Source organism: Barbus barbus, assembly GCF_936440315.1.
Source record: "Barbus barbus genome assembly, chromosome: 37".
Classification (NCBI taxonomy): domain Eukaryota; kingdom Metazoa; phylum Chordata; class Actinopteri; order Cypriniformes; family Cyprinidae; genus Barbus; species Barbus barbus.
Window position 1 is genome coordinate 11469873 of NC_136715.1, and position 144179 is coordinate 11614051.

The 144179-nt window shown below is 38.0% G+C and overlaps 1 protein-coding gene across 5 annotated transcripts; it reads right to left on the reverse strand.

Moving 5' to 3' along the window:
• Positions 1-60309: 60309 nt before the first annotated feature.
• Positions 60310-119412, reverse strand: LOC306857142 (fibulin-2-like). Of its 5 annotated transcripts, XM_079396876.1 has the most exons (19): positions 119344-119412; positions 115343-117272; positions 101072-101174; positions 99701-99827; positions 98423-98612; positions 90896-91102; positions 89099-89209; positions 82826-82927; positions 77857-77997; positions 74567-74701; positions 71605-71742; positions 71289-71432; positions 70194-70322; positions 69541-69666; positions 68604-68720; positions 68137-68265; positions 66852-67015; positions 65810-65933; positions 60410-61741 (listed from the first exon to the last, which is right to left on the reverse strand). In XM_079396876.1, the coding sequence occupies exons 2-19, from the start codon at positions 117168-117170 to the stop codon at positions 61725-61727; spliced, it is 4032 nt and encodes a 1343-aa protein (XP_079253002.1). In that variant the 5' UTR covers positions 117171-117272; positions 119344-119412; the 3' UTR covers positions 60410-61724. The 5 variants fall into 5 exon arrangements, with proteins under 5 accessions (XP_079253001.1, XP_079253002.1, XP_079253003.1 ...); XM_079396877.1 differs by lacking the exon at positions 77857-77997; XM_079396873.1 differs by lacking the exon at positions 66852-67015 and having other exon boundaries at positions 60411-61741.
• Positions 119413-144179: the final 24767 nt, after the last annotated feature.

Sequence of the window (144179 nt, forward strand, 5' to 3'; positions counted from 1 at the left end):
GTTTGGGCTTCTAAATAAGAGAGAGTTGTTTTCTTCCTCCTTGAGTATTAGCTCCATATTTTTTATGTTAAGCCATCAAAGCCTGATGTATCAAGTATCATTCATTCAGCTTTATTCATGTCCCCCAAGGGGCAATTAGTTTTGCGGCAAGACATACAAAAAACATAAAAGCACAATACCAATACAATAACACAACCCTACTAATACAAATTTACAACATCACCCACCCCCTCAAAAAAAAGAAAAGCCAATTAACCACTAACCATCTCAATTTCCTACATTTAGCATGAATATTGCAGTAGGAATAAATGAGCACCTATATCGATTACTCTTCATTAAAGGAAATCTAAGCCGCAAACCAGAAGGTAAAAACTCAAACTCAGAATACAGGGGATGATCACTGGCCGATAAAATAGAGTTGGCTTTCCACACCACCTGTCTGTTGTACAGGTCAGTAAGACTGCTCTGCTCAGTGATATGAAAGTCATATGATGCTTTTTTAAAGATCATTATTTTGTGTATTTGGTGTAACAGTTTTATTGTTCAAAAAACACATTATTTTTCAAATACGGTACATTATTGTAAGTCCTCTATGCCCCGCCTCTCTCAAACGCTTCGATCTCCATAAAGTCCCTCCTTCCGACAAGTGCAGTCTGCTCTGATTGGCCAGCTGGCACAGTGCATTGTGATTGGCCGAACACCGCAAGCCGCGTCGGAAATGTAATGTACCTTTCCATAATCGCCAGCTTCAGCTTTCAAAATTATATTAAAGAAAGACAGTAAATAATGTCCTTAGTTTTACCATCAGTTCAAGCCCGAGAGGGGAACAGAGGCCTGACAGACACAGTGATGAAGCTCATATGTGTTTGCACACAAGCCGCGATTGTGTGACCGTTTCTCCCACTCTCACACATGCGAGCATACACACACACACACACACACAAGACTCTGCGCTGTGACTCTCTCTCTCTCTCTCTCTCTCTCACACAACGCACCAAATTCCACATTTAAACAGTCAATGGCAAACACTTAAACGAATAACAAAACATACTGATTCAGTATTCAGCACTGATTCAGAAGCGCCAGATTGTCATAGCAAAGTCAGAATTACCTCCTCTTCTAGGTTCATGAAATGGTCGTCCATAAAAAGCGTTGCTGTTCTGTTGTAAGTAATCTTAATGATTCCTAAATGCCTCTACTTTCTAAAGGTCAAATAAAGTGCTTTTGCTTTCGCCTAGAAACAGCTTCTCCCTGACATGGCTTCATCAACACTACTGCGGTTACTGAAACCACGCCTTCTTTCTTTGCGTGAACATTTGGGCTGCATTAAGCAAATATTTCCACATCTTGACGTCAAGTAAGCCGCGTTTGTGTGACCGCCCTAAAACCGCTCGTTCAAACACGCCCCCACATCTTGACGTCAAGATGTGGGGGCGTGTTTGAACGAGCCATTTTAGGGGTGCTTGGCAGAGTTTTAACTAAATAAAGATAAAGAATATCTCTTTGGTTTTGAGACTTTAGTCTTTGCAACTTCAGGGATCTTATCTATGCACAATCAGCTTGTAACACTCCAAAGAAAAAGGAAAACTTGAAATCGCATCATATGACCCCTTTAACACTTAGATTGCCATACCAACATATTATAGAAAATGTTAAGATAGACTCTATGTAAGATTTATAAAAAAAAGGGACATAAGAGTTTTATGCACATTAAATTTTGACAATTTGCGAAGACAATATAGTCATTGTTGTGCTCTCTTACCAGTCATCTCAGCATTGGCTACAAATTTCAACTTATTATCAATCAAACTGACAAGATACTTATAAGATTCCACAACTTCAATTTCCTGTCCCTTAATAACAGTATTCTGAATAACAGAGGATTTATGTCTAAAATCAATGAGCATTTCTTTAGTCTTTACAGCATTTAGTTGCAAGAACGCTCTATCACACCAGTGAACAAAATCATTGACTACAGGACCATGAGCATTTTCATCAGAATGCAGAAGACTATAACTGAATCATCTGCGTATTTTAAAATAAACGTTATCATGTTGACAGAGACAATCATCAGTATAAAGAATGTAAAGATGGGGAGAAAGGACACATCCCTGAGGATACCCCACCGATGATGACATCTTCTCAGAAAAATGCCCATTCACCCTTACTCGCTGTGTCCTATCTATTAAAAAATCCAAAATCCACCTAACTCTATTAAAATCAAGACCAAAATTAAAAGCTTATCAACCAAGATATGGGGTTGAATGGTATTAAACGCAGATGAAAAGTCCACAAATAAAATTCTGGCATGTGTTTTACTTCCTTCTAAGTGTTTAAAAATCAAATTTAGCCAAGTTACAGTGGCATCCTCTACCCCTCTACCAGCCCTATATGCAAACTGTAAAAGGTCTAGAAGATCCCTGTTTTTGTGATGAGTTCTTTTTTCATTAATCTTTCAAAGCACTTCATAACTAAAGAAGTCAAAGCAACCGGCCTGAAATCATTAAACTCTTGTGGATGATTATGTTTAGGAACTAGAATAACTGTAGACTGTTTCCAAATTTTAGGCACTCTCTGAAGATTGAGTAACAACTGAAAAATATAATAAAAATAGAGCCCAGCTGCTCTGCACAAGAAATAAGTACATGACTACATATATTACCTGGACCTGGGCTTTTTCTGGCTTTAGAGTGTTTGAACATATAAACCACATCACATACATCAAAAGGAGCAGAACCATCATCACATAAATACATTTTTCTCTCTAAAATTTCATTCCTCCACTTGGGAGTTTCAAACCTCAAATAAAACTCATTAAACTCTTGTGCAAGCTGGCTGTCACAAGTATGTCCTTTTAAGTGTCACCTTCGGATTTCTATTCTTCTTTATACCTGCGATAGTTTTCATGCCATCCCAGGCAGAACCTAGATTGTTATCTGCTAGCTGCCTCTCAATCTTCCCAGTATAACACTGCTTAGCTTTCATTATTTCAATTTTAACTTCCTTAAGTATGATACTCAAAAACACATATGCAAACTTTTTTTTTGTCTAGAGGTTTAATAAACTGTTTCCATTATTTAAATATCAGGCTTTACATGGTTAAATCATTTTAGGACCAGTGAGAAACACTGGTGACTTCATTGAGGTGAGATTAGCGATAAGGTAAGCAATGACTTCATTTTGGTTAAAATGAGCTGGTAATTCAGTATAGGTTACTAAGTAGCTGTGTGTCATTCTTTTACTGGGCCTAAATAAATCCCTGCCCTCTTTTCACAAGATGGAACAAGTCTGAAAACTGTCATTACTCCCCTTACCCTATTAAAATACATGTCATGCATAGAGCAATAACTTTTCTTTAAAATTATGTTACAGCACAATCATACATGCAGCACAATAATATTCTCTATTATTGAGAATAAATTTTCAAAGAACTGATGAGTCCAATTCTACTCTTTAGATATCAAACATAAATCAGGGCACAGAGCAACACTCTAAATGTTCCGCTGGCACACTTATAATTTGCCAGTGGCATCCATTCATTTAAGTTTGTGTGAGTGCCAGTGCAGCACAAAAAATTGGATGAAATTACCGATGGAATAGTTCATCCAAAAAATAAACATTTTAAGACTGCTAGTCTTTCTAATCGAGGCAATTACAATGAATGAAGACTAAATCTCTGCAAAGCAAAATATGCAAAAGCGCCATCAAAGTATTATAAAGGCAGTCCATAAAACGTAAAAATGTGATAATAAAAATGCTTCAAGTTATTGTGTGATGCTTGTCAGAATTTGTTCATTTCTATTTACTACTTGATCAGCTATAATTAATGTCTTACAGATAGCCGCCTGCATGCTTGACCAAACAAATAATCCTTCAGTGACTCTAATCCTGTTGATGTGTTTATTACAGATATGACACTGTGCATTAGGATTCTTTGAATCTTTTCTTTGTGCACAGCACAAAATTGAGTATAGGAAAAAATCTATGGTTGCTCAACAGGTGCACAACCATACATTTCTATAGTAATTAGGGGAAAAAAACAGTATTAGGGTGTCATATAGCCTTTCATTTCAAGAAGAACTTGACAAAAGGACATACAGAAAAGTCTACTCAAATTATGTCTCGTATCGGAGCCTGAGGGACAAAGGCAATTCATGGTATTTTCACAAAGGATTAGTGGTCTTACTGTTGACTTCCTTTGTGAAGAGAACGGCAAACATATATGTGTAGAATCGAGATTGCTCCTCAAACATAATACAACTGTTATTTTACATATGTGTGCCGGAGTATCACAGTCCTTTGTATGACTTCTTTTTACATGTAACATGAGACAAAGATGGTTACAATCTATATATCTCACCTCTATGGAACCACAACATGGGATGTTTGGTATAATAACAGAAGATTAAAGTTGAGCCTGTGATCATGGATAAGAGAGAAAAAAGTGTTATGCAATAGGACTCGGATGTATATGCAAATTAGAGCAGGATCTGTCATTAAGAAATTGTTTTCATGAGTTCAAAGTGTTTAAGAACTGTTATTTAGTTTTCTTTTTCTTCCGTAAATCTACAGCTCACAAAAAAAAAAAAAAAAAAACGGTCGTGCAAGGACCCTATTGGAATTGCTCTGTTTCTTCTTCTTCTCCAAAATGAATCGGATTTTTGAGGGCCTAAACATGCTCGAAAAATCATGAAACTTTGCACATGCTCCAGAAGAAGCAAAGTTTGATATCTGATATGGGTTTCAGAAGAGGGTGTGGCAAAATGGCTCAATAGCGCCATCTATAACATTTCAACGAAGTGCCCCTAGAGCTATGTTTCACATACATGTTTGAAATTTAGTAGACACATGTAACACACCAATACCTACAAAAAAAGTGCCAACGTACGAAGTCCGAATCCCAACAGGAAGTCTGTTATTTTGAATTTTCTCTGCAAGTTTTGTGGCGTTTTTGCCATTTTCATGTGTTGTATTTAAACAAACTCCTCCTAGAGATTTAAACAGATCAACACCAAATTTGGTGAGTGTAATCTAAAGCCCTTTGTGACTTTAAATTGCGAAGATCTTGAGTTTTCGTTGAAGGGTGTGTCTGTGGCAGCCCGACAAACATTGATGTTTTGCCATGAAATAGGAAGTTGTTATAATTCAGGCAGACAATGTCCGATCTGCCCCAAACTTCACATGTTTGATAAGAGTCCTGTCCTGAATATATGCCGATGCCCATATTTAGTTATAGTCATAGCGCCACCTGCTGGCAACAGGAAGTTACATTTTTTACGCTGTAACAAACACCTCCTAGAGAGTTAATGACATCAACATTATAATTGGTCAGTTTAATCCAAAGGCCTTTGAGATGTTAAATTGTGAAGATCTTAAGTTTTCGTTAAAGGTCTGTAAAGGCATGACAAAGTTCGATGTTTCGCCATGGAAAAAGACGATGTTCTTACTCAGCCATACAATGCCCGATCTGCTCCAAACTTCACACGTTTGATAAGAGTCCTGGCCTAAACATAAACAATGTCCAATCTGACCGAACTTCATGTTTGGTAAGATTCTTGGCCTGAAGACATCTAAAGGTCAGTATTCAGTTATAATCATAGCACCACCTGTTGGCAACAGGATATGTCATGCTTTACACTAACTCAAACATAGCATGTTCAATCTGCACCAAACTTCACACGTTTGATGGAAGTGCTGGCCTGAAGACACCTACATGCCAATATTCAGTAATAGATACAGCGCCACCAGCTGGCAGCAGGAAGTTTGACACATATAAATGACTTTGACATATTCCTCCTACATTTACCACTTTAAATGTCTTCCTAAAGCCACCAGGTGGCGGTGAGTCCAGGTGTGAGGGCCATTTCAACGCTGCTTGCAGCTTTCATTTTTTTTGTAATTTGCTCACCTTCATGTTGTTCCAAACCTAAGGTGCATTTCCTGTACAACATAAGTTGCTGTTTATGTACAATAATACAATGGATCAACAGAGAAACTAGCAAGTCACAAACTTTTCACAAAAACGTAGGAACTTGCTTTTGCATCCATTGTTTAAATGTTGATTAGAACTGTTGATTTCACACAGGTGGTGGAGTGATAATAACTGCCAATTAACAGGTTTGAGATCAAATTAATGTCCGATTATTGATGTAAATAATGAACATGGTATCTGAGAACTACTTTTTGCTATTTTTATTCTCTGTTCTTTTGCTTCTTTTCCAGTTGTCTGATCTGTTTAAGTCCAAGTCATACTAACAAGAAACTACAGTATGCTTCTAACCACAGGTTGAGAGCTGTAGTTCCAACTTTCTGATGCTGTTTGCAAATGATTGTTGGAACTATGGTTCTGGAAAACATAGAATCTTTGAACTATGTTGGTAATGACTGAACTTGTGACAAACCGTGATTTTGGGAAACACACCTGTGTATGACTTTTTTTTATTTTTTTTTTATTCCTAACTATTCCGTTTAACATAGGAAACATTTAATTTAGCGAATCAGAAGTGTACTAAAATTAAAGAGAAATCGTGTCAATGAATTGCCTTACCCAAAACTGTAAATATGGTTAACAATATTCCAGCATTGAAATTACTAGTCCTCAATACAAAATAATCTCTTTATTTTGTGTGTGTGTTGGTGTATGTTTATTTGGAGGTTTGGGCGGTGGAGGGGATTTGGACTTTCACTTAAGACACATTCCAATGGTTGTGAGTTGTGTTGAGTTTTGAATGAGGCGTACGGCACAGGAGGTCCTGCGAGGCTTTACAAAGAAGCTGATCGCTCATGTTGCTATAGGAAATACCATCAAACTGCTCTTAATTACACATCTCCCTCCCTGCTGGCCTTTCCTCATCATGTGTGGCATGTGTCTAAAATTACACTCCATGTATAATGCCTTCCCAGACCTGTGCCAGCTTGTAACTCAACCCAATTTGTGGAATATAGAGCAACAATATTGGTGGGATATTTAAAGCGCACAGCCCAGGTGGAGGTAGGTGTTTGTACATTAAAAGGCTGAAGTGCACTTCTTCGCTTCATCCCTTTAGATGTGTAAAGAATGTTAATGACTCCAGTCAAAGCCGACCTGAGCACTAGAGGCCAAACGACTAAGGCTATGAATACATCAGCACGGGAGCAGTTCCAACTTAATGCGGTGAAAACTGTAATTTTCACAGAAAGAAAAGCAGGATTATGGTGGTAAAGCAGCCATGTCCGTGGCCTAAAGCACAGGGATAAGTGTACATTTGCTCTTTCCGTGCCTCAAGTTCTAAACAGAGGAGGATGTTGGTTGCTTTTATTGGGGTTTGTGTGAATCACTGTCATCTACATGTTTGTATGATCTAAAGATGTTTGATTGCTGCTTGTGGTATATGAAATGAATAGATAAATGGGCGGTTGCGATGTTTCTTTTCTTAATATTTGGAAATGAGATTTGATATCAGATTCAAGCAGATTATCATCAAAGTCATACTATAGTTGTGCCATAAACCTTAATAAGTCTAAATAAGCATTACAATAATATTGATAGTGTCAGAATAAGAATGTGGGAGGGGGGCGGGCAAGTGTAAAATATACAAACCATATTGCAAGGCGAAGCATGAAGGTGTCAGCTTTGTGTTGCTGGTCAAATTAGAATTATTAATTGACTTTTTTTCATCACCTCTACAAGAGCACAGTTAGTGAAACAAATGTAGTCGATCATCTCTGATGGTCTCCTTGAAAGAAGAAATAAAAACATTAGGACTGTAGTGACAGCGCAAACCATTACAAGCCTGTATTTTGAACCGTTTGATGACAGATGAACTCTGCATCACTTATAACAACTGAGTCAGCCATAAAAGGAATCCAATGACAAATGCAAGAGAAACCACTTCATTATTCACATCAATAGCTATACTACGGTACTTCAGGTGTTTTATGCTATAGGGTTACTGTGCATTGGTTTAAAAAAAATACTAATTTCTTGGCTTATTCCAAGATTTAGCTTTTTCCAATGAGTATTCAGATTTAGTGCTAGGGCTGTAGTCAAGTCAACCTTTGTCGAGTCCAAGACAAGTCCAAGACCAGGACTATCGAGTCCGAGTCAAGACCGAGTCCAAAGAGGTTTGAGTCCAAGTCCAAGAGGTTCGAGTCCAAGTCAAGTCCAAGTCCAAGTCCAAATGAGACAGTCAAAACAGAGAAAGAAAATAAAAGCATCTTCTTCAAAACCACATAGTGAAGTGATAGTGAAGTGACATTCAGCCAAGTATGGTGACCCATACTCGGAATTTGTGCTCTGCATTTAACCCATCCAACGTGCACACACACACACACAGCAGTGAACACACACACACCGTGAACACACACACACCGTGAACACACACCCGGAGCAGTGGGCAGCCATTTTATGCTGCAGCGCCCGGGGAGCAGTTGGGGGTTCGGTGCCTTGCTCAAGGGCACCTCAGTCGTGGTATTGAGGGTGGAGAGAGCGCTGGACATTCACTCCCCCCACCTACAATCCCTGCTGGCCCGAGACTCGAACCCGCAACCTTTGGATCACGAGTCCAACTCTCTAACCATTAGGCCACAACTTCCCCTACTTACTTAACTATTGATAATTTATGTGACATGAGAGACAACATATCTTCTATTCTAAGATAATAATTTTGCATTATTATTTGTAATGATCTAAAAGCATGTGCAGCAACACTGTAGGATCAAATTAGGCTATTTTATTTACTTTAGGTTTAGCAGTTTCACTAAAGTCACATAAGCTGAAGTGCAACTTCACATTTTCAGCATTTTTATTATAGTGTAACAATCACATTCTGGGCTGCCAATGGAAAATATTACAAAGAACAAGCAACATAAGTCTAAAAAAATAAATCAACATGTTCCCATTCTTGAACTTGTTACTTGTTCTAAAGCAGGGTGTCCAAACTCAGTCCTAGAAGGCCGGTATCCTGCAGAGTTTAGCTCCAACTTGCCTCAAAACACCTGCCTGAAAGTTTCTAGTACGCTTAGATTAGCTGTTTCAGGTGTGTTTGATAAGGGTTGGAGCTGAATTCTGCAGGACACCAGCCCTCCAGGACCAAGTTTTGAGACCCCTGTCCTAAAGAAACCACAGTACAATGTAACCCTCCCAAGCAAGGCTGTGTAGCATATAAACACCTTCAGCTCTGTGTGTCTGTGTGTGGCCGCACATGCATTTGTTTGCTGTTTACCTTAGGCCATATAATATAGGTGCAATATATGTCCCCTGGGGATAGGGGGATATAAACAGTATTACAGGTGTTAAGCTGAGGCCATTTTTAATAGTAGAAATAAAAATCATTTAGTTCAGTTAGAGAACAGACAATTAAAAATTGAAAGTTTTTTTTTGTTTGTTATTAATATTACTAAATTATTTTCATAGAATATTTGACCAATTCTCGACTTTGTACAATTTTAACTAGTCATATTTTCAAGTTAACTACAACATGATTCGAGCAACTCTTTCTTTATTAAACCTCTAGTTAAAGAAAATTCTATTCTAAGTGCACCGCACATGAAGTTGTCATCATGATGTAAATGACAAATCACTAAATATCTTTGCAGAAAACATGCATGAACTACAACTACATCTTGTACAAACTTTTCTTATGCATAGGCCTATATGTTCAGAAATAATACAAGAAAAATGCTTAAAAAATTCTCAAGTAATTCAAAAAATGACTGAAGGTATAACACCTAGAGTGCTATTATGAACTATAAATGCTCTGTAAAAACAATGAACAGTAGTTTTCAGCCTGTCACCCTGAGGCAAACATGAAATATCAGACATACAGTAGTAGTCCTTCACAGGTTTTTTATTTGATTACGCTGCTTTTCCATATTTTTTTGTATGTAAACATGGACGAGTTTGACTGTTGCGCTCGCGTCTCTTGCAGTATCTCGTGCATGAAACGGCTTTCTAAAAACGCGGCGCTCTAGTTATTAAAAGATGTTTAACTTCAATCTTCTTGCATTTTTTTCCTGTTCCACCGCATCTTTGTCAACACTGACACGCGGTGGGATCTTCTTCTCTCTTTACTGTTATTGTCAAAGGGACTAATTCTAGCGTTTGGTAATATTTATATTCAAAATCGCGATTCCTCTATTTATAAAAAATACATTTGTGGCAAAACATTAAATTCTATAAAATTAATCCATAAAATCTGAAAAATCGTAAAAGTAAAATGCGCACGGGCATTTATAAGCTATATAAAAGCGAAGGAAAGTCAGGTGGAAGAGAGGGGAAAACTCCAACAAACTTTGTAAAACCAAACTGTATTATGCAATTCGCCGACATTGTGTTTTGTGGCCAAAATAAAAATGAATTATGCCTCTGTGCAGCGCACACACTCAGAGCAGGCATATGACGCAGCAGTGCATTTACCAGGCGACCAATGGCAATGCCCGTTCTAGATGGATTGTAAATTAAACCAATTACATTACCCATTTTCCGAACAAGCAAGCCAGATTAATGGTTTTGTTTTGAAAGAGAAAAAAAAGCATATATAGCTGGACTCGTTCGAGACCAACTAGAACATTTGGCGAGTCCAATGACCAAGTCCGAGTCCAAATACCAACGAGCCCAAGACAAGTCCGAGACGACAGAAAAAGACCGGACTCGAGTACTACAGCCCTATTTAGTGCATCTCCAATAAAAGCATTATGACAATGTATACAGCTAAAGATGATCATTTTATAGCATACTTTGAGATGAGAAGCACCAAAGAAAAAAGCTTAATTATTCCTCTTAACAAATTCAAGCAATAATTGCTATTTAAGGATCACTTACAATTCACCCTAGTTCAAGGCCAAGTGTTTGATTTCAACGCCAAAGGCACCAGTCTAAACCGAGTCCTGCATGATAAGTATGGCAAGCCAAGACTTTCTAGGCCCAGAGGGCTTCAAGGGACTTTTGCTGCCCTCTTTTTGGTACTGTACCCCCCCCCCCCGCACCACCACACCCCAGAGATTTAAGAGCGTTCAGGAAACATGAGCAATGTTTTCCTCTTTGAGTTATGTGACCTGGCTCTGGGGCTTACCTGTTCGATATGTCTGAACTCAGACTAGTCATATTTCATAGTACAGTAATGACTCTGGTTATACTAGACTCTGGATACTAAAGGGTCTCAATATTGTGCGTTCCACAACTGTATAACCTAAGTTATACAATTTATGGAAGACAATTCAATTATGATGTTTTCCAAAAGAACGTCTCTACCTTTAATCCCTTAAGATGCTTATGATCGCAGTGTTTGTTCTCTAAGACAAAGAAAACCTCGGAGCGAGGCTTATTGAGAACTTAACGCATCATCAGCTCTGGCTCGAAATGTGTCTCATCATGCATGTCTACTGAGAAACAAGAACAAGTACACATGACAAATTCCAACATTGCATAATACTTCTGACTCTTCAAACTGTTTGGATGTTCTTTCCATTAGTGGAAGATTTATTTTCCCCATTTTTCCAAGTAAGCTGCTATTTTATGTAGGACACTTGGATCATTTATTGATTGTCAAATATGGATTCTGGATCAGTGATAAAAACCCACTGCCTTCCATCTACCAGTTCAATATGAGGTCACCTTTATGACACTGAGAAGCGAGGTGAATAGCATAATGACTCTGACTACGTGGCTTAGTAATTTCAACTGGCAACACCAGCTGAGTACTGTTTCAATGAACTCACAGATCTGTCAAGCTCTTTCCAGAAAACAAGTTTGAACAAGCAACAAGATGCAGATTCTTCAGGGAAAAGAGTTTGGCTCAACTGCATGATTTCAAGGAGTGGCAACCTTTTGCGTTCATACTATCACAGCCATAGACAAGAATACAGACAAGAGTATATGTATGTAATGTATATCACAAGGTCTTCAACACCGTTTGGTGGATATCAGGTAAATGAGCGGCTCTTTCAAGAAACAACAATACTGACAAACTGAGGTTTTGGCGTAGGTGACACACTTGCCAATGCCCTTTCAACTTGTCTGTTTGTTGTTCTGACAACTTTGGCACAGCAAGAAAGACAGTGTAAGGGATCGGACCCAGTTTTGAAGTGCTATAACAGAATTGCTAAGGTTGCACAAGCAAAGTAATTGTGTAGAATAGAGATACTCTGACACAACGGGCAGATTTTAGCCTAATATCAAGTAGCTGATCTTAAATTTTTTAGCTGTGCATTATATGTTTCTTATATTTGTGAGCATTAACTGAATGTAAATACAACTGTGTTACCAAATAAAACAAAAGTAACTAACCTCTTCATGGATTTCTTAGAAAGATATTTTGTGTACCACATGAAGTCATCATGATGGTCCTGGCCTGGTATATCTGTGCACCTGGCAATGGAGCAAGTTTAAGCAAACAGATGTGGGAAGTCCATATTTCTGAGGCAAAGGAAAATAAAACTGTTTCCCTCTACCCCTATTCCAAGTGGCGCATTACCCTTTCCCAGGGTTGCCTCATGTTGCTTGTTGCTTTCCCCCACTATCATTGTTTGGACAGCTTGGTCAGCTTCTTCAAGAATGGAAAGTTGATATTTAGATTGAAACCTTCGATTGACCGTTTGCTGGAACAGTTATATCTCTACTTGGAGGAGGCCTTCAAATATTAAACATCTATAGAATAAAGTGCTTAGAATATAACTTTAAAATATATATATATATAAACTGTTTTTGTAGATGCTGCATTTAACTGTTACCACTTACAGGATTGTTTGTGCATTGCACTGTCCTACTTTTAAAGGGGTCATATGATGCTTTTTTAAAGATCATTATTTTGTGTATTTGGTGTAACGGAATGTTGACATGTTTTATTGTTCAAAAAACACATTATTTTTCAAATACTGTACATTATTGTAAGTCCTCTATGCCCCGCCTCTCTCAAACGCTTCAATCTCTATAAAGTCCCTCCTTCCGACAAGTGCAGTCTGCTCTGATTGGCCAACTGGCACAGTGCATTGTGATTGGCCGAACACCGCAAGCCGCATCGGAAATGCAATGTCCCTTTCCATAATTGCCAAAAAAAAAAGGTGTATTTTAAAGGTGTTGTTTAAAGTGGTGAAATCAAGAAAGTTTAAACCCCCTTTCTCAATGGTGTTCATAAATATAGATTTGCAGATTCTTCCAAACAAAGTTGAGAAGCATTGTATCAATTTTTTTTAAGAATGGCAGTGTCAACATTCAAAGAGAGAGCAGCATATGTTAACCTTGACAAACCTTCAGCTTTGGCTAGTAAGATTCTTCCCTTCAGTGAGAGATCATCACGTTGGAGCCACATATTCAGTTTTTTCTGAGTACTCTCAATTAATGGATTAAAATGTAAGGAGCTTCTTTCTAATACATTTTTTGTTATAATAACACCTAAATAAGATACCTGATCTTTGATTTGAATATTACCAATTTCTGACAAATTACATTCTTTGATGGACATCAGTTCACACTTTGAGAGGTTCAAGAACAGGCCTGATGCTTTGGAGAATTGCTGGATATACTTTAATGCTAAAGGAACTTGGTTAGCGTCTTGCAAAAAAAGAGTGGTATCATCAGCCAGCTGACTGATGAGTATCTGTTTGTCAGCAATAGAGATACCATGAAGACCACTATTAGAAATATAAGAAGCAAATATCTGGGAAACTAGTAAAAATAAATAAGGGGATAATGGACACCCTTGCCTAATACCACGTGACAAGTAAAATCTAGGAGAAGTACCATATTTTTATTTAATTGTGCTACTACAGTTTTAATATAGAGTTCTTACCGCCTTACAAAAATATTCATCAAAACCAAATTTTTCCACTGATTTAAATATAAATTTATGTTCAACTGAATCAAAAGCTTTATAAAAATCCAGGAAAAGAAAAAAACTATTATGTTCCAGCAAATCACTATAATCCAATAAGTCTAAAACTAATCTAATATTATTCATTATATGTCGGTCCCTCATAAATCCAGACTGAGTCTCATCTATAACAGTATCCAAACAATCTTTAAGTCACCAGCTTCAGCTTTTTTGCACACAAGCCACGTTTGTGTGACCGTTTCTCCCTCTCCTACACATGCGAGCATATACACACACACACACACCAACGACCCTGCGCTGTGACTCTCTCTCTCTCACACACACACACAATGCGCAAAATTCCGCTTTTAAACAGTCAATAGCAAATACTTAAACGAATAACAAAACATACAGTTGCTGATTCAGAAGCGCCAGATTGTCATAGCAAAGTCAGAATTACCTCCTCTTCTAGGTTCATGAAACGATCGTCCGTAAAATGCGTTGCTGTTCTGTTGTATGTAATCTTAATGATTCCTAAATGCCTCTACTTCCTGAAGGTCAAATAAAGTGCTTTTGCTTTTGCCTAACAGCTTCTCCCTGACATGGCTTCATCAACACTGAATTAAATACAAGTGATGGATGCCTTTGGTTGCAGCGTCACCTCTTACTGTTTTTCAGCCTCATCAAATTTTAAACATTTAAAAATATATCCTGAGATTCCTGTATTCTGCTCCATTCCACTGTTTATGAACACAAGAATGTGTTCCATGTGACTGGCCCATAATGCTACGATTTTCCTTGTCAGTTCTGCATGCTCAGGTTTGTTGAGTAACAGAGCTTCATGAAGCTCCACTGGCTTCCTCCACAGTTCAGCGCTGGGTCAGAGGAGACTGTGTACATGTCCTTCTCTCTTCAGAAAAACACAGCTGGGCAGCCTGTACTGATGTCAGATGGAAACACAAGGAGAGATGTTAATTAAATAACTCTTCCTGCACTGGCTGACTAATGAGGAATTAAATGGTGGGAGATTACATTCTACTCACCATTTCTAGTGAAGAGCATCAAGTGGAACCTAATGCAGTTGTTTAAAAATTGTATCTTAAGTTTAAAATATGTTAGTTTGTCTTGTTACATTGACTGTTGTGCTATAAAGAACAGCAGAATCCGTTAAACAGTGCTGGATAGAAACTGTTTAAATGTAATCTGGATTACGTAATCAGATTCCAAAAATTAAGTTTTTATAATTAGATTATATTTTAAAAAGATCATAATCAGATTACAGTTACTTTTAATAGATTACATATTCACACAATGGCAGTGAATTATTCATAATTTTATTCACACTAATTATTTTTTTCCTCTCTTAAATTTAAATTTCTATATTTCTACTGCTTTTATAGACCAAATGTAGCACCACCCCCTTTTAGCACTGTGCTCGATGTCTTTTGTCTTTTGTTCTGTATTTCCACAGCGTGAAGGTAAGGTTGTATGAATTTATGAATTAACCACTTGTTTTAAAGTCTTCCCAGTCTACTGACATTTGTTATAACATCTGCGTTTAACATTAAAATTCACATGATAATTTCCATGAACTCTACAATAAGTAAATCCACTTCACCAGCAAATTAGGCTGTTTATTAACATCAATGCTACAGAGCTACCATAAAAACGGAAGCTCAAAGACAAAAGTTTTAAAGATGGCTGTGCACTTGTTTCTTTGACGCATAAGGCCTATACATTTGGAAAGCTTTGCATCATCCCAGTTTGGGAAACCCTGTTTATAGTCAGAATACATTACCTAATACGTGTAATCCAACAGATTACCTTACAAACTATAATTTCCATCATCAGTTTGTAATCAGTAATGGACTACAATTTGTAAGTAATCTGCCTAGCACTGCCAATAAACATATTGAGTGAAGAAAATGGTATTCACCAGTTTGCCCCTCAGTTAGCATCTCTGTTCAGATCTCATCCTGGCAAGAGAAATCAGGAGCAACCAGTACAGACCTGTTCCACAGAAATATACCTTCATCTTATGTCATGTAAGTGTCACACTGTGCTGGAATGTCTGCTGGGGTCCTGGAGGCCACTCTCCCATTCAGCAAACAATCACTGCCAGCTAATAAAGGAGCTATTTGTGTGATATGTCAGTGGTTTGTGTGAGGCTTAGATGGAATGAGATGGTGTGGGGAGATAGCATTCACGGCCTCTCCAGGAGGGGAAACATATACTATTATTACCAGAAGCCATTGTCACAGCGAGCTCTTTGAAATAAAATGTGGCATGGCACTGTCAGCTGATACTTGTGCGATAAAAACCTACAATAATTTGCAGCTCCTCAGGAACATTGATCTCCAGTTACTGGAGGAACGGCTACATAACTGTTAGCTATTCGCAGTCATCCTGTTTGTACTGTGTTGCCAACTAAGCAATTTTGCTGCTAGATTTAGCAATTTAAAAAAAAAAAGCACCTAGCAACAAATTTTGTTATTTTTAAAATGTATTTGGCAACTTTTGAAAAGTGACTCAAACAATAGAAATGCATACATTTTCCTTGTAATTTACACAAAAAGAGGAAACAATTGAACAGCTAGCCAGCCAAGCAGCACATCCGCTTGGAGAGAGCTGGAGATAAGTGCCAACAACTCATCATATGTGAATTAAGTTGCTATAGTTGCAATTGTTCATTAATACTTATTAATGCTACTCATTGTGTTAGTAGTGAAAGTATTCCCCAGCTATATCATAACTAGTTACCTAGCTGAGGACTACTTTCAGGCGCTGCGTAATATCATTGCGCCTGCTGCACTCATGGTACAGCAGCAAAGTTCCTTGATTATTTCGTCGGAACGAGAGTATAGTTCCTAGCCATATCGGCCTAGAACAGGGGTAGGCAACGTCGCTCCTGGAGTGCCACTGTCCTGCAGAGTTAAGCTCCAACCCTGAAAAAAACCTCACCTGCCTGTAGCCCTAGTAATTCTAAAGACCTTGATTAGCTTGTTCAGGTGTATTTGATTAGAGTTGGAGCTAAACTCTACAGGACAGCAGCAATCCAGGATCGACGCTTGCCTACCTAGAAAATCGCAACTTTTCATTTTACGTCAGTCTTTGTACACGATGTAACTACAGAAGAGTCAAGTTTTAAATAGGAAAAATATTGAAACTCTTTGATCATTTTTGAGCGAGATGCTAACGGTCTAATCATATTCAATGATCTATGATAAGGTACGCTAAAAGTGCTACTGCTAGACCAGGAGATCGGCTGAATGATTCGAAAACGGTAAAACTCAACTGTTCAACTCTTGGGGAGTTGGAAAATGAGCCTATTTTCAAAAAAGGAGTGTTCCTTTAATTTAAGGGTCAGAAAGAGGGTATAAAATGGTCATGTACTGTAAGTGGACTTAAGGAGAGAATAAAAAACCACAGAAAATATTACAAAAGTGCAGAATATGTCCTGAAGACATTCAGATTGAAGCAATTAAAAGAATAAATATCAGAGAGGACATGAATGGGATTTATAAATCCCATTGCACTGTCTGTTATTTTATGAACATGACTTCAGTGACACAAATATTTATGAGAAGAAATAATTTCCTCTATATGTCTGTCATTAAGATTTTGGGCTAGTGTACACATGATTAAAAAAACACTATTTGTAAATCTCCAAAACATGGACACACATAAGCTGTTTTACTTTCACTTCCCTGTAGTGTATCCTGAAGCTACAGACTTATTAAAGCCATTTATCATCCCAACCAACCGGAGATGGTAAGGGTGCTGATGGCTTTAGGATTGCCCGAAAATATGTGGTTTTGAACATCATTTTTATTCTGCAAGCCACCAGCACTGACTTTTGTTGTGATTATTGTCTGATGAATTATGTTTTGCTGTGTGGTTTTCTGTGACAACCGGTTATGGTATACGTTTGTTCTTATCACAAACATCTTGGCAAGTCAATATAAAAAGTAAAAACTGGTTTAGCAAATGCATTACCTATATTTCAATTAAAACCTTACAAACATGCTCTGTACAAAGACATTTTAAAAATTTCTAAATGTTCAAAGGGATTACATGACTAGAATGACATGGGCTAGCTGTTTCCGGTACAAAATTGACCCTTCACAGGGAGCTTGATTGACAGGCAATCTGACCAATCATAACGCCAAATCCGCCATTTGCAATCAGACAGGAGCGTAGATTAACTTTGGTGGACTTAAACTTGAAAAAATGGCATGTATTGACGTCTTTCCATAGTTGAAATAAAATACCTTCTGATGTTAATTTTGTGTTTTCAAGATGCAGTCTGTAAGGTTTGCCTCTTTGTTGCTATCTCTGTTTAAAACATGCAATTGCAGTTACTTGCGGATTTATCATCTTTACGTGGGTTATACTGTATATTGGCATGGTTCCTCAGTGCAGATGAATGGTTTGAGGGCTGTCAGTCACTGCAACAGTGTGGATATTCACTATACTTCAGAATCACAGATTCTATGTCTTGGAAGTGTGACCCAAATAAGTATTTTCACAAGAAAATGTCATCTGAACATGTAATTAACAGGTCTGCCACTTTTGTTCAGACCAACTGAGGAAAAAAAGCATTACAATAAATTGCGCTACCAATGGTGATTAAATCTAACGATCCCTTAGCTCATATCACATCATCGGGGTGGTGATGGCGCAGTGGATAAGACACATGCCTTTGGTGTGAGAGACCCGGGTTCGAATCCACTGTGAGACACCAATGTGTCCCTGAGCAAGACACTTAACCCCTAGTTGCTCCAGAGGCGTGCGACCTCTGACATATATAGCAATTGTAAGTCGCTTTGGATAAAAGCGTCAGCTAAATGAATAAATGTAAATATCAAAGCGTGCAAATTATTATTATTTCTATACTTTATTCTCAAATTGTTAATGCTGTCAACATCAGCATTGTGTGAGCATGTGTATTTATTGTTATTAACTTCAGTTGTCACTGATGACTGTTGTTTGAACCTTTTTGGATTACAATCTAGACATACGATGGGTCAATTGAATCCAGTAAACTTAATATTCACAATAGAGCTGTACAAACACAACAAAAAGTAAATGTTACTGCCAGCTTTAAAGGGTTAGTTCACCCAAAAATGAAAATTAGTCCATGTTTTGCCTCAAGGCATCCTAGGTGTATATGAATTTCTTCTTTCAGATGAATCCAATCTGAGTTATATTCAAAATTGTACTGGCTCTTTCAAGCTCTATAATGACATGGGCGGGTGGTAGTGATCACCAGTGTAAATGTAGTCAAATAAAGCACACGCATTCATATTAAAATGTGCGACACACGGCTCCAGGGGGTGAATAAAGGCTTCCTGTAGCGAATCAAAGCATTTAAAAAAATAAATAAAAATCCACGATAAACAGTTTTGTGTAACTTCCACAATCTGACATACACGCGTTCACGAGAGACTGCCTTGCTGGCGGATGACGTAGGACGAAGGCGCAGTGCATGCGTGTGTCTCGCAAAAACTAATGTTTGTATATAGGAGCAAAGGAAGCAAAGTTTCCTTACACGGTGTCTACACCGGACGCGATAGTTGAAAAACATTTGAAATTTGTGTCAATACGGCATAAATAGAACGCGGGAGCAGTTTACTGTCTGGGATTTGTCATGTTGTGTCGCATCCAGTGTAGACAGCATCACTATTTATAATGAGTTCTATAGTATTTTGTCGCATCTCGCTACTCACGTCCGGGGTAGACATGGTGTTACTTTACCAAAGGAAAACCAGTCTCTTCTTGGCTTATATTGGAATCCTCAGACATTTTTATTTACAAATCCTCGTTTTGTGCTTCTAATTCATCCCTCCGAGTTACATCGGTGACCGACGTATTTGGATCTCGCTTTGAGAGACCAATCTACTCTTGAGTGTAAACTAAACAAGCCAATGCACAATGGCATGCGATAATTGCATCAAGCGACTGCTCGTCACAGCACGAGCATAAGTAGGCACAGGTGCAATGCATATTCAGCTTTTCGCTTCGGAGCCAAGCGGTTCTATCGTTCTGCTCTGCCTTTCGTCTTACAGAGTATTCTGACGAGTCAACGAGCGCTCTGGGGAAGAGGCTTCTTCAGCACTCGTGTTGGTGTTACGGCGCTGCAGCGGTGGTTTCCCTGTGTGCTTCAGCACTTCTGAAAGAGATAATTTCCCTAAAAGATCAAGACACGGGTGTGACGTTGCGTCTTTTTAAAGATGTCATTCCACCCGTGTGTTTCTGGATGCGTTCACTACCTAGCGCCGGACAACAGTCACGATCACTGCATCACGTGTTTGGGCATTGAGCACGCTGAGGCAGCCTTTGTGGATGAGTCATGCCGTCACTGTAGGGGCATGGCCATTGTGGCGTTGCGTCTAAGACTCCGGTACATCAAAAAAGGTGCAGTTCCCTTACCTATGCCCCGAACTACTCTCTCTTCTCTTCCGCAGAAGAGGGCTACTTCGGTGAATAGACAGGGTAGCCTGAGGGTTACAGTGGGGGCAAACCCGCCAAGTGAATCTCTGTGGGCCCCCCACTCCTCTAGCACGCCGCAAGCTGTGGAGCTTCTGGGTGAACGTTACAGTTCCTCGTACAGGGATCCGCTATTTCATTCGGTGCTCCTCCGGATGACCAGATATGGATTGCGGCATCGTAGGGTGAGCTGGAGTCTGGGGATGAGGACTCGGCTGCGCTGCCCCCTTCGGGGAGAGTAGAGTTGTCCGAGTCTGAATCGGAATTAACGGCTATGCTTTCCCAGTCTGAGCCGTCGAGATTAGATTATTTGTATTTTGGGGCAGCCTGGGCTGGTTCTCAGCCCCCCGCCCCGGTACCTTTCTTCCCAGAAGTGCATGAAGTGGTGACCAGGTGGTGGAAGGGACCTTTTTCTGCCCGAAACCGGTCTGGTGCCTCCTCCTCTCTCTCTACCCTCGATGATGTGGCAGCCAGGGGTTATAAGGCAATCCCCCCAGTGGAGTGCACAGTTGCTATGCAATTGTGTCTGAAGAGCGCTTCCACCTGAAGGGGTAACCCTCATCTCCCATCAAGGGCCTGTAAGTTCTCGTCCATTCTTACGGCCAAGGCTTATGGTGCCGCTGGACAGGTTGCCTCCTGACGAAAGTCACTGCGCGATCCCTGGGTCAGACGATGGCCACATTGGTGGTCCAGGAACGCCATCTCCGGCTGAACCTGGCGGATCTGCGGGAGACAGAGAAATATCGTTTTCTCGACTCCCTTATCTCCCAGGCCGGCCTTTTCGGTGATCCAGTCATGCTGTTGTGTTCACGGATGCCTCCACCACAGGTTGGGGTACCACATACAACGGGGATGCATCTTCGGGGTTGTGGACAGGCCCCCATCTGCATTGGCACATCAATTGCCTCGAGTTGCTTACAGTACGTCTTGCGCTTTAAAATGCTGCTACGACTACGACTAGCTGTTACTACAACTCTGCGACCATTGCGTACATCAACCACCAGGGTGGTCTACGCTCCCATCGTGTGTCGCAACTCGCCTGCCATCTCCTCCTATGGAGTCAGAAGCATCTGAGGTCACTTCGTGCCATTTACATTCCAGGCCTGCTCAATCTTGCAGCCGATGAGCTTTCACGGCAGCATGCGCTTCCGGAAGAATGGAGACTCCATCCCCGGGCGATACAGCTGATATGGAGACACTTCAGAGCCGCACAGGTAGACCTGTTTGCCTCTCCAGACACGTCCCATTGCCAGCTGTTCTATTCCCTTCCGAGGGAAGCGCTTATTCTGCTCTTCAGTTCAGTTCCCCACAAGGCGAACCCTGTGGTGTTCCTCTGTCACCCTTGGCAGCCAGATGTGGCGGAGCGTCTGGCCTAACACTCGTAAAGTGGGCTTTTGGTTAGCCCCTGTGCTAGGCTAGGTGCCATATGTTGTGATCCCCATGGTGATCCCATGTGTGTATTCTTCCACAGTACGGTTCCCCTTTTGGTGAGCCAGTGTCTTTCCCTTGGCAGATTCCACTCTGCAGTCCCTGCTGGTGTTGACTCCCTCCTAGCCGGGCTGGAGCCACCTTAGAGACATTCCATATGTTGTACTAGGATAAAGAGGAACAACAGTTTCTCTTTGGATAAAGAGGAACAACAGTATAGACTCTCTCCATGTCCTATCTTCCGTCCCAGTAGTGTGGGGGGAATCAGGTGGCTTACTAGGGGCACTGGAAGGGGCAGCAGGCATGGAGCTTTGGTAGGGATCCCAATTTGACTCGCAGTGACCGACTAAAAGGGAACATCTTGGTTACATGCAATATGACGAGCAGCAGCTGGATGTCGCAGCTCCGTTGCGCTTCCGTGTTCGTCATGAATCTCCGGCGCTTACACGACACATACGTCCTACGTCATCCGCTGACTTCATCTGAAAGAAGAAAATCATATACACCTAACATCCCTCAAGTGCGAGTAAAACATGGACCAATTTTCATTTTTGGGTGAACTAACCCTTTAATACTAGCAAATGGAAAGTACCAGAATTCAGAAGGAAATAGAAAGTACATGTAATATAGTACACTGCACCCCTTTCATAACAGAGAAGATACTGTCTCCAAGACCAGAATGTGTGTTCCAAAAGGGACATGGTACTATTTGTCTGACCAATTCAACTACCAAACGTTCACATCTGCAACTCAACAAAGTGTAAATTAACTCATGATCTCATCACTCTACTGATAAAATTACGCCTTTTGGCAGTCGCATCGACATATTTCCAAATTAAGCAATGCTTTCCTTGGTAACTATTATACAGCTACCCTTTATTGTTTGTATGTATGTCTATGGAACAATTTGTGACTATGGATGAAATTTATGGATGAAATTTTAAATTTCACATTTATGAACAAATTTCCTGAATTATTTAATAATTGCAAAATAATTGGTCTATAGTCCTATGGGATGACTGATCCAATCCAAAACACTGACATAATCAATTTGAAGCCTTGCTTAAATTTGTCACTAGCCACATTGAGCTCATCATCTTCCCAAAAGCAACATTAGTAGTCCAACCAAGTCCCAACACGGTCAAGGTGCTGAACAACAAAGCAGTGTCTGTTGAATGTCTATCCGTGTGTTCCTGTTGGGTTAGGCCCCTTTAAATGCATGTAAAGGAGGCAATAATTTTCAGATGGTCAGTCTTGCTAAGCGCGATAAAGCTGCCTGTCACATTTTTGTCCCTAACTACAACAGCTCCCATTCAGGTCTGCGTCCAGCATCTCCAAGAGTGCCACACAGTCACCTCTTTCCGGCCTTCTCTGCATTCAAATGTGTTCAAATCAAAAGGTGACTTTCCCTCACAGCTGGTCGGAAAAGCAGATTAGGTCAAAGCGACCTAAACCCTGAATTCTGACACTGAAACGGGTGAGAGGAGGCGTGTGAGAGTGAGAGTGTGTGTCCGTCGGTCTATGTGGGTGTAGGAGAGAGAGAGTGAGTCAGAGAGAGAGAGAGAAAAGAAACATGTTTGCAGCCAAACAGCAAAGGCTTGCTGCATTTGTTAGACTCCCATCGTTCCCAAAGGCAGGAGGCCAATGATGGTGACCTGCTGTCTAAAGGCTCGTTGTCAGTCCAGAATCTATAATGAAGTTGATCCTATTTATCCGATCCTACTCACATACCCTCATTCCTTTTCACAGTTCACATGATGGCTTAAATGTTTTAAATATCATTTGCACTTTGTGAATAAACTAATTGTAAAGACTGGCTCTAAAACTATCTCCAGGCTTGTTTTTGGGAAAATAATCGGATCTTGGTTTAAACAAGGCACTTGAAGGTAATTGGCTGACGGCATGTTCCACCATTCATGGAGTTTTTATAATGCAAAAAAGGATGTGTTTTCATAAACTGCTATATGGTCTTGAAGTAAAGCTCTTGTGGTGTACTTGGCGAACCTCTTCCCAAATCTTCCATTGGTCTAATCTTACCTGGATAAAAGAAAGCAAGCCACAGCGAATCTCAAGGCCGATACATGTAGAAATGGGAGAAAATAATTATTGAATCAATATTAGTTTAAACTTAAACCACTGTACTTTGAAAATGATTTGCTAGTTCTGCCAATGATTTGATTGTGAGGAAGTCAGTCAGGCATTATCTGTGATGTGGAGAGCGGAGGAACATTTCAAGTGTAACAGATCAATATTAGTGCACCCAGCTTTCTGCGTCGGCTAGAAAATTAGGCTGTCACTTCTAAATGTCTTAATGTTCTAATAATCTGCTTTCCCATGTCCCCAACATCCAAGGTCCAGTGACAAGAGTGCCATCTGCAGGCTGTATCTCCCCAGACACCATAAGGCCTTTTCTGAAACTCAATGCGCATCTTTGAGAATCTGTTAAATTAATTAAATCTGAATAGTCATAAATAAACTATGAATTAACTTTTTGATGTGTGAATCTCAAATGATCTGAACGGTTATAAATAAATTATGAATTAACTTTTGATGTGTTAAAAACTGAATTTTAAATTGCTGCTGTTTTCAAAGGTGGAAGCATGCTGTCAGACAGGCAATCAAGACAGGAACTGAAAGACATGTTGGGACATCAAAAGATATCAGCTAAAGTTTAATACGCACCATATAGGAAGGTCTTTGGAGGCGTAAACATGATAATTAATGTACATGGCATGCCTCCATCAGTGGTGCTGACAGATATAGTGTCCTTCAGAGGGTATGCGCCCTTAATTATTATTTGGCACGCACCTGACAGAACAAAATAAAAGTTCATGTAAAGTTGGTGTTCGTACTATTCCTGAATTAAGGCACTCTTAAATGTCAGTTGTTGTTATTTTGTAAACTGATTGTTGTGGTCTTTTTGAAGCATTTAGCATACAACTAATGTCACTTTTTAAAACTGATATAAAAAGCACTAGCATATACAAATGCATAACTCACAGAATAATCTGCTAAAATTTAACATCTAAAAGCACATGTAAAATGTTACATTGCATCCCTTCCATAATGAAGAAGTCTGTAAATCTGCAATGTGTTTGCTTTCAACAAGGAGTACACGTGGAACATGACCGACCGATTCAACTACTGGACTTTCACATCTGTAACTCAGAAGTGTGCATTAACTAATGATCTCATGACTCTGCTGATACAATTACAGGTTTTGGCAGACACCCAGACATACTTCCAAATTTATTATGCTTTCTCTGGTTACTATTGTACCGCTTCCCAGTTTATTCCTGCAGACTGACAGAATAAATGTGATGGCTTGTTTGAATTTGCCATTGGTCACATCGAGTTAATCTGCTTAGAAAAAGCAAAAATAAAAAGACCATGAAACCATCTGTTACGCGATTCTGATCAAGGAAGGTAGGAAGACAAGGGATGCAGAATAATCAGGTTCTTTAATGGAGTAAACGTATTAACAACAGAATAAACAGCGTAAACATAACTTTAAGACACGACGAAGACGACTACTGAACTCAAGGCTTATAAAGAACACAAACTAATTGAGGAAACAAGATGATTAATACAAGTCAGGTGAATGGAATAAACAATGATTAACTAGTGACAACTAATGAAACCGACCAAATAAGGACAAACAGGAACTAAACTGAAACCAAACCGTGACACCATCCGACACATATTTTCAGTTTCATGTCCATTCTCAGTCAAAGATTTACAGTTTCCCCCATTTTTTTTTTTTTGTTTCATGATTTTTGCATTTAATAAAATATTTACAGTAATTTTTAATTTTATTTTAAATAATACACTACAGGTCAAAAAGTTTGGGATCTTTAAGGATTTTTTTTTAAAGCCTCTTATGCTGACCAAGGCTTTATTTGATCAAAATAGTATAAACAGTAGCACTGTGAAATATTATTACAATTAAAAACAATTGTTTTTTTCCCCCGATATGGCAAAGCTGAATTTTCAGCAGCCTTTACTCCAGTCTTCAGTGTCAAATGATCCTTCAGAAATTATTCTAATATGTTGATTTGGTGCTTATTTTTTTTAATTAATTTTGAAAACAGTTCATTAGTAAACTAAGTAAATTGGTTTATAAACGGTTAGCAAACAGGTAATACTTAATATTTTTGTGGAAGCCGTGATACATTATTCAGGATTTTTGATGAATAAAAAGTTTTTTACTGACCCTAAACTTTTGAATGATAATGTATATCTAGTAAAGCAGCCTGTCACATCGTTACAGTTCAAGTTTATTACTTTGAAGTCTTTGAAGTGTTAAACTTGGTGATCTGTGGTTGTTGTTTACTGAATCCAAATCAAAGCTTTCCGCCTGGTACAGTGTCCAATGCTCACCTGTCACAGCTGTGTATACACCTGTCATCACTCCACTGTCACCTGGCTGCTCTGTACACACACACACACACACCGCCGATTGCTTCAACATGACTATGCTCCTCAGAGGAGGAATTATATCCCTTTGGAGTGCATGAAAGGTTATTTAGCACTTACATAAACATTATATTATGAGCGTTAATGTTACAGTTCAACAGCAGCATAAATGACCATATCCAAAATTTTGAATGTTTTTAAATTTAAAATTTCATTTTTTTACGTTCCGTAATAAAAGACCTGGGACTTAGGAATCTATAATAACATTTTAAAATAAAAATTCTTTTTATTTTATCTATCAATGTAGTTAATTCCAATGAATAAAAAAGTACTTTAACATCTGAAAATCTCTAGGATAATGCTTCGGATTTTAAGACTTCAAAATGCTTCTGAAGTTTACAAGGAAAAGCGCTCTCACCTGAGGGCAATTTTTTATCAGGTATACAGCAGACATTTGTGAGCAGACTACAGTTATATTGGTCTGATGGCTGACATATGTTTGCGCTGACTGAAAATATTTCTGCCTTGTGGACATGTATGTGACTTGAGCTTGCTCTTCAGTTAGTTTTGACATTTTGTGTTCTAACTAGATGTGGAAAGCCTGAATCCCAAGAAATATGAATTACAGGTGTGAAGCTAGACATCAATAAAATCTATACTTTACATCCTGTGCAGTAATTAGTCACCCAGATCTATGGCCGAAGATAAAATCAAGGAGGTGCAAGGATGTTGATAGTGTTGTAAAGAGTGAGAGGACGATTCCTCAGACAATGGAATGTTTGCTAACAGACAAGGATATCTTAATTAAGCATGGCAGTCGACATGAAGCACTACAGGAGCAGCATTAAGCTATAGGCCGAAGCCATAGTCCTAAATGCTGAAAGACTAATGGCACTAGCTTGAACTTCCCAGCAGGTACGGTTTTTCCATCAACAGCAGAGGTAAAAGCCTGAAAACTGGATACCTGAGAGCTACTCTCAATCTACTACTGCAGGCAAGACATTAAAGTTCTGGGTGTCCGGGTTCGGTGGGGGTTATAGCGGTGACAAAGCCCAAGTGCATCAAGTGTGAATTATCCATGTGACTAGATGATTCACACTTTCAGTCTGGCTGTATTTTTTACGAGGTACCTAAGGCTGTTGCAAACCTGCTGGAACATGGAGTTTTAATATGTCATTATATCATCAAACGTTTTTTGTCATTATATTAAGGCTGATTAATCACCCAACTAAATTTCTCCGTAGACGTGTGATCTCTTTAAATATCAAAGGTCTCAATCAAAACATATTTACGTACTACCAAAAAAAAAAAGACGTGTGAAGTCATGGAATGAACAATTATCTCTAGATGCGCCCTTCGAAAAAAGGCATGGGGGAAAATGGGAGGTTAGGTGTTGTTGTGATGTTAGCTTAACACACCTTGAAGCAAAATATTTAGCCTCTCCATTTTCCACCAGGATTTTGTTGGCTGAGTATAAATAGTCGCGTAATTTTATTTTCCACCCTCATCACAGATAAGTCAAGCGTTTGCACTGACACAAGTCACACATTTCAGGCCATTTATCAGATTTAAGAGTGCTGTGAACAGTGAAGTACCACGCATGAATATTAGAAAATACATGCCCGTATTGCACGCGGTCCTCCAATATCAAAGGTTGTGATCAAAGTTCATTCTTGACAGTATATCTGGCTAACACCAGAAGTCTGTCTTTCCACTCATGAAGTATAGAATGGTTTCTGGTGAAGAAAAACCCCACCAGGGTTCCTTTGATTTCCATATCTGCCCAGGCCACATCATGCTTTGTTTTCTCATATGGAATTTCTCGTAGGAATTTGGGGGAATTCAAAGGGAATTTGAAGAGACAAGTGAGTCCGGCAAACAGGTACCTCGACCACAAATTTTGAGCCAAGGGGAGAAATTTCAAGCTTGTGGTTTTCTCAGTGGAAACTGCAGGTAATCTCAGTCTGAGGCTAATTATGCCTTCACAAGCGTGATGGGGCCAGACAACAGGAAAATTACTGAGCAGTCTAAACCCATCATGGGTGAGCGCTATGCTGGCTGAGGAGCTCATCACACAGCTGTTAGGTGCAGGACGGCACTCATTTCCTGCAGGTAGTGATGAAAGAACTATCACTCTCTGAAGCCTCTGATCATGGAGGATAAGAGCATCATAAAAGAAACAGGTGAAATTATGCAAAATAGATACAGGACCAAAAACATCGCCTAATGACAAGGTTTCAGTCAGAGGTCTATGGACATCTATAAAACATTACATTAATGAAAATGTACTAATGACCTAACAGGCATAATATATAATAATGTTAATGTTTCAGTTAAAGCGGTAACACTTTAGTATAGAGACCAATTCTCACTATTAACTTGTTTCTTATTGGCATATTGGCTGTTTATTAGTACTTATAAAGCACACATTCTGCATGACCATATTCTACATCCCTAATAATTGTCTTGTGTACCCAATACCTAAATTAACAACTACCTTAATAACTATTCATAAGCAGCAAATTAGGAGTTTATTGAGCTCATTTAATATTTAAAGCTATCAGGTTCCTTCCGACAGTGCTTGATTTTCCACTGAATATCAGAACTACATCACAAATGGACTTACGTGCATTGCAGTTGCAGTTTAATGTTGTCTAACAAGACTCGGATAGTAAATGTTTTTGAATGTGTGAGGGCGGCAGGTATTTGAGTGTAATGAGAGGGGGGAATGACAGTGTTTGACAGGCCTTCTTAATATCTATATTCAGGAAGTTCAACACCTGGTTTATGTCATTCATTTTCAGCACGCTGTCCACATTGGCTCTGTGTTTGTGTGCGTATGTGTGCATATTATTATGTGTGCAATTACCATGTCTTCATCTCACAGGTTCTTGTGACTAATCTCACATCGACATACCATTACACCATCAACTTTCCATCTTTTCAGAGAGATTCTAATTGATTTAATTTCCTTAATTATAGATCATAACCTCTTACCTAATGACAGACCAGTCTGCGTCTCTTTGAACTAAGATCACTATCACCTGACGGATGGATAATGTCTATATGCCCTGGCCTTAGGGATGCAGTGCTAGACCACGTTCATTCATTCACTCTTATCAGATGGTCATCTACCCATTTACATCCTGGATTTAGTAATTACTCTTATTGCAAAATCGGTATGCATCTACAGGTATGTAATTACATGCTGGTGAAAAGCAGCATAAACAATAATTTTAAGGCATTTTTAGACAGGCGTGTTGGCTTAGTCAGCATCACATCTTAAACAGAACTGATTAATTGAATGCTCGTCATTCTCAGCCTCTAGCGCCTTGTTCAGACAGGCAGTTTTTTTTTCAAATCCAACGTGAATCCTTTTCGTTAAAAACACCTGAAGGCAAAACCACATCCATATATGGCATAAAACATTATCAAACTTAGATTTTTTGTAAACATTTAAGTATAAATATCAGTAGCCTATAAATTGCATTTCAGAAGTGACGAATTTACTAAGTGCACAATATTGTCTAGATACGCTCTTTCACATACTTTACACATCATTTTTCAAATACTCTTTCAATATATTACAAACTACGTTACAGTAGTGTACAGTCAATGAGTGAACGAGTTAGCAGTTTTGAACACAGGCTAAATTTCTATATTTCTGTTTTCTCTTGGCATCATACTGTCACTTGCATCATTACCAGATCAAATAATGTGATTTATATAATTCAATGTCCATGTAATAACATTTATGTTGGTGAAACATCCCGCTCATTAAAGGAAAGGATCACAGAACATAGACGTGCAATAAATATAAAGGATCTAAAGAGTCCTGTTGCAAGACATTTTTGTGAATGTAACCATAAAATGTCATCTTTCTTTTTTCTTGGAATTGAAAAGATTAATCAGAATTCAAGAGGTGGTAATACTGTTTGCATAAGAAAGAAAGCTTTTTGGATTTTTTATTTGAAAAGTCTGTTTCCAAAAGGTATGAATGAGGATTTTTCCCTTAAAGAGTTTCTATGATGGTGGTTTTATGTGTATTTCTGCAGTGTATGTTTTCTGATACATGTTGATCTGATGTGAATCTGCTCTGATTGGGTGATTACTTTCTGTGGATAGTTAATTCCTATTAATTAGTGTGATGACTTGAGTTAAGCTTGTCAGCTGTTGCTAATTTGTAAATGTGCAATCCAATATGGAATGTGCCTTTTAAATATTTGTATAGAATGTGTATAATACCCTGAGGAAGGCTCTTAGGCTGAAACGCTTTGGTATTGTTATAATAAAATATCTCCTTATCACAAGTAGTGCTGGAATTTTTCCTCACATTCCTGTATTTAGTTGTTTTCATGCACCTTGCAAATTTCATCACTTGCAAATTGACAAAGATAAAGTTCAAATATGGAAACCAAACCGGATGTGTGAACAAAGATGTATAAAAGAGCAGTGTCCTCATCATTGCACATGATTACAAAAACGTTCCTGGGAGGAAAAAAACAGCCAAATGTTTCCATCTCTCACACACCAAAGGGATTTTCCTTTCTCCAGCACTGTACAGCCAACACCAAGTACTAATACTCCCACTAGCTATGATACTGATCTTCAGCTCACCCAGATTAAGACCAGCCCCTTCCGTACAACAATGTTGCCTTTATCTTTTCCATAGTGCCTGGGATATCTGAGTGTCTGTCAACAGATTCCCTTCCCCAGCCCCAACTGCAGGCAGACAGGCCTACAGGTCACTTGCTTTCTCAGGTGAGTCTCACCTGCTACTGAACTTTCCATTACCTCTCCCTCTCCTTCTCTTTTTCTCCCTGTCTTCACAAAGCAAACTGTGAATTCTACCTCTCCACCCTCAGGCGGTCATACTTCCACTGCCTAATATGTTTTTACATGAAGCTTTTAATCAAGGTGGGAGATTGTTCTGCCCACGTACTATATAAAGAGACTTATCTCTGGAGCGGCGGTGGTATTGAATGGGTAAATCACAATCCGGAATGGATTCATCAGTTTCATGCCAGTATGGAATTTAAGAAAAAAAAAGTCCTCTCAATCTTTAGACCAGAAATATGTACATGCAGTTTTGGTAGATTTGCCTTGGGGTGATGAACCGTGACTTCTGCCTCTCTCAATCAGCTTTAATGTGGCTTAATTAATGCAACGCATTATTATTAAAATATTCTGAACTCTTTTTCTCTTTATCGTGCTTTCTACCGCGATTTTATTATGTTTACAGAATAATCTCATGATAAACTAACATTCAGGTACTACGTATGGCCTACTAAATATGGATGTGCAAAACTGCACATTTTTAATAACATAACTGCATAGTTTGTGCACATATTATTGGATTTTAACCTGTAATTTTAAAATGATTGTTATGAATTTTTATTTCTATGTGGGTTTTACAGTACAAACTGTGCTAGATTAAAGTGTGTTAAACTGTGCTAGAACAAAGCACCACTTTTTAAAAAAAAAACAAAAATGCATAATTAAACAAACAGAAGCATTGTCTATTGTCTATGACACATTCGTATACATTTGTTTGGTAACACATTACTTAAAGCCTTTATGTACTGTATAATGCATTATAAAGCATCATTGTTCTTGCGTATAATGCATTATAATTATTTATAATGCAAGTTGTCATACATAGTGTGTAACAATGATTTGACAAGTGTTATAATGTGTTAACTGTGGGTTAAAAATTATTCATGAGATTGTACAATGCTTTATAAGGTGCATTACGAGGCATAATTAATGCATTAAAACTACTTTTATAATGCATTATACATAAAGGCTTTAAGTGAAGTGTTGCCTCTTCTTTCTGTGAAACGCACAGACACATACAAATATTTTGAATTATGGTGGCAACTAAACAGTTTCACTTCCTATTTACTTTCACTGTATTACTTGTCTATACAAGGTAAGTCAATGGGAACCAAAACTGTTCGGCTAGCAACATTCTTCAAAAATATTTATATATTTATATAATTTTACATTCCATGCAAGAAAGAAATTCATACAGGTTTTAAGTAACAGGAGTGTGCGTAAATGATAACAGAATTTTCATTGTTGGTGAACTGCCTCTTTAACAAAACAACAACAGCAGTCATTCTTATTTAAGCAGGCAGGTGAAATACCAGTTTGAGATCATGGCCTAAGCAACTGGGTAAACAACAGGTCAGTATGTACCACAAACTGGTTTCATACCTTACATCAGGTTAGAGAAGTCATATTTCTTTTATTCACTCTGCCAACGCAAGGCACATCAAAGGATATTTGCAATCATTGTGAACACACATCAGCCACATCAAATTAGTCTCCAGTCAGACATCTCCAAATGATGATCACACAAAGCGTCATTAGCTAGGAGCCAACCTGATGTGAAGCATGAAAAGGCTAATAGTTTTTGATATCTGAACACCTTTACATTATCTGCCTCTGCACAAGATGAAAGAATGCACCTGAGCACACTTTATTGGTCAGAGGATCGGAATGAAGCCTGGAGATGAGCTAATGTGAAAACAAATTATTTCACCTCAAAGCAATTCTCTAAATATGGGCATTCCTATTTAAAATCTCACTCCTGAAGACCATACTGATCCAAAGGAATACCAAGCCACTTCTATATGATCAAATAACAGACGTTGTGCTTATTAATGAGGTATGAATCGCAAACATGGGCGAAGAGAGCGCGCCACAGCTCATGCTAACGGATGAAGTAAGGCACGTAATTTAGAGTGAACATTTGGAGGCTGCTTTTTACCACTGGACACTAGTGGAATTCCTCAGGTGCATTGTGCAGAAGTCTCCAGTAAAAACACTGTGTGTGTGCGTGTGACCCACACATGCATACACACAGTGCATGGTGTAAAGTGGTCATGCATCCCGACAGATCTGTCACCAGCTGTTTAGAGTGTTGCTCAGTCGATGATGGCTACCACCACTGCGCTTTGTGTTCTGCCCTGCAGCCACACAGACAGGCCTGATTTCTTACAGTTACTCTCTGCATGGAAAACTCTTTGTTTACACCTTCAAACACATACTGCAGTCTCATCATTACCTTCAACAGATGTATCAATGGCATGCTGTAGGCATAAGTAGTGGTCTTAAAGCTCAATAAATTTCTTTAACATTCATCACCTGGGCCGCAATACTCTGCAGTGTTGATTTAACAGAGCAATATTCTACATTTTTGGGGCATATGGCGTAAATCACCCAGCAGAAGAAACAGCTTCCTCCTGTAATTGGCTGCAAGTTGTGCCTTTCCGAATGGACGTGTTGCAGCACAGGCTGTAACCCGAGGAAGATTCTATCTTAAAGGAGAAAACTGCCTTTTACAATAACAAATGCTTGGAATTAGCTCAGTATAAGTTACATTGTTTGGGAATTTAAACTTGTAATCACAAAATAAACTTTCTATTTTAAGTTCATGCTATCTTTTGTCACTTTTTTTATTCATACCATTGTCTCCTACTTCATTGTCCCAATCTTTAAATAAACTTTTTAGAATTTACATTATTTTATATACATTACAATTCAAGTGACAGTAAAGAAATGCATATATACAAATCATAATCTTTTAAAATATTACAGTATTTACTGTATTTTTCATCAAAGAAATGTAGCCTTGGTAAGCATAAGAAACTTTTCTAAAACATTAAAAAAAACTGTACAGACTTCAACTTTTTGAATTATCAAAGTGTGTATAAAATATAGTATCTAAAGTATAAATCTAATTAATCATTATTATTATTAATAGTAGTAGCAATAATAAAAACATAAAATATACAGTATACATACGTAAAATATATAATAGTATATATTTTATTATACTTTAGATTTGATAAATTAAATGAGATTTTCTATAAATATTTTTATTGCTACATTTTTTATATTTCTACTTGATTAAATATGCATTTAAATTAAATCATATCAAATCTTTTTATTTCAGTACATTCATATTTTGTAAACAATTACAAAGGATGCGAGGAACATTTTTAATCACATTCTTTACTATTGTAACATTGATAATATGTGCCCATCAATTGAGTTTAATGCATTCTTGCATTATGATAATTATCATTTTACTGTGTGATGAATTTGTGCGTGAAATTTCAATTCAAATATAATTTGCACTCTGAAGTGTCACAGAAAAACATCAGTCTGACACCTGTAATCATAACTCTATGTATCCACTGGAATGACCGACTAATTTTTCAGACCACTACCAACACATGAAATACTCCTGTGTTTGCCCGGGGTCTGACAGTGGGCTTTGATTGAGATTTGGGGGTAATGTAGCAGCCAGTCTGAGCCTCTTGAGAACCGTGACAGTAAAACAGGCGCAGACTGTGCGCCACACAGAGAGACAGCAGCAGCATCCGTCATCACCACCATTACCCTTTGTTGTAGCCAGTCAGGTGCTGAAAGTCTGGGTTAAAGAGCATTCACCAGAGGTAGTTCTCTTCCCTTCTCCGATTTCCTTAATCCCCAAATTAATTCCCTTTTATAGAGGCTCTGTAAAGTGAAGGATATTTTTGTATCAATTACAAAGCAGTCTGTTTTACTTAAACAATCTCAGAGCACTGACCTTGAGATGGGAGCAACTTCTAGACAAAGTCAGCCTGCAGGGAAATGGATTTCATGAAAGATTCAATGTGAGTTTCTTTATTCCAAAACATGCTAAATACTCTTAGCTTGTACAGGGGTCTAAAGAATCATGAACAGATTAACGCTGGGCAGTATGATGACTTATACTTTTTAATGGTAAAATGTGGCAACCATCAAGAGCTTGATATACAGTTTTGCTATCAAATGGGAAGCATTCTATATAGTCGCAGCTATCGGTGAACAGGATAACTTTACAATATTTACACTACTGTTCAATGCATACATCTTTACTGTCACTTTTTATCAATATTACTATAGTATTACCATAGTATTATTTTTTTTTTAAATATCAATGGCTATGTTTCCATCCAAAGATTTTAATTTAATTTATGTGCAAAACTGGAATCTTGCATAAAACATTTGCGAATAAAGCACCATCCATCCAACGAGTCAAAGAGAACAAAATCATCACTTCCTGATAAACTGACACTACATAGGCCTATCACTAAGAAAAGTAGGAGAAGCCACTAAATATAATAATCTTCATACATCATAAATTACTTGCACCTCATAGCGAGTAGACGAAACACAATAAACGCTGTCATCGCTTTCAGAGGTGGATGCTGCTGTTTGGGAACGCAGTCGTGTAAGACAATTATACAGAAATAGGCCGACTTTGATGACAGACTTTCAGAATGACCAAAACAACATTTCAGATGCTGTGCAACAAGATTGGTCCGTGGGTTAGTCAAGTTATCCCATCCCATCGTGTAAAGTCGCATGACTTTTTTGATGCGCAAAGTGGAATTTATTTGGTAAATGTGTTTCCATCGTAGTTTATGCACATTTTTTCTTATCGGATAAAAAAGTTTATCCTACTCATTTGTGAGTATAAGTTTTTATGCGCATTTTTAGAATTTATGCCAATAAATATATTCCAAAATACGCATAAAAATAGGTGGATGGAAACACAGCTAATGACCCAACATTTGAACACTACTGTAAAGAGCAGTGATGTTCCAATTTGCTAACAAACTGATTCTTTTAATCTGAATTACACATGCAGATCTTTCAACTAAAGGAACTAAAAGAAGATTTTGTTTACAAGTAAAATTGCGAGGAAAAAAGCTGAAGCCATTGAGAGAACCATCTGAATGAACGATTCACTTAAATGAATCAGACTTCCCAACACTGGTGCAGAATATTCACAATGACAAACACAAAATGTTATCGCACCTCATTGAAAAACATTTGAAATACATTTATTCTTTGTAAACGGACACAGTTTGCTGAACATAAAGGCTTAAGTTGTCTGCAAGCGCATAAACCACAAACATGCAAAAGGCCACCCACAAATATGTCTTTCATAACACAGTTCCCATCTTTGCTGATAAGCTCAGAGCCAAAGTAAATACGAACTCACTTTTCCACCTGCCCAAGAACTCGAGAGTAAATAGTGCAAGTGTGCGCAAAGCAGTTGGTCAACATTTTGTCTCTGATATTCTGCTTGTAACTTAAATCTGGTTGTAACTAATAATGGTAAAGTCAGGTATGTAGTCATTTGATGGTGAACAAAACTGACGCTGTGAATACACAGAACTATATTTTCCAACCACATTCCAGAAGGACAATGATAATATTTATAGGGGTACCGTTAAGATTGCATCCTAACTTTTTTGGTCTTTAAATCATGCTGAAGATAGATTTGTTATCTGTCCAGCAAGCTGAGGGAGGTCCGTGACCTTTCATTCACTGAGAGTTTTATGATCTGTTAGGTTCAGCTCCCAGGAATGTTTTGATTTAGCACTTGTAATTTCATTATCAAAGGTCACATCAAAAAACTGAAGCTTTATTAGTTCTACCTAAAAATCCCTTCATCATTCAAACCTCCCTAATTATACCTGCACTGACTAGCTCTTGGTTTCCCTCTGTGAAAGATGAGTCATCTCACACCAGACAAACAGTATCTTCCCCTGATGTGATGATGACTATTACATGAAATGGATTCTTGAGCTCCCGTGGCTTATTTAGTAAACAGAAGAGCACAGATGCCTGCCACTCAGGTTAAAAGGGGAAAAATCCTCAAGCTTCTTTTCAAGGGGAGCAGAGGCGGAGTGTCTTAGGGCCGTGTCGAAAGACATCTGATGGAACGGAAGCATTGGCAGGCTTTGTTGGCTGGTCAGGTGGCACCCCATCATTCCACTCTGCAATGACCCCGAACGAAATAACCTTGACTTAGACTTGGACCGCTAGGTTTTTTAGTCTGGTTTCGATGCACGAGAGTCACTATATGCAAAAAGTATTTTGGTGCTTAAACTGTATGAATGTTAGTGCATTAGATTTAAAATAAATAAATAAAGAGGCATCAGTCAATATATGAGCTTTTCTCAGAACTAAAGATTTATGTTTTATGAACAAACTGGGACATTTTAGTAGAAATATGAAGTCATATTCACAGAGATATCTAAGCAGAGTAATCACATGCAGTTCATCACATTAACTAAGTGTGAAATGCCTAATGTCTGAAAGTCAAAATGATTTGGTTGAACAGTATATCTACAATATGTCCATTTTTTAAAAGTATATCTGTTACTTTATCTTCTAAAACCTAATAAACTTTTTTTTTGCGCTTGTAAAGCATGCTTATGCTATCTATGTTGTTATCTAATGCAATGACATTCATAAATTTTAAATGTGGCTTAAGTGTCAAGATACACTATTGGGCCACTTATAATCTGACAAATTGCACAAAGCTGTAGACTCAAAATAATTTCTAGTAAATAAGACAGATTCCTAGAAGTCTTGGATAACTATGCAACTACAATGAAACACTGGTGGAATTCCTTGTCAAAGTGTGAAGCATGCACTGAGAGAAACCTCTTTCCTCTGCACAAAGCACTGTTTTTGGAGAGGAGAAATTGGAGGATTGATGACCCCAGCTGAAAATCATCTCCCACATTTGGCTGGGTTTCAAAAGCACAAATAACCATGATCTGCATGTTGGTTTCAAACACACCGACTGTGCAGTACGTGGATGGTACAGTGCTTCACGCATAGTAAACAGACTGAGGAGTTACATCCTGGGAGGCAAGATGGACCCCAATCAAAACATTCAGCATTTCTTAGAAGAATACTGAAAGAATACCTCAGACTATGTGTATAAACAACAGGCTATATAACATATACAACAGGCTAACAAACATATACTTAATAATAACAACAAAATATATGCCAATATTTTCTGTAAGATAAGTAAATTAGCCAATTTTGTTTAAATGAAGGATTGCAGAAATGAGTACACCCTATATTTAATTCAGCAAATGTATAATATTCTAGTACTCAGTATGTCCTCCAGAACTTTAAGTATACAGCTTGGACCCTTCTTGGCACTGAGTGTACAAGTTCATGACAAATTTTCACATCTTTCATGTTTAACTCCTTGACGACGACCTTGAATGCTCTGGTCTTTAATGGGGAGTTTTGCTCAGCTCGTCTCTAAAGAATCCCACACAGCTGCTCGAGTGATAAGATTGAGTGAAATACATGTCCAATGAATGACCTTGGGAGAATGAATATCTTCATTGTCGTGCTGAAAAAATGCCCAATAATGCAGGGAATGAGGGGAGGGTAGCATCTTCTGTTTCAAGTTTTTGTATTCTATCACAAAGTGGTGTGTGAATTCATGACAGCATTGATAAAGCACATCTCCCTCACACCTTCAGCACTCATTCAACCCTATATAAAAGCTTTACTACCACTGAACATCACTGAGGGTACCAAGCATTTCTCACTGTTCTCCTCCTCTAGCAACACCAGAACATTTCTGATGCTTTTGGATCCGAAATGATTGACTTGAGACCAGAGTATGGATTCCCAGAAGCCTTGGAAGAGGTTAAATTAGTTTATTTTGCTTTGGCTACAGAAGGTAACTCTAGTGGTGACAACAACCATGCATGTCACTTCTGCAGGCTGCGTCATACTCTGTGAGATAAAGTGTAACTTTTTTTTTATAGCTTTTGCAGGCTCTGAGACACTTGCATGTTATTTCTCCTGCTCTTTTTCTAGCAAAAATTCACTCATCACTAAATGAAAACTTAAAGCGAAGACCTGATTATTTCAGGAGCCTTGTCACCGGTCCATTGTTTTTGAATGTCGGTGCTACTTCTGGTATATTTTCACACTTAAAACAATAATTTAGTACTCGTCTTGTAACATTATCCTCTTTTTAAGAAATAAGTCACCTGGCAGTTCTCTCCCAAGTGGTACCACATCTCTAAAGAACCCTAACATGTAATCTAAGTAAAGAGTAACTGCTGAATTTGTTAAGTTTTAGAAGGGGTAAAGAAATTTTTTAAAGAAATTAATACTTTTACTCAGTAAGGATCCATTCAACTTAATAAAAGTGACATTAAAGACATTTATATTGTTACAAAAGAATCCTGTTTCAAATAAATGCTTTTCTTTTAAGCTTTCTATTCATCCAAAAATCCTTAAAGTAATATGATTTCCATAAACATATTAAGCAGTGCCTCTATTTTCAATATGAATAATAACAAAATAATAATGATTCTCGAGCACCAAATCAGTATTAGAATGACTTCTGAACAATCATGTGACACTAAATATGTAATAGCTGACATTTTAAATATTATTATTGCTTACTCCTTTAATAGTGCATTAAATTCAATTTAAAAGGCTATAATCGGACAATTATGAGCAAAATAATGATAATAATGGTAAACATTGCATAAAAAATTATAATCTAAAGTGCCAAAACTACCTCAAACAAGTCCACTGAAGGCCTGTGCTACTGTCTGTCACCGTGGTAGTTTTTACACACACAATGCTGTCTTTCAGGCAGAGCCAACTTAGTCATTTTGAGGTGGGCAGCAACTGAGTAGTCTAAGGTTTAAACTGCTACCATTAGTGGTTTCTGGGCCAGGCTTGTATTGGAGAGAGAGAGAGAAACCCAATCTGATTCATTAGCCTGAGTGAAAGCCTTTCAAAATACATTCCGATCCATGCACAATGAGCGCGTAACACTGCGATACATTCACATCTTTGAGGTTTCATTAAACAATTTGCATGCAATTGGCTGTGTTACTTGAGCTCACACAAGCTGAATGATCAACCTCAATGGTTTGTGTGCAGGGTGTAAATGTGTCTGAATGTGATGTTGAATAAACTCATGTAAGGATTTGACTGAATGATTGAATAACTACACTGTCTTTGAAGAGATACAGAGCTGAGCGGAGTAAGCCATGCACAACAAGAGATATATGAAATTAGCCAAACAACAATCTCAGAGAAAACAGGAATTGTGTAACACAACCATTAACTTCCACTCGATATTTATCTCAACGATCAATTTGATGAACGTCTGGCAGGTTCACTTTTCAAAGAACATTTGTCTGCTCTGTAGTCGCAAACTTTCTTGTTGAATTAGTTTATGTAAGCAGGGAAATGGACTATGATGTTTTAAGACCGTCAAGGCCATGAAACTTCAACTTGAAGTCTTTTAAATCTTTCATGGTTGCACTCATTTTCCTAATTATATAACATGTTGTTCCATATCCTCTTTGCAAATAATTGTGTGTTATGATCTCACAATTAATTGGTTAAGTAAACATTATGCGCTGTCTAATGGAAGGTGTGCAGTGTTTTTTAACACGAAGGGTGAAGTTTGTCTTCAGAGCACATAACATGCCTTGGGCAAGCATTTCGCAAAAACCTTTGCGGAACAATAAACAAGACGCCGGATCAGACAGAGCTGAAAACGTGAAACACAGATGAGTGTATCTGTGAGGTTTTGTTGATGGAAATTCCCCTAGTGGTTTGGTGAACTCTTGTTAACGTATCACCTGCAAATGAAGACACACTAATCAGGGTATTTAAAAAATAAAAACGTCTTAGGGGTTTTCACACAAAGATGAACAAAGACATTGCACCAAACCACTTTCATCAGTCATCATCATTAAGGAAGATTCAAGATGTTACAATCTTACAATCCTTGGCTTGAAAACAAAATCAAGGGTTAATTATAGGGTTAATTTTTATCCCTAAAAAGAAAAAAGAAAAAAAGTCATTGTGTAGCCTCATGCTGTTCCTAACCTGTTCTTTTGGACCAAAAAAGAAGATATTTTGAAAACTGAAAAGTGTGTTTCTGTCAATTATGAGTGGGAGTAATCTTTTATAATATTTTCTTTTATATTCTGCAGGACAAAATCAGTCATACATGTTTAGATCAACATGGTGTCTGTTTGAAGTTTTTATTTTAACTTCAGATGATTAGTATCAGGATGAAACATGTTCTTCTGTGACTTGCAAAATTTATGCTCCACTTTCTGGACGAGCTCCAGCTAATTGCTATATACATAAATTAAACACACACACACACACACACACAATATACAGTACATAAGATAACGCCCTGTAGAATGTAATGTATGTTATGCTTGATGCGACTATGCATGTTAGGAATGCTTTTGACATTGCATGTCAAAACACAGAGCAGTTTCATAGCAAACCAAGATTTCATCTTTAAACTTTTCGAGCTGGTATAAAAAAAAAGATAAAATTTGATGAAAAACCCGGATGATTCATTTTTATTTTATTTTATTAAATTTTTTTAATCCCACTTGCCTTCTCAATAGTTTGCAATCTCCACACCTCATGTACACGTCACAACATGAACGTGTGCCTTGCTACTGTAATGCATCAGTGAAGTTTTGCCACCTTTATCAAAAATGCCCAGGAGAGAATTGCTTGTTTTGGTATTGCTCACCTGACAAAAGAAACTCTTAAGGTGTGGTGGATGAATGAGCTTGCAGACTGACAGAATTCTGGCGGCTCACATTTTAATCCACAGGTTGCCTCTTCTCTAAATATCACAGAACAGCAATTTTTCTCCAGCCTCTGGGGAACAGCAAAGACAACAGGGGTTAATCAAGAGCTCATTGCTAATTAATACAATTCAGCACATTTCAACAAGGAAATTTCTCAACTATACTAAAATTGCCATTTCTAACGCAGGCCACGTCTTGCCTTTCTTATGCAGTGACATTTTCACTCCTGACATTTGTCTCATAATATAGTGTGTGCTGACAAATGACATCAACACATTACATCAGTTCTATACAACCAGGTACAATGATAACTCAAAGACGCAAAACCAAACTGTCCCACACATCCGACAAAGAACACAGTCCCTGTGTCTCACAACATCTCAGGCCTTTAAGTGGAGATAAGAGAGTATGAATGAAAGTGTTTGTACTCAGGCAGTGCAGGCCATTGACTGGGTGAGATGAGAATCACCCTTCCCCTTATCAGAGCCCTCAAAGCGAACAGATCAGGCCGATAGGGAGGGTGCACAGCTCCACAATGCCAGAGATTGCACAAGACATAAGGGCAGCTGCAAAGACCAAATGCAAGAGGCACAGTCTCATGTAGCCACATTCCTTGTGTTTTCTGAGATGAGACAGCAGCGTAGCTGAAACAATGCAACTCCAGTCATTTAGGTGTGATTCAGTTATGCTTAAGCAATTAACAGAATTCCTTCTAGTAGGAAGACAGAAAAAATCCATTACCATCACGGAGGTGATCTTGAATATATATATATATATACAGCAAATTCAAGATCACCTCCGTGATGGTAATGGATTATATATATATATATATATATAGAGCCCCTGACATCCAAAAATAGCCCATTGGCAGGTCAGTGCCTGGACATCGTCCTGTGTGCTTTCAGCAGTACCACTCCTAACAGGTGGTGTATTTTCCATGGCCTGCTTTGGAACACCACTTCCTGGGAACAGCCCAATTTACGGAAAATAACAAAACCACTGCTCTCAGGGGACGTCCTCCAACTTCTGACCTTTCCCAGAGATCTGAAAAGATGAGTCCAAGCATCACAGACAACTTTGCTCATGCATTTACAAGAAAAGGAGGAGTCAGTGTTTCTTCTACTTTTGACACTTTTATGTCCCTGTTTTTTTATTATTATTATTATTAAAACAAATATCATCTTATTTTATTTTCATTGTTCAACAAAGTGTGAAACAGATGTAAACCATTTCAGTATTTACTGTGTGAAGATTCTATTCATTTTCAACAGTCAAACAATTTTGCCTCTATAGTACAAAATGTTTTATCAAAAAATTTTGTTACTGTCTTTACTAATCATTAATTTTGCGTGATTATGCAAAATGTGTGAAAATGTTTTTTTTATGTATATTCGTTGTTTTAAAATGATATTCATACAAAAAAATGTAATTAATTATATTATAAATTAATGTATATATGCTCATTTTTACCATAGAATAATAGTAAACACATCATTTGAGATGTGGTGGACATTTGATAAAACACGTATCCACTCTTGGGCATTGTTAAAAAATAAACTAGTGAGGGGTAAATTAAAGTGTGTTTTATTTTCTAAACGACTACAACGTCAAAACTGACCGTATTTAAAGAAACACACAGGCGCGAAATATTGGCGCGCTTTTGTTAAACGCATGCGCAAAAAGGTCTTCCCTGGTTTACTATTGTTAAAAAAAGTTGGTGTAAACATTCACACTGACCTGATATAAGATACCCTTTGAATGAACTAATATGGTAAGATACATTTTTGTTAAAAAGAAGTTGTAATAGGTTGAACAATCGTCAACCTTGTAGTAACGGAAAGTGTCACTTCCGAACGATAAGTTAGCTTGATGTAAAGTTCGTCTGTAAACCACTGACTACATGAGACTGCAGTGGACCGGTATGCTGATCATAATGGACTGGTAATTTGAGTGGCCTCACCTGCTTGTATTTGAGGTGATACACTGGTCTTGCATCTCTCGAACTTGAAGTTCACACAGGGATATATTTGGCTTTGGCCGCTTCTCTTGGTGCTCTTGGTAGTGGCGGAGCTCCCTCTAGTGGCCAAGAGTACAGTAGCTCTATCGAATATAGGCCTATGCATATAACATTGCAGGAGACACAATGAATCCCTTTATTATCCAGGAATGTACTGTTTTACTATAGACCGCTTTTTTAATCCTGATTTTATTAAAGATATTTTGAAATCAATTTCCTATAGGCCTACAGTATTTATAATTATCCCCCTTTCTATTTTATTTTATTTCTTTATTTTACAGAACCAAAGCAAAGAGTGATTACTGGATAGTATGAAGTCACCTGGAACATTCCAATCATTGACAGCGTGACAGGTGTTTGCTATGGTTCTGCCTTCTCAAACGTTTCTACCCATCAGTCTAACTAACACATCTTATTGTGCAGATGGGGGGGCGGCACATGACATATGAATATACACCCACCCAATCTGACACTTCATGTTTGAAAACATTCTCATTATAGCATGGAGAACACAAACAAACACTTTGTCTACGAGTTCTGCCATGGCTGTGTTTGTCCATAAATCATGCCTGATTCACATACAGACATGATGCATGGATGCACTGCTTACAGATATGATAATAAGCAATTGCATGTGTAGGGATCAGGGGTCTCGTGCTTGTTATTCATGGATTTGACTGTGAGGGATGCTCATAGACAAAGCAAATGAATTTCAGAGCTGTCCGAGTGCAAATAACGATTTCAAAACAAAGCTGATAAGAGACTTCTCCTCACTTCTTGACATTACAAATATATAAAAAAAATTGTAAACTGCAGTATCATTCTTTTTGTTTCATGCCACTAGTTGAAAGCACAAACCATCTATTATGGAATGAAGAGTGCTGACACATTGTTTACATTAATATTTGTGTGACAGATTCAAACAGATGAGTCTGTGATGATATAAATAAGCCCTTGATTTTATTTAGCTTGGACCGTGTCCAAAACAACCTTCATAATTCATGCTTCATACTTACAATTATTTCACTGAATAGGGATCAAAGGAGCCGTGCTGAAGCTATTTGCATCATTTCTGCAGTATAAAAGCCCTTCTTAGTTACTCTTGGGCATTCTGCTTAGCACAAGCTCATTAATAAAACTGTACTAAGTGCACAGAGAATGCAATCAAGCCAAACATATTAAAAGTAAAAGCTGAAGGGCTTTTGTTTGACTATTCCATACTGTCTACCTCAGATAAAAAATCGTTTCCAATACCTGAGCATTTTTTTTTAAGTTGAGCCATTTACACAATGACCTGTATTAAGAAACTGCGCATGTAAATTGCAATTATTGAATTCAACAAAGGATATCTTTATTTGTCTAATGAAGTATCTAATGTTATATAAGTTAAATGATACTCATTTCCTAAAGTGGTAAAAGTACATTAGGCCTTGCATTAAAAAGAGATATTTGAAACCAATTATGTGCTCTCTATCATTATTATACAGTTGCATTCTGACACTAATGAGGGAACACAGTTATTCTAAAGCTCTGTGATTTTTAATTATTTTTTTTAAAAATAGGACCATTTAGTGTAATATGGAGCAGTTTCTGCACATTTCACTGAAATTTACTATTATTTCATCCCAGCAATACAGACTAAATAAATTACATTTCTATATGCTATAATTATAAGCAGTGATGCATTTACTCATGGATGCTTTCAGCTTTTAAATATGAGTGAAAATCTATTTTTCTCACTTAATTAAAGATGGAATAGTTGAGAGAACAGGAATGGAATGTGGGTATAATGAAGATCCATGAAACATGGAAAAAGATAATCATTACTCATTTGTCTTTGTGCATAGAAAAAAACATTTTATATGAAAGGAAAACGGTTGAAATGATTTGCTGTCGGAAAACTTTTTGAGATGCATTCCATTAAGCTCTTATCATTTATTAAAAACTAAAAGCAGTAATGTTCCTCTGTTATTGTTATTTTTCCCTCTCTCATGGTGCCTACTTATACCAAAAAAAAAGAAAAGAAAAACATTGTTTAATGATGCACCAAATGTTCTCTATAGGTGAAAGATCTGGACTGCAGGGAGGCCAATTCAGCACCCAGACTCTTCTACTATGAAGCCATGCTGGTGTAATAGCTACAGTAAGTGGTTTTGCATTGACCTGCTGAAATACACGTCATCTGGAGGGGAGCATATGTTGCTATAAAAGCTTTATATACCTTTCAGCTGTAACGCAGGGATGAGGCATAGAGAGAATCCACTTGCACGCACAACTTTAATTAAGAAAAAACAAAAACTCATATAATCCTCACAGAGAGAGCCAGGAACATCCAGGGAACAATACAGGGAATCATGAAACACCGACCAGCAAACACAAGTGAAAAACAAGCTGTTTAAATACACACAGACAGACAAGATAACAAGGGAGCGTTGGCAGTTGTCATAGGAACACACAAGTGTAACTATAGAAACAAACAAGCAGACTAAGGAACCAGGAACTAAAGACAGAAACACCGGGGCAGAGAAACACTTCAACATAAAAGTCCAAGGACAGACACAGAGCACACATGACATCAGCATTCATAGTGCCTTCCAAAGGAAGGTTCTCCCTCGTCTTTAGCCCGGAGGACACAGTGTCTGTGATTTCCATCAAGAGTGTCAAATTTGGACTCGTCTGACCATAGAACACTTTTCCACTTTGAAACAGTCCATTTTAAATGAGCCTTGGCCCACAGGACATGGTGGCGCTTCTGGACAATGTTCTCATATGGCTTCCTTTTTGCATGATAAACCTTTAGTTGGCATCTGCAGATGGCACGCCGGATTGTGTTTAACGTTTCTGGAAGATGACATCCATTTCTCATGGCCATGAATTTAATGCATAAACAAACCTACGTGACCATAGCAACCGGGATTATCAGGGATTCACTAATATTTTATTTTGAATTAAGAAATTATTTGAATTATTATAGAAATTATTTCATAATTAAATTATTATATTGACTATAGGCTACTGGACTGTAGGCTATTGCACGCGACCTACACAGCATTCAAGTTTATCATGAATAGACTAAATGTTACATAAAGTACATAAAATAAAATAGACCTACAAGAAAACATTTTTATCCAGTCTTGCAAGCTATGTCCATTAACTGATCGTCTTTTTCCGTAATATTTGTATATTATTAGGCCTATTATATTATTACATTATTATTATTAGCCTATTATTATATTTTTTTATATTCGTTTTTCCCCTTTATTTCGATCTCTTTACATTACGTTCTGACCAGTTTTGTAAATAAGCCTACTGTAAATGCTCGACATAAAGCTTTGATTATGCTGACTGGCATTTATAGCCTATTGGAAATGCAGTTTAAAGGTTGAATTTTCTGCGAATTAATAATATTATAGCCTGCTGCCTAGTGTTTCGTTGAGGAATTAATCATTCACGTAGTTTCATTTGTAAATGAAAACACAACACACTCATCACTGGCATAAATAGCCTACAATCATAAAGTATTGGCATAATTGTCAGGCATTTGCAGTATTTGCAAAATATATGGTAGCAAATAGCATAATTATACAGAACGTTAATTAGGTAAAGCCATACACGAATTGAAAGGGGAAATAATAAAATATTATATATGAAATAAATATAAAAATATAGCCCTAACAAGTTAATATAACCTAATAATAATATACAAATATTAAATGAAACGTTTAATGTAAATAAAAATGTTTTATTGATCTCTGATAATCCCGGGTTGTTATTGTCACATAGGTTTATGCATAAAAGATCGTGGCCAAGACAAAACTAAGTGAACCGAAGACGACCCCTCCCGGGCAGGGGCGCAACTGCACATTTCCCGAGGGGTATGCAAGATCAGTGTCGGCACCCCCCTGTATTCTAGTAGCCTCCAACACTAACTCGTGCAGAAAACTTTCTGTAAGCCAATGACCAAAAGCTCATTTCTAGCTTGTGCACGGAAGGATACAAACTCATCAGGAGTGTAAAAAGTGGTTTGAACCCCCTTCCCCCTTTTTTTAATGCCATAGGGACAAAAGTGAAAAGTAAAAACAAGAAAAAAAGAAAAGTGTGTCGCATAACATCCCCATTAACTGCTGATGGCAGATCCCAGACTGTAGAACACATTTTTATTTTCAAACACATGTAATATTGCTCACTTTTTAGTTAGGTAATTTTATATCATTTGCCGCAGAAGTATTAATATTTTTGCCCATTTTTATATAGTAAAATTTATTTTAAAGAACATCTGCATTTTTCTTTTCAATTTTATTTAAAGAGATAATTCATGGAAAATTTGCCATTCTAAAGCCCTATTCGCACGGGATTAGTATTATCTGGAGACCATGTGCGATTTTGAAGACCGCGGTGTTCGGCGAAATATGGTAGGTCATGTGCGGGGGAATTTTTACTTCACAAATTACAGACATGGCCGATTCGCACGGGATTAAAATCACAGACAACCTCCGCAATTATTACAAATGACTGGAGGTCACCAGGTAATACTAATCCCGTGCGAATAGGTCTTAAGTGGAAGATTTCTGCCAAGATTTCACCTGGAAGAAAAACAAATACTGTTAAAATGAATGTCATGATTCCCACTATAGCCCTATTCCCACGGGATTAGTATGTATGCATAAATTTGATGTAGTAAAGTTCTGTAAATCATGTCATCCCTGTCAGCTAGCCGGAAAACCCAAACAGGTTATTCCCCCAGCTCCTTTAAAACAAATCCATGTACTTGGAGAACCATTTGAGCGTATTTTAATTCATTGCGTTGGCCCATTACCAAAAACCAAATCTGGAAATTCTTATTTCCTGAAGCAATCCCATTACGAACTCTCAAAGCTCCATCTATCGTTAAAGCTATTGTCAAATTCTGCACTACGTTTAGTCTTCCCCGGTATATTCAGTCTGACCAGGGTAGTAATTTTATGTTGAAGGAGTTTGCTAAAGTAATGAGGCAATTAAATGTTAAACACCAAGTGTCTAGTGCCTATCACCCACAGTCCCAGGGTGCTATTGAACGATTTCACCAAACGTTGAAATCAATGCTTCGTACTTTGTGTAGAGCGAGATTGGGATGAAGAAATTCCTCTGTTATTGTTTGCTGTCCGTAACACGACACAAGAATCGCTTGGGTTTAGCCCATCTGAGTTAATTTTTGGTCATTCTGTGCTTGGGCCGTTGAAAGTTGTGCAGGAACAAATATTAGATGATGAGCATTCCTCTCAGCCAAAGAATTTTGGATTATGTCAGCAATTTTCGTGAGCGTTTGAACACTGTGGACTTTGGTGAGGAAATCACTTTGTGCTGTTCAGGAGCAAATGAAAATTCGCTCGTGAAGCCGTACAGCGGTCTTTTCAGATAGGGGATCATGTTCTATTGCCAATACCAGGCTCTCCTTTAAGAGCTAAATTTGTTGGTCCCTTACGAGATTCAGGCAAGGTTAGAAGAGACTGATTATGTGGTGAATACTTTTAATCGCAGAAGGAAATCAAGGGTGTGTCATGTTAATACGCTCAAGCCTTATGTAACTTATTCTAATGTGTCAAATGTTGCTGCTGTTGCTGCTACAGTTACATCTGTGAATGTGTCCTTGTCTGACTACACCCATGAGAGTGATGATTTAAAAATGGGAAGTGCTTAATTTTTGACTGCCCGTTTGTTAAACTCTGAAACCTTGAAAGATCTATCCACCAAGTTATCACATTTACCTGTTTCGGCCCAAGCTGATCTCAGAGGTTTGATCAGTAAATATCCAACATTATTCAATGATTTTCCCTCAACAACGCATGTCATAGAACATGATATTGATGTTGGCTCACATATCCCTGTTATGCAAAATGCTTACAGAGTTAATCCCGTCAAAAGGGATTTCATGAAACATGAAACCCAATATTTGTTGGAACATGGTTTAGCAGTTCCCAGTAGTAGTCCCTGGTGTTCACCGTGTTTGTTAGTCCCCAAGTCCCCAAGTCCGATCACATCTAGATTTTGCACCGATTATAGGAAAGTCAATGCCTTGACGAAACCGGATTAATTTCCATTGCCTCGTGTCGAAGATTGTGTTGACCGCGTTGGAAATTCGAAATTTGTCACTAAGGATACTGGCAAGTACCACTTACTGAGAGGGCCTCAGAAGTTTCTGCCTTTGCTACTCCTGATGCATTCCTTGATGGTGTTTGGATTATGGAATGCTGGTGCAACATTTCAACATTTGATGTCGAGAGTGTTACTTAATGTTCCTAATTGTGATGCATATCTTGATGATGTTGTCTGTTATTCTGATTCTTGGGATGAACATGTCCAACTTTTGAACTGTGTTTTTGCATGCTTGAAAGAGGCCAGTCTCACATTGAATTTGGCGAAATGTGAATTTGCTAGTGCAACCGTAAGTTATCTGGGAAAAGCGGTTGGGAATGGCAAAGTTCAACCACTTGGCTCCAAAATTCAAGTTATTTTGGATTTTCCTGTACCTATGACAAAGAGAGAGCTTAGGTGTTTTTTAGGTATGACTGGCTACTATAGAAATTTCTGTCAAAACTTTTCAGATGTGGCTAATCCTCTTACAGCATTACTCCGAAAAGGGGTTTCTTTCGAATGGACTTCTGCATGCCAGTTTGCCTTTGAGGCTTTAAAAACTTTGTTGTGTAGCGCACCTGTACTTTCCGCCCCTTGCTTTGACCGTGCATTTAAGTTGGAAGTTGATGCCAGTGGCACGGGCATTGGTGCAGTGTTAATTCAGGTGGTTGATGCTGGAATCGAACATCCGATTAGTTTTTTTTTCCAAGAAATTTCTAAAACACCAACTGAACTATAGTACCATAGAAAAGTAAAGGAAGCTCTTGCGTTATTATTGGCCATTCAACATTTTGAAGTATACATTGGGTCCAGTGTACAACCTATTACCGTGTATACTGACCATAATCCCTTGTTTTTTCTTCAATGCATGTCAAATGCAAATCACAGGCTCATGTGTTGGGCATTAATTTGTCAAGGTTTTAATTTGAATATCCAGCATAAAAAAGGAGTTGAAAATGTGATTGCTGACACACTTTCACGTATCCATTCTTAAAAACCTATGTTTTATTTTAAGGGTGGGGGTGTTACATCTCTGGTCTGCCGAAGTACATGTATGTATTTTTGAGTGTGTCTGTGCAGGAGAAGGTGTGGTCTGCATTCATCCTGATTGGAGATCCTGAGATCTAGAGACCCTGATTAGCTGCCTCCTAATTGGCCTGGTTCCGGTTCCATTGAAAAGGACCTCCCCAAACATTCTAGAGGGCCGAATGTGTGCCATTTGTTTTGCTTTGATTTGGGTTCCTTTGTGGTTGTGTGTGGGCTCTTTGAGAAACCTGCTTTTGTTCTGTTAACTTCTAATTATATTTTTAAATATTTGGTTTAAGGGAAGCAGGGAGTGTGATGCCATTTCTTTTATATATGTATATATTGTTTGTTTTATGTTTTGAGTTAAGGGAGTTAGGGAAGTTGTGTTGTATATTTTTCTTTTGTGTGTTTTATTTTGGTTAGGGAATTTAGAGGGTTTATTAAAACTAGTTATTTTTGTTTGTTATTTTGGCCTTGTCCACTCCTGAATTTGTCCCCTTTGTTACTATTTTCATTATAAATTTGTTAATAAATTTACTTTTTGCTTGATGCTACCTTGGGAGTGAGCGCACATTTCATCTAAGTTATGGCTGGCCCTAGACGATCGTAATAACATTTCTGGAATTCGGGTTGTCTCTATGATGCATAAATGTGTGTTACTCTTGACACCTCCATGCCAGCTGGATAGAACAGATAAGGAAAATCAGCCCATATAGGCATTACGATAACAATTTCACACTGCCTATGCCTCAATCCTGCTCCAATTTACAAATAATCTCAGATCGTTGTACTTCCGCACTGGATAAATGAAACGCCTGAGATTTGATTCCAGAACTGCACCTGAGAAGGTGACAAATTGCACACACACACACACACACACACACATACATACATACAGCGACTCAAATGAAGGAGCTCCATTTATTGATGTGTTTCCTCATGAGCAAATTCCTCTCAAATTACCCCTCGCTCTTCTGCAGACCACACTGTCATGCACACCCTCACCACAACAGCACACTTTTGGTCTACACAAGTAATGTTAAACACATTTTAATGACCAAAAATGCAATATTCAGTGTCCCACATGTTTCTGTTAGAGCATGGCGGGAAAGACAATTAGGTAAGTATTATTTTTAATGTATAGAAATACTATGAGATACTTGAGATATCATATCAATTGTTAATTATATTATAATATATTTTTATATTAAATAACAATTAATAAGACATATTGTTTATTGAATTATGATTAATAATAATAAATACAATTATTATTTTCAATTTTTTGCTAGCCATCTCTTTCATCTAAGTGTATAAAATGTGTATAAATGCACAGTCTGCTTTTCAGTTCTCTGATTTCATCTTTGGGATGTTCTAAATGTAGTGACTTGAGAGAGTCTCTTCTTTATTTAATATGGCATGTAGCAAATGCTTTTGATAACAGATACTGTTTTCATTGTGTAATAGGCTTTTCTATTGAGAATACCATCTTGTAGCTTTAAAAATAATAATAAATAAAACAGATGTGTGTAAATTAGGGGGATTTTTATTTTTTTTTTGGCTCCACTATGGCCCTCTCCAAGAATAATATTTGACTACCTCCACTGAAATTGGTGTAATTATACCTATTACAAAGAGATAAAAATCAAATGAGAGCCCTAACTTACTGTTTGTATCTGACACAACATGACTTTACTGTAGCTGTATTTTAGATGAATTATTATGGATTATTGCAAAACACAAAGGTATGCTTGAAAGAAATATTGTGTAACAAATGAATGCTTGGTGAGGAAGATAAAACAGATTATCTCTGTTTAATTAAAACATAACAAACAAATTGATTATTCTCACGCATAGGGTTTACTGGTGTTGCTATGTTAAACATAGATAAAAACCATATAACAAAGCTCTCTAGATGGACAAAATAGCCAAAATGACTAGTCATTATACCAAAAGCTGACTCTACATCTTTGTTTTTATTACAATTTTTGATCCTAGAAGATACTGATACCCTACAGTGGGTCAAAGGTTTGAACTCTGTGCTCTCTGATGTTTTTATACAGACACTGTATTTTTTGCTCATGCTGGAATGGAAAATGTGAGCATATAATATTTGATGGGCTGACTCTAAAACAGGTTACGCAAGTGTGTTGTGCAAGTGAGCATTCCTTCACCAGCCACAGGATAGTAATTAAATGAACATACTGCCCTCTAAAGCAAATCCCTCTCTCTTTATGATCTGAGCATTATTAGCCTATAATTGTCTCAGTGGATTTAGAAAAATCAAATTCCAAGATAAGTGTATTTCTTGCCATTTTTAAACTTTCCTTCAAAACAAAGACAAAATGTGTTTAAATCATTTAATTATGGATATACATAGGACACTGATGGATTCAGATACATCTAAAGAGTTTAAAACTTTTATAAATATGTTTCTGGTGTATTTTCTGGCCACGTCTCCCCTGGAAGCTTTTCTGAGCAGAACTAGCATTTACTAGCCCCATGTTGTACCCCCGCCCCTGAGGTGCTGACCACTTGAGTTATCAAAAGACAACTACTGATAACCATCTAGACTCTATGTTACGTAGAGCGGTGACATGCTGAACACACTCTCACACATCCACATACATGGATATGTACAACCACGCACAAACACTCTGAAAGGTGTTGCATGTTTTGTTTCTTATAAAAGCATAAAAATACCATAAAAATATAAAAAGCATAAAAATAAGTTTGCAGATACTTAGGAAACATGCTAAATTCGCAATTTTCGAAAAACATCACTATAGCCAGTTATGCTACTTTGAAATGTGGGTTCAGTCAAGTCAAGTAAAGTCAAGTCACCTTTATTTATGTAGCGCTTTTAACAATACAGATTGTGTCAAAGCACTTAATAGTATATCAAACTGGAGGATAGAGTGTCAGTAATGTATAATAATAAGATTAAACACTCAATTTTCAGTTAAAGGCATTTCATTATTGAATTCAGAGATAGCTCAGTCTAGCTCAGTTTAGTTTAAATAGTATCTGTGAAATCAAATTGACGATAATCGCTAGAAATTAAGTGTCCCCAACTGAACAAGCCAGAGGCGACAGTGGCAAGGAACCAAAACTCCCTCTGAGACAGAATGGAGAAAAAAAAAACATTGGGAGAAACCAGGCTCAGTCGGGGGGCCAGTTCTCCTCTGGCCAGGATATTATTGTTTATTTATTGTTTACTTATTGTTTTAATTAAAATTTTAAATATATAAATGTATTATATTTCTATTTTCATATTGTTGCAATTTCTAACAATAATAGTATTATGTAGTTAGGTATTTTATTCTATTTTTAGTTATTTTATTTTGTTTTATTTTTAGTTTTACTGTATTTTTAGACGAGGTCTTCACTGGGGATATGTCCTGACTAGAATTCCTCACAGATACCATTTTCTCTAAGAAGGAATATAATTGTGAGGATACTACCTTTTCTAGTATCTTTGACAGAAAAGGGAGATTTGAGATCGGTCTGTAATTAACTAGATCTTTAGGGTTAAGTTTTGTTTTTTAATGAGAGGCTTAAGGTTTTGGGGACATATCCTAATGACAATGATGAATTAATATCTATGACTTCTGGAAGCAGCTCTTTTAGTAGTTTAGATGGAATAGGATCTAACATACATGTTTTTGATTTAGATGATTTGACAAGTTTATAAAATTCTTCCTCTCCTATAGTAGAGAATGAGTGGTATTGTTCCTCAGGGGATCTATAGTGCACTATCTGATGCCATAATGTAGCTGACGGCTGCATGGTTACAATTTTATCTCTGTTAGTATTGATCTTGGAAGTAAAGTAGTTCATAAAGTCATTACTGCTGTGCTCTTGGGAAATGCCAACACCTGTTGTTGCTTTATTTTTCGTTAATTTAGTCACTGTATTGAATAAATACCGAATAATGATCTGAGATATCATCTGAGATATCATCGCTTTGTTGCAGAATTTCAACACCACTAACATCAATTCCATGTGACAGTATTAAACCTAGAGTATGATTTCGACAATGAGTAGGTCCTGAAACGTGTTGTCTAACCCCAATAGAGTTCAGAATGTCTATGAATGCTGATCCTAATGCATCTTCAATTCAATCCAATTCAAGTTTATTTGTATAGCGCTTTTTACGATACAAATCGTTGCAAAGCAGCTCTACAGGAATTTAAGTTTCCACAATATATTTATATATTGCAGAACCTTAATATATTTAACTTATGGAAAAATTGGGTAATTCTGTATGTTGTCTGAGCATTGGCGTCCTCTGAGGGGTTGGCGTTATCTTTCCTCAGGTGTTCGGTCATCTCAGATCATTTAGGGGTTGGATCCAGCCTGAAGCTTCTGTCATTCCTAGTTCCGCAGAAACAGAGAAACAAATAGAGACATAATTAGCGTAGCTGCTGTTCCATCTAAGCAAAAATTATTTGTTCAACCCAAGCTAAAGAATAATAATAATGTACATTTGATCAGATATAACTGCAGTACAAGATTATAATATGCATTATGTGAATGCTTGGCTAAAGAGATGTGTCTTTAATCTAGATTTAAACAGATAGAGTGTGTCTGAACCCCGAATGTTATCAGGAAGGCTATTCCAAAGTTTGGGAGCCAAATGTGAAAAAGCTCTACCTCCTTTAGTGGACTTTGCTATCCTAGGTACTACCAAAAGTCCAGAGTTTTGCGACCTTAGAGAGCGGGTTGGATTATAGCGTGGTAGAAGACAAGTTAGGTATGCAGGAGCTAAACCATTTAGGGCCTTATAGGCAAGTAATAATATTTTGTAAATGATACGGAACTGAATAGGTAGCCAGTGCAGAGATTGTAAAATTGGGGTAATATGATCATATTTTCTTGACCTGGTAAGAACTCTAGCCGCTGCATTTTGGATGCATTTTGCAATGCATTTTGCATTTTGCATCTGTAGCTTGTTTATTGAAGATGCAGGACAACCACCTAGCAGTGCATTACAATAGTCCTGTCTAGAGGTCATGAATGCATGAACTAGCTTTTCTGCATCAGAAACAGGTAGCATGTTTCGAAGCTTGGCAATGTTTCTAAGATGGAAGAATGCTGTTTTTGTAACATGGGAAATATGATTTTCAAAGGACAAGTTGCTGTCTAATATAACACCCAGATTTTTGACTTTAGAGGACGTGACAGTGCATCCGTCTAGTTGCAAATTGTAATCCAAGAGATTCTGTGTACTGTTTTTTGGTCCAATAAGTAATATCTCTGTCTTATCTGAATTTAATAGGAGGAAATTATTGGTCATCCAATCGTTTAAATTTTTTACACAATCTATTAGCTTAGATAGTTGAGAAGTTTCATCTGGTCTTGTTGAGATATATAGTTGAGTATCATCAGCATAACAATGAAAACTAATCCCGTATTTTCTAATAATATTACCAAGAGGCAACATGTATATTTAAAATAGCAGAGGACCTAGGACAGATCCTTGTGGTACTCCATACTTTACTGGTGATAATTGTGATGACTCTCCATTTAAATGAACAAAGTGGTAGCGATCGGACAGGTAGGATCTAAACCATCTTAAAGCCTGCCCTTGAATACCAGTATAGTTTTGTAATCGATCTACGAGTATATCATGGTCTATAGTGTCGAACGCAGCACTAAGATCCTTCTGAATAGCATATTAAAAAACAGATAAATAAACTCATCAATTTATAGCGGAGGACCTTCGCCTTCCATTGTCAAATGCACTCATTGAATATGGACTCAATGAATATGCATACAACCCCTTTGTTGATCATTTGAATATTTTAGCCATTTTCCATTCTTTCTATTTTCTAGTAATGTTATTCCAAACTCACCCGCTGATACATTTAGCGATGTTGAATGAGTGATGTATTTATCTGAATGAGTCATTGATTCATTCACTTAATCAATTCGTTCAAAACTGTACATTAATTTTGAGGAAAAAAAAACAGCTGACTGTCTGAGTCATTAATTCATCTACTCAACTGATTAAATAAATAAGAAACATCTAGATAATATGCCATTTACTCAAAACAAATTTGTATATTTTTTTGTTGGATTCCAAATCCTGCATGTTTCTGTCATCACTACCATGCAGACTGATTGATGAAAGCGGACATAAACAGATAGTGACGCCCTTGTTCTGATGTTAGTTAGCCAGACGGCCCATCAATGACAGCGCCAACAGCCAAAGCAATGCTTTATTGCTGACCTGAGGAGCATGGGAAGGTCATCTGAGGGGAATTCCAAGGCGTTTGAAGTACAACACTTGTGACCAGGCACTGATGAAAACCTTCGATTTGACCCAGCTGACCATGCACAGGTAATGGTCATGCCTTTTATCTTCAGATTCCCCTTTTGGATTAAAGGGTAGCTCGGTGTGAGTACCAGCTTCCTACACACTCTCACACAGAAACCGCCTTTGTGGAATTCAATTTCATTTAATTACTACCTCTTTAAGTTCATATTGACTGATCTCAGATGGTTTACTAGTTTCATTGATTGGAGGCAAGGATGAAGAACAAGTAAGCTTCAAGGATGAAAAGAACTAAATTGTTAAGCTGAAGGCCCGCAGATTAAAGATGTAAATTTTGGTTGATTGGCATCAAAGAATCAAGCAGATGCTGCTGAAGGGCATTGGGATAGCACAGTAAATGATCCACTTCAATAACTAACTTGCATTTTTGGCTCAAGCACTTGCAGATCTCAGATATGGATTTTACATGAGTTTTTTTTTTTTGGCTTGTGGGTTGGATGACATTCATTTTCAATAGCCATTCAAATAAATTGTAAATAAATTTACAAAAATAAATTGGGGCTGACAGTTCTATACGATTTTAGCGAAGCAAAGCATTGAAGGACAAGTTTCACTTTTATAATGTTATGCAGTACTAGGACTTCTCACTGATTGCATGATTTATTTATTTTTTTTTAAATCTACATCAGTATCAACATGTAATATAAAAGAGACAAAGGACAGACTGTCAGTTTGCCTTAGTGCAGTGGGGTTTTGTGACATTTTGCATAATTTACCAGTAGGTGGCGACAAAGGATTTACAAGTCAATTAATCATTCACTTAATCTGATTCACTCAAAAAACTGTTAAAAAAACACACTAGTATACTACGGTTATATAAATATAGGGCAGAAATCGTAATAACAGTATGTTCTTTCCAATCTAAACATTTCACTAAAATAAAAACCTGTGCACTTAAGGGGGGGGGGGGGGGGGGTAATGTAATGCATTTGAACATTTTACTTGGTTTACAGAGCATGAGAGCAATTATAGTTAACTATGACTAAAACGAAAACTATTAAAACATTTGTGTTAATTAAAATAAAATAAAATATAAACTGAATGATAAACTTAAAGCAAACAAAAATGCTGCAACTAACTAAAATAAGTTTATGCTGAAGCACTAAAAAGCTGGTAATAAATAAAAACTAAACCTGAAATAAAAATAAGCCTATGTAATATATATATATATATATATATATATATATATATATATATATAGATATATATATATATATAGATATATATATAGATAATGTCTGTAGCCCTGATCGTCGGCGGAGGGCGGACACCTGGATGACATATCCCCAGTGAAGACCTCGTCTAAAAATATAGTAAAACTAAGGACATAGAAAAGACAAAAGCACATAACAAAATGACTAAAAATGAAACCATAGTTAAAATAAAAACAAAAATCTAATTCTAAATATTAATAAAATGATAATACAAAAATAAGAATGGTTTACAATGACACTCATACATTTATATATATATATATATATATATATATATATATATATATATACAAATCTAAATATTTTTACCACTGTATAAAGCCTGTTTATCGCCCAAAATGATATCAGTGACAATGCAAGTGAATCATTAAGACTTGGTGTGAATATTATCACAAAGTTCATAACTTCCTGTGAGCATCTTTATCATAGAAATAGCCAATGTGTCTCTCAGTGCCTTCCCCTCCTTGGGCTGAACACTTGCTTCCCAAAAACACAATAATGTATATTTAGCCTCACGGATAAGCATGAAGAGGAAAGATGATAATCTGTAAGAAGCAGCACACGCCTAAGTGTGTGTAGGATGGCATCTCAATGGGTGGAAGTGTTTGAGCCTCGACTGTCCACAGGGAAGACGTGCCATCCGTGCAACACTATCCAATAGAACTTGTTGCAACTAAGTGATCTATGGCCATATTACTGTCAGAGTGATATATGAATCTTATTGTAATTGTTTTGATATTTAGTCATTTTTATTAAAGCCATTATTAGGTATAAATATGCTCTTGACAGCAATTACTACACACGTACTTCCTGACTGCTGTTTTTTTTAAACCAGGCTAGTTTAGGTGTGATTTATGGTGTGCTGCTGAGCTGACGAATCGTATCATTCATCCCACTTAGCCGATAGCAGCCAGAGGTTATCTGTAGGGATGTACTACATACACGACCATGCTGCCGGCTTTGAACAATGCACACCCTTTTCCGATACCTACACAATGAAAGGCAGGGTTGAGTGGCCTCCAGGGTGCGACAGAAAATGATAGCGCTGAGGTCTGATGAGAATTGCGATGGAAAGCACGACGAGAGGGGTAAAGAGCAAAGCACCTCGACTCTCCAGGCTGTTCCAAAAGCTGAAAGCAGCCCACCTATATAAATACCAACACACAAGCCAAAGTTGTTTTTGGTCTTTAGGCCATTTCCTGAATGTGAAATGCTGTTTGCAACTCATTTTACATGTGTACTATAATGTATTTATGAGAGAAACAGGACATTTATTGAGAAAATATGGGGTTGACAGTTTTTATCCATTGATATTTAATTAGATTGTGCAAAGTGGCTTTTACCAGAATGGAATCAAACTGAATGAGAATTTGCTAAAACAATTGGCTATTTTATTCCAGTTTCTTTTTCCACCTGACTCTTTTCTCAGCAATATATTCTTTTTCTCAGCTTGCGAGATATAAAAATTGCATGTTTGTCACTTTTTTTCTCAGAATTCCAAGTTTACATCTCACAATTTTGTTTGTTTTATCTATAAAATAAAAACTAAAAACAATAAGGGTAATTGCGACTGTTTTTATCTCACAATTATTTTGAGTTGAGTTTGTATCTCAATTCTTAGAAGTGTGAAATATAAATTTGCAATTGTGAGATAAAAAGTCAACATTGTGAGATATACAGAATTAACATTTTTATCCCTTTTTTAATCCTGTGGAAGAAACAGAGCTTCCATAGGTTATTTACTAACATTCCCAAAAGCTCACAAAGAAAAGTCCTTTCAGAGGAAGAGCAAGTTACTGCTTTTTCATTAAAAGGATTTCAAGCATTTTTTTTTTTTTTTTTTTTTAATAACATGCACTGAGATTCATTTTTGATTCCATGTTGACTTTAAATGCATTTGATAGTACAATAAATGCTTCATTACAAGTGAAATTGTATTATAAAATGTGATGGCTGTTTATAGCTAATGCAACATGCTGAAAGCAAAGTGAGCCTCAGGACACAAGCAACAGTTCCTCTTCTCACCACTAGGAGGTGATCTTTTACTTTTAATAAAATAAACAGAACAAACAAATGAAGTGACAGGCATCTCAAGTAATCACTAAGATACTAATAAAAGGATTAATGTTGCTTTATTGAAGAATTGAATCCAGTAAGGCAGATAATAAGTACTGCATTATTATACTGATGCGTTTGGTTCTTCCATGAATTAAATGAGTATGAAAGGCTTTTATGTTGATACCCAATATGTTTCCCAGTAATGAGTAGGATCTAGGATTTCTGATATGCTGTGCGTGAGAGTATATCGAGATATTTTTTATGCTTTTACCCTGAGATGGATTTTCAAGACAGTAATACATCAAAATAGGACCAGTATTACCAAGTATAGACATACAAAGACGTATAACAAAGAAACGTTCTTAAGTGCTGCTTTGGAGCTCACATACTCTTCATGTATCATTTCCAAAATGGTATATTAGCACCAAGAGCTACAAAGGGAACACATTTGAAACAATGATTACAGACATGATCGCACACTGTTCTCTTTCGAAGGCTGGTGTGGTCTGAGGTACTAGTGTGAATTATCATGGATACGTTTTCAAATACAGTTATTAGTTGTTTCGAATGAGCTGTGAAACGATTAGACGTTTGGCCTATGGAGGAATTGTGACAGCATTACAAATGTGTAACTCTACCTCAGCTCTACTATGCCAACTCCCGAGGAGAAACAGTGTTGTTAGAAAAGTAATGAAGTGCTATAAAAAGCAGTTTCAGGCAATCAAGATAAATTGGTACAGTATAAATAGCATCTGGTGTAGAGTACTTTCAATACTTTGAAGAAAAAAAAACTAGGACTTTTAAAAGCCAAATGTTTCTGTCAGTCTCTGTACTCCATCTTGTTTGTTCTCATTTTACTAAAAACAAGCGGTTGGATCCCAGTGGGAGAGTCCCATCAAAGTCTCTCTGAGCAACATCCGTTAGGCAAACAGAAGCCTAAAGATCTGCCAGATGACAAACAACTTCAAGGCAAAAGCTTGAAGAGTTTAGCACCATGCGGAATCAAAGGCGTCGTTAGACGAGAGTAATATCACATGGAGTTTGCTGTGATGAACACATAGATGCGGGCCAGGAAAGTTGTGAAAGTTCCTTGACGCAGCAGCTTCATCTCCACATCGACGAGGAAGTCCCGTGGTTCCCGCATCTGCCGGTGCAGGTACACGGCACCTGTGAAGCTGTTGAGCTTCCGTGTGCTGAAGTAGCCTTCCTCGTTTCCACGTGGGATGCTGATGATGATGTTGTCGCCCGAGTAGGCGGGCGAGGGTCCGATGCGGAAGATCTGAGCTGGGATGACAATGTTGGTCTGGAAGCTCAGCTGGTAGTACGTGATCCGTAATGGCATGGTCTGGCATTGCTGGAAGTTGGGGCAACTTACTCGCTCGCAGCGTCTAAAAGCATGGGAGAGGTCAGAGTTTTGGTCAACAGAGTGTGTAAGGCTGATGATACACAGCAACTTTTTGAGCAGTTTTGCTGGTCATCTTTTTTTGAGCAATGTTGCTTGGGCATTTTCCCACTGAGAATGGGAAACATATTTCTATCTGGATATTTTAGGTTGGTCGTGGACACTGTGTCTCACCTGGTTGCCCATTGACGCAGGGGCAGATTTAGTGAATTGGGGGCCCCAGGCAAATATAGGAATGGGGCCCTACACATTTACCTAGATCAACCTTGAGGTTCCTTTTTTGTCGTGATGCTTGCTGCTGCACAATGGTGCCCCATAGTTGTGTCCAATGTTTCTACATTTTTCATGTACATGTTATAATTCTTTCATTTACACTTACATTTATTCATTCAGCAGACACTTTTATTCTTTCATGTTGTAGACCAAGAAATAGCAATTGATTTACCGTTGAGACAAGCTTTAACAAAGAACTAAATAAATTGCAAGATGCCAAACCTCACAATTGAACATTTAAACCATTTTTTTAAAGAAAAGGGATGAGTCAGAAGTATAAATTATTATATTATTTAAAACAGGTTTATGTGGGTGGATTTTCACATTGGTCTGAACAAAAGCTGCAGACTGGATTATTGAAAATACACATTCATTCTCTGCCAGTAGGAGGTGCTTTTGGAACATCAGAAATATAGCAGTTTCCACGGTAATGGCTGAAAACAAACTTTTCAGAAGCCAATCGGTTCCCTTCAGAGGTTCATTTATATAAAAACTTGAATTAGCCAGAATGAGAAAAGTGTGAAAAAATATAGCCTATATTGACAAGGAAAGTCCACTGATGAGTTACCAGCGTAAGCCTGCATGTAATTTTAGTCATTTTAACTTAGGGCTGTCAATTAATTAAAATATTTAATCGTGATTAATCACATGATTGTCATGAGTTAACTCGTGATTAATTGCAACTTAATTGCACATTTTTATCTGTTCTAAATGTACCTTAAATTAATACTTTTCAAGTTTTCAGCTCACTTCTTCTGAACATACAATATGTACATTTATTTTTTATTATATTTGTTTGCCTCTCTGTGCCACATACTGTATTTTGATGTAGCGAAATTTGCAATAAAACTGTTTTCATTGGTATATTTTACTATTTCTGTTGTCAGACAACGGAATGAATATGAAATATTGACTGAAGCGCAACAAATTAAGACTACATAACCAGCTCTCCTTTCCAAGATGTTAATCTGCACAAAACTCCTGATTTATAATCGTGCCGTCGTCTGATAAAATCAAATAGGCTACATAAGATAAAGACAATAGCTGTGCTGTGATTTCGGCTATACTTGCATGTAAAATTAGAGAAGCAACATATCTGTTTTAACTGAAAGCGCAGCTCCTTTCAGTCGCTTGCTGAACAGAGCAGATGCAGAGAGAGGTGTGTGCGCGCGCTGGGAAAGAGAGACCTCGCGCTCGTGCGACAGTCAGCTTCAGATGCATAATATTTTCATTTTCTACAAGCAGGATACACAAGAAGCACATTCAACTTGGACATGCAGACGGTTGCCGTGGTAATAAACACCATGAACAGCAACCGTTCGCGTGTCCGCGCTTAATGCGCATCTCATATAAAGTATTTTAGGGGGCCCTTGGCTTTTGGGGGCCCAAGGCAGTCGCCTACCTTTACCTAATGGGTAAGTCCGTCCTTGCGTTGACGGTAACATTTTCCAAAGCTGCCAGGCAACATTGCTCAAAGTTGCCCTGTGTATCATCAGCCTAAGAGTTTGTTCTGCAAAGGATTAGTTCACTTCCAGAATAAAAATTCCCTGTTGATTAATTCACCCCCATGTCATCCAAGATGTTCATGTCTTTCTTTCATTAGTCGAAAAGAAATGAAAATTTTTGAGGAAAACATAAGGATTTTTCTCCATATAGTGGACTTCAATGGGTTGAATGGGTTGAATGCAGGTTTAATGCAGCTTCAAAGGCCTCTACATGATCCCAGCCAAGGAATAAGGGACTTATCTAGCAAAACAATCTGTAATTTTCTAAGAAAACTACTAATTTATATACTTTTTCACCACAAATGCTCATCTTGCACTAGCTCTGCGATGCGCGTCTGTAATGTTAAGCACATTAAGTAATCATGCTGTAAAGGTCACAGGCGGTTAGTTCTTCGTCTCAGTACTCCGGTTCAAAAAATTAGGGTGGGGCGTAAAACTCCATCTCACTTTTGCCTCCAACTTCTTAATCGTCCGATATCGGTGTTTTACCTTTTTTTGTAAAGGGCGTTTGACCTTTCCAACGTGACTACGTAATGCATGAGGTCAAGGGGGGTGAGTATATTATCAGGAAATTTTTATTCTGGAAGTGAACGAATACTTTTAAAGTCAAACATCTAAAATGGATCTTAGGACATTAACAGACACTCTTAAAGAGCTAGTTCAATCCAAAATGGTTTGACTTACTTTCTGCTGTGAAACATAAAAGATGATTTGAAAAATGTCTCACTGATGTCCTTTCCATAAAATCAAAGTCAGTGGGGTCCAATGTAGCACTGACCTTAATTTGTAAACTTCATTGACTGTATATTCATTGTATTAAAAAAAAAAATAAACAAAATGAAACATTCTTCAAAATAGCTTCTCTGTTCCACAGAAAAAGTCAGTAAAACACATTTTGGTAACTGCTACAAAGCAAAACAAAAAATAGAGTATAAAACAATAATAACACAATATTAAACATCAACAGCATAAGAAAACATCAATATCATAAAACAGAAGAAATAAAGTTACTGGAATGACAGGGTAAGTAAATATGGCAGAATTTTCATTTTTGAGCAAAGTATTAATTTCAGCACTGAAAAAAACAACCTAATTTGATATATACAACTTCAGCATTGGAGTAATACAGTGATATTGTCTCCTAAAACGACCACATCATGGTCAACGTAGGTGTTTTTGGACCTGCTGACTGCTAGGTGCTGTTAAATCTCTGATATAGCTGCGACTCTCAGGAGGGCTGATGGTGAGCAGTGGGAGTTCCCACCAATCAGAGTCCATGCTGACACTGGCCAGACGTGTGTGTTTGAACTACTGCCTAATCAAAGCAATCTGCCTCCATTCTCTTTTCTTAGCAGAAACTGTAAGGAGCCAGCGTCAATACAGATGGCACACGGATGCTATAGTGCAGGCATACTCAAATCTGGCTTGCGATATCCACTTTCCTGCAGAGTTTTGCTCTAACCCTAATCAAACCCACCTAAGTATGCTAATCAATGTCTTCAGGATCATTAGAAAATCACAGGTAGGTGAGTTTGATCAGGGTTGGAGCTAAACTCTGCAGGAAAGTGGATATCGTGAGACAGATTTGAGGATCACTGCTATAGTGAATGTATGTATGCTCTAATGCTCAGTGCAGATGTACAGAGCCAGTACAGAAGGTGTGCATGTGCATCTGTATGGTTTCCAGTTTCACAATTTTGCAATAAAAGTTTAATTCTTGATAAAATCTGAAAGATAATTTATTTCCTGCATTAAGGGGCAGTTCATCCAAACATAAAAATTCTGTTATCAGTAACTCATTCTTATGTTGTTCCAGACTTTGGTTAATCAGATATTTTTAATGAAATCTGAGAGGTTTCTCTCCTCCCACTGGAAGTCAGGGTAACCAAAACCAAAAAGGTAACCAAAAACTCCAGAAAGGTAATAAAGGTGTCTGTAAAAAATCCATATAAATCGAATGGTTCAATCCAAGTATTATGAAGAGATACGATCACTGTAGATTTAATTTAGGCTCTTTTTAACATCTAAAGAAATAATCAACACCACAAACCAATGTGGTTTTTTGGTGAATTTTACTCATCTAGTTGTTCTTGGAAAGGGTCTTAAATGATAACAGAATTAAAATTTTTTGGGGTGAACTTTCTCTTTAAGTGTTATGAAACTTCTGATTAGGGTGGTAAGGTTGGACAGGGTCCAGCAACGTTAGCAGGTTCACTGTTGGAGCCCACATGTGTTCTTCATGATGATTGGGAAGAAAATCAGCAGGCCATACTTACGTGTCCGACACTCTCCTGTAGTTGTCTGGACATGCAAATGACAAGCAACGGAAGCCTCCTTGGATGTTGAAGCAGGTCTGGGAAGCAGAGCAATTGTGCGATCCAATGGCACATTCATCAATATCTGAGAACAAAGGGAAGACAACAGCTAAATAGACGGTTATATAACCATTCGATCCAAAACTGAGATGTCTGAGACTGCTTAAAACTTTCATTTCATTATTCCTTTCCTAAGTATTCATTTTAGTTCTCACTTCTTACATAAAAAAAGAGTAAATGGAAATTCAATAGTGAATCAAAAGTAAACTATTAGACTTTTGTGAGGCTTTATTACATAAATATCTAAATGGCAGCGCATGTTAAATTTTACCCGGTCCCAGTCAATGCTTGCAGGGTTGTCAGGGGCGACTGATGTCTGCGGTTACTAACTGCCAGGCTTCATTCTGGTAGGAGTCAATTTTGGCCCCTCCAGGAATAATTAATTATGCATCTCATTTTACAAAAGCAAAGTCCTCGTTACAGCTTGCTGGCTCCAATTCGCAGACTAATTCGTTTGGTGCAGGCTAGCGCTAACCTTCGGGAGCATGTAGGCTCTTCTTCACCTCTCATCGACATTCCTATCTTGAGAGCCTGAGGGAGTTTCGTCAATTTCGTGATCTTTCAGAGAGTGATGGAGGACACTGAGCAGCACTGTGTTGAACCTGAGGATAGCTCTTTGCAACACAATATGTCAATTAGAGAAATTAAGGCTCCGAATTGAGTTTGTAGCATTTGGCTTTAGAGAGGTGTTGGATAGAATATAGTCTCGCGTAGCCTGACCTTCAGACTGACGGCTGAAGGTCTGGAATATATGTCCACTTTCATTGGCCAAGGCCCACCCATGAGGCCGTTTGACCGACATGTCAAACAACCAATCATACTTCGTTTCGTTTAGCGTCACGTTTCGGGGCGTGTAAATGTCGCCACAATAACAGACCGGTATATCAAACTCTCGGATGTATTTTAAAGATTATATGCCGCAAACTTTAAATATTTCACATACTTTTGAAAATCCAGCGTTTAGTTGACCCTGATAAGCGTTCGTCGTCACATTTGTAAACACAACGGCTTTCTTCTTTTGTGAGGGGGTTTGGCGCCACAGCATCTTTGTTTCCTGGCTAAATTCTGTTATCTTCATCATTGTGTCTTCCAAACATGTATGCATTTCTTTCTTGTGCAAAACACAAAGGAGATATTTAGCAGAATGACCAATCTACTTTTAGAGAATACAGACCAGGGACATCAACTGGGGAAAATATTATATTATATTATATTACATTATATTCAGATGGGTCGATTATTTACAAATTGTAATCTGTTACTGATTCCAAATTACAATACAAATATTTGTGAGTTTATAAAATTATATGTGTTTGAAAGACAAATGCCTTCCAATGTAATACATGGTAAAATAACCTACTGAGTGATAATTCAAATAAAAATGTATTTGTTCATCTGTAGTTGATTATTGAAAATGTTTTGCTTTTGTGTAAATAATATGTTATCATGTTATCCATAAAAAAAGTAACTGTAGTCTGATTATGAGTATTTTAAAATGTAATTTTATCTAATTACAAGAAGTTAATTTTTGGAATCTGATTACGTAATCCAGATTATATGTTATCAGTTACTACCCTAGCTCTAACTATATTATATTATATTATAGTCATGTTCATCCTGTTCTTGGAATTTGTTTAGCTCCTCATTTCCTAATTTTTAGTACTTTATTTCTTCAGTTCTAAGTCTGGTCTTGTCTTATTGCTAACATATAGATCCTCGCCTCAGCTACATTCCCTTGTCCCCAGCAATTATAGTATAATAACTATGCATGATTATATGGTTAATTAACATTTTGTATTGTATTTTTCCTACTGCCTGCAACACTGCTATAAAATACATGTTTACATACTTAGGTCACTGCTAAGAATGTAAAATGACAATAATAATAACATAAAACCAAAAACCAAACAATAAGATAATATACTGTAACATAAGACAACATATAACATCATAAAACACAAAATAACAACATCATAACATAAAAAAAATACAATGGAAATCAATGGAACCAAAACTGTTTCTTCAAAGTATCTTCTTTTGTATTCATCAGAACAAAGAAATGCATTAATGTTTGAAACAATATGAGGGTAAGTAAATGATGACAGGATTTTCATTTTGGGGAGGACTATCCAGAACTAAATACTAAATATTTAGTCTCATGCTATACACAGAAGATGGAGGAAAGATTTATATGTAATATGAAAAGTAATATATCACTTTTGTGTTACCTTGACAGGTGCGTCCATTAGGTGACATAGAGTAACCATGTGGAGGACAGGCACATTTGTAGCTACCTGGGACATTCACACACTGGAATGCACAGAGGTTTCCAATGCTTTGTGAGCACTCGTCGATATCTAGAGAACAAATAAGAGCATTTAATCTTTATCACTGAGAAAACTATCAACCACTGTGAGATGGATTTGTCCATTAACCAGAAAGATAAGTGTTTAAGAAAATGTGGCAACATCACACTAACTGCCACACTGTGCTGGAAAAAAAAATCCATCCTTATTAAAATATTCAAGACATTATCGATCTCATATCTCCATCAGAGGATCCCCATCATCTCTTTAATCAACGCACTGTATAATGTAAATGTGTCCTTGTGTTTTAATGCTCAATGACTACGAATGGAATGATGGAAACTAATTTTAATCTATTTCCCGTCTTGAGGACATTGAGAACACTTCACCTTCACACGTGTGCCCGTCCTCTTTCAGGTAGTAGCCCATTCGGCAATAACACTGGTAAGAGCCATAAATGTTTGCACACTCCTGACTGCAGGGATTGTTGTCACATTCATTAGCATCTATGAGAGAACACAGTAAACATCAAGTTTTTGGATTAAAAACTGTTTGTTTGTACATATTTGCATAAATCATTACAGTGTTGTGCACATTGGTGGTGTGTCATATCAGTGCACATATACAGTAGGGTAAATTTGGGATTCAAAATCTGGGAAAAGGAGTGAGGCAGATATACAGAAAAATAAATTTAATTAAATATTAATAATAGATCAAATAAAAAATAATAAAAAAGGAAATATTCATAACGCTGCACTATTTCTAGGTCACTAATCAAATTACTTTTGACACACTACGTATGTAAACTAATGGTCAGATGTTCTTCCTCCACTGAAGAACAAGACCTTTTTGGATCATTCTCAGATCATGCCGGAGAACATGAGCATCAGGTTTTCATATTCAGTTTGGTTTTCATTTTTCAATTTGGTTGTCATGTTTATGGGATTTTTTTTATTATTATTAAGTTATCATATTAAAGTACTAATTCTGCAAAATGGCACATATTGTTGTCCCTCTGAAACCAAACTAAAAGTCACCTCATGAAAAGTTCCTCAGGCTATGTCAGCCACCAAGTCCTTGAAACAAACACTGACTAAATGAATGGATCTGGCCATGTTGGAATTAGTAAAAAAAAATTAAAAAAAAGTGTGCTTCAGTCCCCTAGAAAACACTTCAGCTGACAGTTCACTCGTCTATTTTTGTTTTTCACTCTATTCGTGTCTCACTTTAATTGAAAAGGAAGAACATTCATACTGTCAGAGCACAACACATTCTTCGCAGGCAGAACTGATCTATGTTCAATTCTGCTAGTGCAAATGGATGTACCTTCACAGTTCTTGCCATCAAAGGCCAGGGAGAAGCCAGTGGTACAGGAGCACTGGTAGGAGCCTGGCGTGTTATCACAGGTCTGGGCGCACAGGCGGCCCGGGTACCGCCAACACTCATTTACATCTGCCAGCAGAAAAGATGCAGAGAACTGCATTAGTTTACAAACATACTGTAGTCTGGGGAGCATCTCTTTCTCTTTCCCCCTGCCTTGCTGTCTTCTTTCACTCTGCTATAGGAGCAGAAGAGATAAGAGATTAGGATAATCTGCATGCTCTATTGAGCATGAGCTGCTGTCAACTTCATCTATATGCATGCTGTTAGTCTGGCTAACCACAGAGTCCTTTGGGTAATTCAGCCACGGTATGCAAACTTTTTTCAAATTCCTTCAAGTGCTTTATTTTGCTACTGTGGTTTAAGATACTTTTTAAAAAAAATCTGAAACTTGAACATGTTTGAGGTCAGAAGTCAGTTTTCCTGCGTCACAGATGCTAATGCTAATGGTGAAAAATGTCCTCCTGTATTACATAGTATTTTGTAAGGTCATTTTTGAAGTGACGTTTTGTGTTTTCTGAATTTGCTATTCTGAATAAAGATGTGTGTTTTGGCTGTGTATTTGTTGTGTGTCTGTCGATGTGTCTGTTGATACACACCCACACAGAGCTGGCGAATGGTGTCGTACTGGTAGCCGGTTTGGCAGTCACAGCGGTAGCTGCCGGGCAGGTTGTGACAGATTTGGCCCTCTCCACAGCGGTGGGTGCCCATCTGACATTCATCTACATCTGTAGTACATATTCAACAGTCTTAATAGTTCTTTCAGACTCTATTAGCATATGCTAACAGAAATGGTAACAAACCATACCATGCTACTAGTGTGGTTTTTCACAATTCATAATTGTTTGTACATGGTTCAAACAGCTTTTTGGACATGTATCACAGCAGCTTGGTATTTTTTGAGCATGTTATTACCATCATTTACCATGGTATTGCCACAGTATTTCCAAGATATTTAGTTTGAACAAGTAGAACTTTTATCAAGCCAAATTTCAGAAGAAATGTTAGGTAAAAAGTTTGTGGGAACCATTCAAATACAGTAAAATATAAAGTTCTATACATAACACGTATAACATATATATCTAGAAATAATATTTTATATAATACTGTACACTACTATTCAAACATTTGGGGTCAGTAAGATTTTTGAAAGTTTCTCATGCTCACCATTTAAAATAGCAATAATTTGAAATATAATTACAATTTCTTTTATTTTAATTAATTATAAAAAATTTAAAATCCAATTTGTCTCTTTAATACATTTTAAAGTGTAATTTATGCGAAGGCAAAGCTGAATTTTCAGCATCATTACTTCAGTCTTCAGTGTCACATGATCCTTCAGAAATCATTCTAATATGCTAATTTGGTGGTCAATAAACATGTCTTATTATCAATGTTGAAAACAGTTGTGCAGCTTATATTTTTGTGGAAACTGTGATACATGGATTCAGGATTCTTTAATGAATAGAATGTTCAAAATAACAGCATTTATTTGAAAATAAATAAATAAATCTCTTGTAAGATTAAAAAGTATTTAATGAATTCTTGCTGAATAACTGTATTAGTTTCTTTAAAAAATCTTACTGACCCCAAACCTTTGAACTTATATAATAATGGTTAATTAAAAAATAAAAAGATGTCTGAAAGGGTTAAGTTTAGGAAGGTTAAATGTGTATATTTATGTGCATTCTCACCAATACATCTTGCTCCATCAGCACTGGAATGGTAACCCCGACTGCACATGATCATTTTGCGCTGACAGGTGTAAGAGCCCACAGTATTTATGCAGTTAAAGCCGGTCGTACATGGTTCACTCACACTGCTGCATTCATCGATGTCTAAAATAAAGCAAGAGACAGCATGAAAGTCTGTAAAAGTCTGGAAAATGAAACAAAAAAGCAACTTTCTTGTAAAAATGTTCATAAAAGTCTTTGCTGATTTGGTATTCTTCATGCATCTGTTCACTAGGGGGCACTGAGTGACTCTGAAGCTGGCTCTTCTCTGTCTTACCAATGCAGTTGCCATGTGAGTCCTGAGTGAAGCCTGTGAGGCAGCGTTGCTTCAGGTTACATGTGAACGAGCCATCAGTATTCTGGCACTCGAAGCCCATCCCACAGTTATGGGTTCGCATAACACACTCATCAATGTCTAGAAGAGAAAGAGTGCACAAGATGTCAAAACAGGCCAGTGCACCGGACAGCAAGACGCCACCCAGTCAGGTTCCTGTTCTGATAGATTTGTTTAGCTTTTGAGACTGATGCTGTTATAAGGTCCAAACAAATCAAGTTTCCTCTATTAAAACCATCAGGAAAATCTGTAAATCTCACCAGATTTGGCAAACGTAGCAGCATAATGAATAGACAAAGCTCATCTGAGACATCTGATGGAGAAGATGGGGTTGGACAGAGATCACAACAGTACTCAATTACAAGTTAGAACTTCACAGTAGATGGCACTGTGGCTCAATTACAGGCATGCTAAAGCATGCTCACGTTTCAAGGCAGATGATCTCACAGGACCAAACATCCACAATTGCATGCTATTAAAAGTAAAAATTAAATGATTTTGTATTTCATTTGTTTGTGAATTGGACTGCACTAGTCACGCTGTATGTTTTTGATTCACTAAAGAGAACCAGCTCATAAGAGTGATTTGTTCGGGAGTCAGATTACCATGGTTATGGAGATTTTTTGATTCACAAAAAAGAATCCGCTCATAATGAGTCATTTGATTATGCACTGATCATGCTGTATATTCTTGATTTACTGTAAAAAACGGGCTTATACTGAGTCTTTTGTGCATGAATCGACTGTACTGGTCACACTGTATATTTTTGATTTACTAAAAAGTACAGAAAGTACAATGGTTTCAGAAATCAGAAAATGGTTGTCTGCTGTATGTTTCTGATTCACTAAAAACAAGTGATTCGAATGAGTCATTTGTTCATGAATCATGCACTGAACCAGCTCATTGGTTTTTTTATATGACTGCACTGCTCATATTGTATGTTGCTTTGGCATATAGCCCAAGGACAATTCTACAAAAATATGTTTCTTGATATCACACATCACACCATTTTTCCTTGCATTATACTCAATATTCAGAACTCAGGTAAAATATGATTTCTTAGCACCATTACCTAAGCAACATGAAACCCACTTATCGCTATTAATGGGCCCTTTATAAGTTTAGAGTGGCCTTTTCAAAGGGCCTTTTAGTTAAAACCCACTATTCCCATTCTATCACTTATTATGATTATAATATAATCCCTCCACACTTATTAGCATGCACCAGGCCAAGTCCTGACAAGAATAGAGACTCTTGCAAAGTTTTCCCTGTTCAAAGGCAATGGTTAGATGTGTCTAGACATCTGTTTTGTATAAAAACAGAGTGCGGGATGCTTTAGATGCTCGAGAGCAAAAGCCTCAGTCAGTCAGCTGTGGCCTCTTTTGAACTGCGAAGGCCTGCAAAATTCGCATTTTACTGCACAGATTGACACATGGTCTCTGGTTCTTCTCTACACCGGTAATGGTGGTGTGTTTAGATGATGAAGACACTGGTCTGAGACCTCTGAAGTAGTTGTGGGCTAGAGGACCCTGACAAAGACAGAAGACCATTTTTTATTGATTTTGTCCATATGCATCACCGGATAGCTCCGATAGCTGGGGAAGAGTTGGACCGCTGCCATGTTTCTCCTGATTTGATCTCATGTAAAAGCAAAGTTCACATAGATGTAACTCTCAGCATATTTGAATTAATAAAACAATGCTCTGTTGACTTTTAGTGAAATTAAAGCCAAAGTGTGTCATTTTTACACCACTAACTGAACATACATATAATGTCTGCAGCTTTCATACAGCTTTCCTGACCACTTCTCTGTTTGTCATTGGTGACAAACTGACAGTCCCACCCCAAAGTCACAATATTGCACATATAACATATATTGCTGAACATACACTGCTCAAAAAACTATAAAGTATAAAGTAAAAATAGCATAAAGTCAATTAAACTCCTGGGATATTGATCTGGTCAGTTAAGTAGCAAAGGGGGTTGTTAATCAGTTTCAGCTGCCTTGGTGTTAATGAAATGAACAACAGGTGCACTAGATGGGCAACAATGAGATGACCCCCAAAACAGGAATGATTTTACAGGTGGAGGGCACTGATATTTTTTTCCCTACTCATCTTTTCTGACTGTTTTTCACTAGTTTTGCATTTGGCTAGGGTCAGTGTCACTACTGGTAGCATGAGGCAATACGTGGACCCTACAGAGGTTGCACAGGCAGTCCAGCTCCTCCAGGATGGCACATCAATACGTGCCATCGCTAGAAGGTTTGCGGTGTCTCCCAGTACAGTCTCAAGACCATGGAGGAGATTCCAGGTGACAGGCAGTTACTCTAGGAGAGCTGGACAGGACCGTAGAAGGTCCTTAACCCATTAGCAGGACTGGTATCTGCTCCTTTGTGCAAGGAGGAACAGGATGAGCACTGCCAGAGCCCTACAAAATGACCTCCAGCAGGCCACTGGAGTGAATGTCTCTGACCAAACAATCAGAAACAGACTTCTTGAGGGTGGTTTGAGGGCCCGATGTCCTCTAGTGGGCCCTGTGCTCACTGCCCGTCACCTGAGCACGTGACTGACGCGAAAGGGTCTGGAGAAGCCGTGGAGAACATTATGCTGCCTGTAATATCGTTCAGTATGAACGGTTTGGTGGTGGGTCAGTGATGGGCTGGGGAAGCATTTTCACGGAGGGACGCACAGACCTTTACAGGCTAGACAATGGCAACCTAACTGCCATTAGGTATCGGAATGAAATCCTTGGACCCATTGTCAGACCCTACGCTGGTGCAGTGACTCCTGGGTTCCTCCTGGTGCACGACAATGCCCGGCCAAATTTACCGGGCAAATTAGGAAAACAAAATAAATGATGTTGCGTGTGTGTACATGTGAGCATTTGTTGATATTGTACCCACCTTCACACACTCCATTCCTCAGCTGGTAACCGCTCGAACATAAGATCTGCTTCTCGCACATAAACCCTCCTACCGTGTTCACGCAGCGCTCGTTGGCCTGGCAGGGGTGCTTGTTCATCACACACTCGTTCACATCTGCAAAGCAAAAGCACAGCATTATTTTCCTGAGCTCCAAAATGTAACATCCTCACACAGAGCCAGGGACACCAATGGAGAGTTACAGTACATCCACAAAAACCTGGAATGAAGAAGCTGACGCTGATGGAAAAGCAAGCAGGTGAGACAGCAGTGTGAAAAAAAACAGCCCGTTGTGCAATTCCATTAGTTGTGGCACATATAAGGCATTTTGCTTCACATTCTTTAGTTCTGGCTCTGTGGCGAATTGTCAAGACCTTCGGTTGGCCAGATTTATTAAAAGGCAATAACTCTGGACAAAGTTGAAAAAAAGTCTAAACAAGATTGGAAAGCGAGCGCGGCCCAGAGAGAGGAGAAAATAATTACTTGAAGCTTAGACAATGGCTGATTTGTGGGCCAAGAAGAGGATTCAATCTGTCATGTTATTGCCAGAGTAAATAATTTGAGGGGACTGGCTGGAAATGTTTGTGCTTTCTCCTGGCCACATTAGGACAGAAGAGAATAAAAGAGCACATGCTACCTTATCTGTTCCACACAACAGCTCGTAACACCATAGAGAGAACACTGAATTAGTATTTTGAACGGTTTTTTTGGACTTACATTTCCTGGACGAAACAAAAACTAGTGTTTTGGGTAGAGTAAATCAGAGCCTCTTCGTTGTTGTAATAACACTGACTACTACACATTGTGAACCACACAATAATAGTCACTGGGAAGTTTAAAGGCAGTTACAATATATATGTGTGTGTGTGTGTGTGTGTGTGTGTGTGTGTGTGTGTGTGTGTGTGTGTGTGTGTGTGTGTGTGTGTGTATGTGTATGTATGTATGGGAAGACAAAACCAATCACTAAATATGTAAATATTACAAGTGGTTCAGACTGAAGTAATTTCAAAATATTTTATATCACAAATTGTGTTATAGTCTAAAACAACTTGAAAGATCACAATACATAGCCTTGAATATGTGTTAAATATGTGAATATGTAAAAGTCTGCTGAGCTGTTTTGAGAGAAATAAGGAGAAGGTAAAAAAAGGAGAGATGATTCACAAAAAAAAACTGAATATCCCAAACTTAAAGACAAACTCAATATTCAAACAGGTTCTCTGTGTAATTTTGCATTTATTTTCTAGGCATTTTTAATGAGTCACAGTTCAGGTTACAGTAAATGGCAGCTGCATTGCCAGATAAAAATACGTTTTTGATAAAATATATTTACATAATGATTTCTGGGAATGTATTTACTGTTTTCACTGTAGATTATTGGGTTGCACATATTTTTACAAATAAATAATTTTCTGTAAATGTATCTTCTTGTTCATTATTACATGTCTAAACAGTAAATTATGTAGTAATTTATACATTTTATTTTTTTTAAGTTACAGCAACATTACAATGCAGTGTTAAACCATGATTTTGAAAAATGTCTGTTGTTTTTCTTTTTTTATCTATTTTATTTTATACAGGAAAAAAGGTCATACAGGTTTGGAATGATATGAATGTAAGTAAATGATGACATAATTTTCATTTTTGAGTTGACAATCACTTTAAAAGGTCCACACTTTAGTTGCCAGGCAAGTGAGATCCCTGTGAGATCTCTGTGAGTCTTTTTTAAAGGTTCCTGATTTCATGTGCACGATATTTAGCTCCAAAAGTCACACAGAAAGCATCTCTGACACCCTCTTGCACTCTGTTGCAGATCCAGCACAGAAGTGTCAACAAGCTGCCTCATCAACATACATAAGCAGTGGCACTTCTTAAAAAAAATTGCTTTATCATAACAATATGGTGAATTGCCTTCAAAATGCGGTGCTCTGAAATGCATTAGAGGATATGTATGGGATGAATAATACATTTCTGTAGACTGGAGGCAAAGGAGAGTAGCTTAGTGCTATTGCAAAGGGATGTGACTGCAGTGCAAGCTATCAGGATTATGGTCTGTCAACATTATTTCTACATCAGTGGTGCTGGCGTGATCGATAGAGGTTAAGATGAGAGGGTGATAAAGACCGCCCAAGATGGTTGCAAGCTTGGGTTCACCTTTTGTCTAAATTCCTGTCTTTATTTATCAGTGCTGTTCTTTTAACTAAAACTATTAACATTGTTTTTGTTAATTTAAATAAAGCTGAAATAACATACTGTACATTACAAATATTACTTCCTCTTTGCAGGGGCGTCGCTGGGAATTCTGGGCCCTGTGCACTGACTTTACTATGGGGCCCCCGCGATAAAAGCTATACAAAATAAAAGAACAAAAATAAAAGCTAAATAGAAGTAACAACAAAAAAAGTTTGTCAAATTATATTACTAAATCATTAACAATTTGAAACGACAACTAAAAATTTAAGAAATACAGCTAATTATAATAAATACTAATGTAGTTGATAAAGCTAATGTTAAAATATATTATAATAGGATATAAATAATACTAAAATAACATTATGGACACATATTTGCATTTTTTTTATTATGGGAGTACTGAGAAGTAAAAATAAATAAAATTACATTATATATAAAATATATAATAATAAATTAATGCATTCAAGTATTAATCTGTAGATTATATATTAAATTATAACACTAATAGTAATATATAAATAAATAATGAACAAATAAAAGGAAGGAAGTATTTATCAGTAAACAATGACAATGAAACAAACAGTGACAGCACTTTCATTTTTGGAGCACTGTTCCTTTAGGAGCTTATGTTTAACATGCATTCTCATTAGTATTATTATCAATAATTTTGAAACTAACAACACCATTAAAAAACTGTCACCCACACTTCTCTGTCTAGCTGCCCCCCATTTGGTTTAGGGGCCGATCCAAGACACTCATTAACCACCTCAAGAATCAAACTGTTTTGTAATAGATTGAGATATTTGTGTATGCTAACCACTAATGCCTGCTATGTTTTGGTTATGTCTGGAGAAAGGCAACACAAATTCAGTGGGGCCCCACAGCTTTTGGTGAGAAATCTGAGCAAACATAATACCCATAATGCAACCATATGTATGGGAGCTAGTTGTAAGAGCATGCCGATGAGCTTTTGTATTTCCTCCTTTTGTGTTAGTGAGTGTTTATCTGGGCAAGCGCTGGACAAACATGCCCCAACAGTGAGCTGAAACAGTCCCACTGTGCCAGTTGAAACCTCTTACCCACACAATCTCTATTCTGGTTGTGAATAAAGCCTTCATCGCACATCTCATTCAGCAGCACACACTGGTAGGAGTCCTCCCGGTGCACACACACCTCGTCCCGAGAGCAATTGTGTCTGCTGCTCGTGCACTCATTCACATCTATGATACACATAACAGTTTGGTAAAAAAAAAACACACGTAATACATACACGCAACCTCCACCACCATAAAGTCGTACTAGCATTTTATGAGGTGTGAGATAAGATGAGGTTTTGTTTCTAATAGTGAGGTTTGCTCTCAATTAATCAACCATTTTATTGTTGTTTGAAGTAGGTTTTCTTTGTGGGGAAATCACATGCATGTTTGGCTTTATGATTCTATAACGCTTAATGTTTACCACGTGAATTTGGCTTATGAAGAGAAACAGATGCTAGAGAAACTCTGGGGAGGATATACATAGGCAGTCTCATACTTTGAGCGTGCATTTGGAAGTGTAAATGTCGATCATAAATTGAATGAAAGTTAACACTAAAACATTTCATTAAAAAATCCATCCAGTTTCCTGTAGAGTGTGACTTAAGTCTTTGGCTCCAGTTAAGCCAGTCAAGCTTGAATTTGTTACTGCCAAAATGAAATCAAGGTCTCTGCCCACCCGCATTCAGCATATGGGAATGCTTTGACGGAGAGACACGGAAAGAGAGAGAGAGAGAAATAAACTCTTGAAATACAGAGATAATTCAGCAGTGAAAACTGCTCTCTCAGCTGAAGCCATTTCGATTATATCATCCCTTAAACTGTTCTCATGTGCAAAAATTGCCCTGATTTACAGTTAATGTCTCCTGAATCAAGGTGAACATAAAGTAAAATTTGACATTCATGTTGTGCCTTTAGACACTTCACGTTTTAGTCCAATAAACAGTATTAATCGTTGTCGAATGTCCCAGTAATTCAATATTAGCTGAAAATGATTAGTTGTTACTTCTAGATTTGCTGTAGAAGTTAAAAGCTGGTATACTGTGCAATCTTTTTTTCAGTGCTTTACGACTGCTGCTTGTCAGATTGTAGAATATGGTCCCAGTGAGATCTTGGGTAAAGGCCAAGCAGACAGTGCAACATAAACAGTATTTTATGCCAGACTACATGATATACAGCTAATATTGGTCACAACTGACAGCCCTTTTAACGCTATTAACACGTCACATTTTGATATCCTCACTGGAATTTAAAATGGCACAATTTTATAGAAGGGGGGGGGGGGGGGGGTTACAGAAAAATGTAATTAATCCATAAAAAGTAATTAATCAAAATGTATTTATCATTTATTATGAACACTATATTTCTCATTTTACAGTAAAAAAAAAATATCTAAACAACATTTCTTTGATAAACTGGAAAAGGGAACACAATTGTTTTTGATTAAGACTTATTTTTGGTCAATGTTTCTAAATTGCTTTTAATTATGTATTTTACTATATTTCATTAATTAATTAATTACGTTACATTAACAGTTTTTTACTGTACCATGAAGAGTTTGGTTCAAAAAATGATAAACACCATTTTTTTTTTTTTATTGAGTTTCCGCCAAAATCAATATTGTATCTGGTTGGTATTGAAAAGTCAGTTTTTAATTGTATGCAAAATGCGATAACCGCCGTGTTATTCTGCCATCTTTCCAAACCACGACAAACGCCAGTCTCCCTTCTCTGCAGAATGAGATACATCCGCTCAACCAATCACAGCGCACCATTCCATGCATTGTAAACAGTAATGGTAAACAGTAACGCTTTGAATACACCCGGAATCCTAATTTTCCTCATCGACTTTATACTTTGTGATCAACAAACAAACAAAAAAATTAGGGCTGAACGATAAATCGCATGTGATTGTCATGCGCATCTCGTCAGTAAAGCCGGTTCTGTGAGAAAATCTCCAGAGAAAATTTCTAGTAGAAAATCTCCATCACGTGCAATCGATCGCTTACAAGCTATGCAATATCGCATTCATAATCGCAGATGAATCGCATTCAATTATAAACGCAAGTAAACAAGTGCAAGTGATCAAGCAATCAGTGCAAGTGTTTTTATTAATGCCATTAATGTTTTTGTTAATACTGCATATAGCACTAGTCAAATAAATGAATGTAACATGGTAAAGATGAATGCACTTTAGGAAGTTGAATGTAAGGGAAATGTCATTTTGGAATTTCTGTGGTCTAATGTGAAATTATTGTTCGTGCTCTTGTTCATGATGCAATTTTCTTTTATTGTTGTAATTAATTTATAGAATTAACCAGATGACCTGCTGAATTCATTTTGGGAGCGATGACTGATTGAATGTATTTTTAGTCCAGTGCCTGTATATAAGTACCTGAAGTGGGACATTCACATTGGCACTATTGTCAAAAAGGCCCAGCAGAGGTTGTACTTCCTTCGCCAGCTGAGGAAGTTCAACCTGCCACAGGAGCTGCTGAAACAGTTCTACTCTGCCATCACTGAATCCATCCTCTGCACGTCAATAACTGTCTGGTTCAGCTCAGCTACCAAATCTGACATCAAAAGACTACGGAGGGTAGTCCGGTCTGTTGAGTGAATCATTGGTACAACCCTCCCCACTCTCTAAGAACTGTACTTATCCAGAGTGAGCAAAAGGGCTGGTAAAATCACTCTGGACCCCTCACACCCAGCACACTCCCTCTTTGAACTGTTACCGACTGGAACTGTTACTACAGAGCTCTGAGCACCAGAACGACCAGACACAGGAACAGTTTCTTCCCTCAGGCAATCCATCTCATGAACACTTGACAATAAACGCGGAACACACAACTATTATACATTATTTATTCACCCCACTTACTTATTTTATATATATATATTTTTTAATTTCAAATTTGCACATATCAGACCTGTACACACATAATTGTCTATACTATATATTGTGTTTTTGCTGTTTTGTACATTGCTGTAATGAGGGTGAAGCTGAGGCTGTGTTAGAATCCATTTGCAGAAGTTTAATGAGGAACAATCCAAATCGTGAGGCAAAAATCAGAGTCGTGGTCACAGGCAAAGAAGTCGAAATCACAGTATTCAGTCCAATCGGCAAACAAACAAATCCAGAGAAACAGGCGATAAATCATACATGTAGCAAACAAAATAAGACAATGGAAATGCTCGGTAAGGCAGTGAAACTGGTAATACTTTGCAAGGTCTGTTTGGCCTGGCCATGCTTAAATGGCTGCCAAACAGGAAGTGATCACAGAAGCAGCAGGCATGGCGCTACAATTGCCTATTTGTATATTATTCTTTCATTGTCTGTGTCCTGTCCTGTTGTCCAGTGGAGCTTTTGTCACTAAAACAAATTTATTGTATGTGTAAACATACTTGGCCAATAAAGCTCATTCTGATTCTGATTCTGATAAGTTCAGAGGCTGTCATATGTGGATCAACTTACTTTTATCTTGATTCAATGGATTTATTGCATTTTGAAGAAAGAAAATGTGTCATGGATTTATTGCATTTTGGGGAAAAAATTATCAGTTTTTATAATAAATCTGGATTTGAATTTTTTATGTTATTATAACCTAAAGATGCCATGAGAAAGTTTGAAACAGAAAATAGTGGTTTTCATCTTGCCACTTTCTTGGTAAAGAAAACACGCTAACACTTTACAATAAGGTTCATTAGTTAACATCTTTACAAACATCCTGTAGCTCAAACAGTAGAGCATGGCACTAGCAACGCTAAGATCATGGGTTCGATTCCCAGGGAAAGCAAGAGCTGATAAAAAAAAAAAACTGTAACTTGAATGCAATGCAATGTTTGGATAAAAGCGTCTGCTAAATGCATAAATATATATATAATATATAAATATAACATTAGTTAACATGAATTAAGAATGAACAATACTTCTACAGCATTTATTAATCTTACTTAATGTTAATTTCAGCATATACTAATACTACATATTTACCACATGTATACAAAGTACAGTGTGTGTCTTGTTTGTTACCACATAATACCCCATTTTTCCGTGGGTGCTACACATTTACCATGTACATACCATTAGTATGTACAGTAATGTGTCTTATTAGTTACTATATACAGATTCTGTAAGGACGTGTCTGTTTTTACCCACTTGTCCGTAAGAACTACATATTTACCATGTATATACATTAGTAAGTACAGTATCTAATTAGTTATCATGTATGTGCACTACCTGTGACTGTTCTTACCCACACTTGTCTGTATGACTAATAACCATGCATGTGCGACTGGTAAGTACAACCGTGTTTCTTATTTGTTACCATGTACATACACCTCAGGTAAGTACCTTGTGTTACCACTCATTTGCCTGTAGGTACAAGATATTTACCATGTATGTACCAGGGAAGTACACGTACTGTAAAATAAAGTGCTACCGAGTTATCTCTTTTGCAAAGAAACTCTTCATATATATATATATATATATATATATATATTGTAAATTAAATAAATAATTCTCCACCAACAAAATATTGTGTTTCTGATTCGTTTTATAGTAACAGCTGTGCATGGCAATTTTATTAGCACCCTCCATGACAAGTTTAGTATATGGAATGGAAAGACCTTGAAATATATAATCTGCAACACTATGAGTACTGTAAATAAACATATAGTAAAAGTGTCAGATCAGACAGAAAGATGTATTGTGAGAGAGTGGAGCTATCGAACCCAGGGCTGAGGTCACGGTTTATTATTGTAGTCAGGGCTGAAGGAGAGTAATTAGTCGTGGATCAGTGAAGCTGAAGGAAGCAGACCTTCGGGTAAGACTGTGATGTTCGGGTCATGAAAAATATCTTGTCATAATCCTTTGGGTATAACTGCTATACATGAGTAATTCAGTCCAATAAGGGATTGGTTAGTGTGGTATGACAGTTTTTACTTGTTTTCTGACAGCTGCGTTGAGATGAGATTGTGCATGTATAGTTTTGGACCAATTTAGAGTACTTTACCTTCACAAGTGTGTCCGTCAGCCATCAGAGAGAATCCTGGGAAACAGGAACATTGGGCCAATCCTCTAACCACAGAACACTGCTGAGAGCAAGGCCCATTACCTGCAGACCGTAGGAAAATTCAGTTAATGCATCTTTCACACTTCTTTTTTATACATTACATGATACGTACTACGCCAGGGATCACTATTATTATTATTGTTCAAATTTAAAATTCTACGTTTTTTTTTCAACAACCCCCTAAGCGTAATTATTAAAAGTTGCATAATTTGTGCAACAGAAATGATTGATACCTCAAATCTGAAAAGAAATGGGTGGCAATGTTATTTAGTACATTTTTCTGACTTTTCCAGGATGTGTGAGAGAGTGGTCAATTGTCATGAAAAAAACCCCATAAAATAATAAAATAATAAATAAAAAATTTTTTATATAGATTATAGTTAACAGAATATTAAATTAGTTTTATTTTTATATTTTTAATTTAATATTATATTTAGTTCTTTAAGTTTTAGTCATTTTGTTGTGTTTCTCTCATTTTTCTTATTTTTCTTCAATATTTCTATATAGATCCTAATATTTTATTTCAGTTTTAGTTGTTTTAGTATATCAAGTTAAATCAAAAGAAAATGAGCAATGATGCTTTTGCAACTAGCTGTAATACTTTGTGTTTATATATATGTGTGTGTTATATATATGTGTGTGTTTTTTTTTTCTCTCATTCAAACAGTGAAACTTTTTATGGTTTTAGTTTTAATTATAGAGGCAAGTGCCGAGATATCAGGCTGAGTGTATGCCTTCTGTATGGCCCTAACAGATTTAGTTAAATATTAAACTGTAATAAGCATGACTTAATGAGTCACCCAGATACATCCAGATCATCGCACTGATTGATACTCCAGAAACACGACAGTGGCCCAGACAAGACACAGACTTCCAGTATATGTTTAAGTCCTCAAATGTCTACCATCAATCCCAAACCAGATATTAATTAAACCTTGTGGTGTACGGACTTATCGTGTAAAGTGCTATATCTTCTGGATGGCCTGCTGAATGAGGAGGAAAGGAGTCAGTGAACATTTTTTTTTCTCCTCTGTTAAGCATGTTTCAATTAAAGATAGCGTATGTAGTGCAGAAAATCATGCAGTACCTGCGAGGCTACAGTTCATGATCTGGAATTTAGTTATCTGACATGGTGCCAGAATTTTACAGATCATTGAAATATTGTGTCAGTCTCATGACAATTGAAAGAATAATGTTATGCGCACATCAAAACAACCCGTTATGCCAAGATGTGACTAATAGACTGGCTACAGATCAAAAAGCACTTCATTTCGAATAGAGGATTCTGAGTTCTGCCAACCACAAAACATTAGCATAATTTTTTTTCATCATGAATGAAGCTAAAAAAACCCCCAGTATTTTTATACATATTGTTATATATGTTACATCAATACTTTACAAGGTAAAAAAACTATATACTGAATGATTGCGTAAAATACAGTGGGGGGAAAAATTATTTGATCCCCTGCTGATTTTGTATGTTTGCCCACCGACAAAGAAATGATCAGTCTATAATTTTAATGGTAGGGTTATTTGAACAGTGAGACAGAATAACAACAAAAAATCCAGAAAAACACATTTCAAATAAGTTATAAATTGATTTGCATTTTAATGAGTGAAATAAGTATTTGATCCCCAATCAATCATCAAGATTTCTGGCTCCCAGGTGTCTTTTATACAGGTAACGAGCTGAGATTAGGAGCACTCTCTTACAGGGACTGTTTCTCAATTCCAAGAATGCAAAGAACTGATGGTCAGGCTCACTCACTTCCCAATCACAGTGCACACCCTCACCTGATTTCTGATTGATCACACCTGTACCTCATGAGCACCCTCATTAAGACTGCTACATAAGCACACACCTCACACCACTCTAGTGTCCGGTCTCGTATGTACGAAGTGGACCCTTCATGCTATTCCAGCGAAAGATTGATATCCTTACTTTCCTCGCGTACTTCACTCCTGTGATCCACTCCAGCGTCCATCTCCTCCTTTGTCTCCAAGTGACCAACTCAGTCATACACTCCGGTGAGGTGTGTGCTATCATCCATCCAGCTGCCAGTTATTCCACGAACTCCAGTAAGAGCAAGAAGTCAAATTACATACCCCGATTTACCCGTGAACTCATCAACTGAACTGTTTACTCGCCTGCCATTCTCCATTCAGCCTCTATTGCCATAAATAAACCGCCACTGTTGAATCTAACCTTCTGTGTGAGTATCCTTCCTGAGTTTAAAGGTGCCATAGAATGGAAAATTGTATTTACCTTGGTATAGTTGAATAATAACAGTTCTGTACATGGAAATGACATACCGTGAGCCTCAAACACAATTTTTTCCTCCTTTTTTGGTGAACAATTTTTTTTTAAATTTTATTTAAAGGCAAATGAAAAGGAAAAAAACCCCATAAATTAATAACATACAAAAACTGCAGTTTGGGGAAGCCGATACATGCAAAAAGAAGCGCCCCAAAGGGGACAGACAAAGTCCATACAGCAATTTCAAATGCATCATCCAATGATCTGCCCTCTTTGAGGATGATGTGATTGTCTCCCAAATCCGAACAGAAAACAAAGTTTGTAAGTTACCACTGATATCCTTAGACCAGATAGTTGTTATAGGCAATGGTCTGCATGATTGTACAAGGAGAAAAGAGCAAACTGTTTCCTCCTTATGTAAATCTTGTGAATAAAAAAGACTGCTGAAAAATAGGCGATTCAGAACATAACATCGATTTGTGACATAACAGTTGGGATCACTAATAGTAACACCCCCAACATTTGCATATACCCGCCCATGTCCTAGGCTAGCCGCCAGCTGAATCATCAGAAGTTCTGCAGGTATTGTGAAGAAACAAGCGAGGACAACAGCGAAAATGGCAGATCATGGCAATAAATGTTATGTTCCAGGCTGTGCAGGGGATGTAAAGTGCAGGGATGGGTTGGTGTCTGTATTCAGAAAGGCACAGAAAGCAAATAACGTGTTATAATAAAATAACTCAAGCCACTAAAGGGACATGGTTAGCTCCTTGCCAGCGGTAGCCTGTTACATTGCAGTACATAAGATTTCACTTACCACATAAACAGTAAGGAGAGATGAGAATGATGGCGAATGATTTACAGATCTTGAGCACCACTGACAAGCATCTGATCTTGTAAAATGTGTGGTAAGTACTGCTGCGTAAGTTCATGCGATCGCGAATCTCGAAAGTGAAAGTAAAAAGCGATCATGCATTTGAAAGCAGTTTCAGTGCCCCGCATATTAATAGCCATTCCCTGATGCCCACATTTTATATACAGTATAATTACCCAACGATATAACTGCGAGAGTATTGAAATATATATTTTGTTTCCTTCCTGCTGTGTGAGGTACTGAAATGAGCCGCACTGTGAAACAGCCAATCAGAGCAGAGCTCAACATTATTATTCATGATCCTTCCAAATAAGCCAATAACATACCATTTCATTCTAGGAAGAAATCCTAGGGTTATAAATGGACATGTAAAACCGTTTCTGGAGAATTTTTTGCCCTTACCTAAGCCACATACCTTCTATGTAGATATCAGAGAACAATTTAAAATATTGTATCAATGCATTCTATGGCACCTTTAGAGCTTACAGGCTTCTGTACACCAGCCACCCGCAGTGTCTTCTGATATTTCTAAGGCTCGATTCTCTCAAGTCTGCACTTGATGCATCCTCGATATCAAGAACACATCCGGGCACTTTCATGCATCCTCTGTACTTGCGTTCTTGAGAATTGGAACTGAACCTCGACGGTTGATGATGATGTACAACGAGAACACAAGGATGCAAGATCGCTGAAGAACGCATATTGAAAAATGGCCAGTGAGTGAGATTTGGAGCACTCTCTTAGCCAAAGAGCTGTCCAAGGATGTCAGGGACAAGATTGCAGACCTACACAAGGCTGGAGTGGGCTACAAGACTATCGCGAAGCAGCTTGGTGAGAAGGTGACAACAGTTGGCGCAATTATTCGCAAATGGAAGACACACAAAATACTGTACCTGTCAATCTCCCTAGGTCTGGGGCTCCATGCAAGATCAACTCAACTCGCCGTGTTTAGAGGAGGAGGAATGCTGCCTATGACCCCAAGAACACCATTCCCACCGTCAAACATGGAGGTGGAAACATTATACTTTGGGAGGTGTTTTTCTGCTAAGGGGACAAGACTGCACCTCATCAAAGGGACGATGGACGTGTAAGGCCATGTGCCTTAGGGGCCAGGGCATTGAAGCCTGTATATATATATATATATATTTATTTATTTATTATGTATATATATATATATATATATATATATATATATATATATATATATATATTTATTTATTATGTGTATATATATATATATATATATATATATATATATATATATATATATATATATATATATATATATATATATATATATATATATATATATATATATATATATATATATATATATAGTGCCCTCCAAAAGTATTGGAACAGTGAAGTCAAAATTGCTCTGTTGGCTGTGGAGTCAAGAGATTTACAAATATGATTAAAAGGTGAATATGAGACAAAACTACAGAATGTCACATTTTATTATTGGGTGATTCAAAGCATAGATGTTTTACCAGCTCAGAAGTTTCATCCTTCTATCTGATGTGAGCATAAGTATTGTAACAGTTGCCTCACAGGACTTTCTAAGTGATCAGCTGTGTCCTGTTGCATTAATTCTTCAGATATTAAAAGCAGGGAATGTGTCGTATAAGTTATATCCATTACTTCTGTATTCTGAATCTTGCTTTCGATGATGACACACACAAACCAGTATGAAGATGAGGGAGCTGACTTTGAGAGAAAAGCAAGCAATTTGGATGCTAAAAGAAAAGAGGAAGTCAATTAGAGCTATAGCAAAAACAAAGGGCATGGAGAAATCAAGAGTTTGGAAACCACCAGCAACCAACAACTACCTGATCGGCTGAGAAAACAACAGTAGTTGATGACAGACAAATCATAAAAGCTGTGAAAATGAACCCTAAAAGACATGTCTGTAAAATCACCAACAACTTCCAGAAAGCTGGGGTGATGCTCTGACAATCTACTGTCCTCAGGAGACTTTGACACAGAATTACAGATGCTATACAGCAAGATGCAAACCTCTGACCAGCACCAAAAATAGAAAGGCAAGATTAGAGTTTGCAAAAAAGCACAAAGGTGAGCCAGAAGAGTTTTGGAACTGTGTTTATGGGCCGATGAGACAAAGATGAACCTTTATCTAAGTGATGGGAAAGCAAATATGTGGAGACAAAAGGGAACTGCAATGATCCCAAGCATACAGCCTCATCTGTAAAGCATGGTGGAGGTGTTGTCATGGCATGGGCATGCATGGCTGTCTCTGGAACAGGCCTTCTCAACTTTGTTGACTTAATGTATGATGACAGTAGCTAAATTAATTTGGAAGAGTAAAAAACCATCTTGCCTACCAATATTCAAGAAAATGCCACCAGATTCATTGGGAAGTGCTTCATATTGCATCAGGACAATGACCCAAAACACCCTGCCAGTTCAGTCAAGGAATTTATAAAGGAAAAGAAATGGAAAGTCTTAGATTGCCCAAGTCAATCTCCAGATTTAAATCCAATTGAACATGAATTTCACCAGCTGGAGAGGAGAGTAAAGGCAGAAACTCCCCAAAACAAGCAACAATTGGGATTGGCTGCATTAAAGGCTAGGAAAAGTATTTCAAAGGATGAGACCAAGAGTCTGGTGATGTCTATGGGTCACAGACTCACTGCTGTGATTGTGCGCAATTAAATAATAGCTTTTAATCTTTTATATCTGCCTTATGTTCAACTCTCCCAATATTTATGCTCACATCAATGAGTGGGATGAACTCTAAAAGTGCTGTTCTTTTTATTTGGTAAAACGTGTGTTGAAACGGCTAATAATAAAATGTGACATTCTGTAGTTTTGTCTCATATTCATCTTTTAATCATATTTGCAAATGTCTTGACTCCACAGCCAACAGAGCAATTTTGTCTTTACTGTTCCAATACTTATGGAGGGCACCGTGTGTGTGTGTTTGTTTTAAACCCCATTCAAAACTGTATTTAGCATCGTACACTAGTGATCAGCCAAATGCCAGAGGTAAACAGGGCCTAAAAGTCTTTTTTTATTTCCTAAAGAGAGTGGATAATGCATTGCTAAATTGTATACCACATACCATCACATGGGTTACGTAAGACCAGGGTTTCAGTAGTAGTTTCTTGTCTTGCTGGAGGTAAAGTTATAATCCTGTCTTCCTCACTAACTCTGTTGTCTTGCTCCTTGTTCTCTGTGAAAAAAAGTGAGAGAAAGCAGTGAGTCATTCTTTTTCATTCTGTATCCTGTCAGATGGGATTTTTGGTAGAGAAACTGCATATGATGGAGAGTTTGTCTCCAACAATTAATCATGACCAGATGAGAAATTATGGAAAGTGTTTTGATTTGTGACATTTGCCAACATATATCTTGTCATCAGAATTCCTACCATTCCTAAAGTCAGCTGAAGGTTGCTGGAGAGAAGTTACTTGTGGTTGTATCATTAGTTCATTCCTGACGAGATCATGAGTCAAGTTTCACATTGGAGCAGCACAACACTATCTCTATCAACACTTCCATGTCACCAGAGACACTAAAACAATATTGACACATGATGACAATCCCATCATGCCTTGGCGTTGTTAGGGTTTGGCCATATAACCAGGGAAACGAGACAAATAATTACAAACTGCAGTGAATCGGGCAAAACAATGGTAGACTGCGCTATCACCCTATCACTACTATCTAGGGATAGTTCACCCAAAAATGAACTCTTGAAATGAAGTCATTATTTACTTATGGGCTTGGAATATAAAGTTATTTTAGGATAATTTTATGATGCTTTTTCAACATTTTAACTCAAGACAGCCCCAGTTCTCCTTGATTTTATAATATTAAAAAGACTGCAGGATATTCTTGTTCTGTATTTAAACTGAATCTCATAGAGGTTTCAAATAGCATGCATTGTTGTTATTGTTACTCAAACTCATTTTTGTTCATTTAAATAAAGCTGAAATAAAATATAAATAGATGAAAATGTAAAACTTAAAAAAACTTTTTAAGTTATAAATGCTGACTTTGCAACTAACTAAAATAAAATAAAATACACTAAACCAAACTATAATTTTAATTTAAAGTACTAAAATGGCTAAAAGCAAAATTTTAATTAAAAATAAAATCTAAATAAAAATATAAAAAAACTAACAAATGACAAAAGCTCATACCACAATTATTAAACTTTCAAATTAAAATGAAACTATAAAAATAAAAGCTAAATCTAAACATTAAGAAGGACTATAATAGTATATAATACTATTGTAATACTGATAACATGAGGTGTGAGTAAATATTTTAATTTTTGGATAATGTTTGATGGCAGTTTTACTTCATTTCAGCTTTATGTAAAATCATATATGTTATATAGTACTGTATATGTTATACAGTATATAATGAATGGATATTATTCATGTGGTTCCTTAGAGTTAAAAGGTTTGAAAAATAATATATCAGGACGTCTAATTCACTGACTCTTCATAAAAGTCTTCACTTGATTTCTGTATGTACAGGCACGCATCTAAAAGCACTCGCAGCATACAAAGTGCTATCTGAGGTCATTTTGAATCCAGATCAGATCTAAGTAAAACACACACACACACACATACATACACACACACACACACACACACAGTGCAGACAGGATGTTGAGCAGGTATTAAGATTAATTCCCCTATTTAATGCAGGACTGATAGTGTGTATTTTGAGTGCATAAAGATGAGGCTTGCATTTGCTATGTTATATACAGAAGCAGATCTCTGCTGCGAAAATCTATGAATAACATAAACCCTGCAGGTTCTCGACAACTTTACAACTTTCTCGAAATGTGTACATGAGTTTTTGTTGTATACTGAGTCATCAGAACTCATAGAGAAGCTAATTTTACCTGGCTCACAGGTTCGGCCGTCCAGCAGGAGTGTGTATCCAGGGTGGCAGGCGCACAGGTAGGAGTCACGAGTGTTGAAGCAGGTGTGATGGCAGAGCGGTGCGAATCTCTGGCACCTGTCATCATGCTCCAAATCCTCCAGTGAATTAGCTGCAGGATCCGCATCCCCAACAGACAACGCTTGCTTCGGAAACTGACTGTCTGATACTGAGGAAGAGGAGAGATAGTAGGTTTAAAGGCTGATATGGCTGTATATCTCTTGCATGTGACTCTATTTACAATACTTGCTTACCAGTGAATCCTCTGCAATGAATGGGTGGTGTCAGAATAACAGTTCAAGCAGCTGATAAAAACATCACAGTAATCCACAAGAAATCGACACACATTCAGTCCAACAATTAATGTCTTGTGAAGTGAAAAGCTGTTTTTGGATTACATGTGAATTACTGTGATGTTTTTATCAGCTTTTTGACCTCTCATTCTGATGGCACCCATTCACTGCAGAGGATTCCCTGGTCAGCAAGTGATGTGATGCTAACTTTCTCCAAATCTGTTTTGATGAACAAACTACCATTTGATGTGAACCTGAACTAACCTTCTCATATAATAAAAAGCATAAATTGACTTATTTTGAGACTTACAGGCTTTGACTCACAGAAAGCGTTTGATTTGAAGGGCCCTCTGAAGCAGTTATTTTTGAGCACTTCTGTCTGGAAAGACACTACAACAACAGCTGCTATGATTGTTTTCCCTTCAAAAAGCCCCGAATAGTTATCATTTATGCCATCTGAAATGGCATGACACTCATTAGAGTCTACAGGGATCCTCTCTGTGATATTATTTCGTGTTTGGGGGGGGGGGGGGGGGGGGGGCTTTCGGGAAAGTGATTTGCAGCATGACCGATGAAGTTTCTTTAAATACAACCAAACGTCTTCAATTTTTATTTACATTATTTATAATATGTTTTTTGAATCAAGCATTTTTGCCTTTTTTCCTCCAATACAATACAATATCATAACTCCTATATTTTTACTTAATGTCCCATAAAACACAAAATATGTATTCAAGTTATTGGGTCTTAATCACGAAACAAAAACATTATGAAGAATTAATTTCTGTGTAAACTGTTTGTAATACTATTCTTAGTAAGTAATCTTAGAATAGTTTTATGCTCAATAGATTTAAACATAAAAAAGCATCACATCATGCATTATTTTTATCAATGATATATGTATCGAGAGGAGACTTTCTGCTATGCTGATTAGTCGATACTGTTTCTCAACTGAACTTTTTTCAATAATACATTCATGTCATTTAATAATACATAATGTGATTCCACTAGTGTCTCTGATGAAGGATAAACCAGATGTCAACCAGAATGACATGGCAATGAAGGACTACTTGTACATAAACATAATACATATTAAAGCAATACGCCAGTCAGCATCTGTCATTTCACCGCCGCCAGCTGTTCCTACCACACCCTCTGTGTCCTCCATCTGCCAATCACCTCCTATCAATTCCAAATCCACTTTCACTGAATTCTACATAACAACAGACGAAGTTAATGAACAGGCTTTCCAACATCGCGCAGCAATTTGGCAAGGCGTTCGACTGACTTGGCAATTAGCGTCTGGCTAAGCATAATAAACAGGCTCAGCTTCACCTTACACAGCATGCTGGTGTAAAGTAAATATTTCTCACGGTCATTAACTGAATGTAAATGCAATGAAGGTAGAAAGAAATTAAACATTTCCGCTATAATTAATCACGTTACGGGTGTGAGGTGGCAGGGGGCCTGAGAAAGCAACTCTCATGGAAATAATTACCTCTCAACCGTTTTTGTACCTAAACCTTTGATGCAACCAAGAGGGCTTACATAGTTAGCAATAGTCTCCTTAAAAAGAGAAAGAAAAGGCATCTCTGCGGGTCCCTCTATGGAGGCAATTTAATTGGACCTATTTTAGTGTTCCATCATCTGTGTGTGCACCACCAAGTGTACTGACTCGGCCACAGCTAATCTCACCTTGCCTCAGGATATCAGGTAGGCTCTTTAGAGGAAGCAAGGCACTGGGCCAAAAGGAATGTGCCACTTGAGACAAAGCAAGAGGTGAAGTCTGGGTTTTATGTCTCATTCAAAGGAATAGTGACCTTGGTCTATTGACTGGGGCTTTGCTGATAAATGCGGGAGTGCTAGTTGAGCAATGAGTGTCTGCCATTACACTGATATGGCACTATGGCTCTCAGGGTGACAGAATAAACCCAGGACAGTGTTGGAAAACTTTATTCAGCTGTAAGCCACAAACAGGTTTAATGCACTTAAACAGAGGGAAATTTCCAGTGAATTTTTCCAGCACTACTTATGTTTCTCTGATAAAGTTTCAAAACAGTATTAAAAATGACAACTTAAATTGTATTAAACATTATAATGTGTTATATTTTAAATTATTGGCTTTTTACTAAGCATGGCTTGGGGTTATATTTTTAAAAATATATATTTTATATGAATTTTATATTAGAGGCCATAACAAGTTAAGAAAAAAAGACATATTTTAAATATAAGTAACATAAAATATTTTAATTTAGTAGAGTACTAAATTAAACTACACAGCCAGGTAATTTTAAAGATGTATTTTCATAAAGGTGTTTTTGACTTTAAAAGGAGGAAGAAAGTAAAGTGGAAGAGAGAGGTTCACATGCCGAGACTCAAGCTAGTGCAACAGTGCACTGCCCACAAGGCGTTCGGTGTTGACACTGTCACGGTTCTGTCAGGGAACACGGAGCAAGGGAACGAGGAGACGAGGAAACCGAATTCACAATTCAAAAGTCTTTAATATCCAGAAGGTAACACAGATTACAGGCAGGGAAGACAATTCAAGGACCGACAAACACTAACTGAAAGGACTGGGGCTTTTAAAGAAAGGATAGTGAGGGAACTAAGGAGACACACCTGGAATCATATTAAACAATCAACATGAGGGAGAAACTGGGTCACAGAACACATGGGGAGAAAACACAAAACAGTCCATAATCCTGACATTACGCCCCCTCCCGGAAGGTGTGTCCTCGCACCGTAGAAACATCCAAAGGGGAGGGGTGGGTGGGAACTTGGAAGGCAGCTCAGGAGGAGGACGGACACCCGGGAGGGGGCCGGCAGACAAAGACCAGGGGGGCGATGAAGGAGGGAGGAGCCAGGGAAGAGACAGGAGGGACCCAGAGCAGGAGGAGCACAGCTGGACCCAAGCTGCCGCCCTGACGGTGGCCCACGGTGGAGCCGACGGAGGGAGGAGCCATGGAGGAGGAATGGCCGCCGACTCCATGGGGTCGACCAACGGTGGCGGAGCAGGTGGAGGAGGAGCCCGAGGAGGAGACGGAGTGCCAACAAGCCAGGGGGCTGCCGAGGATCCGGGGGGCCAGGGTGGAGCCGAGGGCTCTGGCGACCGAGGTGGAGCCGGAGATCCGCAGCGGAGCCAGATCGACTGAGGACCAACGTGGAGCTGGCAGGAGGAAGGAGCCCAACGGAGCCGGTGGATCGATGGGTGACGGTGGAGACGAGAGAGCTAGGAGCCGAGGTGGAGCCAATGGGTCAACGGGCCGAGAAGGAGTCCGGGCCTCGGAGGCTGGAGGCGGAGGTGGCGGATACTCCAGCCCCGGCAACGCTGGAGGATGGCAGTTCCGCGGGGCTCTCACTGTAAAGATGGTGGGCTGAGGGCGAGCAGAGGGGCTCCTCCAGCGGTGGAGGAGGCAGGAGAGGGTGGGAGGGCGGACATTTTCGAAGAGCAGGCACTGGAGGGCATATTCGAGGAGCGGGCACTGGAGAATCGGGAGCCACCTCAGGGCTGGACAAGGGAACCAGAGACGAAAGAGGGCTGGACGGGACCAGCGGGGACGACGGAGAGGGGAGAGGGGGCAGTTCGATCTCCAGATCAGTTTCCCAGTCTATCAGATCCCCCTCCATGCGCAGCAATCCCAGATGTATAATCAGCTCACCCTCAGCCACGGTGCAGGGGGCGGAGCACCACTCCGCGCTAACACAGTCCACGGCTGGCTCCCTCGTGGTGGGCACTGAAGCCGGCTCTCGCACCTGATCTGACGTGTTGGGCTCAACTTCCAGAACGATCTTCCGCTCAGTCGCTCGGCTTGGCGCTGGCTCGTTGATCGTAGCAGGGAATGGCTCTCCATCATCGATGGGCTCGGGCTGATGCTCTGCACCGCGGGCAGATCGTGGGCTGGGCTCTGAGTCTGGAGTGGTTCTGGCTAGATCATACTCAGGAGAGGCGGTGAGGGGCGATCCGTTTCTCGCCAGAGTCCACTCCTCGAAGGCGGCGAAATCCTCACGAGGACCATCTTCGGACGACAGTGCTCTGCACGCGGTGTTCAGGCTAGCATCATAGAATGCACAGAGCGTGTCGTCCGGGTAGCTGGTGACGTTAGCTAACATCAGGAACAGTCGCGTATGGTCCTCGAGAGATCGGTCCCCCTGCTCCAGCAGGAGGAGGAGGAATTCGGACCGGATGAGGGGATCCATGGGGCACCACGGAAACAAAAACAGGGAAACAAAACGGAGGGTAGACGTAGAGGTAACTGTATTCGGTTGGTCCTTCTGTCACGGTTCTCTCAGGGAACACGGAGCAAGGGAACGAGAATTCACAATTAGAGTCTTTAATATCCAGAAGGTAACACAGATCACAGGCAGGGAAGACAATTCAGGGACCGACAAACACTAACTGAAAGGACTGGGGCTTTTAAAGACAGGATAACGAGGGAACTAAGGAGACACACCTGGAATCAAATTAAACAATTAACATGAGGGAGAAACTGGGTTACAGAGCACATGGGTAGAAAAACACACAAAACAGTCCATAATCCTGACAGACACAGGCAGGTAATTTTAGATTTAAAAAAATCTAAAAAGTATTATAAGTATTACAACTTATATTACAACTTATCAGATAAGACAGCGATATTACTTATTGGACCAAAAAACAGTACACAGAATCTCGTGGATTATAATTTGCAACTAGACGGATGCACTGTTACGTCCTCTAAAGTAAAAAATCTGGGTGTTATATTAGACAGCAACTTGTCCTTTGAAAATCATATTTCCCATGTTACAAAAACAGCATTCTTCCATCTCAGGAACATTGCTAAGCTTCGAAGCATGCTACCTGTTTCTGATGCAGAAAAGCTATTTCATGCATTCATGACCTCTAGACTGGACTATTGTAATGCACTGCTAGGTGGTTGTCCTGCATCTTCAATAAACAAGATACAGATAGTCCAAAATGCAGCGGCTAGAGTTCTTACCAGATCAAGAAAATATGATCATATTACTCCAATTTTACAGTCTCTGCACTGGCTACCTATTAAGTTCCGTATCATTTACAAATTATTATTACTTGCCTATAAGGCCCTAAATGGTTTAGCACCTGCGTACCTAACTTGTCTTCTACCACGCTATAATCCAACCCGCTCTCTAAGGTCGCAAAACTCTGGTCTTTTGGTAGTACCAAGGATAGCAAAGTCCACTAAAGGAGGTAGAGCTTTTTCACATTTGGCTCCCAAACTCTGGAATAGCCTTCCTGATAACATTCGGGGTTCAGATACACTCTCTCTGTTTAAATCTAGATTAAAGACACATCTCTTTAGCCAAGCATTCACATAATGCATCTTATAATCTTGTACTGCAGTTATATCTGATCAGACGTACATTATTATTATTCTTTAGCTTGGGTTGAACAATTCATTTTTGCTTAGATGGAACAGCAGCTACGCTAATCATGTCTCTGCTTGTCTCTCCGTTTCTTCTCCGTTTCTGCCAGGAATTACAGAACTTCAGTCTGGATCCAACCATTACATGATCTGAGATGACCGAACACCTGAGATGGAGGATCAGCGCCGGGAGATGACGTATGTGGCCCTGATCGTAGGCAGAGGCCAGACACCTGGATGAGCGCCAGAGACAGATCCCCATTGAGGACCCCGCCACTTAGACAACCAACGGAAAAGACCACTGGAACCAGCTGAGCCCTTACAATCTGACTTGCTGCAGTTTGGAATTGAACTGCTGGTTCGTTTGGCCAGAGGAGAATTGGCCCCCCAACTGAGCCTGGTTTTTTCTCCATTCTGTCACCGATGGAGTTTTGGTTCCTTGCCGCTGTCACCTCTGGCTTGCTTAGTTGGGGACGCTTCATTTCCAGCGATATCGTCGACCTGATTGCAAAGACTATTTAAACTTATTGACACATTATTTTCCTTTTTTGATATTGTGCAGTGCTTTGACACAATTTGCATTGTAAAAAGCGCTATATAAATAAAGGTGACTTGACTTGACTTGACTTGACAACTTACATTATACATTTGAATGATTTTTTCATTTTTGCGTTTTTCATTAAACATGGCTTTGGGATATATCTTTTATATACATATTTTATATATTTTATATTTTTATATTAGAGGCTGTTTAACAAGTTAAGAAAAAAATATATATTTTGATTTAGAGTACTAAGTTAAATAAACTACACAGGCAGGTAATGTTAGAATGAATGAAACAAAAGCTTGACTCAGTTCTGTGTTTGTCTGGATCTGAATTTCTGCTGGATTTTGTCCAGTGAACTTTATTCACATATTCCCAATACAAAAGGATCAAGTGAACATCCATTTTCCAAATTTAAATTGATTTCATGCAATGAGAATCAGGTTAAGACAAACAAAATGTGTTGCATTGCCTCATTTTAATAAATGAAATTTAAAAGCAGCAAAAATCCATTTTTTGTGTACACAGTGTACACAGTCTATTCCTAAAGCTAACATCAGGTCTTGTCCCAGTGTAAACATATCGCATAATTCACAGGATGAATAGAAATCCAAAAAGAGAACAATGTTTACATGCAAATCCTGCCAAAATTAGTGAAAGTAGTCAGCTGAAACATTTGAGACAGAAGGAAAGTTTGCTGGCACGGGCAGAGAGGCAACAGCCTGCTTTGCCATCTGCTTCTGATTCAGCCCAGCTTGCCAGCATCTTTGTGCGTTATACTGAACGGTAACGTGACACCTGACTGATCAGCTCTGGGCATCTTTCTTTCCTCTGATCCATCAATGTCAACCTCTCGGCCAGCAGTGTGACAAACTTGAATGTGAAACTCAATGCCAAGACACAGCCAGACTTCAGATGCTTCCAAATATGATCAAGGCTTCAAAAACAAACAAGCACAATCACGACTGAGGCTCTGATGTTAATATGAAGACATAAACTCAAAAGTCACTAGGATGAAGAGATAACTGGGACATTGTGTTGAAAAATGCAGGTCAAAACCCAGACATTCCAGGTTCTTGTGTGGTTTCACATCATATGGTGTGTCTCCATCACAACGCTTTCTTGGCACGACAGCCCGTCTAGATCGGTTCGTCAAAGTAAAATATGAACTCTCACTCACCCCAGACCCCAGCCACTGGAAATCAGCCATAAACTAAGGTTACACATTGCAAACCATGCATTCTGCTGTAAGAAAAAGACAAGTGTTTCACCTCTCTTAGGAAGAACGGTCGGATGAGGCCTCTGTTTTTTCTTGATCGTAGGCAGAGCAAGACCCTCCTCTCCCTCCTCACAGCAGATGAGGAAGACGTGTCCGCAAGGGTAGCTCAGGTGCTGATGCACTTCACAACCTTTCCCTTCCCTTCGCAAACGCAGACCCAGCGCACAGCAGTTACAGCAATCCTACATGAAACAGCATAAAAGAGTATTGAAAATTGCATTCCGTTTCATTTTAAGTCCTAACCAGTCATGATGTGACTGCTGAGCAACAAGTCATTTGTTTATCAACAAGTGCTTTCCACACTAAAAGTGAAAATTGATGTCATGTGATGTCATGCCAATCAGAATTTTTTTTTGTCACACTTTATTTTAAGGTGCTATTTTCCCCTTTAACAAACCATTAACAATGACGTTTGCCTCCATAAACTCCTAATTTGCTGCTTATTAATAGTTAGTAAGGTCGTTGTAAAGATTATGGTCATGCAGAATATGTGTTTAAGCACTAATAAACAGCCAATATGTGAACCTGGATCACAAAACCAATCATAAGGGTCAATTTTTCAAAATTGAGATTTATACACCTGAAAGCTGAATAAATAAGCTTTCCATTGATGTATGGTTTGATAGGATTGGACAATATTTGGCCGAGATACAATTATTTGAAAATCTGGAATCTGAGGGTGCCAAAAAAAATCTAAATACTGAGAAAATGGCCTTTAAAGTTTTCCAAATGAAGTTCTTAGCAATGCATATTACTAATCAAAAATGAAGTTTTAATATATTTAGTAGGAAATTTACAAAATATCTTCATGGAACATGATCTTTACTTAATATCCTAATAATAATTTTGACCCATACAATGTATTTTTGGCTATATTGCTACAAATATACCCCAGCGACTTAAGACTGGTTTTGTGGTCCAGGGTCACATATGTTAATAATAGGCATGCTAATAAGCAACTATCAATATTGAGAATTGGTCCCTATACTAAAGTGTTACCTTTTTTTCAATAACACATTTAATACTATTAAAATGATTTACAATTAATTTATTAAAATGAAAACTTTTATTCATGACCTATTAAACTGATCAAAAGTAACAGCAAAGACAACTATAATGTTAAATCTACATATTTCAAATCAATTCTGTTTATCAATGTTAATAAAACTTGAAAACAGTTAATAGTTAAAAATGCTTAATATTTTTGGTCGACACTCTGATATATATATATGTATATATATATATATATATATATATATATATATCTTACCGTCTGGGAATCTTCTCCACAGAGTGGGCTGTTCCCCTCACAGGCACGTCCGGCCTTTGCTACATTCATGCCAGCCTGACACCTGCTGTCTCTCAGAGCACCTGAACAGCACTGTTTCTGGACAACACTTGAACAAAGCAGACAAAAGACATTTTAACAGAATTTAATACCTGATTTTAAAACTAAGGATGTCAAACCAAGGCTGTCCGATCAGATATATGTATTGTTATTTAGACCAGAGGACCCCAGGGGGCAGCAAAAAAAAGAGTGCTAGGGAAAGGTGTAAAGTTTTTAAGAAAAATTGCATAAATAAAATTACAGTTCATTAGAGTTTTTTTATATAAAAATTAAAAAAGCACCAAATCATCATAATAGAATGATTTCTGAAGAATCATGTGACGCTGAAGAGTGATGGCCAAAAGAACAGTTACATTAAATTGTAATAATATTTCACAATATTCCTGTTTTTATTTTTGACATTACTGTATTTTCTGCCTTGGTGAGCATAACAAAATTATTTCAAAATCTATTTCAAAATCTTACCAACCCTAAATATTTAAACAGTAGTGTATATATTATATTATATTATTCACAACTAATTTATTTTTATAGTAAAAAACTGAGTATATAAAAAGTAAATAGCATTTGTTTTATATATTTTAAGATGGGGGCTTGCTCATATACACACATATTTAGGTGTCCATGTCACCAAAAAGTTTTATTAATAAAAAATAAATAAATACTGAGAATTACTGAGAATTTAGAATTCAATCAGCAGTAGTCTTTTACATTTTATTTGCATGCAGAGAAGATTAATATGGACTATTCTCAGTCACCCTGCTTATTGTTTGACTGACTACTTAAAGAAACTCATGAGCCACACACAACTGGTCCTGTATTCTATAACTTTATTAAAGGGATAGTTCACCCAAATTGCTAATTCTTTTATCATTTACTCACCTTCAAGATCTTCCAAAACTGCATGCGTTTCTTTCTTCTGTTGAACACAAAATAAGATATTTTGAAGAATGTTACCAAAACCAGTTGACTGTAGCCACTGACTGGAAAAAAAAAACACTATGGACTTCAGAGCTCACCAGCAACTGTTTGGTTACCAACATTCTTCAAAATATTTTCTTTTGTACTCAACAAAGGAACTAACCACATACAGGTTTGGAACAAGTGGAGGGTGAGTAAATGATGACAGTATTTTCATTTTTGAGTGAATTATCCCTTTCATTTTTGTGGTCAGTGGTTTTTGGGTCACCAACATATACTTTACTGGTCAGAGGACATATAACGGCAAATAAAACTGATTCTGTGGTGTACTGAAGAGCATAACCAAGGCATAGAAATGGTTAGCCAACTTACCCACACACAGAGTTGAGGTCTTCTGTTTTGACAGGCATATGGTTACAGTGCTGGCTCTCCTCTGCCCATTTCTGCCCAACTACACAACAGCTCTCCACCAGTCCTGGAGATGAAAGTGCCAAGAGGATAAACATCTCACACATCACTTTTATACTACATAAACCAGCCAAAAGAATAGAGAGTTCTGACAAGAAAATGGTAGACGGGCAGACAAGAAATTCAGCAATGATAGAGCCCCAGAGGCGAGCCAGACATGAAGCCCAACTTGGATTCATAGAAAAAGCATAAAAGATGAAACTGCAGCCTTTATACAAAGGAAAACAGAGAGACTGACTCAAAGCTGATGGGACACAGTCATGGTATGTGCATCATCATAGGCGTCATTAACTCAGCCTTCAAATATTTGACTTTAAAAAGCACCAATTTCAATAAGCCAGCTATTGAAAGTGAGTTCAAGGAGCATATATCCGCCTGATCTTTTCAATAAATTGTGATACAAAGAAACAAGAATTTAGTAATGACTCATTTCAACACTTGACATTTTGAATTATTCATCCCTCTGTGTGAATGAAGGCCTGAATTAAATTACATGTACAAAATCAGCTCGCTAGGGTGATGGATGAAAACCATATAAATGTAGTGAAAAAATAATTTTCTTGTCAGACATGCTGTGAATCAGCTAAATGAATTTTATATGATTAAATCTCATTACTTTGACGAGTGCAGAGAGTATAGAAATGTAGAGGGGACTTGATAGCCTTAAGTACAAGTCTGACATGGGTTATTTCCTATCAGACCATAAGAGGGTAATAAAAAAGCTTGCTCGGGTGTGAGTCTTAAGGCCCCAGCAAACGCTAATATTCAGGGCAAATGTTTGGTGTGAATAGAAACAATGGATTCCCATGGAGTGAACCATCACCTGCAAAAAAAGTAAAAGCTGACACAAGGACTTGATTTTTTAAAGCTTACTATTGCTATTTCACAAATTGCTTTGTGTGTCATAATTATATATTTAATTGTAATGCATATAGCGAGGCATGCTGTGTTCAGTAAAATATATAGTATATTTAAATAAACAGTATATTTATCTTGGGTAAAAACAGAGAAAATTTTTTATATTTTTCTTTTGTTGACAAAAAAAAAAAAAGGCTTTCAAATAGTTCTGCTTCAGGACCCAGATTTTACACAGAACAAACTGTGACCCAATCCAGTTCCAAAACGTTTATCTTAGAAAAACAAACAAAACTATTTTTCAATAAACGAATAACATTAAATATGTATAAGTTCAATATTAATATGCCAGCATCTTTTAATTATTATTAATAATAACAATAAGCATCATCATTATCATCAAGAAGAAATACAGAATATACAAGTTATTATACAGTATCTCACAGAAGTGAGTACAATCCTCACATATTTGTAAATATTTTATTATATCTTTCCATGTGACAACACTGAAGAAATGACACTTTGCTAAAATGTAAAGTAGTGAGTGTACAGCTTGTATAACTGTGTAAATTTGCTGTCCCCTCAAAATAACTCAACACACAGCCATCAATGTCTAAACCGCTGGCCACAAAAGTGAGTACGCCCCTAAGTGAAAATGTCCAAATTGGGCCCAAAGTGTCAATATTTTGTGTGGCCACCATTATTTTCCAGCACTGCCTTAACCCTCTTGGGCATGGAGTTCATCAGAGCTTTACAGGTTGCCACTCGAGTCCTCTTCCACTCCTCCATGATGACATCACAGAGCTGTTGGATGTTAGAGACCTTGCGCTCCTCCAACCTCCGTTTGAGGATGCCCCACAGATGCTCAATAGGGTTTAGGTCTGGAGACATGCTTGGCCAGTCCATCACCTTTACCCTCAGTTTCTTTAGCAAGGCAGTGGTCGTCTTGGAGGTGTGTTGGGGGTCGTTATCATGTTGGAATACTGCCCTACGGCCCACTGTATGGTCTTGGCCACCGTGCTGCATCTCAGTTTCAGGGTCTTGGCAAACTTCTTATAGCCTTCTCCATCTTTATGTAGAGCAACAATTCTTTTTTTCAGATCCTCAGAGAGTTCTTTGCCATGAGGTGCCATGTTGAACTTCCAGTGACCAGTATGAGAGAGTGAGAGCGATAACACTAATTTAATTTAACACACCTGCTCCCCATTCACACCTGAGACCTTGTAACACTAATGAGTCACATGACACCGGGGAGAGAAAATGGCTAATTGGACCCAATTTGGACATTTTCACTTAGGGGTGTACTCACTTTTGTGGCCAGCGGTTTAGACATTAATGGCTGTGTTTTGAGTTATTTTGAGGAGACAGCAAATTACACTGTTTTACAAGCTTTACACTCACTACTTTACATTGTAGCAAAATGTAATTTATTCAGTGTTGTCACATAAAAAGATATAAAATATTTACAAAAATGTGAGGGGTGTACTCACTTCTGTGAGATACTGTATATTATTATTATATATTATAAGATTATAAAAATATATCTATATATAATTGTAATTTATTATAAAAATCATATTTTTTTTTTATTAATGATTATTTTATTATACATTATGTTCATTTTCCCCTGCTTTCCATAACCTAATTACAACAGACATGTCTCCCATTTTCGGGGTCTCGACCCTCCTGCTTTAAGGTATGTGTTTATATAGAAACTGACTTTTTACCAAGTTTTAATTTAAACAAATACACCCTGAGAAATATTCAGTGAAGGTAAAATTGTGACAACTATCCCCTATCTCCTCTATAACCAGACACATTCATAATCTATGAATTTACTTGGAGAAGATCTGGTTGTAAAATCGCTTGAGCTGTGACATGAGGCCCAGAGCACCCTGGGATTTCTGGAATTCTTGACAGGGGTCACAAGCTACTGTTCCAGGTGACTTTTTGAACTTTGTGATAAACTTCCATCTGTACTAAATATCTTGGATACCATAGGGCCTAATACAACATAATGCTGTCAGCTCTGCTTTGCCATTTTAAAATACCCCCCCACCCACTATAGCATATTTGATGTGCATGGAGCAGTAGAAGTTCTGGCATTGATAAAACATCTGAATTACTGATTATTCCGATTAAATCAGGCAGATGTCACTATATAAAGTCTAACTCAGTTTCCAAAGCCCAACAAGATAAAATTACAAGTGGAAAAAGGGTATATACTGTATGTACATGTAAGGTTTCAATTTTTGCTGCATTGTGCCAACCCACCATTCCCCCCACCCCAACAAGTTCCACAAGCAAAACCATAAAAAGGATGGAGAAGCACCATATGTTCTTAGTTTTCTTTGCATTGTGAGTGCAGTAAGTCTTATGGCATTTTCACTTTCAGTGTGAATACAAAAATTGTGTGGCACAGGAATCTTCCTTATACCTGGTGTATATATTAAATACTGCAGAGGAAACTGCAAAGGTTCTCCAGAGACAAAGAGTGACTTGAAATAAGCCCACAGAGCAATAAAGAAAACAAAAACTGACAAAACAAGTCAAGTCTCACAGCAATCAGCTAAGAAAAACCCCCTCATATTTCCTGTTTAACTTTCACAGCCATAAAGCGTGAGTGATGCCTTTTTTGAGCCTTGAATTGTATTGGGGTTTATTTATTTGTACAAGGGCATTGTTATGTTCCTTCTTGGCAATGGGCGCCTTGACACCATAAAAGCGGGTGGGCTTAAAGGGATAGTAAACACAAAAATGAAAACTCGGTCATCATTTACTCGCCCACATGCTAAACAGTTTTGGCTACCATTGACATTTATTGTATTTTTTGTCTATACGATGGAAGTCAATGAAAACTGAAACGGTTTATTTACCAACATTCTATCTTCTTATTCTATCTATCTATCAACATTCTATCTATCTTCTTTTGTCTTAAATTTAACATAGTTGTTTAAGCTGTGAATATTTCAATTCAAAATATTTCAGTCTGTTTCTTAAAAATGGTTTAAAGGCTGAAATGTAAAGTTTTTTATTTTATAAAACTTTTTGTTTTTTGTGAAAACTTGTATCTGAATGGTAAATTATGCTTTTTACAGTCATTTTACAGTTTAATATGGTACTATAGACATTTCCCTACCCCGTTCATATGGTATTAATTTTATTTGTGCAGGTCTTAAAAAACGTCTTAAAAAGTCTTAAATTTGAGCTTAAAAATCCTGCAGAAACCCTGCCTGGAGTGTGACGTATGAGGGGAACCCCAGTAATACAGCACAGCGTCACACAAGCTATGATACAAAGTTACAGAAACTAAGCAACCGAAAGCAATATATGTCTTCCTCAGATGTAATGTTAGTTCTGTACTTCAGCGTTGGGTAAAAGAGCATTATAATCTCCTTTGTGGTAGAGAAAGCTGCTTACATGTAGGCTACGGTAAACAGCAAAGATGTTGAATTAAACATACACACAATCAGCTTTTCCACATGTTTATACTGGCCACGATAATCAAAACTTCTACTTAGCGCTTGCTCCATTTCTGCAAATCAGTTTTTGTAAATGAATGACTTGATCCACATATGGCCTTCATCAACAGCCGCTTGCGCCACCTGCTGGTGAGCGGCTGACATCAGCTTGAGATCATGCATCGGTGCTCTACTGCTATTCCTGCGGGTCCCGGATGTGCAATGCTGAATTTTAACCACTGAATTTGTGACAGCGAATTTGGAAAGTGAAATAAAATGACTGAAATGCGCCTGTCGAATATTATACATCGTATTTTTTAACAGACTGAATATTTTGGAAGTGAATTCTGGAAGGTGAATATGAATTATTGAATTTTTAATTATGAAAATGCGTGTGAAATATTTTGAATTGAAATATTCACATCTTAAATAAACAACTATGTAAAATTTCAGGACCTAAAAATGCAAGTCCTGGAAATACAATGCATTAAAATGCAAGCACTGTTAATTGCAATGCATCTTTTTTTTCGATTTGTGGAATTCAGCATGCTTTGTGTTTCAAAATCTATTGTCATTATTCTGCTTCCATATTGACTATCCCTTTAAATGATGATTCATAACAGTGGAATATGCAGCTCCAAATGAATGGTGAAATCTGTAAATGCGCTGTTCAATAAAGACTCAGAAAATGTAACACGTGTCTCTCATTAAGCCCAGACTTATTTTGCATGAAGGCCTTGTGCAGTGAGTTAAACAAAGTTCATGTTTAGACTCTGACTTCATTAAAACATCCATCTCAAGGATTTTCTTCAAGTATGTTTTCAAAAGCCTAAGAGGCTGCTGATTCTCGGTATTGATCTTGAAGTTCTTGAAGCTTGCCTGTAACGCATCCCACAGATAACACATAGTGATAAATGTTCACTTGAAGGGGTGGGCGCTAAAATGAGAGCAGTTGCCATTGCTCTGTTAGATCATCATTAGGTCATCTGTAAAGCAGATGGTTACAATACAAAGCGCTCTTTAAAACAGGTCCTCTCTAAGCTCAACAGATTTCGCTTTTTCTTTCGCAGATGGTCACAGAACATCTGCAGGATCAAAACAAGGCAGATTTGTGAAAGCCTTGGATCGAATCAGTGAACAGTATTTTATAAAAAAAAAAAATCAGTTTCATCATTTCAGTATTTTCCTTAAAAAACCATCAGTCAACATTTTTGAAATACAGCAGTTCAGTTTGTAAATCCAGCTTTGAATTTATTATTTTAAAATATTTATATTTTTTTATTTATATACATATAAATAAATAACCAGCATTTAATTTGAATAAAATGTATAGATAAAAATATTTATTGTTTTAAGTAAAAGAAAATCTGGTTAACATTATTTAAAATGCCTTTAATGTTTTGTTCACCTTTGTTCAACAGCAGCCCTTCAAGAAATGTCAACCACAAACCTTATGTTTGTCATAAATTCAAAACAGCCATTCTAAAAAAAATCCATTAGCGATTCCCAAAGGTACTCATGGCAAATTAGCTTAGGTCGACCTACAAATTGACGTCAAGGCTGAACAGCTCTTTTGGGTTTCACAAATGCTATAATCAACCACAAACTGCAGATTCAGTCACCCTAATGATCTCATTTTTAATCTTCTCAAAAGCATTCATGGCCCACTGGCGTTCAATGACATATCTGTGATGACGAACTTGAGGTCATAAGTTGAACTTCAGTTAACCGTATGCCTCTTTGAGTAGTCATAGAGTCACATTTTGACCTCTTAGTGGCAATTGTGGGATCTTTCTGGGCAACTACGTGGAAGAGCTCTTGACTATCTTGTTATTTACTCCCAAAGCAGACAATGAGAGACCCATTGTTCATTCCCACAGAAAAACAGATGTTAAACAACCAAAATATATATTCTGTTTTGTTTTAAACTATTTTATCAAATTTCCTTTCCTGTTTGAATCAGGAATTTCAATGAGAACCTCTATGTTAGTTAGAAAATACAAAATAGAAACATCAACATTGTGCATGCATCATTATGATATATTCCACATACAAACAATGACTGTACATCATCAGCGAGTCGGTGTTTTAAGAAAACTGACATGTTTCCTGTTGTTTGGACTTCAAACACAACACTGAGGACCTAAACAGTTCTAACAAGACCCAGAAACCTTTGTTGGAGCCATGTGGAATGAATTAAAATATGGTAAAATTTGTATATTTTCCAATATATATAGAATAAACAAACCAACAGGGAATAGGAGACGCATATAAAATCTCCAGGACTTCCAAACATTAAACATGACGGCTATTCAAAATGATTAAAAACCTCACTGCATACTCTGAGACTAATGACAAATGTCACTTCATAGGGGACACGATTTAAAATCTGAGCACTCTGCTTGGTTGTGACATCTCAGACAGTTTTAACGGTGACAAATACACTCCCAAACACTGACACAGGGCCACTAGCTTGCAAAGTACATCACTTTGACATTAAGCACTGGAGGGGCGTTGAACACTGGCTTTATTTCTGGCTGCATTTCAGCACAGGGCCCCAAACGTACATTTTTCCATGTACTTCTAAATGTGCAGCATACTCATAGCTGTTTGTTTTTTTTAATAAACAATATCTATGAACTCAGTGCTTTGAACAAGTGCCTGAAGCTTTTCAATTTTAAGCGAGCATGCCAAGCTGCTCTCCGCTCATGAATGAAAATCGATTTCTTCTAAATTAGTAGACTTATTCTCACATTACCCCTGTTGAGTGGTCTCCATTTTTTGTTTTTCTAAACCAACTAATGGTAAAGCACAGCACAAATAGGTTTGAGAAAAAATAACAGTGGCTTGCCATGGAAATTAGACATGGACATAATGCAAAACCAATACCATGATATCTTCTGGTCATCCCTTTCTATTCTGTCATTATAATAATTGGCGCACTTGTAATGGCAAACGGCGCTTCATACTTTATCTTACACCTCTGAGCCGCATATGAATTCCTTGTTATTTTTGTTACTCTTGCCTATGAAAAGCATTATCATCTTTCTAAGTTCCCCTTTAAGCAAAAATAAATAAATTATTTGATTAAAACAATCATAGAAAAACAAATAGAAAAGAAAAACACCACATTTATGTATATAAATATTAATTAAAATACTATTTTTGCATTCAAAAGCATTTGAGTAGGCCTCATTATTTGAGAGTCATTTCACTCTTTGCTCATGTTAACTCTTATAAAATCTGTAAACTTATGTATATAACAACCAGCTTTATTAAATTCAGCATCTCCTCCTCCCGTCATTCTTCTGTAAATTACAATACTCAAGACATCCTTTGATAATTGTACTAAAAGCCGTCAGATGCATAATGCATTTCCCGGGACAACGAACTCCTGGGCTTTGTTGGTTAAATTCTACATAAAGTCTCTTTGTTTAACAAGTCTAATCTCTTGCAGTGACCTGTATCCCCCCATCCGGTTCTCAGCACTCCATCGAGTTGTTCGCGTTGGGTAATCTATCACTCTCAGGAACACGTCAACACGATTTTGTGTACAAAGGAACATCCAGGAAAGAGGCTGAGGCGTAGCTGGCATGTCTCAGAGAATTGTGCATTTCTGCTAATATGAAAGAGTACAAAGAGGAATTAGTCTGCAGTCCTGCATTCCAGCACTTGCATTCCAGGTCAAGTAATTTCCTATTCTGCTAAGCGATATCACTGCTAATGTCACACAAATGGTTTCTGCATACTACGCAGTAATAAACTGAATGATTTAAGGAATGGACAAAATTTGAGATATGAAACCCTTAAACAGAAAGGCTAGTGTTGTAGGTGATACGGTAGGTGGTCATAGTCTTACTGGTCCAAGTCAATAGGCATATTATCAATAGGCAAAGTCAAAACATATTATTTAAAATATAAACAATGTATAATTTTCGAACAAAAAAATTAACATTGTTATATATAATAAAATAACAAATATAATAGATAATACTTAAAATATAAATAATATATGATATATTTTAAAAAGTGAGCATATACTAATAGCAAGCACGCAAAATCAGTTCTATAATAAAGGCAGACAAAGTCATCAACACCAGCAGAATGACTCAGCAGATGGAATTACATTACTGTCATAATCTGAATCTTTAACCAATAATCTTTTCATTTCCTGGGAACGATTACTGTCTGCCGCAGTGCTGCACCTGCCACAAATGCAACATCCAATAAAATGATTGGATCTGGACAAATCAACAGCCTAAATAATTTCAGAAATATGAAACCTCCCCCAAAAATATGCGCTACCATAGTTAGTAGACATTTCTGCAAAGACATACCAATATGAGGTTCTTTCTTCTGCCGAACACAAAATATATATTTTGAATAATGTTGGTAACCAACGAAATTCTGTGGAAGTCAATGGCTACCAGCAACTGTTTGGTTACCAGCATTCTTCAAAATATCTTCTATTGTGTTCAACAGCAGAGAGAGATCTGTTCTTTTTGGGCAGACCTTCTACTTATAAAGAACAAGCGACACACATTACAAATTACACCATTTTGTTTCTAATGAGCCACAACTGCACTTCTAGCAGTTGCACTTCAGTAGCACTTCAAGTAAGAGGAGATCTAAAGACCAAGGTTAGCCAGACTCTTAGTTTTTTATAATGAGATAGGCTTGTGTGAGCTACTTCTAACACGATTATACTCCATCATTATTTTAAATGTTGAGACTATAATGCCAGCCACTTTTGTCTAACCTCACATACGTATGATAAACAAACCCTTTGTTAAGTTATTGATTGTGGAAGAGGGCCATTATTCCACATTGTTGCAAGCGATCCCTATCTTAATTGCTTGTCAAAATACAATCAACTCCCTATGTTGATTTCTTATGGCATTAAAGCAGCTGATGAGTGATTTTCCAAAACAGACCTTTCACTTACTAATATCAAACTCAAAATAGTTGCAAATATCCATGAGAGCAAATATTTCCATAAGGTGAAATGGAAAACATAATGCAGAACAAAGAAATAAAACAAAAGAAGGAAAGCCCCAAGCATGCCTGCATGTCCAACTGCATTCCCAAAGAAGCTAAAAAAAAACTTAAATAAAGTAAAGGCAGAACTGACCAACAAGCCAGCTTTGCTATGAATGTGCATGAAATTGGCATCAGGAAATGTGACATTATTCACTTCCCCCGAAAAAATCTCATACGGGGTTTGTATTTTAAATGCCCTGCTTCAGTGGCTTTCTTGAATATTTTTCTTTCAGAAAGAGTCATGGCAGCTTTTCTACTCTATCTGTTAACTGAGAATAGAGAATTACTCCCATATTTCAGGGGGAACAAAAAGAACCAAAGATGCAGAGAGAATAAAGGGCAATTTCTCAAGGACAGTAAAACATTAAGACACTGGCAAAAACCCAAACACACAGACCTACTCATATTTCCTATAGCAAGGGCTACTTGAACAGAAACACATGATTGGTCAGTTTTCTTGTGCTGGTATATGAGTGTGCACTTGAAACAAAAATACAGCATGGAGACCTTCAGTTAGGAAAGAACGGGTTGTGAATGTATGGACGATTTTTGGTAATTGCAGTGTTTTCTGAGGCATTCTGGGCCCATGGGATTTGAGAAATCACTTCTGCTGAGAGCAGCACCCAGTCGTCTGGCTTCTAGAAGCAATAACTGGACCTTTTCAACCATTCTGTGAAATGATGTATTCTCACGGTGACTTCAAATCATCCAGTCACGCTAGGCATAAGGACAGGGTTTAAAAGAGCATCTCATATTTCTCCTAACTCAAAAGGCCCTGAACTTTAGTTTTTTCTTCATACCATACTGATATAGAAAATTCATGCCAATTACAAAGACTATGCAGCCAGTAATTTTCTGGTATGATAAAATCTCTGTGCTGTAATGTCATAGGCTGATTGCTGCTTGCCAGAAATTTTTTCATTGGCTTAAAGTTCTACGGTTTTTAGTTCTTTTATTTCTGTTCACTTTGAGGCTATGCAGTTGTGTACTTGACAAAATGAACTTTTAGCAGATATACTACCCCAAAACAGCAAAGATTCATGAAATTGATCAAAAGTGACATTAAAGACATTTATAATGTTACAAAATATTTATATATTACATATTGTTTACCTCATCTACATTATTCAGCAGTTTTCATGGAAACTAGGCTGCAATCATGAGTCATTCACAAGATGTCACAGTTATGATGTCACCACATTAGCATATGACCACCCCCATATAAACATATTATTTAAATATTAATGGATACTCTGTATTCAGCAACATGCAGTAAAATTACAGTAAAAATACAGTAATATTGTGTGACATTATTACAGTTTGATCCTTCAGAAATTGTACTAATATGCTAATTTGGTGCACAAGAAACATTTTTTTCTTGCTGCTTAAAATTTGTGTGGAAGCCATATATGGAAACCATGACCTTGGCTGACATTATAAGCATACTCCAGGGGAAAATAATAAAATGTTACAAAAAGATGGAAAACATTGACCAAAGAATAAAACATATGATAAACAAAATACATACACAATAATTAAGCATATCTTGCTTATTTTCTTCTCGTATTCTGAAACCTTTGGCTGCAAAACACAAAACTACTAGTATCTCTAAAATATGAAGACGTCATATTCTGAATGTGGATCTGCATGCATTATGGACAGAAAAAACTCAGTAGATATCTTATTCATGGATGATTGTAAGAGCCAATCATCAGCAATTTACATTGGGCAGAATATAGGCTTTGAAGCTGACAGGCAAAATTCAAATTAATGTGCATTTCAACACCATAAAATCCACTATGCAAGAGGATCGCTGCCATTTGTCTTAGCACAAACTCAAATTTTCAAGGATGCAGAAAGCATTCATAAGCCACAATGATCTGTTTGTTCGATTCCATATGTTTGGGACTCAGAAAACACAGAGGCCATTCATCTCAGAAATCACCAAATCTATCGAAGTCTCACACATACAAAATCTTTCTGGCATCAGCTCTTGGGAAAAGCAGCCAACATTATTAAAAGGAAGTACCCATCTTTCTAGTTTAAACATCGCTGATTTGTTAAGAGAGAATAACAGGAATTTTAATGCTCAAGTAATACATTATTAGTAGTGATGAGTTGCATTGTGTTGCCATATGAGCATTTGATGCATCACACAACTTTAGTAGTTTGTCTATGTGCAATATATTTTTAAATCTTGACTTTATTAAACACTTCAAATTATCAAATCAGTAAGGATTCAGGATAAGACAGGATCACAAATCGCTGCATTACTACTAGCAGTAAACATTCAGATGTAAAAGAGGATATCAACAAAGTGCTACGGTTCTCACTATACCAAGACAACCACGTGCACATACACACATATTAGCACTAGTATCTTTTCATCCCAACCAAATAGGAGACCAGTGTTTGGTCTTTAGTTAGTGTTGATTTTGATTCATATTCTTGATTTCCTCCACAAATTCCATTTTCGATCAATCTGATCATGCTGATAGTCTGTTTAAAATGGTGCATTCATGCGATTAGCATATTATGCTTATATGGAGCTCAATCTTAGAGTGAGAGAACACAGCTGCTCCGACTTTCAAAATAAAAATGGTTCACATATTCCAGCTGGAATTACATCAAATACTCTCCTTTAATTATTGCCTTGGTTCAAGGAGAAACTGATCAATAAAACTTCACAGCAGACACTCCATAAGCCCTTAAATGCATGTTTAACCCTCCCCGTCCTGTGTTTTAACTTTAAAAACTTCTATATAGTCATGCTTAGGATTTTGCCATGGCTTAACAGGGCTAAAGCAGTTTTTTTTAGTGACAAAAAACATGGTTCCTAACTAAAAGTTTCCCATTGGACGATGCTTATCTCCATTGCATAGATTCGTGATTGGCGGGCGAGATGCATCATGCAACACAAACAGTCTAGGCTGCTGCCTCTGAACCTCTGACTTTAAATTCAGTGCACATGTTGGTAATGCCAGTATGCACAAAACGATAAACTGCTTTCCTGTCAAACATATTATCAGTAAAGTATGCCTCCACTTTCCCTGATTATCATACTTATCCAATGCAGAAAGGCAAACTGTTGAGAGCTCCAAGTGTTTCTATCCGGTAAGAGCTGTTTATTTTGAGCAATGGCCAACTGGCATCCTGCAAGATAACTAATTCCTCTCCTTATCTAACTAATTGTGCAATGTTGCCTTTTGGTTGAAGTAGCCTTGTCACAATGATCTGGACTGACCCTTCCAGTCTAAGACTGAGAGGGTAAACTTTTACAAGCATTACTCTAGAACGTCTTGTCTAATCTTCACTAATTGTCTAGTTCACTAATCTTACAGAGACAAGCTGTGACCGTGCCTAAACAATGAAAGATAGACAAGACAAATCGGTCTGATCCTGGCAGCCAAACAGTAACTAAACAATAAGAAACGATAACGAATTGAGTTATTCGATGCTATTCAAAAGGTTACGACTATCAATGTTATGCAAACAACAGTTCTAGAAAAACAAGAAACAGAACCATTCGTCATTTCATAAAACTTCTGGAATAAAACTGAAAATCCTACATGGGTGAATGTCATTAAAACATGTCCAGGTCATATTTCACTCCAAAATCAAATCAAATAATTATTGTACCAAAAGAAAATAAAGCCTATTATCAAGAATGTTCGCATTGTGACATTATTTTCATGACAATTAAACATACTCATACTCCATCATACTTTTTTTTACTGTCTTGCAGCAAGAAACATCAGCATTTAAAGGTACTAAAAGAAATACCACTATGATCAAATATTTAAATACTTTACAATTTAAATAATGTATATGTAATATATATTATAGTAGGTAATCATATAAATGCTAAATTATTTCTTCCTTTTAATTTTGCAATGAAATATGACCTTGGCATGTTCTTGTCATATTCACCCACTGTATTGGAATTACTGTCACAGTACAATATATTATTATTATTATTATAACAGCCAAAAACATTTCACTATTATAGTCTAACCTCACCATCTGAACCTATAAAAAATCTGAAGCCAGTGATTTTGTCACGCGATACTTAGAAGGCACTGGGAACATATTGAGTTACCTTGGTGCCTCATTCAAAGGCCCAATTAAATATTTCTGTTCCAGTGCAAGTCAAGACGAATTATGCAGACAAAACCTATAAACACCTTTTGGTTCAAAGTCACAAGTCATTTTCCAGTCAATGGTGTGTTTATAGCTAGCAATGTTTTCTGCTAATTGAAGCTTTGAGCGTGCTAAATGACACAAGGGTGTTAGGTGGTGTGTGAGTGAATATGATGACTGAGCCAGGAGGATGTTCCCAGCGGGTGCGGTGTTTGGCTTCACGATCCAGACAGCCCCCCTGAGTTGAATATTTATGCTCCAGCTCACAACTCCAGGGACTAGCAAAAGTCCTTACCTTATACATGTTGAAATCAAACATGACAGCAAACAGTTTTCCTAAGCGCTAGGTGATACCAAAAATACTTTAATTGGTACCCTGCCATGTGATCTGTGAAAACAAGCCACCGTAGACATCTCGAGAGGGGCTTGTTTGTTTTGTCTTGTCGTACAGCAGGGTGCAATGCCCGGTGTGTTCCCCGGCAATGTATTAAAGTCATCTTTACACAGTGTGATTGTCTATGGCACGTTGCCAAGCACTCAAAATAAGAGTTTATGGTACCAGGCGAATGTCAATTATAAATCACATTAGCATTAATTATGCACTAAAACTCTTCAGCATAAAGATCAAGTTCAGCACTTGAAATACTGAATAATTGACATGCATTGCTTGTTAACTCACCCTCCTCCATCCTAGAATGAGTTGTGAGGGTGTTGTCTGCCTCTTCCTCCTCCTCTCTGAAATTAAACAAACTGTAGGACTGTTTGTTTGAAGGTGGGCTGGTTGGACTGAACTCAACTGAAGAAAACAATTGCCACTGATGTTTCCCCTCAAACTCTGTGTTGTGTTCTCCTAGGGTCTGTACATGTTCTGCTCCAGGTTTTTGGAGCTCAAGGGGTTTTATGTGTTCTACAAGATGTTGTTTGTGGTCTACAGAAGGTTCTCTGTGGTCCACTGAGAGCCTTTTGTGTTCCTCTTCAAGTTTTGCTTCTGATTTTCCATGTTCTGTTAAAGTTTTGGTAGGGATGGTCACACTTTGCTTAACAGGACTTGGACTGCTTAGGATATGTTCATTCTGAATGCCATCAGTGCTAGTAGTTTCATTCAAAACAGCTGCTTTTTTCTTACTAGACCCTCTTGATATGGTTTCCCCTTGTTTGGAGCCATCTGTTTCCACAGTATTGGGGTTAAAGTGAATTGAATGAATTTGACTCTCGGATACACGGTCCAAAAAGGTCTGTGATGAAGTTGTGGTTTTTCGAAGCAGAGATGTAGTTTGCTCAACAGCCATCGGAGAGTCAGTAACCATTTCACTATATGTGGTGTGTTCCTGTGAGGTATATGCATCCCCATCAGTAGTTTCCGAAGGAAATTCAAGCTGTTCATCATCTGTTAAGGCCTCTTGATTAGAGTTGTCTTTATAAAGACTAAAGCTCTGGATCTCTGAGGTATCTTTATGAGTGACGAATCCCACTCTGTTTGTAGTTTCCACAGGAAGGATGAATTGTTCCCGGTCTGTTTTATATTTCAGAGGGCTGAATAGCTCGTTTTTTGGTTTGTCGTTATGAATGTCGATTCTCATCCTGTCAGTAATGTCCTTATGGAAAGGAAACTGCGGCCTGTCTGTTGTGGACTTACGAATACCAAACATCTCCCTCAGCTCTTGCTTGGCTCCCCTGTGCACACCCTGGTGGGGGGTAAAATTATCTGAAGGAGATGCAGAGATGATGGATGACTCTGTGGGAGCAGCAAAATTATGCAGAGAAGGAGCTAAGGAATCAGTGGGTGAATAATCATAGTCTTCTTCATTCACATCCTTCTCATCTACATTTCCCATACGTTGCTTAAAAGGACGATTGCTATCGCCGTGTAAGGAAAAGTGTTTGTTAAAGGGACCTCTGGAGCCTTGAGGGTTAAAAATGTGTTGTATCGGGTCTCTGTATCGTCTCGCTGACGTGCTGTCATCAGCTGTTGTGGTTAACATGGGTTTTGAAGCGTGATTTGGGTCACAGTTTGGAACCGGATAACACATTAGGTCTCCACCTTCATTTGGGCAGTGGCATACTTGGCAAGGGTCAATTTGGAATGAGTGTCCGGCTTCGTACTTCTGCCCCTCGTTAACACATCCAACTCTTTCACACTGAATGCACCCGTCCGACGGTTCTGACAATGCTATGCAGTTGGCCGGAAGCTCAGGACATGGAATAAAATGGCAGCTGATCCGTCCGCCTCCTTGAGGACAGGAGCATTCAGTACTTCCAAAGTCCACAAAGTACGACTCACCTTCTGGAACCTTGCCGGTTTTGAAGCCAGCACTGATGCAGTCGTAATACTGGTAACCCTCACACATGCAGCCCGTTTGCATGCATGTAGCACAACACGCTCCCGTGTCCAAAACCTCTTCAATGCAACTGCGCAATTCAGGGCAATTCACGCCAGTGCAATCCCTTTGACAAAGGCAGCCGGTTATACTTAGCAAAAACACAACGTTCAAGAGGCCATGGGCCATTTTGACTTGGTACCTGCTGATAAACGTCTCCAGTACAGTCCAACCTTTCCAAATCCCAAACAGTCAGCTCTCCTCTTGTGAAGTGCAAGCAGTCAGTCGAACCTTGAGAGAGAGATGCAAGTTAGAGAGCACTCTGAAAATTTCCTGTGGAGTTCTTCCAGCCAGCCCAAATTCAGTGTGTAAAAGCCAACATCTGGCTTCACAGTTGAGCTCACCCTTCTAAGACCATCCCACATTTTAAAATCACAGGGTTGTCCAAGCCTGATCTCATGAGCAAGTTTCCCCTTAATCATGAAGCACCAGCATTCAAGCTCATTACCATTACGCGACCGCCACACGAACAGTGTATTCAGCGGCATTAAATTTGTAATATTCCATTTGATGGGTCTTAAAAGCCTCACCACACCATACAATTTCTCTATTATTTTTGATTGCTTTTTCTGATTTGTTTGACATTTATGGGACAACTGTGATTTGCCTCAGTTAGTGCAGGTCTGTAATGAAGGAAGTCAGACTGAACTCTCATTTGCAAATAGCAAAGCCAACTGAAAGGACTCAAATTGAGGCATTCAGTACAGACACAAAGCCATTTTTGTAGTTGATGAGGTGTTTTGTGGGTTAAACATAGAGGGGATTTAAAATAATTCAGCAAAGCTGTGTTTTTCTGTTGTAGCAATGACTACAGCAGACTACAGAAGTACAAGTCTTGTTTCTAGCATTGTAAGCCATTTGTATTGAATTGCTTTCCATTCAGCAGCTGAGAAACATGTTCTGTTTACTTTGGAAAACCATTGGAGTCCCGAGGCCCTGAACATTTAGATTTCATGCCAGATGAAAGGAACTGCTTTAATTGTTTCCAAAAACACCATTAACCTTAATATCTTAAAGTCTGGGAAAAGTATTTGTCTCTACATGCCAACATGCCATTTGCAAGATCTAGTCTACCTTTGATTTACAAAAACAGGTCTGGCTGATTCTATAACCTGTATGAAGAGTTAAAGGTAGAGTTGTTATAAAACCTGTTTGATATTCTTTGTTCTGTGGGACACAAAAAGTGAAACTTAAAGGATGTTAGTGAATGATGACTAGAGATGTCAAGCTTCTAAAAAGATGATAATTCACTATAAAGCTACAGTAAAATTGTTCTGCATGATACAGTATAGTTGTTATGCACTACAAAATTTGGTATCTTTCATTAAAGAAGTGTCTGATCATTTAAAAATTTATTTATTTTTTTTAAATGAGTGATTTGTTAATGAATCAGATTGATCTATTCTCAAGTTCAACTCACTACGACGGTGCACATCTTGTGGTTAACAGCTTACTGTTTGGAAAGATTATTGAATGACAACCTAAATTTAGACACTGTTTCTAATACAAGCACCATATGACCTCAAAAAAAATAGTGCATTAGACATAGTTTTCAAAATTGTTATATTTTTCTTTCTATACAGAAGAAACACAGTCCGGTTTGGAATGACATGAGGGTGAGTAAATAATGAAAGAATTTTTATGTTTAGGTTGAACTATTATCAGTCTATAGAAATAAGACCAAAACTATTAATTTTTTTTTTTTATTATTAAATTGAGTATGTGTATTTTATCATTTTAAACATATAAAATGTTAAGAGGCAAATTAACTTAAAACGAACTACAAAGACAGCATGTGCCTCACAAACGTTGCAGATGCCTCTTTATAAAAAGGAACGTTATGATAACCACAGTTTCCGCCAAAACCCGGTGAAAAATTGGTAACTTGACAACATTGTCATCAAAAGAAAATAAATGAAATAAATGACAATTCTGAATAAATTATTATTGTTTTATAGTGGTAGCAATAACAAAATAAAGGACATGTTGGCGAAATCCGCGGTTATCTGGTAAACTATGGTAAGTGCTGTCAGAGAATAACTAATACGAAAGACACCTCAAGCGCGCGCTCAAGTTCCAAAAGTAGTACCACCTCTATTTTAGTTCAGCTTTTTTGCACAAAGGTAAAACCAGCTAAATAAACATTAAATACAACGTGCAGTCAATGTTGTCGGTCGTCTAACTTTACAAATCTGCCACTGCAACATTACACTTGTTTTGCAGAGCATATGTCTTCTAATACACGTGAGCAGCTCTTTTGCTGATGTTACAAAATAAAAAGCGTTAAAAACTGAGGTTTTACCTCGCTGGAGTCATGTTCTTCCGTGCGTCCATAGGTTAGAAGTTGCAGCCTACTAATTTGCCTTATCAAGCCTACACAGTGCAGCTTAGAGAGCGCTGAGGATTGTAAAGGGGAGGGACAAAGTTGGAGACCTCCATTCGTACATTAGCCTACCTACTTTCTGAAGCAGCCCATTCATTCAACCTCAACCATAAGACCATTAACGATTAATATTATTTTTATTTTTTTATTTTTAAGTACCACGTTATTTACTGAAAACTTAAAAATACATTAATTTAACGTTATTTAGGCAATGTTAAAATACATTTAGAATTAATGTTCCTCACATTTTATATTCCTTCAATTATTTTATTGAAATAATTGCACAATAAATTGATGTAGTCGTGAATACACAGGAAAAATATGTGCTTTACATGATGGACTCACAAACTACAATAAACAAATAAATACAAAAATATAAATGATGATGATGATGATTATGTAAACACAAACAAATGCATTGCATTCTTAATAAATCAATTAAAATACCCCTTGTCGTTTAATTCTTTTTAATATAAGACTTTGTTTTATGGTATTTACAAATAAATAGTAGCAGGCTAGCAGTCACCATTATTCTTTAATACAGGCTGTAGCTCTTGATAATCTTAGCTAAAAGACATTCAGCTCATGTCTGTAAAGCTCAGTTGAGTTTCTCAAACACTTTGTGTGAAATTCTTTACACCACAAACAAACCAAACTCAGGAAAGTTCCTCACTACATACAGTATAGGAGTTGTTTTTTTGCCTTGTTAAATTGCCTTGTTAAGTTTTCAGTTCAAAGCCAAGCCTGCTTTGGGCTTTTGGAAATCAACACCATGACAAGCCTGTCTTCTGTCCAAGATGCTGTTTTGAGCAGCGGCCATTTTCGTTCAAACAAAGAAGTTTATCTGCTTTTCCTGATAATTTGATTCATTTATGTTTAAAACACACATGTATGCATTATTCCCTCAGCATGCGCGTCCTACAGTACTTCTCTGTTCAGTGTGTTTGATCAGCGGTGAGCAGCACAGCTTTTAATGAGTATTCACGCTGTCAGCAAATTGTAGCAACAAATCGATCTGAATTCATTCATTATCAACAAGAATTGGGATTTCCAATGAGTGACAGTAATACAACATAGTTAAGGAGATCTTGTGCAAATGAGCAGTGATGCAGTGTGAAAACAACCAATGGAAGTGAAGACTGTTATTGGCCACCTGAAACAGTTATGAAGCCAACAACACAAACCTGGCAACCTCCGATGATATATTCTATACCAGCATACGCCCATTAGTCACTCAACTGGCTTCAGAAGTATTGTGTTTAACTCGTATGAGAACGGTCCAGAACAATCAGACTGTATGACATCATCAAAGGAATAATGTGAAATTATTCATATTGATTAAAAATTCCTCAGGAGAACTTTGCGATCTAATATGTGTTTCTCTAGAGTCTCGACAAAGTCCTCTTAGAAATCCAACAAAATTCTAATTTAATTCTCAGCTTTGCCATGAAATTCAGGAAGAACTGTTCCAAGCAAATACAGCACATATGACTCCATATTTCCAATTTCAAGTGTTTACAGGCCAGTACACAATGCAGCGAAACATTTGACATCATGGAAACTGTATACAAACATTTCAAGACATCCAGAAACCATTTCAAGGAGATCATTTAACACAAAGTGAGTATTACTTTTCTACATGGAAAAGTCTGGTATCAAAAAACTGACATATTTACCTGCATAAATTTCATTTCAAAATGATGGATTGATCAATTTTATTTAAATAATTTAAACCTGTGATTCCTAACATGGGGTACACTTCAAATCATCTAGTGTTTATTTATTTATTTATTTATTTTTAAGTTTCATTAAAACTATAAAACAGAAATTGCAACATAAAATATTAGGCATGCTAATAAAGTTAAGTAACTAATCATGATGAATATCACATTTTTTCCAGCTCCGTTTTTAAAGAATAAACAAACCAATCGGTTTTATTGTTTTTTATGTAAGTTGTTGCAATTTAAGTATGCAAAAAATAAATATATATATTATAAATAAGTAAATAAAAAATAAATAAAAAGTTTTGACGGTGTACTTGAGCTTTACTGATGGGGTTGGGCGTACATAAAGCATAGGAAGTCTGGGAAACACTTTTTAAAAATGATTATTTTCACCATCAAGGCCAAGCAAAGCATTTTACTCAAACAGCCATGTCTTTTATCTGCAGGGTATCATAAATGTGTCACTTGGTAGGAATTTCAGTGGTGGAATTTTGTCTTTGAATAGATCTAAATGATGTTGCGCAGGCATTGACCTGATCAGGATTCTGACCCAGGGCTCCAATGAGGCCCCTCTAATGACCAGGCTTTAGGAGAGCAGTGCAGGCTGTCTGCTGCAAAGATAAATGAGTTTTACTCTGATCTTTGTAATTGATACTTCTCTTTCGAGGTCTACACTCCTCCAGCAGGCAGATGAGACAGTGAAATTAGCACACTCTCAAATGTATTTAGATGCTCTGTTTTGATTTGCTCAACTGGAGCAAAAAAAGGTCCACCGTTAAATGCGCATTAACGCAGGATTAATTCTTGAAGCAAATGTGCTGAAATGCAAAGCTGTAATGAATATCTAAAAAGCCTATGTGTGCCAGTTAATTCAGGGCATTCAGTGCAGTGACATTTACCAAGAAATTGTGCAAGTTTGTTTTGTTGGCGAATAAAACTGAACTCAGAATTGGTTTAGCAAATGCTCAAAGAAGGCCTATAGAGACAGTTACGGGGATGCTGACTTTGGCAACAATCAAAAAGTTGCTTGTGGGAACTGACCGTGTTACTCTGACAGCCGTGCTTACAGGCATACTAGTGAGATTTGCGCATTCCCTGTTCGATCTCAAGAAGAAATTTATCAGAGACAGTTCAAAAAGTCAACAAGAAGCGATAGCATGACCCCCGGTAGTATAAAACCACTAGTATAAAACCACACTCGCTCCCCTGAAAAATGGAGAGATTGACTGAGGCACATGGCACTTGCATTAGAAGTTAGTTTAGAAGAGATGTATCTGAATCATGCTTTCTCCTTGACTTTTAGGCTGATTTTAAAAATAAAAAATAGTACTGCAAACAGCTGAAAATATGATGGGTCATTCCCGTGTGTATTATGCGCATAAGAGCCAATTGTTCAGCATGGTGGAGAGCATCTGGGACTGCTTTTAGGGCTGCTGTAAACTTCAACTGCAGATCATAAAACTCTGGAAGAGAAGAGAATGAATAAAATAGTGTTTTCAAATCAGTTTTGCAGCCACTGTGATAGAAATCAATTTCTGTATGTTTATAATAAAAGTTAAAATAAGGTCGAGGTCTCTGCTATGGCGGGTTTGATATACTGTGTTAAGAAAAACATGTATTGGTATAACTTTCAAAGTTACCCTCAATTTATTGATTGTGAAATCTAGTCCATAAGTGTCAGGATTGTGGACTGTTTTGTTTGTGTTTTGCTCCCCGTGACCCAGTTTGATTGCTAATTTGATTCCAGGTGTGTCTCCTTAGAATGTCTTCCCTGTGTGTGTTCAATGTCTCCAGTGCCATTAAAGAGTGTTACTTGAATCTCTGTGTTTCCGAGTTCCTGGTGAAGTGTGACAGAAGGACCGACCTACAAACAGTTACCTCTGCATCTACCCTCCATTTTGTTTTCCGTTTTTTCTCAGTGTTTTTTCTTTCCGTTGTGCCCCATGGATCCCCTCGTCTGGCCCGAATTCCTCCTCCTCCTGCTGGAGCAGGGGGACAGATCTCTCGAGAACCATACAAGACTGTTCCTGTTATTAGCTAACGCCACCAGCTACCTGGACGACGTGCTCTGCGCGTTCTATGATGCAAGCCTGAACACCGTGTGCAGAGCGCTGTCGTCCGAGGATGGCCCTCGAGAGGATTTCGCCACCTTCGTGGAGTGGACTCTGGTGAAAAATCCAGATCCACTCCAGACCCAGTGCCCAGCCCACCATCTACCCGCGGTGCGGAGCATCAGCCTGAGCCCACCAATGACGGAGAGCCATTTCCCGCCTGCGATCTGCGAGCCAGCGCTAAGCCGAGCAACTGAGCGGATGATCGCCCCCGGAAGTTGAGCCCAACTTGTCAGACCAGGTGCGAGAGCAGGCGACAGTGCCCATCATGAGGGAGCAAGCCGTGGACGGTGTGAGCGCAGAATGGAGCTCCGCCCCCTGCACCACGGCTGAGGGTGAGCTGATGATAGATCTGGGACTGCTGGACAGGGAGGGGGCATCAGATCCTCCAGTGCACACTCCTTGAATGTGCCCTCCAGTGCCCGCTCCTTGAAAATCCTCCGCCTCCAGCCTCCGAGGCCCATACTCCGCCTCGGCCCGTAGACCCAGTGGCTCCACCTCGGCTCCTAGCTCCCTCGACTCTACTGTCACCCATCGATCCACCAGCTCCACCAGGCTCCCTCGTCCCTCTGGCTCCACCTTGGTCGGGCGTTGACCCGCCATCGCCTCAGGACTCCTCTCCTCTGGCTGCGCCTCGTCGCTCCGTTGGGCTCCTTCCTCCCTTCAGCTCCACCTGGGTCCGCTCCGCTGTGGATCTCCAGGCCTCCGCCTCGGTCGCCAGAGCCCTCGGCTCCACCCTGGCCCTGTGGATCCTCGGCATCCCCCTGGCTCGTTGGCTCTCCGTCTCTGCCTCGGGCTCCTCCACCACCTGCTCCGTTGCCGTTGGTCAGCCCCCTGGAGTCGGCGGCCATCCCTCCTCCATGGCTCCTCCCTCCATCAGCCATCATGGCTGTGCGCCTCCTGCTCTGGGTCCCTCCTGTCACTTCCCTGGCTCCTCCCTCCTTCGTCGCCCCCCTGGTCTTTGTCTGCTGGCCCCCTCCCAGGTGTCCGTCCTCATCCTGAGCCTCCTCCTTAGTTCCCGCCCGCCCCTCCCCTTTGGATGTTACTACGGTGCGAGGACTCACCTTCCGGGAGGAGGGCGATTATGAACTTTTTTTTTTTTTTTTTTTTTTTTTTGTGTTTTGCTCCCCATGTGTTCCCTGTGACCTAGTTTCACCCTCATGTTGATTGTTAATTTGATTCCAGGTGTGTATCCTTAGTTCCCCAACAATGTTGCCAATTTAGGGATTTTGTAGCTAGATTTAGCTACTTCCCCCGCCCCTTTTTGAGTTTTTTTTATTTATTTTTTTAAGTTTAGGGACCAATATAGCAACTTGGACAAATTTATCTAAGTTTTTATCTTGCCCACTGATCTCTATTCATCTTTATATAGATCAGTGAATTTGGCATTATGATGTCATCTAGTGACATTTTAGTTGGCAGTTGGCAACACTGTTCCCCAATTATCCTGTCTATAAAAGCCCCAGTCTTTTCAGTTAGTGATGGTCGGTCCGTGAATGTCTTCCCTGTGTGTTCCATGTCTCCAGTGCCATTAAAGACTGTTACTTGAATCTCCGTGTTTCTGTGTACCTGGTGAAGTGTGACAAAGGCATGGGTTAACCGTGGTGTTCCCACGCTGCTGAATCTTCTGAAAGTTTGCCGTTATATTTAATGTAATACAAAAAATCCCTGTACCTAAATATAATGATGAGCTATGTCTCAATTTTGAGTCGTCCTCACAGACTGAACATGAAAAAAAAAACGTAATGTAGTCCCGACTCGAGAACAAATGACCCGGTTCTTTAGTAATCAAAAACATACTGTAACGAATGTAGTCTGACTCTCGAACTAATGAATCTGAGTTTATTTATAGTGACTCAAAAAAGGTACAGCGTGACTAGTGTAGTTTGATTCACAAATTACTCTAAGTTGACTCATACTGTATGAGCCGCGGATCAAAAAGACCGTTCACTGAACTGATCCATCAAAGCAGTTACTGGATCAGCATTTGACACACAGACTAAAATTAAAGTTGTCATTATTCAGAGATGTCTGCATAGAAATGAAGCAAATTTTGCTATTATCATTATTACTCTGCATTTGCAAGTTGTGGAATACAAAACAAATTCTATTTTGCATTTTCCTACAGTAATTCACACAAATGCTTCCACCGCAAATTACATTATTGGCATAAAATTAGTAAAAGCTTTAATTGAAAATAAACCGTGTATTTGCAAGGTCCCCCTTTTGCTTTATGAAAACATGTATTTAAGCTGCATAAACCTAAACAAATCATTAAACTCTCTATATCTCAGTGAAATTACAGATTTTTTTGCATTTCTAATATAATATGCACTTTATAAAGGATATAACCAGTGGATAAAGGTGACCTTGATTAATTATTTGTGTATAATCCCTGTACTCAATGCAGAGAGATGAAATATTGTACATGTATGATAAATATTCTGTTTTCTGTTGCCTCCCTTATCTCCTTCTAATGGAAACCTGCAGGAAAAACACGGTGTCACCCAAAGGTCCCATAATACAGGGGGACCACCCAGTGCAGTGATGAGCATTTTGGTGTGGCCTAGCAATAAGTGGGTTATCTTGGTGATGCAGTGGTGTTAAAGGGCTTGTAAATTATGGGAAAAACCAAGAAAGCCCAGAGAGAAATGGAAAGGGAGAGAGAAAGGAAGTGGGTGTAGCAGGAGGTTCTGGAATCTTCATCAGCGTCACACTCTATCTGTATAGAGCACTGTTTTTTTGGAGTGCTTCCCTTAGCAGCGTGACAGGTAACCATGATCCTGACAAAAGCAACTGAATGTATTGCAACAGCAGGGGGGGAAGGGTAAAAATAACATAAAAACATATCCTGTGTTTGAAGCACACACATTGACAGGAACCTCTCAGATATCCATAACATATTTTTTCCACTCTGTTAATGCACATGCTTTGCTGATTGTAACTGTGGAAGATATTCCGTAGGCTCTGGTGACATCCTGTGAAACCACACATTCATTAGCAAGTGTGGAAAGTTCCCATTTCATGAAATATTTAAACAAATTCAATAGCACTGCAATCCAGGTGTATGTCATATACATTTAACTTGAGGAAACTATTGACTAATGTTAACAGATACGTACAACTTTGAAATTGACATTAGGCTTAATAAATGCTGTAGAAGTATTGTTGTTAGGTCATGTTAACTAATGTATCTAAATAATTTTAACAAATAAAAACTTGATGTAAAGAGTTAAATATACATATATATATATATATATATATATATATATATATATATATATATATATATATATATATATATATATATATATATATATATATGGTTGTCAGTACCATTTGATAAACAGAAAAGTTTTCTGAATCTGAGTGTTGTGTGATTCGAACACAATACCACAGAATTGAATAGCTTCATACATAAGCAGCACATGACTAATAAGCAGTAAATTATTAACCTACTTCTGAGGATGTTTGAAGCCAGTTTCTTGTTCTAGCTAGGCATCTGTCAACATAGTGGTGGGGGAGACCTGGGTGGGCAGCACAGCTTGACAAAACATGATGAAAGAGGGAGAAAGAGACCTAAAGAAAGAAGGAAAAATGTAGAGCACTCGTCTGTCTTGCCTACACTGGTTTGCAGAGTTTAGTGTACAGTATGTTCATGGGGTCGAGTGGACTCCAGCCAGACCTCTGATCTTCTCACTCCTATTTGCCAATTATGATAATTTGAACAAATGAGCTAATAAGCCTTGGATACCTTTCAGAAAAATCTGTAAAAATCTGATTGTTCTATACACAAAGCCATGCAATGAGATGGGGAGCATTCAAACTTTTAGGGTCAGCAGGATATCATTTTGTTAAATGAATACTTTTATTTATATACATTAAATTGTTCAAAAGTGACCTTAAAGATTTTCACTTTGTTTCACTTTTGTTTTTTTATTTCTTTCTATTCATCAAAGACTCCTGAAAGAAATCACAGTTTCCACAAAAAATCTTAAACAGGTCAACTGTTTTCAACATTGATAATAATAAGAAATGTTTCTTGAGCACCAAATCAGCGTATTAGAATTATTTCTGAAGGACCATGTGATTCTGAAGACTGGCGTAATTGGTGCTAAAAAAATCAGCTTTGCCATCACAGAAATGAATTACATTTTAAAATATATCAAAATGCAGAAAATATTTCACAATATTACTGTTTGCTGTATTTTTAATGAAATAAATGCAGGTTCGGTGAAAATACAAGATTTTTTTCAAAACACTACAAAATCTTAGTGACCTTAGAGATCTTAGATTTAAATATATATCCCATTTTACTTCCATAATGTGATGTACTGTATAAAAAAAAGCATATTCAATGAGGAAAAAAAATGTAGGCAGGGACTTAATGCTAGCAAATGATTGGGCCATGAGCAGTCTAAAAACATTCCACTGTTGGGATTGAGGCTTGAGGCGGTCTAAAATTCCTAAAGAAAGATATCTTTTGGCATTCCCATGTATCTCAGTGGCTCAGCTAGCAGAAGCCTTTGGAAGCAGAAAAAGACATTTAATATTAATTAAATATTAATGAATTTTGGAAATGCATGTTTAGATCTGAAAACACTACTAATTTTGGTTGTCAACTGAAAATAGTTTTTTTTTAATTTTTTTTATCCCAGATGGTGTAGTTACAGCATCTAATGGGCCAAACCTTGAGAACTTAATATCAGCCAAAAATTTAAGCTGAAAAAAGCTGTCTCTCTTTTCAAAGGCTGTGCCGTGAAGGTCACATTTATCAGCCACATATGCCATTGAGGCTGCCTCAATTCAGAAAATGATCCATTACATTTCAAACTAAGAATGAAATTACAGTAATTTGGGGAATAACAGTCAATTTTATAATAATTACTTTTCTGAAATGAGGCATCCTTTATGACATACACTGTATGACCAATAAATATGACCTCTGGAAGGCGCAGATTTTGAAATGAGACACAGCCAAAGTCGTTACAAACTTTGAAATAATTCAAAATGATGAATTATGCATAACACGACCCATATATTAAGATTCTAATTTGACTCTAATTTTGATTTCATGTTTATTTCATGTAAGAGTCTAGAAACTCATCTGTGTTTAATTATGTAGGGTAAGATTAGTTAGCTAGCATGTCCAACTCACCACTGGAACTGTGGAGATGTTCTACTATTTGTTAATGGCATTACAAGCTGAGGGTCAGAATCTCAGGAGAGATGTTTCAAAAAGCTTCTCATGTAACAGCAATGACTACACTTGAGTGCACAAAATGTGTTTCAGGGTCTTGACGTCTTCATAAGAACGTTCCCGCTAACATTGATCTCGAGTGACAGGAATGTGCTCGAAATATAAAACGTAAACACTGTTGCCTCCAGCCGGTTTGAGGCGAAATTGAGGCAACAAGCAAGAGTTTCTTATTTTATCTGACAAAGAAACTATTTTACCTTTGTTTTTAACATTAGCGCATGGGTGTGTGCTTTTTCCCCAGCTCACGCACTAAAGACAAACAAGGTTGAATAATTAAGTGACAAAAAGCAGCTACACTGATCTACGGTATCGATACGATCAGATTCTGAAACGATTTAGCAAATCTTGATGTCTGTTGCATTTAGGCTTAGATGACAGCTCATTAATTTCTACCTGATGAAATCACCTTATCACTGCATGTTCTGTAATGCATCTATGAAACGCGTTCTTTCGTTATGTCGCAGTGACAGTTAGAGGTTGTTTTAGACTCATAATTAAAATAAGTGCAGTTTTTAACACTAGCAAGCCACAGAAGGATCATCAAGCTGAAGGCCTCAGGCAAATGTCATGTCTTGCGTTGATGTTTTGACTAATGCCTGTGGAGAGATTCCACTTGTGCTTGTGAGGGATGGTTCGCTGAGTAGAAATGTTGTGGCCCCTACTTAAATCCTGATTTCATTAAATATTCATGTTCTACCTGTGGGCTCTCAGCATGTGAATTGTTTTGTTTTGAAGATATGTGTGTCGGAATGCAGTGTGAGATGCAGATAGCATGTATAAATCATGCAAGACTTGAAATCAGCATCTCTTGTGCTTCAGAACAGGTAGACAATGATGTCAGATGACATTTTGGAATGTCTGTTGTCCATGAATCAATGCAGTGTCATAAAAGTTATAAAAGTGTGTGAAATGGTTTTAAGGGTGTATTCATAGATGGTTGAAGGTATATATTTTGCTGTAATATTGCATGCTATAGGTGTGTTAGACTTGTAGTCTAAAACTGTAGTGCCGGCTTATTAGCTACTACTAAATCTGTTGTTATATTGTTTATTAGTGCTGTGATTTAGGATCATGACATGAATCCTAAATCACATCCCTTGTGTATTAAAGGAGTATAGGAGAATCTTTAACTGAAAAAAACACAGCTTTAAAGGACACCTATTATTCCCCTTTTTAGAAGATGCAATATAAGTCTGAGGTGTCCCCAGAATGTGTCTTTGAAGTTTCAGCTTAAAATACCCCATTATTTTTTTGTCATTTTGAAAATGCCTATTTTGATTGGAAGCAGAAACATGCTGTTTTCATGCATGTCTCTTTAAATGCAACTGAGCTGCTGCTCCCTGCCCCCTTTTTCAGAATAGGGCTGTGCCTTTACAGCTCTTACCTCAGATACTCTGCTAAAAACATCTGTTTGCTTTTGATTATCATCTCTATTGCACTGAAATCATGCATTTTAAACCATATTAGTTTAAACTTCTGATATACGGTTTTCTGAGCCCACGAATCCGAAACACATTTACATTTATACATTTAGCAGACGCTTTTATCCAAAGCGACTTACAAACACGCACAGGGAAAGCAGCTGTCACAAGGCATGTGAGTGCTAAACTAAGTTCTCTTTCATGTCTGATTGTGCTTAAATGGTCAAATACACACAAGTTTATGTTAAAAACACACATAAGTTACAAAAAAGTTGGTTATGTCTGTGAAGGTAAACAGCTGGGAACGAAATCACATATTAGATTGTTGTATTATGTGACAACATACAGTAACGTTATCTATACTGCTGTCTATGCTTATGACATGACCAAACAATAAAATAAAAACAGAAAATCACTCACTGCTCTTGAATGAATAATTTAGCTCTAATAAGAAGATGTTTCTTATTTGAATGCTGCTTTTAAATGCTCTAGCGTGGAGATAAACATGCAGGACTGTGTGCGGTGAAGATTCTGCAAATGGTTTGTTCTGATACACTAGGTTCGTGGTGATTTAAAAAATAAAAAGGAGCAGGTGGATTTTTATCATTATAGGGTGGTTGTGTACTCACATTGCCAACACACATTTATGTCCAAACAACACGTAAAAGTGAATTTTGGATAATAGGTGCCCTTTAAGAGAATAAGCCTTTTAGCAAATCTACAAATAACTGATAGAAACCAGCGACATCCAGTTCTCCCAAAAGCAAGCTTCTGGCATGCGTGAGGCGTCAAAGAGGACCATGCGATTTTGTTCTAATGTTTCTAATGCAGATCTGTGATCCAGCTGACTCCGTACATTGTGATTTCTTGGGTAAACATTGTCATTGCGGCTTGCTACAAAATCACTTATCCCTATTATAAAAGATTGAAAAAGGCAGATTCATTATAAGGGTAACCTGTCATCACTGCCCTCTGGCTGGCAAACCTCAGCTGCTTGAGTTTTAAATTTAAATTCATTCAAAATACAAAAAGAATATGCCTTCCTGACTTTGTCAGAGTAAAAAAATAATAATAATCCAGTGTGATGTGATCAACATGCATTTTAACACATATTAAAATTCTATTCTATTTGAAAAATAAAAATATAAGCACAAGGATGCTTCCAGATATTTTTACAGTTAAATTAGAAAACCTTATAAAGCACCTATATGATTACCTTTTCTCACTCTTCTCTCTTTGACAACAGCTCCTTTCATCTCTTACAGCCATGCATTATCTGCTGTAATGCTTCATCTATAGGCCACTCACTCTACACTGAGGTAATGCTCTTTCCAGCTGCTCTATATCGCACGCATGGATACGTTCAGTCTAAACTGTGAGTGAAAAGATGCATGTGTAAAAAGTTCCTTCCATTTCCCCAAATCTGCTGTGAGAGGTATAGCTTAGAAGGTATGGTTCAGAAAGACCTTTAAATGTCATGCTTATTTATTTCCATAAAAAAGTTCAAGGTTTCTCTTCTATAGCTTTAGCTGTATTGTACCAACTACATAATCATTCTGATCGAAGGAAGCGCCTGCTAAATAACAAAGAACATAACAGGAGAACTTTCCAAATAGTTTCAAATGTCAGTAAAAGTCAAACCCAGAGGTCAGTGTCTCCTCCCTCACAACATATGATCTATTATTGGCATCATAACAGGCATAAACAAAAGGTTTCTCATATTTAATAATACAATCAACAATCCAACCTGACATTGTAATATTGCCATCACTACATTAAAAAGCCTCCCGTTTTCTTCAAGCTACCTTTAAATGGGGCAACACACTGAAACTAGTAGTTAAAAAAGGTCACATATAAAGCCATAAAAGGCCTCAGGAAAAGCTTAGGATAAGTAGTCATCTAAAACACAGAAGGGAAGTTCTGTTTGCTAAGAAAGGAACAAGCAGATCTCTGGCCATATGGGCGGCAGAGGAAGCAAACATAGCTTGAGGCTGTTGCTCTGCCTGCCTCTTTCATTCTCCCCCTCCTAATGTTGACACTGCACTGGAACTGGAAGGGCAGTTTTTGAATCATTTTGAGATGGCAAACCATTAAGGCTTCTTGTTTATTTCAATATATGGTGCTTCAGAGAAAGGAATGGAAATGAAATCAAGGAGTTGGATGAGCTTCAGAAAGCTCAGAGTTGTAGACATTAATCATTTCAATGTGTGCCAAAACACAGTGTACTGTCGGTAATCAAAGGTTTACCAAATCTGACTCCAGAACTTTATTAGGGTTTATTTGTAGCAATGATATCAACCAGTTTGCAGATTAGGGTTCTGGAATTGATTTTTAAGGAATGTTTTTTAACTTTATGTGACACATGCCATCCATATACACTACCTTTCGAAAGTTTGTAAAAAAAATATATATTTTTTTCTTTTCTATTTTAATGTTTTTTTAAAGTAATTTATTCCTGCGATGGCAAAGCTAAATTTTCTACAGCCATCTTTCAGAAATCCTTCTAATGCTGACTTGATGCTCAGTTGTACTGCTTAATATTTTTGTTGCTCTTTTCTTGCTAATATTTCTTGATGCTCAATTGTGCTGCTTAATATCTTTGTGGAAACTGATCCATTTATACAGGATTTTCTGATAAAGTTCAAAAGTAACATTATAAATATCTTTACGTTTGATTAATGTGTCCTTGTGGAATAAAAGTGTTCATTTCTTCTTAAATTTTTGAACAGTGGTGTATGTCAAATACTTCAGTTGAATCAGTTCATTCAAACAGATATTATGGTTGCTTAACCCATGGCGAGAAATTTATCAAAACATGAGGCACTTTTTACACCCACATCTGAAACATCTGGGGCATTTTTGTCACTTTCAGTGGCATTTTTGCCCCAAGCCCTGGTACTTTCTGCCCTTAATACTGTTATCAGGCCTGCCACTAAGGAGGCTAATGGTCGACTCCATTAATGTGAAACTGAGATATTGTCTTTTGGCCAAAATCTCCAAATAAAAATGTTCCACTTGACATGAGCAGACAAACTAGAGTTTAAATATAGAACATTTCACATGTAGGATGTGCGCCATATTTAATTTATGAGGATTTTTCCACTAAAATGATAGTCCACCCAAATTTCCATGTCCTTCCAAACCTGTATTCCGTCTTCTACAAAACAAAAATGAATAGTTAAAGTTGTAACAGTAAATATTTTATGAAAGCTAATTCTGAATGTGAAATTCAAGCAACCACATCAGACAGTTTTTGCTGTAAATTTAACAGGATGTTTTGTACAGTTAGAGGGCAGATTTGCCCCCTAACATGACTCACTTGCTCTGAGTCCAAGGCAGAAGGCCAGTCATCATTAGACTATCAAATCTGTGGAAAACCCTTTATTATACTTGATCTCATTTCAACCTCGTCCACAAGATGGATTTCACATTGAGCTAAACGCTCACATTAAATTCAGTTTAAACAACCCATAACCTGGAATAGTCTTTTATTCAAAGGCAATGAAGGGCAATTTGATATGATCTCATTACCCCCCCCCCCCCCCTCACCTCCTCCCCCTTCCCGAAATATCCAGCATCTGTGAAAGGTAATCAAACTGTTGTGGAGACATTTTCAGTGTTTAACTATTAACTATTATGAGTGGCTTGATGAAAAATATGTCCTACTCCCATCTGGACACTGAAGGTTTCTGTTTTTCTCTCTTGCCTTCATTACATGGGACGACTATTTGTTCGCGGCGCCTGCTTTTGCCAGATATTGTAGGAGTGGGAGCTGTGTGTGTCTGGAGGGATTATCTTCCTCTGTATTTTCAGTTAATAAAAACAGCTTTACATGCTCTCACAACTGTGTGCGCACAAAACAAGTTATAATTTAAGGGTTGCAGGTAAACCTATTTTTCATTTTGATTACACTACAACAATGCAATGTATTGCTTTCCTACCAGTAGGTTTTATGAGAAAGAAATGTAAATTCAAAGCTTGATATTTTTCTTGTTCTAATTTCCGGTGTATATACTTTAACAGGTTGAGCGAGGTCTTCAATCAGAGAGACAATGAAAAACATATTTTATGTTGTGTTTATATTTGCACATTTTTACACAAGGAAGCACAAGGACATGGATTTTTATGTGTGTGCATGTTTAATCTAATTTATGACATTATATGCTGTTTAATTAATCAAGTTAATTGCATTATGAAAATGAACATGATTCAAAGACATATTTTGTGGTAGATGACTAAAGCATTGAATTGATATTATAAAATATGGCTTTAGAAAATATATTTTTTATATCAATGAACATAAGCTTACCACAGTCCACAGCAATCCATTCAACAATTAATAAATATTATAACTTTTAATAAAAAAATTCTATGTTACACTTTTTAATAACTTTCATAAAAGACTGACTTTCTTCAGTGGAACAGATATTTAAAAAAAAAAGATTTTTTCAACATTTAAAGGAATAGTTCACCCAAAAATGTGGACTGTGATGTTTTCAGAGCTTGAGATTTGGCTTTTTTGTGTTCTAGATGTTTTTAGTGGCAGCTAACAGGTGGAAATCTTAATTAATCTTAATGTTTTTATCAGCTGTTTTGATGGCATCCATTCACTGCAGAGTATCCATTGGTGAGCAAGTGATGTAAGGCTAAATTTCTCCAAATTTCTTCTGAAGATTAAACAAACTCATCTGCGTCTTAGATGGCCATAGGGTGAATACATTTTCAGTAAATTTTCATTTTTGACTCAACTATTCCTTTAAGATGACATTTCAGTCAAGAACAGTTTATTAAAATTATAGTTTAGTTTTTTTATATATATTTTTTTTATTCATTTGACTAAATTTCCAAACAAACTTGACAGTTGCTATTTATAAGCACAAAAAAATATTATACACAGTTGCTATTTATAAGCACAAAAAAATATTATACACTGTTGCAATGTACACAAGCCCTGTTCAGTCCATTTAGAATTCCTGACCTTCAGTTCAATGAGGGGCAGGTTTCGATTTCTGTCTTGTCTTGCCAGGAATTCCTCCACAGACTGGAAGAGCTGCAGAAAGACAAGACGACTCAGACAATCCCATGGTGAAGCCCCGATTCCTCCCAGTGCAGATGTTGCCGTGATCAACATCTGGATGTATCTGGCTCGCTTTTATATCCTGCCATTATTGGGGCAAAGAGTGTACATGAGTGTTACACTTATATAGGACATTTGTTCCTCCTTCCATAATGAACTGCACATTATCAGTAACCAAATAGATGTGTGCTGAAGTTGGTCAGGAAGTCATGTGATGTATCTTTTCTAGTCCACAAGCACAGCATTGTAAATTATGGTACGCTAGTGACAATGCTGCTGTCACATTGACACCAGAATTGAAATATAAGTCACTGCAGCAATAAGGTCTTGTGAACACTGAAAAACCACTGAAAAAATGTGATCCTGAAATCTGGGGCTTGTTGTAATTAAGTTGTCAGAACTTTTTGATAACACAAGGGATTACAAAATATTCACCTTCAGGTTTTCTGTTGCAAAATATCTCAAAACTACAGATTCCTAAAGGGACATGATGATAGAAAAAAAATTGATGGGAGGAAAAATTATATTTCAATGATTTTTGTGTTTGCTGGCAAAAGTATTGCATTTCCCCAAGAAACTTTGCATTCATTCGCAAAACTTTTGTGATGGAAATAAATGCAGTTGGAGGGAAAACTATACACATATCAATGCTTTTGCGAGCGACTGCAAAGTATCTTAGGGAAAAGGAATACTTTTGCCAGAGGACCGTTCAAAGTTTGAGGTCAGTAAGATTTTATTTTGAAAGAAATTAATACTTTTATTCACGTACAGAGATTTATAATATCACAAAAGATTTCTATTTTAAATAAATTCAATAAGAAATGTTTCTTGAGCACCAAATCAGCATATTAGAATGATTTCTGAAGGATCATGTGACTAATGGCTGCTGAAAATTCTGCTTTATCATCACAGAAATAAATTACATTTTAAAATATACAGTCAGGTCCATAAATATTGGGACATCGACACAATTCTAACATTTTTGGCTCTATACACCACCACAATGGGTTTCAAGTGAAACGAACAAGATGTGCTTTAACTGCAGACTGTCAGCTTTAATTTGAGGGTATTTACATCCAAATCAGGTAAACGGTGTAGGAATTACAACAGTTTGCATATGTGCCTCCCACTTGTTAAGGGACCAAAAGTAATGGGACAATTGGCTTCTCAGCTGTTCCATGGCCAGGTGTGTGTTATTCCTTCATTATCCCAATTACAATGAGCAGATAAAAGGTCCAGAGTTAATTTCAAGTGTGCTATTTGCATTTGGAATCTGTTGCTGTCAACTGTCAAGATGAGATCCAAAGAGCTGTCACTATCAGTGAAGCAAGCCATCATTAGGCTGAAAAAACAAAACAAACCCATCAGAGAGATAGCAAAAACATTAGGCGTGGCCAAAACAACAGTTTGGAACATTCTTAAAAAGAAGGAACGCACCGGTGAGCTCAGCAACACCAAAAGACCCGGAAGACCACGGAAAACAACTGTGGTGGATGACTGAAGAATTCTTTCCCTGATGAAGAAAACACCCTTCACAACAGTTGGCCAGATCAAGAACACTCACTAGGAGGTAGGTGTATGTGTGTCAAAGTCAACAATCAAGAGAAGACTTCACCAGAGTGAATACAGAGGGTTCACCACAAGATGTAAAACCATTGGTGAGCCTCAAAAACAGGAAGGCCAGATTAGAGTTTGCCAAACGACATCTAAAAAAGCCTTCACAGTTCTGGAACAACATCCTATGGACAGATGAGACCAAGATCAACTTGTACCAGAGTGATGGGAAGAGAAGAGTATGGAGAAGGAAAGGAACTGCTCATGATCCTAAGCATACCACCTCATCAGTGAAGCAAGGTGGTGGTAGTGTCATGGCGTGGGCATGTATGGCTGCCAGTGGAACTGGTTCTCTTGTATTTATTGATGATATGACTGCTGACAAAAGCAGCAGGATGAATTCTGAAGTGTTTCGGGCAATATTATCTGCTCATATTCAGCCAAATGCTTCAGAACTCACTGGACGGCGCTTCACAGTGCAGATGGACAATGACCCAAAGCATACTGCAAAAGCAACCAAAGAGTTTTTGAAGGGAAAGAAGTGGACTGTTATGCAATGGCCAAGTCAGTCACCTGACCTGAATCCGATTGAGCATGCATTTCACTTGCTGAAGACAAAACTGAAGGGAAAATGCCCCAAGAACAAGCAGGAACTGAAGACGGTTGCAGTAGAGGCCTGGCAGAGCATCACCAGGGATGAAACCCAGCGTCTGGTGATGTCTATGCGTTTCAGACTTCAGGCTGTAATTGACTGCAAAGGATTTGCAACCAAGTATTAAAAAGTGAAAGTTTGATTTATGATTATTATTCTGTCCCATTACTTTTGGTCCCTTAACAAGTGGGAGGCACATATGCAAACTGTTGTAATTCCTACACCGTTCACCTGATTTGGATGTAAATACCCTCAAATTAAAGCTGACAGTCTCCAGTTAAAGCACATCTTGTTCGTTTCATTTGAAATCCATCATGTATACAGCCAAAAATTTTAGAATTGTGTCGATGTCCCAATATTTATGGACCTGACTGTATTTACATAGATCAAGTCAAGTCAAGTCAAGTCAGCTTTATTGTCAATTCTTCCACATGTACAGTACATACATACAGAGAATCGAAATTGCATTACTCTCAGACCCTTGGTGCATACAGTTAACATTAAACACGTTCAGATACAGATAAATACAGTTTAAACATATGTACATACAACTATACAATTATACAAATGAGGATATTGTAGAAAAAAATAAGAATTAGATCGATAAAGTGGCATAAGGCGCATGGCAGATAGAGTGCAAAACCAGTTAAATAAACAACACTGTGTAGATATATTTGTAGTGCAAAAGAGCTTATCAGTCTGAGGACATTGTAGAAAAACAAGAGAGATAGATAAAGTGCATAAGGCACATGGCAGAATAGATGGAGTGCAAACCAGTTGAATGTACAAAAACAAAAACAAAACTGTGCAGATGTTTTGTTTTGTTATGAGTGTAGTGCAAGAAGAGCTTATCAGTCTGTTAAAGTGACAAGTCGAAGAGACTGTTCGGATAGTTTTTGTCAGACTACCCGAAGAGGTAATTTGCAGTCAATGTTGGATGGGTAGTGATCAGCCAATGCTGCACACGTGACAGGTGCCGGTTACAGTTGTTGGTCGGTCGGGGGGGGGGGGGGGGGGGGGGGGGTGTCACAGAGTCAGAGTTCCTAGTGTGTTGCTGTGTTAAATGGGGGTGAAAGAGGGGAGGGGGGGCAAGGACGGGAGGGAGTTCAGCTTCCTGACAGCCTGATGTATGAAGCTGTCCTTCAGTCTGCTGGTCCTCGCCTGGAGACTCCGCAGTCTCCTCCCTGATGGCAGCAGACTGAAGAAGCTGTGTGTCGGGTGGGTGGGATCGCCTGCAATGCGGAGGGCTTTGCGGGTGAGACGGGTGCTGTAGATGTCCTGGAGGGAGGGGAGAGAGACACCAACGATCTTCTCAGCTGCTCTCACTATGCGCTGAAGTGACTTGCGGCAGGATGCGTTGCAAGCGCCATACCACACAGTGATGCAGCTAGTCAGGATGCTCTCGATGGTGCCTCTGTAGAAGGTGCACATGATGGGGGCCGGGGCTCTGGCTCTTCTGAGTTTGCGGAGGAAGTAGAGACGCTGCTGTGCTTTCTTGGCCAGTGCTACAGTGTTGTTAGTCCAGGAGAGGTCCTCAGTGATGTGCACACCCAGGAACTTGGTGCTGCTCACTCTCTCCACAGTCGCACCGTTGATGGTCAGAGGGGCATGCTGAGTGTGTACTCTCCTGAAGTCAACAACAATCTCCTTCGTCTTCTTCACGTTCAGAGAGAGATTGTTGTCACTGCACCACCCGGCCAGGCGGCTCACCTCGCTCCTGTAGTTTGTCTCATCTCTGTTGCTGATGAGACCCACCACAGTCGTGTCATCCGCAAACTTAATGAAAATGTTGGAGTTGTGTGATGGTGTGCAGTCGTGGGTCAGCAGAGTGAAGAGGAGGGGGCTCAGCACACATCCTTGGGGGGCCCCAGTGTTCAGTGTGATGGTGCTGGATGTGTTACTGCCGACCCGTACTGCTTGAGGTCTCCCGGTCAGGAAGTCCAACAGCCAGTTGCACAAAGAGGTGCTGAGCCCCAGCTGGACCAGTTTGTGAGTGAGCTGTTGAGGGATGATTGTGTTGAATGCTGAACTGAAGTCTATGAACAGCATCCTGACATATGAGTCTTTTTTCTCCAGATGTGTGAGGGCTGGGTGGAGGGCAGTGGTGATGGCATCATCGGTCGAGCGGTTGGACCTATATGCAAACTGGAAGGGGTCCAGGGAGGGGGGGAGGACAGACTTGATGTGGTGCAAGACTAGCCGTTCAAAGCACTTCATGAGGATGGGAGTGAGTGCTATTGGACGGTAGTCATTGAAGCAGGATGGAGATGACTTCTTAGGGACTGGAATGATGGTGGTAGCTTTGAAGCATGTGGGGACAACAGCCTGATTTAGTGAGATGTTGAAGATGTCTGTGAAGACCTCAGTGAGTTCCACTGCACAGTCTCTCAGTACACGCCCAGGAATGTTGTCAGGACCCGGAGCTTTGCGTGCATTGATCCTGCTGAGGGATCTCCTCACACTGTCCGGGGACAGCGTCATCACCTGGTCGCCGGGAGGAGGTGGAGTCTTCTGTGCAGTGGTGCTGTTTTGTGCCTCAAAGCGAGCAAAGAAGGCATTCAGCTCGTTCAGCAGGGGGATGGTGTTGTCACAGGTCTGTGGTGGGGGCTTGTAATCCGTAATGGTCTGTATCCCCTGCCACAGGCTCCGCGTGTCTCTGCTGTCGCTGAAACGATGGGCTATCCTCCTGGAGTACTGTCTCTTGGCCTCTTTGATGCCGCGGGATAGGTTGGCCCTAGCTGTCTTCAGGCCCTCCTCATCTCCAGCTCTAAAGGCAGCGTTCCGAGCCTTCAGAAGTCTGTAGACCTCCCCTGTCATCCACGGCTTCTGGTTGGCCCGGACAGTGATGGACTTTGTGACTGTTACATCATCAATGCACTTGGAGATGTAGGCAGTAACAGTCTCTGAGTACTCTTGGAGGTCTGTAGTATTGTTGTATGTGGCAGCCTGTTTAAACATATTCCAGTCAGTGGTGTCAAAGCAGTCTTGAAGTGCCTCTGACGACCCTTCCGGCCACACTTGAATCTGTTTGTGAACTGGTTTGGTGACTTTAACGAGCGGTCTGTATGCAGGCATTAGCATGACAGTGATGTGGTCTGAGGCTCCGAGGTGGGGGAGGGGGAGGGCCTTGTAAGCTCCTCTCTGGGTGGTGTAAACAAAGTCCAGAGTGTTTTTTCCCCTTGTTGGAAAGTCTATGTGTTGGTGAATTTTTGGGAACACACTCTTTAAGTCTGCGTGATTGAAATCCCCAGCCAAGATAAGAAAAGCATCTGGGTGGGCTGTCTGCTGCTCACTGGTGTGCTGGTACAGATCATTTAGTGCCTCACTCCTGTGGTTGTTGCTGGAGCTGGGAGGGATGTATACAGCAACGAGCAGTATGGCTGAATATTCCCTCGGTAGATAGAACGGTCGGCACTTAATAATCATAAACCCCACCAGGGGTGAGCAGTGTTTGCAGACCACAACAGCGTCGCGACACCACGCATCATTGATGTAAACACAAAGCCCGCCGCCGCAGATCTTACCTCCCTCGACGAGAGCTCTGTCAGCTCGATAGCATGTTAGCTGGTCAAGCTGTATGGCGCAGTCCGGTACGCTGTTGTTAAGCCATGTTTCCGTAAACACACACAGATAAGTTATAATGCAGCCTTGGTGAGCACAAGAGATTCCTTCCAAAAATGTATCACTTATATTCTCCAGCCCTTTTTAAGGCCTCAATATGCCTGCCTCACAGAGCTTGAGATTTGGCTTTTTTGTGTTCTAGATGTTGTTTTAGTGGCAGCTAACAGATGGAAATCAGAATGAATTGGGTAACTGACCTCTGCTTCTTTCATCCAGACCCCCAGCCTCAATCTCCCTCACCTCACAGCTTAATATAATCCATCTGGTCACACGCATAGTCTCACATTCTCTCACCTTTTCATTAACTTTTCATTAAAATTGGTTGCACACAACAGTTGCACTACAAAGGCCTAAAACATTGATGAAAGGTAGACAGGGTCAGTATAATTAAAATATTTTTCTGAGATATAAAAGTGGGCCAGAGAACAATAAGTAAAACAAACTGACCATTTTTCATAGTGATTTCATGCTGTATACCTTCAAGGCATGAGTTCTTCGCTCTCTGTGGGAAAGCAGGGGCTTTGTGTTTGTGCGTCTTGGCCAGTCAGCCTTGTGATTGATTAATATTTGGGGTTTTTTCCAGAGGTAAGAACCGTTCACGAGCTCTGATGGGTCTTTAATGATGAAAGGTGTGTCTGAAGGTCTGTGAGCCTGCAGCGCAGCAGTCTCTGTTGCTTTTTCCATCGCAGTCATGCCTTCATTTTGGAAGGATCATATTTTCAGCTACAAAAAGGGATGCTGGAAGCCATCTCCACCCAATGGGGCAGACTGCAACAAAAACATACATAGTTTGTCAGACTTTGGTGTGTTCAAACTGTCTGAATGTCTTTGCTACGAATGGCACCTTTCATTAATTTATAGTTACTGTATGGTGGAGCATGTTTGTCTGGCAAAAAAGTAAGGCGTCTCTCTCGAACTGAGCCAACCATCACAATAGGAGATCATGGAACGTTTGGATATTTCTCTGTGGAATTCTGCCAAGAAATCACACTCTAATATCCCACAGCCAACGCCTTTTTTGCAGCTGCAAAGCAGAACACAGTCATTTGAGCTCCAGACGCACAATGACACGCTGAAATACACAGGCATAGGTTGTCAGGCAATGTTACCGTAGTACTCCTCTGGGAGGCGGTGAACGGACCCCATACATTGAGAGGTTAGAAACAGTGACTGTTTCCTAGTATGAGTTGAGATAATAGAACACTGCACTGTGATTTGATAGCTGAACAACCCTTTCTGATGCAAGCAAAAAGTGGCTGCAACAATACATGAGCAATTGCAACAACTGCTGTCATAACTTGGATTGCAGTCCAGGACACAGAGAGCCTTAGTTGTTGTTTAACATAATAACTCTTAAAAACCTAGAGAGCTGCCTCATAGCCTACATACTCTACTGTAGACAGTATAACAGAAATGGAACCCCATGGGAACAATAAAGAAATTAATGATCCTGGTTCTTCAAGATTCTATTAATGCTTAAGTACTTCAGGGAAATAATGCAATTTGTATACACATACAACCAGTCAGTAACTACACTGCCTTATTAGTTTTAGTTTAGTTGTAAACTGTACGTGTTTGCATCAGACCACATTGTTTGTGATGTATATTTGATTCACTAAAAAGAATCAACTCCTAACTGTGTGATCAGACTGCACTGGTTGTCACCGATATATAATAATGTATTATAATAATCTATCATTAGATCAGTGCTTGTATCTTTTGATTCACTAAAAAAAACCAATCATCATTGTGTTATCAGACTACACTTGTTGCACTTGTTTAAGTTTAAAGGGATAGTTCACCCAAAAATGAAAATTCTGTCATTAATTACTCACCTTCATTTAGTTTCAAACCTGTAAGACCTTTGTTCATCTTCGGAACACAAATTAAGATATTTCTGATGAAATCCGAGAGCTATCTGGCCCTGTATAGATAGCAACACAACCATCACAATCAAGACCCAGAAAAGTAGTAAGGACACCGTTAAAATAGTCCATGTGACGTCAGTGGTTCAACCGTAATTTGTGAATGAGTGTCGGCTGACTAGGAAAAGAAGAAATTGTTGAATAAAGTTATTTTTGTGCACAAAAAGTATCCTCGTAGCTTCATAAGATTCAGGTTGAACCACTGTTATCACGTGGACTATTTTAAGGATGTCCTTACTACCTGGGCCGTGAACGTGTCAGTTGCGTTGCTGTCCATGCAGGTTCGAAAAGCTCTCTCGAATTTCATCAAAAATATCGCAATCTGTGTTCTTCAGATGAACAAAGGTCTTACGGGTTTGGAGCGACATGAAGGCGAGTAATTAATGATAGAATTTTCATTTTTGTTTGGGTGAACTACCCTTATGAAAATTAACCATGGTTTTACTACATATTAAACCAAAAAAAAACATGGTTACTATAGTTAAACCATGGTAACCACAAATTAACCATCGTTTTGCTACACTAACCATAGATTTACCATGGTATTTGTAGTAAAACTGTGTTTATATAAATGGTAATCAATACACCAAAAAAAACATGGTTACTACACTTTTACCACAATAAAACCATGGTTAATTTTCGTAATTTCATAGGTTCATAGGAGTCATTCATTCGGCATTTAACTTGGTTGCGTTGTATGTTTTTGATTTGCTAAATCCTTACTCATTAGAGTCATTTGAGTCTTTCGCCATGTAATCGGACTACACTTGTTGCACTTGTTTCAGTTTGATTCACAAAAGAACCGGCTCAAAGGAATCATTCAAAAATGCACCATAATGCACTATAATGAGCACGCTGTCGATTTAGTAGTAGACAAACGGTGTTGCAGAAATTCCATCACATCTCTATTACCGGTACATCATCATATAAACATTCTCATGTCTATGACACAAGTGATTTCTGGTCTCAGTAAAAAAAAAAAAGTATCTAGGCTCTGTCCTCCACAAGTGCATTACTGGCCTGAGGAGATAAACTGATCTTGAATCTGCCCATATGGAGCATCTGCTCACAGAAGCATGTGCTGTGTGGGACTGCAGTCCACATACACACTCGCCTCCTGCTGGTCCGCTGATCATATTGCAATCCTGATGAATAATGCATGTCCATCTGGAGACAACTATCTACAATAACAAAACAGGCAAAACGAGTAAACTGATACTGTACACTGTCATTCACAATTAAAATTTAAAATACAGCTGCATCATTCCATTCTGAGCAAAGATGGCAGATTTCAAACCTGCGCCAGAAGAGCTACTGCTGTTGAGATGAATGCTAACAGTATAGACCTCCATGGACAGGTGGATTATTTTTTAATAACTAGTTCATGAATATATCTACATACTCACACAA

Excerpts from the sequence above, each read along its gene's own strand:
- LOC306857142 (XM_079396873.1), bottom strand. The coding sequence starts at position 117,170 with ATGGCCCATGGCCTCTTGAACGTTGTGTTTTTGCTAAGTATAACCGGC. Across the intron at positions 69,667-70,193 it reads CATTCGCCAGCTCTGTGTGG|ATGTAAATGAGTGTTGGCGG; the intron begins GTGTGTATCAAC and ends TTCTGCTGGCAG. Across the intron at positions 65,934-68,136 it reads TAATGGACGCACCTGTCAAG|ATATTGATGAATGTGCCATT; the intron begins GTAACACAAAAG and ends CTTTGTTCTCAG.